This window comes from Oncorhynchus nerka, linkage group LG12 (genome assembly GCF_034236695.1).
Source record: "Oncorhynchus nerka isolate Pitt River linkage group LG12, Oner_Uvic_2.0, whole genome shotgun sequence".
Classification (NCBI taxonomy): Eukaryota; Metazoa; Chordata; class Actinopteri; order Salmoniformes; family Salmonidae; genus Oncorhynchus; species Oncorhynchus nerka.
Genome location: NC_088407.1, coordinates 21,377,006 through 21,521,184, shown reverse-complemented (window position 1 = coordinate 21,521,184; position 144,179 = coordinate 21,377,006). Strand labels below are relative to the sequence as shown.

The window sequence follows — 144,179 nt, the reverse complement described above, 5'->3', positions numbered from 1 at the left end:
GTGTAGTCCACTTGTCATTCCAATCTCCTTTGCATTAGCGTAGCCTCTTCTGTAGCCTGTCAACTATGTGTCTGTCTATCCCTGTTCTCTCCTCTCTGCACAGACCATACAAACGCTCCACACCGCGTGGCCGCGGCCACCCTAATCTGGTGGTCCCAGCGCGCACGACCCACGTGGAGTTCCAGGTCTCCGGTAGCCTCTGGAACTGCCGATCTGCGGCCAACAAGGCAGAGTTCATCTCAGCCTATGCCTCCCTCCAGTCCCTCGACTTCTTGGCACTGACGGAAACATGGATCACCACAGATAACACTGCTACTCCTACTGCTCTCTCTTCGTCCGCCCACGTGTTCTCGCACACCGAGAGCTTCTGGTCAGCGGGGTGGTGGCACCGGGATCCTCATCTCTCCCAAGTGGTCATTCTCTCTTTCTCCCCTTACCCATCTGTCTATCGCCTCCTTTGAATTCCATGCTGTCACAGTTACCAGCCCTTTCAAGCTTAACATCCTTATCATTTATCGCCCTCCAGGTTCCCTCGGAGAGTTCATCAATGAGCTTGATGCCTTGATAAGCTCCTTTCCTGAGGACGGCTCACCTCTCACAGTTCTGGGCGACTTTAACCTCCCCACGTCTACCTTTGACTCATTCCTCTCTGCCTCCTTCTTTCCACTCCTCTCCTCTTTTGACCTCACCCTCTCACCTTCCCCCTACTCACAAGGCAGGCAATACGCTCGACCTCATCTTTACTAGATGCTGTTCTTCCACTAACCTCATTGCAACTCCCCTCCAAGTCTCCGACCACTACCTTGTATCTTTTTCCCTCTCACTCTCATCCAACACTTCCCACACTGCCCCTACTCGGATGGTATCGCGCCGTCCCAACCTTCGCTCTCTCTCCCCGCTACTCTCTCCTCTTCCATCCTATCATCTCTTCCCTCTGCTCAAACCTTCTCCAACCTATCTCCTGATTCTGCCTCCTCAACCCTCCTCTCCTCCCTTTCTGCATCCTTTGACTCTCTATGTCCCCTATCCTCCAGGCCGGCTCGGTCCTCCCCTCCCGCTCCGTGGCTCGACGACTCATTGCGAGCTCACAGAACAGGGCTCCGGGCAGCCGAGCGGAAATGGAGGAAAACTCGCCTCCCTGCGGACCTGGCATCCTTTCACTCCCTCCTCTCTACATTTTCCTCTTCTGTCTCTGCTGCTAAAGCCACTTTCTACCACTCTAAATTCCAAGCATCTGCCTCTAACCCTAGGAAGCTCTTTGTCACCTTCTCCTCCCTCCTGAATCCTCCCCCCTCCTCCCTCTCTGCAGATGACTTCGTCAACCATTTTGAAAAGAAGGTCGACGACATCCGATCCTCGTTTGCTAAGTCAAACGACACCGCTGGTTCTGCTCACACTGCCCTACCCTGTGCTCTGACCTCTTTCTCCCTCTCTCTCCAGATGAAATCTCACGTCTTGTGACGGCCGGCCGCCCAACAACCTGCCCGCTTGACCCTATCCCCTCCTCTCTTCTCCAGACCATTTCCGGACACCTTCTCCCTTACCTCACCTCGCTCATCAACTCATCCCTGACCGCTGGCTACGTCCCTTCCGTCTTCAAGAGAGCGAGAGTTGCACCCCTTCTGAAAAAAATCTACACTCGATCCCTCCGATGTCAACAACTACAGACCAGTATCCCTTCTTTCTTTTCTCTCCAAAACTCTTGAACGTGCCGTCCTTGGCCAGCTCTCCCGCTATCTCTCTCAGAATGACCTTCTTGATCCAAATCAGTCAGGTTTCAAGACTAGTCATTCAACTGAGACTGCTCTTCTCTGTATCACGGAGGCGCTCCGCACTGCTAAAGCTAACTCTCTCTCCTCTGCTCTCATCCTTCTAGACCTATCGGCTGCCTTCGATACTGTGAACCATCAGATCCTCCTCTCCACCCTCTCCGAGTTGGGCATCTCCGGCGCGGCCCACGCTTGGATTGCGTCCTACCTGACAGGTCGCTCCTACCAGGTGGCGTGGCGAGAATCTGTCTCCTCACCACGTGCTCTCACCACTGGTGTCCCCAGGGCTCTGTTCTAGGCCCTCTCCTATTCTCGCTATACACCAAGTCACTTGGCTCTGTCATAACCTCACATGGTCTCTCCTATCATTGCTATGCAGACGACACACAATTAATCTTATCCTTTCCCCCTTCTGATGACCAGGTGGCGAATCGCATCTCTGCATGTCTGGCAGACATATCAGTGTGGATGACGGATCACCACCTCAAGCTGAACCTCGGCAAGACGGAGCTGCTCTTCCTCCCGGGAAGGACTGCCCGTTCCATGATCTCGCCATCACGGTTGACAACTCCATTGTGTCCTCCTCCCAGAGCGCTAAGAACCTTGGCGTGATCCTGGACAACACCCTGTCGTTCTCAAATAACATCAAGGCGGTGGCCCGTTCCTGTAGGTTCATGCTCTACAACATCCGCAGAGTACGACCCTGCCTCACACAGGAAGCGGCGCAGGTCCTAATCCAGGCACTTGTCATCTCCCGTCTGGATTACTGCAACTCGCTGTTGGCTGGGCTCCCTGCCTGTGCCATTAAACCCCTACAACTCATCCAGAACGCCGCAGCCCGTCTGGTGTTCAACCTTCCCAAGTTCTCTCACGTCACCCCGCTCCTCCGCTCTCTCCACTGGCTTCCAGTTGAAGCTCGCATCCGCTACAAGACCATGGTGCTTGCCTACGGAGCTGTGAGGGGAACGGCACCTCAGTACCTCCAGGCTCTGATCAGGCCCTACACCCAAACAAGGGCACTGCGTTCATCCACCTCTGGCCTGCTCGCCTCCCTACCACTGAGGAAGTACAGTTCCCGCTCAGCCCAGTCAAAACTGTTCGCTGCTCTGGCCCCCCAATGGTGGAACAAACTCCCTCACGACGCCAGGACAGCGGAGTCAATCACCACCTTCCGGAGACACCTGAAACCCCACCTCTTTAAGGAATACCTAGGATAGGATAAAGTAATCCTTCTCACCCCCCTTAAAAGATTTAGATGCACTATTGTAAAGTGGCTGTTCCACTGGATGTCATAAGGTGAATGCACCAATTTGTAAGTCGCTCTGGATAAGAGCGTCTGCTAAATGACTTAAATGTAAATGTAATTTACCACAATACTGTATACTGCCAAGCACAGTCATTTACCACAATGCTGTACACTGCCAAGCACAGTAAATTACCACAATGCTGTATACTGCCAAGCACAGTCATTTACCACAATGCTGTATACTACCAAGCACAGACAATTACCACAATGCTGTATACTGCCAAGCACAGTAAATTACCACAATGCTGTATACTGCCAAGCACAGTCAATTACCACAATGCTGTATACTGCCAAGCACAGTCAGTTACCACAATGCTGTATACTGCCAAGCACAGTCATTTACCACAATGCTGTATACTGCCAAGCACAGCCATTTACCACAACGCTGTATACTGCCAAGCACAGCCATTTACCACAATGCTGTATACTGCCAAGCACAGTCAATTACCACAATGCTGTATACTGCCAAGCACAGTCATTTACCACAATGCTGTATACTGCCAAGCACAGTCATTTACCACAATGCTGTATACTGCCAAGCACAGTCATTTACCACAATGCTGTACACTGCCAAGCACAGTAAATTACCACAATGCTGTATACTGCCAAGCACAGTCAATTACCACAATGCTGTATACTGCCAAGCACAGTCAGTTACCACAATGCTGTATACTGCCAAGCACAGTCATTTACCACAATGCTGTATACTGCCAAGCACAGTCATTTACCACACTGCTGTATACTGCCAAGCACAGTCATTTACCACAATGCTGTACACTGCCAAGCACAGTAAATTACCACAATGCTGTATACTGCCAAGCACAGTCAATTACCACAATGCTGCATACTGCCAAGCACAGTCAGTTACCACAATGCTGTATACTACCAAGCACAGACAATTACCACAATGCTGTATACTGCCAAGCACAGTCAGTTACCACAATGCTGTATACTGCCAAGCACAGTCAATTACCACAATGCTGTATACTGCCAAGCACAGTCAGTTACCACAATGCTGTATACTACCAAGCACAGACAATTACCACAATGCTGTATACTGCCAAGCACAGTCAGTTACCACAATGCTGTATACTGCCAAGCACAGTCATTTAGCACAATGCTGTATACTGCCAATAACAGTCATTTACCACAATGCTGTATACTGCTAAGCACAGTCAATTACCACAATGCTGTATACTGCCAAGCACAGTCAATTACCACAATGCTGTATACTGCCAAGCACAGTCAGTTACCACAATGCTGTACACTGCCAAGCACAGTCAGTTACCACAATGCTGTATACTGCCAAGCACAGTCAGTTACCACAATGCTGTATACTGCCAAGCACAGTCAGTTACCACAATGCTGTATACTGCCAAGCACAGTCAGTTACCACAATGCTGTATACTGCCAAGCACAGTCAGTTACCACAATGCTGTATACTGCCAAGCACAGTCATTTACCACAATGCTGTACACTGCCAAGCACAGTCAGTTATCACGATGCTGTTGTGCCAACCTGCGTCTAATTTAGCGAGATAATTGTAAACAGTATTCTGTTATAAAACCACATTATCAAGCTCTTCACATTGCCCTCTCTCCACACACACACTCACACTCACACACAGCCTAACCCTGCCTTTAAGCACAACAGCACTTACCAGTGATCGCAGGGCCAAAAACAACACCAGGTGTGTGTGTGTGTGTGTGTGTGTGTGTGTGTGTGTGTGTGTGTGTGTGTGTGTGTGTGTGTGTGGTTGAGATACGTCTGATGTGGTTGATACATTGGACCACAGCCTGGGCAGCTAGAGCTTGGTGTCTCTCAGCCAGGAACACTGTGTTTAGGATGAAAGAGCTTGGTGTCTCTCAGCCCAGAACACTGTGTTTAGGATGAAAGAGCTTGGTGTCTCTCAGCCCAGAACACTGTGTTTAGGATGAAAGAGCTTGGTGTCTCTCAGCCCAGAACACTGTGTTTAGGATGAAAGAGCTTGGTGTCTCTCAGCCCAGAACACTGTGTTTAGGATGAAATAGCTTGGTGTCTCTCAGACCAGAACACTGTGTTTAGGATGAAAGAGCTTGGTGTCTCTCAGCCCAGAACACTGTGTTTAGGATGAAAGAGCTTGGTGTCTCTCAGCCCAGAACACTGTGTTTAGGATGAAAGAGCTTGGTTTCTCTCAGCCCAGAACACTGTGTTTAGGATGAAAGAGCTTGGTGTCTCTCAGCCCAGAACACTGTGTTTAGGATGAAAGAGCTTGGTTTCTCTCAGCCCAGAACACTGTGTTTAGGATGAAAGAGCTTGGTTTCTCTCAGCCCAGAACACTGTGTTTAGGATGAAAGAGCTTGGTGTCTCTCAGCCCAGAACACTGTGTTTAGGATGAAAGAGCTTGGTTTCTCTCAGCCCAGAATACTGTATTTAGGATGAAAGAGCTTGGTGTCTCTCAGCCCAGAACACTGTGTTTAGGATGAAAGAGCAGCAGCAAGCAAAGCAACGTGAGGTTAGTTTAATAACTCCAATCTGTATGGTATCATCATAGAAATGAAGTGATACACAAACAAACACACACACACACACACACACACACACACACACACACACACACACACACACACACACACACACACACACACACACACACACACAGCGATCTTCATGGTTTCTACATAGTGATTCATATTATTGTGACTAATACTATATATATATATATATATATATATATATATATATATATATATATATTCATTATTTAGGGGCTTCATAGCAAAGTTTTTTGAATTTTTTGAAACAAGTAAATTTTTTAATTTCACTTCACCAATTTGGACTATTTTGTGTCTGTCCATGACATGAAATCCAAATAGAAATCCATTTAAATTACAGGTTTTAATGCAACAAAATAGGAAAAACGCCAAGGGGGATAAATAATTTCACTATATATATACTCATACTATTAATATGATGTTTGCTATGGTTGCAACTTTACCATAACTTTTAATGATGTCTAATATGGAAACCAAAATCACACATTGAAACTACATTTGAATGATTAAATGCATGTAAAGAAAACTCTGTCAAGTCCAGATGCAATTATTTTCAAAGTAAGCATCTCCCATGTATCATATTGACAGAGACTCCTTATTAAACCAGCTCTAAGGATCTAAGAACATAATTACTTGAATAAGAAACAAATAACACCAGTTGATCCGAAGACACACACAGCACACACACACACACATGCCACAAAGGTCAGGGGGTAAAGGTCAAACTGGTGATGATGATGATGAAGGGGGTCATTTCCTTGGTACTTATTTCCTGTGAGAGTCAGCTATGTACAGGTCCACTTGTCTGAAGTTATTTTCCTCTGTAGGATGTACACCATTTATTGAACTGTAACGCCTCATAGACATGTGAGTGTAGCCTGATCCTGGATCTGTTTGTGCTGTCTTGCGTGACAATGAGTGCCAAGGCTATGGCAAAACAGTAAAAACTGATATGGGCTCAGGCTAGTGCCTGTGAGTCTGCCAGTGGGGTTGGTTGAATTATTAATTGTGATGTAACAATAAATGTGCTGTTCCCACAAGTTCTCCTAATTCTAAAAATGCCAGAGCAGATGGCACATAGCCTCTGACAGAGATGTGGTGTTCAAGAAGAAGGAAAGCAGAGAAACAGAGATGGTGATGATGAGAGGGGGGAGGAAATAAAAATAGAGGGGGGGCAGAGGGAGCGAACCGGGAGAGAAACAAATAAAAAGGAGAAAAGGAGAGAGAAGAGAAACGGGGATGGTGATGGAGAGAGGGGGTGGCAGAGGGAGAGGGGGGGGGGCAGAGCGAGAGGGGGAGGGGGGCAGAGCGAGAGGGGGAGGGAGGGCTGCAAGCAGGCAGACAGCAGTAAATGTGATCTCTCGCTGCTGTGGCGAAGAGCTTTAAAGACGGTAATCAGATTCCACACGCCACTCGAGCTTCCTCTAACTCTAGTGGCTCGCCAGGCGCTAAATACTCTGGTCCTCTAACTTCTCCTCTACACCAGCCAGGAGGAGGAGGTGGAGGTCCTCTTTCTCCTCTACACCAACCAGGAGGAGGAGGTGGAGGTCCTCTTCTCCTCTACACCAACCAAGAGGAGGAGGTGGAGGCCCTCTTTCTCCTCTACACCAACCAGGAGGAGGAGGTGGAGGTCCTCTTTCTCCTCTACACCAACCAGGAGGAGGAGGTGTAGGTCCTCTTTCTCCTCTACACCAACCAGGAGGAGGTGGTGGTCCTCTTTCTCCTCTACACCAACCAGGAGGAGGTGGTGGTGGTCCTCTTTCTCCTCTACACCAACCAGGAGGAGGAGGTGGAGGTCCTCTTCTCCTCTACACCAACCAGGAGGAGGAGGTGGTGGTCCTCTTTCTCCTCTACACCAACCAGGAGGAAGAGGTGGAGGTCCTCTTTCTCCTCTACACCAACCAGGAGGAGGAGGTGGAGGTCCTCTTTCTCCTCTACACCAACCAGGAGGAGGAGGTGGTGGTCCTCTTTCTCCGCTACACCAACCAGGAGGAGGAGGTCATCTTTCTCCGCTACACCAACCAGCAGGTGTAGGTCCTCTTTCTCCTCTACACCAACCAGGAGGAGGGGGTCCGCTTTCTCCTCTACACCAACCAGAAGGAGGAGGTGGAGGTCCTCTTTCTCCTCTACACCAACCAGGAGGAGGAGGTGGAGGTCCTCTTTCTCCTCTACACCAACCAGGAGGAGGAGATGTAGATCCTCTTTCTCCTCTACACCAACCAGGAGGAGGAGGTGGAGGTCCTCTTTCTCCTCTATACCAACCAGGAGGAGGAGGTGGAGGTCCTCTTTCTCCTCTACACCAACCAGGAGGAGGAGGTGGAGGTCCTCTTTCTCCTCTACACCAACCAGGAGGAAGAGGTGGAGGTCCTCTTTCTCCTCTACACCAACCAGGTAGAGGAGGTGTAGGCGGAAAGGGTGCAGGTGTTATAGAAAGAGCAGAGAATTCATCTTCTTCACAAAATGTATGCACCGAATTTATATATTTCTCCCCACAAAACAATGTTACAAACAGCGTTACAGATAGGTTACAGAAACCCTCCGTCTGAGGAGAGACTAATTAATCCTCCAGACACCCTAGGGGAGAGTCGCTCTGCACCACTCTCTCTCTCACACTTACACAATGCTCCGCACCGAGCCGGGTCAGTTGGAAGATAATCATTTATTACGTTAACGGTATGACTGACCCCCACCAGTCAGTCATGCCCCTCAAGGGGAACGACCTTTACACCTTTACACTATTATTTTATCAATGTTTTATCTGTTTTTATTCATCAGTATTTTTAAACACTGAAGTTGAATCTGTTTTCATCGCAAATGATCTACTCCGTTTGAGCATTGTTTGTTGTGTTTTTGACTGCTGCTGCTAGTCAGGATTTGTTTGAATAAGAAAAGAGTTGTTTGAAACATCCTACTGTATTTTATTATGCAGTGAAATGTCTAGTTGTCTATTATGACACCTGTGTACACACCTGTGGATATCCTATGGGGCTTTCCACAGAATCGGTCCTGATACTGGACACTATAACTGGGCGGCCAATCCAGTTTGTTCTTGTAGGCCTGTGTCAGCTAGAGTTCTCATTATCAGCCTGAACCCGACGGTGTCGGGCGGCCCGGCCCGGTCTTATGTATGTCTGTTATAAAAAAAGATTGTTCTCCGTTTATGACACAAATGTCAACCGTACTAGTTGTTCAGGCTCTGATCTTGTCCCATCTTGATTACTGTCTGGTAATAAGGTCAGGTGCAGCAAAGAAAGACCTAGCAAAGCTGCAGCTGGCTCAAAACAGAGCAGCACACCTTGCCCTGAACTGCACACACAGAACTAACATCAACAACATGCATGTCAGTTTTTCCTGGTTGAGGGTTGATGAGAGATTAACTGCCTCTCTTCCAGTTTCTATGAGAACTATTACTGTGATGAAAATTCCAGATTGTCTGCATAATCAAATAACATTCAGACACCCATACACAACCCACAAGACATGACATACCAGGGGTCTCTTCAGACACCCATACACAACCCACAAGACATGACATACCAGGGGTCTCTTCAGACACCCATACACAACCCACAAGGCATGACATACCATGGGTCTCTTCAGACACCCATACACAACGCACAAGGCATGACATACCAGGGGTCTCTTCAGACACCCATACACAACCCACAAGACATGACATACCAGGGGTCTCTTCAGACACCCATACACAACCCACAAGGCATGACATACCAGGGGTCTCTTCAGACACCCATACACAACCCACAAGACATGACATACCAGGGGTCTCTTCAGACACCCATACACAACCCACAAGACATGACATACCAGGGGTCTCTTCAGACACCCATACACAACCCACAAGACATGACATACCAGGGGTCTCTTCACAGTCCCCAAGTCCAAAATGAATTCACGGCAACTCACAGCATTATTCAGAGTGCCCGGTGGGTTTCCGGGTTGTCTTACTGGCTTAAGAAAGAAAGAAAACGGTGTGTGTCTGTGCACCTTTTAGCCTACTATGGATGTCTCTCTCTCAGCCACAGCAGCTGGTGACACACCAGGTTTCCAATTTTGGCTGGGCCAGAGAAACTTGATTGAAATGTTTCAATTTTTGATACGAATAGGCTGGAGTGCACTTCAGGAGAATGATGATCCACAAGACCATGACAGGCAGCGCATCTCAGGAAAGAAGAATACCATATTTTAATGGCATCTGTTAACACTGATACATCCGAACAAAATGCACCCTATGACTGCCCTGCTAATGCGCCTTGCTGGACCTTGTAAACTATCAAAAGCAGACCCATAACTGATTAAAATGTTTTTCTAATCAAACATACATTTAAAACACTGGGCTTTTGAGTGATTATTCAAATAGGAGTTTGGCGGAAAATCGAATTATTTATTTATTGCTTCATTATTCAAGGTGTAACGTCTGCGTCCAACTCACACCCTCAAACACGTAGATATCCTGAACGCAGCTCACTTTCCAGCCCACACTCTCAAATACCTAGATCCCCTGAACGCAGCTCACTCTCCAGATCCCAATCACCTGAATTCTAATCACCTGTTCACACACCTGTATGTCATTATCACACACTATTTAGTTAAGTTCTTTGCACCCCATCACTGTGAGGTATTATTTGTTTTGTGACACATCTTTCAGAGTGCTGGGTTTTTCCAGGTGATTTACTCCTCCTGTGTATGATAGTTTTTGCCTGACTCACTAACGATGCCTTTTGCTTATTCCCTGCCTGTACCTTAGCCCATCAGCTTTCCTGTTCTCTACTTATTGCCTGATCTCCTGGACGACATTACTAGCCTTCTCCCTGCCTGTACTGTTGCCCTTTTGGACCCCCTTCTGCCTGCCCCTGGACCCAGCTACCTGCCTCCTCCTGTGTATGACCTTCTCCCTGCCTGTACTGTTGCCCTTTTGGACCCCCTTCTGCCTGCCCCTGGACCCAGCTACCTGCCTCCTCCTGTGTATGACCTTCTCCCTGCCTGTACTGTTGCCCTTTTGGACCCCCTTCTGCCTGCCCCTGGACCCAGCTACCTGCTCCTCCTGTGTATGACCTTCTGCCTGCCCCTGGACCCAGCTACCTGCTCCTCCTGTGTATGACCTTCTGCCTGCCCCTGGACCCAGCTACCTGCTCCTCCTGTGTATGACCTTCTGCCTGCCCCTGGACCCAGCTACCTGCTCCTCCTGTGTATGACCTTCTGCCTGCCCCTGGACCCAGCTACCTGCCTCCTCCTGTGTATGACCTTCTGCCTGACCCTGGACCCAACTACCTGCCTCCTCCTGTGGTCTTTTACAATAAACACCTGCTGCGCCCTTCGCATGAAACCAGCACACTGTCTCCCCTCGTGTTCATTACACAAGGCTCCATTTGTTATTTCATTTCAAATGATTTAAAGACGAATGACTCATGCTGTGTAATGACATGAATGAATGATTGATTGTTTATATAGAAGTAGGAAGAGTTACGTTAAGACATGCTTTCTCCCAGCTCAATGGAGGATAGATTATTTTAGGGCTGCCATGTGAGTTGAGCAAAATAATACATTTGATTTAGGCTACATTATCACATGCTAAATGTTTCTGAAAAGTGATAGATGAGCAAACAAATAAATGAGCTACCACCTCCACTCACCCAGTGAGCGATCAATAAACCAAATATACAGAAAGAGATTTAGTGAAACAAAATCACATTGACTGATTATCAGACAAGTCTCAGGCTTTTGTTAGGGAGTAGAACAGACTACTGCGGAGAAGTACATAACATGCTAGCAAAATGTTCTGTTTATTAATATGCTTAAACTAGAGTGAAGATGAGCACTCACCTCAATTTAGCCAACATTTTCCCAGCCTAGTTACCAAATATCCAAACAAAAATTGGACATTGATTATGAAGATGAGCTAGTGTACATGCCTTAAATTGCATTAGTCTCCTTTATTCCAACAGTTAATCATAACTAAGGTCACATTTCCTCTCTCTGCGCTTTTTCTAGGCCCAACGGATGTTTCTTTGTCCCCTCACTCCGCTGCGGCCCGCCTCCATCGCATTGTTCTCAACACAAGTTTAAAGTTCAAATCAACAAGATAAAATCAATATACTGGTAGGTAGAAATCTGGATTTATTTCGGGTTCGGGCACATTTCATTTTCTGTGATGTCAGACTGAGCCTGTAATGGCTTCAGCTCACAGGACTTGGGTCAGACTGGGCTTGAAATGTCAGGCCCGATGAGAATTCTAGAGTGAGCCCAGATGGCTTATTGCCACTGGTGCTGTTCAGTTACATCATCATTGTGCGCCGGGCTAAAGCCTGCCAAATGCATCCCAGTCTAAACAGTTTGCACATATATTATGACAAAATAATACAGTTGAAGTCGGAAGTGGTCATACATACACCTTAGCCAAATACATTTAAACTCAATTTTCACAATTCCTGACATTTAATCCTATAGAAAATTCCCTGTCTTAGGTCAGTTAGGATCACCATATTTTTTAAAGAATGTGAAATGTCAGAATAATCACTTATTTCAACTTTTATTTCTTTCATCACATTCCCAGTGGGTCAGAAGTTTACATACATTCAATTAGTATTTGGTAGCATTGCCTTTAAATTGCTTAACTTGGGTCAAATGTTTCAGGTAGCCTTCCACAAGCTTCCCACAATAAGTTGGGTGAATTTTCGCCCATTCCTCCTGACAGAGCTGGTGTAACTGAGTCAGGTTTATACGCCTCCTTGCTCGCACACGCTTTTTCAGTTCTGCCCACAATTTTTCTATAGGATTGAGGTCAGGGCTTTGTGATGGCCACTCCAATACCTTGACTTTGTTGTCCTTAAGCCATTTTGACACAACTTTGGAAGTATGCTTGAGCTCATTGTCCATTTGGAAGACTCATTTGCAACCAAGCTTTAACTTCCTGACAGATGTGTTGAGATGTTGCTTCAATATATCCACATAATTTTCCTTTCCTCATGATGCCATCTATTTTGTGAAGTGCACCAGTCCCTCCTGCAACAAAGCACCCCCACAACATGATGCTGCCACCCCCATGCTTCATGGTTGGGATGGTGTTCCTCGGCTTGCAAGCCTCCCCATTTTTCCTAAAAAAATAAAGATGATCATTATGGCCAAACAGTTCTATTTTTGTTTCATCAGACCAGAGGACATTTCTCCAAAAAGTACAAACTTTGTCCCCATGTGCAGTTGCAAACCTTAGTCTGGCTTTTTTATGGTAGTTTTGGAGAAGTGGCTTCTTCCTTGCTGAGCGGCCTTTCAGATTATGTCGATACAGGACTCGTTTTACTGTGGATATCGATACTTTTGTACCTGTTTCCTCCATCTTCACTAGGTCCTTTGCTGTTGTTCTGTGATTGATTTACACTTTTCGCACCAAAGTACATTCATCTCTAGGAGACAGAAGGCGTCTTCTTCCTGAGCGGTATGATGGCTGCGTGGTCCCATGGTGTTTATATTTGCGTACTATTGTTTGTACAGATGAACGCGGTACCTTCAGGCATTTGGAAATTGCTCCCAAGGATGAACCAGACTTTTTTTATTTTTTTATTTTCTTGACTGATTTCTTTTGATTTTCCCATGATGCCAAGCAAAGAGGCACTGAGTTTGAAGGTAGACCTTGAAATACATCCACAGGTACACCTCCAATTGACTCAAATGATGTCAATTAGCCTATCAGAAGCTTCTAAAGCCATGACATAATTTTCTGGAATTTTCCAAGCTGTTTAAAGGCACAGACAACTTAGTGTATGTAAACTTCTGACCCACTGGAATTGTGATATAGTGAATTATAAGTGAAATAATCTGTCTGTAAACAATTGTTGGAAAAATTACTTGTTTCATGCACAAAGTAGATGTCCTAAACGACTTGCCAAAACTATAGTTTGTTAACAAGAAATTTGTGGAGTGGTTGAAAAATGTTTTTTAATGACTCCAACCTAAGTATATGTAAACTTCCGACTTCAACTGTATATGTTTTTGTTCATTTTAGTGTTCGGCTGGGTTTTTTTCCGGCTGTTCGAGCATTGGGGAGCCGAAGTCTACGTCCCTTCGTCGGTGATTGGTCAACAGTAGGGGTGGGAAGTATGGACAGGATTCTTCAATGAAGTGTTTGCTGTCATTCAACGAGAGAGAGGAGAGAGTGCAGCAGCAGAGGCCCTAATTTCTGCAGTTACTTTTTAGTTTTCATGCACATTTTTTCACTTGCCAGGTAATACACCAAACATCTTAGCTAGATGTAAAATTGCACGACTAGGATGTCTTCTGCAAAAACGTCAAAAAGAATTGATTTCTTGATTTATACATTTCGATTAAGTGATATGTTGTTGCTACTGTGGCTCAAGACCCACAAACAACAGGAATATTGTCGTTTTTTTCATTTTTCAAGCGAAGCTCTTTAGTGCGAATATACGAGCACAGGTGTTCGCTTCGCCAAGTTCTGCTAGGACCAAACTGAACCTATGTAGGTGGAAGCCGTACGGCAGGGGGCGTGTTTGTTTGATGATCTCTCCGTGTGACGAAGTGTGTTGTGTTGCCTTCCTCCGAGGGGGTAGTCTTTCCTCAGGTTCATTAGAACGATAGCGGTGGAGCTGGAGGGCAACTCTAACAGCCACGCCCACTCTGCCAGTCACAGCTTTGGTGTAGGGTGAAGTTTCACCTACTACTGGTTAGGGTTAGGACTGTGGCATTGGGAAGCTGATCCTATATCTGTACCTATAGGGAAACTTCACCCAGGACCCCAGCCACATCTGTAGTGTAGGCCCCTACCCCAGACCTTCACTATGACAACCACGCCCCAAAGTGCCAACCACAGACAGCCAATCAGGACAAAGACATGTTTAGAAGGCACAAAGCAGGATTAAACTTGATCAATAACAATTGTCCGCTTCAAAACTTGTTGCTTTATTTTTGCATGTTTGAACACGACCTTTGCTTATGAGTTTCAACGTTTTTGGTAACATGTTGATGGATCAGATTCTATTTGGCCTGAAAATCCCTTGAGGTCATTCAGCAACAGCTGCTCAAAAGAAGGACAAGGAATTGAGGGCAAATAATATCCATATCCACACCTGCTATTCAAAGCCAACCACACCCATCCCGTTATTTCAGCCCCACCCCTTGTGTGTGTGTGTTTGTTGTGTGAGTGTTTGTGTGTGTGCTTGCATGCATGTGTGTGTGTGTGTCTCTGTGCCCAGTCCCCAGTCGGCATAGAGGTCAGCCAGATACAGGGCTTTTTAAACGGTAATCCCTGACGGTCTGTTTAATCCAGGTCCCCATGGATGGGGATGTTGTACTGTACATCTACAAAGAGATGAAAATGATGTTTTTGCACCACCAAGGGCAGCCCGGGCCCACTGGACACACGCCCAACCTCTGGCTCCCACTCGGCTCTGCAAACCCTGCCCATCTGTTTCTCTAGCTGTTAGGCCACGTTGTCAGACTCACAGTGGGCACTATGCAGAATGCTCGCTTCGCTAGATGGTAACATAGGAGAGGATAGCCCATCGATACGGTCAGGGAAAACTCCTGGACCCTAACTGTAGTAGCTAACTCCCCATTACCACATTGTTTTTATCTCTCATATAACACACACACACACTCCCCACTCTCTCTTACACACACACACCCCTCTGCGGCTGCTGAGATGCTGCAAGTAAATATTTAATCACAAGGTCTGTAATCAGGCTCACGCTCCTTCTTAAATGCCAGTCTTCACTGAGCCCACCAGCCACCACACAACTACACACCATACATCTACACACCACACAACTATACACACCACACATCTACACACCACACATCTACACACCACACAACTATACACACCACACAACTACACACCACACATCTACACACCATACAACTACACACCACACAACTACACACCACAATCAACTACACACCACACATCTACACACCATAAAACTACTCACCAGACAACTACACACCGTACAACTACACACCACACATCTACACACCATACAACTACACACCACACAACTACAGAGCGGAATGAGGTAGTGGTATGAGGAGCTATGCAGCCTGGTCCCAGATCTGTAAGTGCTTTAGCCCAGGGTGTTCTCAAACCTCTCCTCGGGGCCCCCCAGCCTTTCCATGTATTTTAACTTCCACAGCTAGCACACCTGATTCAACTTGTCAACTAATCATCAAGCCTTTGACTATGTGAATCGGGTGAATCGTCTGGGGGTCCCAGAGGAGAGGTTTGAAAACCACTGCTTTAGTGTACTCCTCTGACTGTCGTTGCTATGTACGGCATGATAACAACAGCCAAGAAAGTTGGCTAAAGCATATATAGATCTGGGATTAGGCTACAGATATAGCCTACAGAATCTAGACATACATCTGAGTAATATGTCCCTTGACACCAGCGGTCTAAGCCACTGTGTAAAAGGTTATCTGGATCGATGGAGTAAACACACTTTATCATATTAACTTTCCCACTGAGCAGAGAGAGGGAGAGGGGAGGGGGAGAGAGATGAATAGAGGGGGGAGATGTTAACATATGTTTCCCATGCCAATTAAGTCCTTGAATTGAATTGAATTGAGAGAGAGGGAGAAAGGCAGAGAGAGAGAGGGGAGGGGGAGAGAGATAGAGAATAAGAGAGGGGTGAGAGGGTGGGGGAGAGAAGAGAGATGTAGAGAGGGACACAGAGAGCTAGAGAGAGAAAGAGAGAGAGCGAGAGGAGGGTACAGGGAACAAGAGAAAGGGAGCGAGAGAGAGAGAGGAGGGTACAGGGAACAAGAGAAAGGGAGAGAGAGAGAGAGAGAGGAGGGTACAGGGAACAAGAGAGAGAGCGAGAAAGGAGGGTACAGGGAACAAGAGAAAGGGAGAGAGAGAGAGAGAGAGAGAGAGGAGGGTACAGGGAACAAGAGAAAGGGAGCGAGAGAGAGAGAGGAGGGTACAGGGAACAAGAGAGAGAGAGAGAGAGAGGGGAGGGTACAGGGAACAAGAGAAAGAGAGAGAGCGAGAGAGGAGGGTACAGGGAACAAGAGAAAGGGAGAGAGAGAGAGAGAGAGGGGAGGGTACAGGGAACAAGAGAAAGGGAGCGAGAGAGAGAGAGAGAGAGAGGAGGGTACAGGGAACAAGAGAGAGAGAGAGAGAGGAGGGTACAGGGAACAAGAGAAAGGGAGAGAGGGAGAGAGGAGGGTACAGGGAACAAGAGAAAGAGAGAGAGCGAGAGAGGAGGGTACAGGGAACAAGAGAAAGAGAGAGAGAGAGAGAGAGAGAGAGGGTACAGGGAACAAGAGAAAGAGAGAGAGCGAGAGAGAGGAGGGTACAGGGAACAAGAGAAAGGGAGAGAGAGAGAGAGAGAGAGAGGAGGGTACAGGGAGCAAGAGAAAGAGAGAGAGCGAGAGAGGAGGGTACAGGGAACAAGAGAAAGGGAGAGAGAGAGAGAGAGAGAGAGGAGGGTACAGGGAACAAGAGAAAGGGAGCGAGAGAGAGAGAGAGGAGGGTACAGGGAACAAGAGAGAGAGAGAGAGAGAGAGAGAGAGAGAGGAGGGTACAGGGAACAAGAGAAAGGGAGGAGAGAGAGAGAGAGAGAGAGAGAGAGAGGAGGGTACAGGGAACGAGAGAGAGAGAGGAGGGTACAGGGAACAAGAGAGAGAGAGAGAGAGAGAGAGAGAGAGAGAGAGAGAGAGAGGGTACAGGGAACAAGAGAAAGGGAGAGAGAGAGAGAGAGAGAGGAGGGTACAGGGAACAAGAGAAAGGGAGAGAGAGAGAAAGGAGGGTACAGGGAACAAGAGAAAGAGAGAGAGAGAGAGGGAGGGTACAGGGAACAAGAGAAAGAGAGAGAGCGAGAGAGAGGAGGGTACAGGGAACAAGAGAAAGAGAGAGAGAGAGAGAGAGAGAGAGGAGGGTACAGGGAACAAGAGAGAGAGAGAGAGAGAGAGAGGAGGGTACAGGGAACAAGAGAAAGAGAGAGAGCGAGAGAGAGGAGGGTACAGGGAACAAGAGAAAGGGAGAGAGAGAGAGAGAGAGAGAGAGAGGAGGGTACAGGGAGCAAGAGAAAGAGAGAGAGCGAGAGAGGAGGGTACAGGGAACAAGAGAAAGGGAGAGAGAGAGAGAGAGAGAGAGAGAGAGGAGGGTACAGGGAACAAGAGAAAGGGAGCGAGAGAGAGAGAGAGGAGGGTACAGGGAACAGAGAGAGAGAGAGAGAGGAGGGTACAGGGAACAAGAGAAAGGGAGAGAGAGAGAGAGAGAGAGAGAGAGAGAGAGAGAGAGAGAGAGAGAGAGGAGGGTACAGGGAACAAGAGAAAGGGAGCGAGAGAGAGAGAGGAGGGTACAGGGAACAAGAGAGAGAGAGAGAGAGAGAGAGAGAGAGAGGGGAGGGTACAGGGAACAAGAGAAAGGGAGAGAGAGAGAGAGAGAGAGGAGGGTACAGGGAACAAGAGAAAGGGAGAGAGAGAGAAAGGAGGGTACAGGGAACAAGAGAAAAGAGAGAGAGAGAGAGAGGGAGGGTACAGGGAACAAGAGAAAGAGAGAGAGCGAGAGAGAGGAGGGTACAGGGAACAAGAGAAAGAGAGAGAGAGAGAGAGAGAGGAGGGTACAGGGAACAAGAGAGAGAGAGAGAGAGAGAGAGAGGAGGGTACAGGGAACAAGAGAAAGAGAGAGAGCGAGAGAGGAGGGTACAGGGAACGAGAGAGAGAGAGGAGGGTACAGGGAACAAGAGAGAGAGAGAGAGAGAGAGAGAGAGAGTGAGAGAGATGGGGGGAGAGAGAGAGAGAGAGAGAGAGAGAGATGGGGGGGAGAGAGCGAGAGAGAGAGAGAGAGAGAGAGAGAGGGGAGAGAGAGAGGGGGGGGGGACAGTAAAAGCAAGAGAAAGAGGGGGAGGGAGAGAGAAAGTGTGTAACTGTGCGTGTGGAAGCGTGTGTGTGTGGCGGCTGTTATCACTGTTATCCATAAGCCTGCATTGTCACTTCAAGAGCACACATTCATTGTTCTGTATTGTGTTCCCACAGTCGGGAAGACAAAGCCAACACACTACAACACTGCTTGTGCATGACCTATGATTCTGCATCTTGATACTATAGCATTTAGAGCGATGTGTATGTCATACATCTGAATGAGTTAATGAGATTACAAGTCTTTATGAATTGGGCTTAGAGGTTAATGCTCTACTGTGGTGCAACGGTCTCGATACACTTGATTTGTCCCCACTGTGGTGGATCTGCATATGCACGCACACAGAAACGTTTACTGGCCCAACGCTCTTACACGCTACGCTACTTGCCGTCCAAACTACATCGAATCTGACAGTGAATGAATTACATGAGAACATTCAGCACAATCACACTTCTGTTAACCTGACAGCTAATAGCGTGAGAACAAGTTGTCTGTGGTAGAATGCCTGGTCAAATACCAGGTCCACTGCAAATAAACCCATAGGAAACTAATTCAAATAGCTTGGATATATGATAAGGACATTACTATTCATTTTTTTAAAGTTTGCATTTAATCATATGCATTTAAAATATATTTCTTATCTTTGAGCTCTTTTATGTCTTATCATATCTTAATAATTTCTCTCTCCATTTCCTCTCTCCATCTCATGTTCGGAAATGATAAACTCCTTTCATGAAAATGAATTAGGCATACGTGTGGAGAGTTTTAAACCAATTTAATGTAATATAATGGAGAGGCTATAATTATCAATCATACAGCTTTCAGATAGATTATCATGACAGAAAAAGCATCATAATCTATTGACTTGTGAGTTTTCTTGAAGCGATTGCTGGACATCTTCGCAAAGTAGCCTACCGTCCGCGGTCTATAGACCGGACAGGACAAGACTCGGAGAATATGAGCACGGCACTCAGACCCAACTGTCAATATTGGGAATTGGGATAATTCATTCACACTCAATAATAATGATAATGATGACATGAGAACCGGCGAGCGAACAACTGACGGGTTGAAATGACACATGCACGATGTATCTTGTCAGTGTCACAACAGCCTACGGGAACGTCGTTGCCTGTTCATCATTGTGACTGACAACACCGCAGCGCCAAGCATTTAAAGACTTAAAACCGAGGGCAGGGGGTTCACCAGTGGCGGTGACGTTGGAAAACAATGAAACGAGACAATAATGTATTCTGATTTAGACTAGTCTACCGGGGGAAATGCCAGCAGAAATACCCATATACACATCCCCCCATAAAAATGGATGAAATAGCGATAAACGCGGTTTAAAATAAAACTGGTGCTCTTACAGATAAACAAAAAGACAAATTGTCTTTATCACCCACCTTTGTCATCTCACGACAGACAGACGCGACTGATAATGGTGCGGTTATTCTCTTTTTACGTTTTTGGCCAATGTTACCCCTCTTTCACCGGCACCCCGTGATGAGAGAAGCGAACCTCCACTCTTCTTTTCCCTGGTTCCTCTTCGTCATCTAGTCATTCATGATAGGAACAGGGCTGTAGTACTTCGAAAACGCGGTGAAATCGGTCGTTTTACATTTAATTGCCGCTCTGTCCCGCTGTCGCAGTCTGCAAGTCGCTGCTTGCGCTGCGCCGCCGCTGTCTTTCATCAATGCTTTGAGATCCCTCGTGCACGATCGAGACAGTCAGTTCTTTCAAGACCGATTTTCTTCAATAGCCAAACTGAATGCGCGCACGCGCTCTCCGGTCCCCCAGTCGTGGTGGCGGAATGAACTAAGCTAGCGCACTCACACACACACACACGCACACACACGCGGATCCTAGCTAACAATTCTAGGGAGAGAGAACGTTGTTGTAATGTTACCCGTAATATTCCGTTAACGTTTGAGTGTCCAGTGTATTTGTTTGTTAGGGGAATATTCTATCTGTGTTAGCAAAAAACCTTCTGAGAACCTTTTTAGCGGGATTTGTTGTTAAAGTTAGGAGAACATTTCCTTAATGTCAAACAACTTATCTAGAACATGTATATAGACTTTTTCTACTGTATTATTGACTGTATGTTTGTTTATTCCATGTGTAACTCTGTGTTGTTGTATGTGTCGAACTGCTTTGCTTTATCTTGGCCAGGTCGCAGTTGTAAATGAGAACTTGTTCTCAACTAGCCTACCTGGTTAAATAAAGGTGAAATATAAATAAATAAATGTTTGCAATGCTTTCAGAATATACTACATTAATGTTCTGGATGTGTTTTATGGAACATTCATGTGTCCAGTTTTCTGTGGGTTAGGAGAATATTCCATCAAAGTCCCACCAAACATACACAGAACATGGTTGCCATGTTCTCAGAATATAAGATATTCATGTTCTAGACACGTTTCATGGGAACGTTGCAGGAACATTTATGTTTATCAGTTGTCAGGATGTCACCTGATGGAATCAAATAAATGTCTCCCCCCTAAAAAAAAAATCTAATTACACATCACACCTTGTTACTGTTGCCAAACCAATCAAGGCCCTGATTGGTGAACCTCTGATCCATTCATAGCTCTTTGTCTGTTGTCAAGGTTGGGGATACTCCCACACAGTGCTTTTAACTTACATATTTGACACCATTTGACATACATAATTACAATGTCCATGTTCATTTCTACAGTCGTCAATATTCAACACCTGGGATTTGAATTCACAGCCTCTTTTGATGAACTTACTTCAGCTATTGAAGGGCTTTCAGTATAGTTGTCTGATGTTGGTAAGGCATTATTGATCATTATGATCAATAAAATACTTTCTTGCGTGTACTTTTAACAGAGCTGAGATTTATTTCAAAGTCCATTCACCCTATTGATTACATCCTTACACCTATCAAGTTAAATCACCCTACTATCCCAATCTCACCAAAATATGTTAATGTCATTATTTGGCAACAGTTACATCATACCTCTCTGATCTAATTCATTCACATTGAAAGATGGGAATCTGTAGGATTTTCCCCTTGACTACATTTCCACTTTCCATGCAAATTATAAGTATTTATTAATTCTATATACAGTGCATTCGGAAAGTATTCAGACTCCTTGACTTATTCCACATTGTGTTACGTTACAGCCTTATTCTAAAAATGTATGAAATGAAGCTAATTCCTCATCAATCTACACACAATACCCCATAATCACGAAGTGAAATCTGCTTTTTAGATTTTTTTTGCAAATGTATTAAAACCAAAAAACAGAAATACCTTATTTACATAAGTATTCCGACCATTTGCTATGAGACTCGAAATTGAGCTAAAGTACATCCTGTTTCCGTCGATCATCATTAGAATAAGGCTGTAACGTAACAACATGTGGAAAAGGTCAAGGGGTGTGAATACTTTCAGAATGCACTGTAGCTGAGCATCTCAGAGAGAACTATCCTCTTTTAAAAATCTCCACCGCGTATACCTTGTAGAACAAACATGTGTCATTGACAAACTCATTTTAATTAGATCAGATAGGTGTGTTATGACTGTTGCCAAATAATGACTTTAACATACAGTACCAGCCAAAAGTTTGGACACATCGGCTCATTCAAGGGTTTTCTTAATTTTTTACTATTTTACTACATTGTAGAATAATAGTGTAGACATCAAAACTATGAAATAATACATTCTACAAATGAGTAGGTGTGTCCAAACTATTGACTGGTACTGTATATTGCTAAGAGTTTGAGAGTAGGGAGACCTCCCTGGCGGGTCTTGAACCAAGGACATAAAGGACTGTAAAAACAACAGTATATCAGCTCCAGGTGATTTTAATTTAGAAAATATGTTCCAAAGTATTCCCACGGTTTGAAATGATTATGTTTTAGTCAAATATTATATCTGTTTGGGCTTCTTGCGGTCAATTTGCAGTCTACAAATGACTAGTAATTCTGTTCCTGCCCTCTGACCATCCGTTCAAGGAAAAATTGTCCTGCGGCTGAATCTAGTTGATGATCCCTGCTACAGGTCATGTGCTTATTGGGCCAGTATAGTTAGGTCCTATCCAGAAGAAACCCTAACCCCTCCTTCCTAAGCGCTTATGTAGATGAAACAACTGGATAGGTGTAAGCAATAGGGTGAATGCACTTTGGAGTAAATCTCAGCTGTGTTAAAAGTACACTCAAGAAAACCTATTTTATAGATAATAGTGATTCAGGAGTATCAATAAAACAGGTTAACATGCCCTCACCAATATTAGACAACTATAACATTTAAATTGCTGAAATTAGTAAATCACATCAATGATGAGACTAGTCAGATTAACCAACACCTGACACGGACATGGTGGCATCGCCGGGAGATCAGAGTACCGTGAACCAAGAGGTTGTAAGTGCAAATCCCAGATGAGGACATGTTGAATAATAATTACTGCATAAATGAACATGCTCAATGTAATCATCTACATCGAAGTGTGTCAAAGTTGAAAACACTGTATGTTAAAAGCACTTCGTAAGTATCAATGGATCAGTGGTTCACCAATAAGGGCCTTGATTGGTTTGACAACAGTTACAAGGCGTGATGTGTAATGAAACACTTGTTGTGGGGGAGAACATTCATTTGGGACCATCAGATGATGCCCTGACAACTGATAAACAGAAATGTTCCTGCAATGTTCCCATGAAACGTGTCCAGGACCTTAATATCTTATGTTCTGAGAACATGGCAACCATGTTCTGTGTATATTCGGTGGGACGTTCAGGGAATATTGTCCTAACCCACAGAAAACTGGACACATGAATGTTTTTGCAATGTTCCCATGAAACGTGTCTCAACCATTAATATCTAAAGTTCTGAGAACATGGTAACCCCGTTCTGGGTGAGTTCTATTTGACATTAAGGTACGGGTCTCTTGGAAACATTCCTGGCACATCACAGGAGCATTTCTATGAAAACGTTACTTAATGACCTAATGAGACTCTTAAGGGAATGTTCTCTAAAGTTGAGGGAACGTTTGTTGTTGACTGGGATGCCGCTGATGCTGCTGATTGACTCAGTGATACATGAGATATTGGCCCTATTAGAAAACTAAATATTATGATTTTTAGTGCACCCATAACTTCAGTCTCTCAATAGGCCTAAATTAGAATATTATTATGATTTGATGATGGGTTGTGTATGGATGGCCCATGGCGCCATATTGCCGTGTCCATATGGTCAGGATAGACTAGAGAGACAGTTGCTTGGACAATAGAGGGAGACAATGCCTCATTAAACAACACTGTCTCGTCTCTTTATTGAAACATTTGTTGATCCATGAAGTTCATGTTCCTCCGCTTGTTATGAACACATTCCACTGTCTTCACAATGCTGTGTCCAATATGGTACGCTATTCCCTATATATAGTACACTACTATAGTACACTACTGTTGACCAAAGCCCTGGTTAAAAGTCGTTTTGTAAATAGGGAACATGGTGCTATTTGGGACGTAGTCAATGAATGCTGGTAGGTCAAGAATATTGTATATTTCTATGTGCATTTTAAAAAACAAAAATGTTTTATAGTTTCGTAGAATGTATTCGTTTATTTGATTGCAACAATTGTGCTTAAAAAAAAAGATGATTCATGATTATTAATAGGCCGCATAGGCCTACATCTGATTCAATGTTGTCACGCTTTTCATTATTCAAAGTTATGGCTTTTACACTGGGATATCTGTCTGTTTGTCAATAGCTTTTGTTTGTTGGTCAAGCACACTTGCCATAAATTAACTTTCCACAATAGCTGTAGAAATTGGATGCCAACATTCAATCTGATGAGTTTCAGTTATGAAAAAGATTGTCCTCCTATAATGAAATAATAATTACAAATTAACATTTTAGACAACAATATAAGTAAGTAACCTTGGTGTGCAATATAGATACATGTATCATGACAGAAACAATGGTCTACAGAACCTCATGTACATCTGGTTCATATTAATCATGCATGAACCCATTAGTGTGTAATACTTATGTCATCACTTCATCATTGCACCTTCATTGTCCGTGTTCTTTACGGAATATGAAACAACGTATAGAACCACATTCAAATAAGATGTTTATATGTTTACCATGTGAAGTGTGAAGAAATGACAGTGTGTGTGTGTGTGTGTGTGTGTGCGTGTGTCTTTGGTGCTGCCTGTGACATTGTTGTGACCTCTGAGGGGACCCTCTGCCACTAAAAGCCCTCTTATTTTCCAACATGGAAGAGTTGAATAATTCACCTTACGCAAGCACACACACACACACACACACACACACACACACACACACACACACACACACACACACACACACACACACACACACACACACACACACACACACACACACCATCTAGGAGAGATAAGCCTCCTACACTCTTAGAAAAAATGGGTTTTTCGGCTGTCCTCACAAGATGACCCTTTTTGGTTCCAGGTAGAACTCCTCCCCCACCTCCCCTCCTCCTTATCCCCCATTTCCCCTCTTCCACCTCCCCTCCTCTCCTCCTCCTCCACTTCTCCTCCTCCTCCCCTCCTCATCCCCACCACTCCTCCTCCCCCACCATCCCTCCTCCTCCTCCCCTACCTCCCCTCCTCCACCACCTCCCCTCCTCCTCCACCCCTCCTCGTCCTCCACCTCCCCTCCTTCCCCGCCACTCCTCCACCTCTCCTCCTCCCCCACCATCCCTCCTCCTCCTCCACCACCTCCCCTCCTCCTCCACCCCTCCTCGTCCTCCACCTCCCCTCCTCCCCCACCTCCCCTCCTCCTTCACCTCCCCTCCCTCTCCCCTGCTCCCCATCCCCCACTCCACTGCCCCTGTGGTACGGCCAGGGCGAATCTAGTGCTGCTTGGGTTTCAACTCCAGAGAGAGAGAGAGAGAGAGAGAGAGAGAGAAAGTGACTCTGTGTGTGTCTCTGTGTGTCTGTGTGTGTCTGTGTCTGTGTGCGAGGAGAAATTCAACTGCTCCAGGATCAGGTGTCCCGTACAACCAGGCCAGTCTCTCTCTCCCCCTCTCGTACAACCAGGCCAGTCTCTCTCTCCCATTCCCGTATAACCAGGCCAGTATCTCTCTTTTTCTCGCTCTCTCAAATTCAATATGCTTTACAGACATGAATGACAAGGTCAAGTGATACATATCAAATTATGAAAACAACAGCGACAGCAATAAGAATAGTAGATATTATACTTTTTAAAGACTAATGGTACTTTTATTGTCAATTACTTATACATGGAGAAAATAGTACACTTTGTTTCCTCCCTTGGCTTGTGGTAAACTGGGATTTACTGTGCTGCCAACTCTCCCCCAAAAGTATACAAAGTGTATCTTTGTTTGATTGTTCAGTGAATATAGAACTTTTTATTTAGAATTTGGGAAAGAAGGAATCTAATGAATATATATTTGAGGCAGGTGATTAGAAAGTGTTCTTCACCTTCGATCTCTCCTGACCCCCCGGTTTCAATTGCCAGGCTATGATCACTAATTCTGTATGGGGTTAATCTCTCCGTCTCCCCCTCCTTCTTCCTCTCTCTCTTTCTCCCTTTCTCTCTCTATCTCTCCCTTTCTCCCTCTCTCTCTCTCAAGAGCCACCTTTACTCAGAGAGCTCAGCTCAGTCCTGGGGAGAGGTGGAGGGCCTGGCTGAGCACTGAACAAATTAACGGTGCTCTGTTGGTGTGTGTACATGCATTGAGCTAGCGGTTGGGGTGTAGTGTGTGTGCGTGTGTTTATGTGTGTGGAGGGGTTGCTTAATCTTCTGTGATGATTGCATTTACATGCGCTCCCTTCATCTTTTATATGGTAAAGCTGCTCTTTCATTATTTCCCTATCTGGTTGCACTACAGAGGGTCCATCCTCATCCACGGCATGATATCAAAGTCTGTTGATGTGGGTACATGTGTCTGTGTGTGTTTGTATGTATGTGTGTGTGTGTGTGTGTGTGTGTGTGTTTGCCCAGTCAGCAACTGGAGCAGTTCACCAGGAAGAGCTGAGGGAGTGCCAGAGTTGCCCGTTAAAGTGACTCATGTACACACACACACACACAGAATTGGCCATTAACCAAGAACGGGTCAAAGGTCAAAACAGATGAGCCGACAAGGAAAGGAGGATATGACTGTGTCCCAAATGGCACCAAATCCCCTTGTAGTGCCCCATGGGCCCTGTCAAAAGTAGTGCACTATATAGGGAACAGGGTACTATTTGGTATGCAGACTATATGTTAAAAGGGGTATTCTGAGTGCTCTGTTTCCCTTTAAGAAGAGAGTGTATTGGTATCATGTGTGTCATTAATATAGCATTTGTGTTGGAGCATTTAACCTAGTGTACGTACAGATGTAGGATCGTCATTTGAGCCAGTTTGCTACAGCAGGAAAATAATCCTGCAGAAACTGGGAATGTGAATTATTATGGGGATTACAACTAATGGACATTTTTGTAGGGGTTGATACATTTTTCGCAAATTAAGTCTGACATTTCCAAGTGCAAATCACAAACTTTAGAAGTCTTTTTAAAACTCAAATACACTACAAGTTTGCATTTCCTGCTGTGCTGGACAATTCACAACAACAAAAGAGAGATCAAATCAAGATCTGTATGGTGCTTGGAGTTGAGTAGACAGCTGGCTGAGGACAGCTCTACAATACCAAGTATAGTGAAGAACAATCACTGTTTCTTGGCCGGAACTTTATCACCTTTTTCATACCAATGGATATACCTGTCACCCAACCTCATGAATACATACACACACAGCCACACATGCACACAAATACACACACACACACACACACAAACATACACTACATCAAACCCACTCCCCTCTGATGCTTCTGTGAGATTATCTACTTCCCACTGGGCACAGATGTCAGTTCAACATCTAGTTTTGATTTACATTTAATTGAGTTGTCAACTAACCTGTATTGAACCTGAAATCAACAAAACATTTCACCATGTCATTGGATTTTGGTTAAAAGTTGGGTGAAAATTCACAAAATGTACGTTTATGATTATGATTTTTTTCAAATCCAATCAGATTTCCACGTTGATTCAACGTCATCACATTGGATTTTTTTTCTTGTTGAAATGGTGTGGTTGATTTAACTAGTTTATAACTATCTGGGTTTTACAGAAACGTTTTGACAAACATTTCAAATCAAATCAAAGTTTATTTGTCACGTGCACCGCAAATACAACAATGAAATGCTTACTTACAGGCTCTAACCAATAGTGCGGAGAAAAAAAAGTATGTGTGTGTGTGTGTGTAGGTAAGTAAAGAAATAAAACAACAGTAAAAAGACATTTGAAAATAAGAGTAGCAAGGCTACATACAGACACCTGTTAGTCAGGCTTATTGAGGTAGTATGTACATGTGGGTATGTTTAAAGTGACTATGCATATATGATGTACAGAGAGTAGCAGTAACGTAAAAAGAGGGGTTGGTGAGTGGTGGGTGGGACACAATGCAGATAGCCCGGTTAGCCAATGTGCGGGAGCACTGGTTGGTCGGACCAATTGAGGTAGTATGTACATGAATGTATAGTTAAAGTGACTATGCATATAAGATAACAGAGAGTAGCAGCAGCGTAAAAGAGAGGTTGAGGGGGGGGGCACACAATGCAAATAGTCCGGGTAACCATTTGGTTACCTGTTCAGGAGTCTTATGGCTTGGGGGTAAAAACTGTTGAGAAGCCTTTTTGTCCTAGACTTGGCACTCCGGTACCACTTGCCATGCGGTAGTAGAGAACAGTCTATGACTGGGGTGGCTGGGGTCTTTGACAATTTTTAGGGCCTTCCTCTGATACCGCCTGGTGTAGAGGTCCTGGATGGCAGGCAGCTTAGCCCCAGTGATGTACTGGGCCGTACGCACTACCTACCCTCTGAAGTGCCTTGCGGTCGGAGGGCGAGCAATTGCCGTACCAGGCAGTGATGCACCCGGTCAGGATGCTCTCAATGTTGCAGCTGTAGAACCTTTTGAGGATCTCAGGACCCATGCCAAATCTTTTTAGTTTCCTGTGTGGGAATAGGCTTTGTCGTGCCCTCTTCACGACTGTCTTGGTGTGTTTGGACCATTCTAGTTTGTTGTTGATGTGGACACCAAGGAATTTGAAGCTCTCAACCTGCTCCACTACAGCCCCGTCGATGAGAATGGGGATGTGCTCGGTGCTCCTTTTACTGTTGTCCACAGTCATCTCCTTAGTCTTGGTTACGTTGAGGGATAGGTTGTTATTCTGGCACCACCCGGCCAGGTCTCTGACCTCCTCCCTATAGGCTGTCTCGTTGTTGTCGGTGATCAGGCCTACCACTGTTGTGTCGTCAGCAAACTTAATGATGGTGTTGGAGTCGTGCCTGGCCATGCAGTTGTGGGTGAACAGGGAGTACAGGAGGGGACTGAGCACGCACCCCTGGGGAGCTCCAGTGTTGAGGATCAGGGTAGCAGATGTGTTGCTACCTACCCTCACCACCTGGGTCGGCCCGTCAGGAAGTCCAGGATCCAGTTGCAGAGGGAGGTGTTTAGTCCCAGGTTCCTTAGCTTAGTGATGAGCTTTGAGGGTATTATGGTGTTGAACGCTGAGCTGTAGTCAATGAATAGCATTCTCACATAGGTGTTCCTTTTGTCCAGGTGGGAAAGGGCAGTGTGGAGTGCAATAGATTGCATCATCATCATGTGGATCTGTTTGGGCGTTATGCAAATTGGAGTGGGTCTAGGGTTTCTGGGATAATGGTGTTGATGTGAGCCATTACCAGCCTTTCAAAGCACTTCATGGCTACGGACGTGAGTGCCACGGGTCTGTAGTCATTTAGGCAGGTTGCCTTTGTGTTCTTGGCCACAGGGACTATGGTGGTCTGCTTGAAGCATGTTGGTATTACAGACTCAGTCAGGGACATGTTGAAAATGTCAGTGAAGACACATGCCAGTTGGTCAGCACATGCCCGGAGCACACGTCCTTCCCTTTGTAGTCTGTAATAGTTTGCAAGCCCTGCCACAACCCGACTAGCGTCGGAGCCGGTGTAGTATGATTCAATCTTAGCCCTGTATTGACGCCTGTTTGGTGGTTCGTCGCAGGGCATAGCAGGATTTCTTGTAAAGTCTTGTAAAGGATTTCTTGTAGATTCCCGCACCTTGAAAGCGGCAGCTCTACCCTTTAGCTCAGTGTGAATGTTGCCTGTAATCCATGGCTTCTGGTTGGGGTATGTGCGTACAGTCACTGTGGGGACGACGTCCTCAATGCACTTATTGATAAAGCCAGTGACTGATGTGGTGTATTCCTCAATGTCATCGGAAGAATCCCGGAACATGTTCCAGTCTGTGATAGCAAAACAGTACTGTAGTTTAGCATCTGCTTCATCTGACTTTTTAATTTTTTTTTTATAGCTTCCTGCTTTAATTTTTGCTTGTAAACAGGAATCAGGAGGATAGAGTTGTGGTCGGATTTACCAAATGGAGGGCGAGGGAGAGCTCTGTAGGCTAGCATACATGTCCATAGAGAGAGAATGTCATATCATTTCAACATAACATTGGTTAAACATTAGTTGAATCCGTAGCAACCCAACAAAATAACTAGCACAGATTTAGCTGATATAGCTCCTTTATTAAGGAAAGTTTTGACTTGAAATGACTGTGATGGGGTTGTCTTCAAATCAAATCAAATGTATTTATATAGCCCTTCGTACATCAGCTGATATCTCAAAGTGCTGTACAGAAACCCAGCCTAAAACCCCAAACAGCAAGCAATGCAGGTGTAGAAGCACGGTGGCTAGGAAAAACTCCCTAGAAAGGCCAAAACCTAGGAAGAAACCTAGAGAGGAACCAGGCTATGAGGGGTGGCCAGTCCTCTTCTGGCTGTGCCGGGTGGAGATTATAACAGAACATGGCCAAGATGTTCAATTGTTCATAAATGACCAGCATGGTCAAAAAATAATATTCACAGGCAGAACAGTTGAAACTGGAGCAGCAGAACAGCCATGTGGACTGGGGACAGCAAGGAGTCATCATGCCAGGTAGTCCTGAGGCATGGTCCTAGGGCTCAGGTCCTCCGAGAGAGAGAAAGAAAGAAAGAATTAGAGAGAGCATACTTAAATTCACACAGGACACCGGATAAGACAGGAGAAGTACTCCAGGTATAACAAACTGACCATAGCCCCCCGACATATAAACTACTGCAGCATAAATACTGGAGGCTGAGACAGGAGGGGTCAGGAGACACTGTGGCCCCATCCAATGATACCCCCGGACAGGGCCAAACAGGAAGGATATAACCCCACCCACTTTGCCAAAGCACAGCCCCCACACCACTAGAGGGATATCTTCAACCACCAACTTACCATCCTGAGACAAGGCCGAGTATAGCCCACAAAGATCTCCGCCACGGCACAACCCAAGGGGGGCGCCAACCCAGACAGGAAGATCACATCAGTGACTCAACCCACTCAAGTGACACACCCCTCCTAGGGACATGAAAGAGCACCAGTAAGCCAGTGACTCAGCCCCTGTAATAGGGTTAGGGGCAGAGAATCCCAGTGGGAAGAGGGGAACCGGCCAGGCAGAGACAGCAAGGGCGGTTCGTTGCTCCAGAGCCTTTCCATTCACCTTCACACTCCTTGGCCAGACTACACTCAATCATATGACCCACTGAAGAGATGAGTCTTCAGTAAAGACTTAAAGGTTGAGACCGAGTTTGTGTCTCTCACGTGGGTAGGCAGACCATTCCATAAAAATTGAGCTCTATAGGAGAAAGCCCTGCCTCCAGCTGTTTGCTTAGAAATTCTAGGGACAATTAGGAGGCCTGCGTCTTGTGACCGTAGCGTACGCGCAGGTATGTACGGCAGGACCAAATCAGAGAGATAGGTAGGAGCAAGCCCATGTAATGTTTTGTAGGTTAGCAGTAAAACCTTGAAATCAGCTGAATGAACTCTTGACATGAGCATCTATCTGATAAATAATCTAAATGTAAACATCAGATGTAGACAGAAAGGCTTTTAAAATATGAATTATTGCACTATATTTACAGTATATAGGGAATAGGGTGCCATTTGGGATAGAACCCCATTTTCAGTGAGTCAACTCCCCTCTCATACATTTAGTTGAAGTTGTACCGTTCTTTCGTAAAAAGTGAACACCAAATCTACTCAGTGACTGACAATTGACAATAGGTGGCGATCACGGTCTAAATACAGTTTTACCGACCTCATAAAGATGGCGGCTACCTTCTCCCGGTTAGTGCCTGTTTGGGGGAAAGTAAGACGTTTCCTAGTAAATTCTGTTATCATAGGTCAGACAACGGCTTGCTGCACAAAAATGGATACAGACAGAACTACGAAGGTTTGAACCTGTTAATATTCTTTCTTGAAACGACAAGTTGTGCATGTTGCTTTCCTTGTCTTATTGAAAACACTGCGTGTCAATACTGAACGTTAACAAGCGCTTATTTAGTAAGACTGCTTACACAACAACCGGATATTGACTGTAATACAGTAGCTAGCTATCAATCATTACTATTAAAATGTATCGTCATTAAAATAATTTTATTTGGGACAAATCATTCACTAAACCTCAACTAAATCTTGCAATGAATCATGTAGAAACTGAGCAAGTTGAGGTGACTAAACTGCTTGGAGTAACCCTGGATTGTAAAATGTTCATGGTCAAAGCATATTGACGCATAATAAAGCGTTGCTCTGCCTTCTTAACAACATTATCAACAAGGCAGTTCCTATAGGCCCTAGTTGTCGCATGTAGACGACGGGTGAGTATAATTTGTGGAACGTTCCAACAGGAATCTTCGTAAATAATATTCGAAAAACTTCGTAAATAAGTTTGCCAACAAACAACGCATACAAAGTTGTATAGCGGCAGATTAAGATACCGGGTAGGGAGTGAGCAATTTATTTACGTTTTTCACTCACCACGTTAATTCCGAAAAATGTCTGTCCTCACTCTGGTATTCTGTGGACAAACATTAAGAATAAGCTACGTGGTGAGTTGATGACTATTCCGCAGCTAGTTAACTCGGTGAATTGATCATGCCACTTTGTATGCGTTGTCTGTTGGCATCCTTGTACTTTACGAAGTCTTTGGAACAGATTCCCGTTGGAACATTCCACCAATTCTACCCACCCCACCTGGACTACTATTTAGTCGTGTGGCATGGCTGGCCCTTAATCTACATTTAATAATATGCACGTCAATCTCTCCTGGCTCAAAGTGGAGGAGAGATTGACTTCATCACTACTTGTATTTGTGAGAGGTGTTGAATCTACTGAGCTATCTGTTTGAACTACTGGTACACAGCTCAGACACCCATGCATACCCCACAAGACATGCCGCCAGAGGTCTCATCAGTCCTCAAGTCCAGAGCAGACTATGGGAGGCGCACAGTACTACATACAGCCATGACTACATGGAACTCTATTCCACATCAAGAAACTGATGCAAGCAGTAACCTATATTTTTTTTAACACATAAAAATACACCTTATGGAACAGTGGGGACTGTGAAGCAACACAAACAGACACATACACATGCATACAAACACACAATAACGTGCACACTTTATATACACACTAGAGGTCGACTACCGATTATTGGAGGACCCAAAAAAGCCGATACCGATTAATCGGCCAATTAAAATAATAATAATAAAATTAAAATAAATAAAACGTTTTTATTTATTTATTGGTAATAATGACAATTACAACAATACTGAATGAACACTTATTGTAACTTTAATATAATACATCAATAAAAATCTATTTAGCCTCAAATAAATAATGAAACATGTTCAATTTGGTTTAAATAATGCAAAAACAAAGTGTTGGAGAAGAAAGTAAAAGAGCTTTTTTACATGGCACATAATGCAAACGTTTAAGTTCCTTGCTCAGAACACGAGAAGATATGAAAGTTGGTGGTTCCTTTTAACATGAGACTTCAATATTCCAAGTTAAGAGGTTTTAGGTAGTAGTTAATGTAGTATTTATAGGACTATTTCTCTCTATACAATTTGCATTTCATATACCTTTGACTATTGGATGTTCTTATAGGCACTTTAGTATTGCCAGTGTAACAGTGTAGCTTCCGTCCCTCTCCTCGTGTTCCTGGTTCGAGCCCAGGGAGGAGCAACGACAACAGCCACCCTCGAAGCAACGTTACCCATGCAGAGCAAGGGGAACAACTACTCCAAGTCTCAGAGCGAGTGACGTTTGAAACGCTATTAGCACGCACCCCGCTAACTTGCTAGCCATTTCACATCGGTTACACCAGCCTAATCTGGGGAGTTGATAGGCTTGAAGTCATAAACAGTGCAATGTATAAAGCACAGTGAAGAGCTGCTGGCAAAACACACGAAAGTGCTGTTTGAATGCTTACGAGCCTGCTGCTGCCTACCATTGCTCAGTCAGACTGCTCTATCAAATATCAAATCATGGACTTAATTCTAACATAACACACATTGGTCATTAATATGGTAGAATCCAGAAACTATGTCTGCTAAATGACTTAAATGTAAATTTCGAAAACAAAACGTTTAGTATTTCAGTGAAATACGGAACCGTTCGGTATTTTATCTAATGGGTGGTATCCCTAAGTCTAAATATTCCTGTTACATTGTACAACCTTCAATGTTATGTCATAATTATGTAAAATTCTGGCAAATTAGTTCGCAATGAGCCAGGCTGCCAAAACTGTTGCATATACCCTGACTGCGTGCAATGAACGCAAGAGAAGTGACACAATTTCACCTGGTTAATATTGCCTGCTAACCTGGATTTCTTTTAGCTAAATATGCAGGTTTAAAAATATATACTTCTGTGTATTGATTTTAAGAAAGGCATTGGTGTTTATGGTTCGGTACAGTCGTGCAACGATTGTGCTTTTGTTAAATCATCCCCCTGCGTTGCATCGATTATATGCAAAGTAGGACACGCTAGATAAACTAGTAATATCATCAACAAAGTGTAGTTAACTAGTGATTATGATTGACAGATTTTTTTTTATAAGATAAGTTTAATGCCAGCTAGCAACTTACCTTGGGTTCTACTGCATTCGCGTAACAGGCAGGCTCCTCGTGGAGTGCAATGAGAGGCAGGTGGTTAGAGCGTTGGACTAGTTAACTGTAAGGTTGCAAGATTGGGGCGGCAGGGTAGCCTAGTGGTTAGAGCGTTGGACTAGTAACCGGAAGGTTGCAAGTTCAAACCCCAGAGCTGACAAGGTACAAATCTGTCGTTCTGCCCCTGAACAGGCTGTTCCTAGGATGTCATTGAAAATAATAATGTGTTCTTAACTGACTTGCCTAGTTAAATAAAGGTGTACATTTTTTTTTTGCCAAACCGGTGTCCGATTGTTATGAAAACTTGAAATCGGCCATTCCGATTAATCGGTTGACCTCTAATACACACATACGTACACATGGATTTTGTGTTGTAGATATGTGGTAGAGTATTTGATGTTGCGTTCAATTGATGTTGAACGCAACATTGTTGAGTAACTAAAGTAACAATAGCCAGCACATGGGGTCTGTTTGAATAAACTAAAATGAACAGCTTTGTATGAGTAAAAACAACATGGCATGCTAGCTCCATCCTGGTGGGTCAGTGGACTAATTCCATGGATGGAAAACAGAAGATCATAGGTTCAAATATCATAGACACTGTGTCTAAGCAAATTAACATGTGTCCTATTTGTGCTTAAAGTTCAAAAGTTATCCCAATCTAAGCCAGCACTATTACTAGAAGTCTTATTGAATCATAGTAAAATATTCTCAGAACCTCCCTGCGACCTAAAAGTTCCACTTCTGTTCCCAGAATGTTTAAAAAACGTTCCATTTTACCGGTCAGGAAATGTATGGCTTTGTTTCCAGAACCTATGTGAAACCAAAAACGTATGTTCCCAAAACTTCCAAGCCAACATCCCAAGTTGGGATGTTGGCTTGCTCTATCAAAGCATAATTTACATCCAGAGATTGATAGTTATACTGACTGTACTTTGAGGAACTAGCTAGGTAGTTAAATGCTCATTATTTATCTATTACGCACAGCTGGAGTTTGCAGTGCAGATGACATGTGACAGTTGTGCAGAGAAAGTCAGAGCTGCACTGGAAGGAAAACCAGGTACCATTTTTACCTTTCCATTCCAGCACTCAAATGAGTTATTAATTTAGTAGGCTAGTAACTACACTTTTGCTAGTGTGCACAACAGAATACTCGTTAACTTAGTTGTGTATTGCTCCTAGGCTTAATATCAATAGTAACACATTAGAACAAATTATGAATGTTTACTTAGCTATTGTTATTGTACTGCCATTCAGTAGGCTGATACAGGGGACGCTCTTGCTTTTGGTGAACAATTTACACTGGAATGAAACCCCTGGGCCCCTCCATGCATTCCAATATATGTATCAACCTAAAGCCATCTAAAGCATTTAACATGGCAGCAGTATTTGTCAGTGACATATCTCTTTTATTTTCCTCATTTGTCCCGTGTTTTCTACTCATCTCTTCTTTCTCTCTCTCGTGTTTCTCATCCTTTTTTTCTGCTTTGTCCTCCTCATTCATTCCATCTCTCTACATCCCTCTCTCCTCCCCTTTATTCTGTGTGCAGGAGTGCAGTCGGTGAAGATAGATGTGGGGAAGGAGGTGGTTCTGGTGGAGTCTGCTCTGACGTCCCATGAGGTGCAGGATCTCATAGAGAGCACTGGGCGCAGGGCAGTACTAAAGGGCATCGGAGGAACAGAATTAGGTACGGGCACACTGAGATGCATGAACACGGATTCAATTGTATATGATGTACATCATTGTCCACTTTTGTCTGTCAAAAAGTACAACTCATCTCTACTTTTTTTTTCAGATGAGTTGAATATGTGATTATTTTGGGTGTTGGACAATAATCTCCGTTGTCATTCAACCGGCAATGGATGACTCCCATTGCAAAAGCATTGGCTCCATCTGAAATACTCAGACACAAAATCCCAATGTGGCCACGGCCCATAGAGTTAGAGGACTCTAGATGGATAGAAACTGTTCTGGCATGGATGTTGTCACAAGTGTATTTATGCAGCATATGTGCATCTGTATGTGTACTCTACTGGGAGTGTGTGTACTCTATATGCAATGTTTGTGTCTGTGTATCAGACCTGGGTGCAGCGGTGGCCATGATGGGCGGTAGTGGTCCTGTCCAGGGGGTGGTGCGGTTCCTCCAGCTGTCTGAGGAGCGCTGTCTGATTGACGGGACCATTGATGGTCTGGAACCTGGCACCCACGGACTCCACGTCCACACGTTGGGAGACCTCACACAGGACTGCCAGAGGTGATCTTTTTGTGTGTGTGCGAAACATGATATATTATCAACCCAAATGCAAATCATATTCATTATTAGTGCAGAGGTATTTTTAATATGTAAAAAAAAAAAAATCATTGTACTGCATGCATGGTTTTGCCCACAATTTTCTACAGCCTTCGAGTTTCCTCAGTCAATTTTAAAATAACCCTTGAATAGATCAGTCGCTTTGATTGCACTGTAGCCCATAAGGTCACAGTTGCACCTGCTTGCCCCAGAGGATCATGGGAGTAGATGACTCATGTTTCTCTGCCTGTGTGTTTGTACAGCTGTGGAGAACACTATAACCCCTATGGGAGACAACATGGTGCCCCTCAGGACCCAGACAGGGTACAGTTTCCTTGCCTTCTTCTAGAGTAGGGCTATACTGTATAGTTCTGTTTAGTTCCTTGTGAAACTGGGGTACATTCTTTCTGAGATGTTATGCTTTCAGGAAGTACCCTTTTACTGTCTCAGAGACGATATACAATGCATTCGAAAGTATTCAGACCCCTTTCATTTTTTTCACATTTTGTTATGTTACAGAATTATTTTTAAATAAATTAAACAAATAAAACCTCTCAATCTACACACAATACCCCATAATGACAAAGTGAAAACAGGTTTTAGAAAATGTAGCAAATTTGTTAAAAATAACAAATAGAAATACCTTATTTACATAAGTAATAGTTGTGATATTCATGGTATTGGTTGTGATATTCAGTTAAATGTGTTTTCTTTTAGCATGTAGGTGATCTGGGGAATATTGTGGCTGGACCAGACGGTCGAGCCTCATTCAGACTAGAGGACCCTGAGCTGAAGGTAACACACACACACACCCCTACCCCTTTTGGTCTAAACCTATGTATTTACATAGGTAGGTATTAATTAGAGTAGAGGCATTGAGTACATGGTGTTATACCAGCTTGGGGAATACACAATTGAATACTGAGCACAGCACACTGGTCAGCGGTACCAACCATTGACAGTAGCCACTCCTACCTCTGTCACTTCCTGCAGGTGTGGGACGTGATTGGTCGGTCTCTGGTGGTGGATGCTGGGGAGGATGACTTGGGAAGGGGGGCTCACCCCCTCTCCAAACTAACTGGGAACTCCGGCCAGAGGTGAGCTCATGGTAGAAGAGACATGGGTAGCGTTTGGATGGACTTACTGTAAGTCAAAGTTGAATTAAAACATTTTATAGTGAAAAATGCTGATCTTTTCTATTTGTTTCTTTCTTTTCTTTCACTCTCTACCCCCTCTTTCTCTCTATCCCCCCTCTTTCTCTATCTATTGCTCGTTGGGTACAGGCTGGCCTGTGGGATCATCGCTCGCGCCGCTGGCCTGTTCCAGAACACCAAGCAGATCTGTGCTTGTGACGGGGTTACTCTCTGGGAGGAGAGGGACAGACCGCTGGCCGGGACGGGTCGCCGCAAGACCACTACAGAGACACCTGCTGCTCACCTGTGACCTGGGGTCTGTTCAGGAGGATGTGACGTTACAGAACATTAAAAAAATACATGTATTGTGTAGAATGGATATGTGTGTCAGCTGGAACACGGAATCCTGTCAGCACTATTCATTATATTTCTATCTGCAACGTTCAGAACGTTTCGTATCACTGAATACACCCATGAACGGCCTACCTCACTGGCTGTCGCTGATGATGTCACACTGACTGAAGTTGCACTGAGAGCGAGGGAGGGTAGGAGAATAGAAGAGGAGAAACCAAAACCAAATTTTTGTCTATTCAGCTGTAATAATTATTGAATTGCCATATAGAATTCTTTTGAGATCGAAATCTGTCATAAGTCTAAAGCAAAACGACAGCACAATAATATGATATAGGTGTCTAGATACTTAGTGATCTCCCATATAGGCAAGATCAGGATTCCAAGCCCAAATATCCCATGTTGACTATTCTGTTTTTGTCGACTAAGTTTTGTACTGTTAAGCAGTCAATGTTGTAATTCTGTTTGATTACAATTTCATATGCATCTCAACAGCTTTACTGTCTAAATATCTCTCTTGATCTCTGGATGTGCTCATTGTGTTTTTAAACTGTGGGTGGATTGACTTGAGATGGTGACTGTTTCACTGGTTCAATTACCTGTTGGTAGAATGCCATTCTACTAAGGTGAATCTCCGGTCTTTCCTCACATCCTCTCTCTACCTTCTCCAGTCGCATTGGAGGTGAAGATCACCTCCGATCTTCTCAAACGAGTTTGGGGGATTCGAGAAGCGATTAAATACTTTAGGGCAGCAGGTAGCCGAGTGTTGGACCACTGAGGGTTCGGGTCCACATGCTGACTAAGTGAAGAGTGATGTACCCTTGAGTGGGGCGCTTGACCCTAGTTGCTCCTGTGGGTCATTCTGGATACAAGCATCTGCTAAATGATTCAAATTGAGCAGTTTCCATGACTTGAATCATGATTATATCAAAATCTTTGTAGCTAGTGTTGTAATCTTTCTCAAGTTCAGGAAATTTATTCATCAACTTTTCTCAGTGAAATTAAATTTACAATAAAAGTTGCCCTTTGGACTATGGTGAAACCAGTCTATGAAATGATGAATGACTGACTTTTGTTATATCGAAGCATGCTGTAAAGCCATTTTCTATAATAGCCTATCTGTTAGAAAATGTAATACGGCGATTGTGAAGAATCAGCATTCTGGTGTGGCAGCCCCCCAACTTCCCCATTGGTGAAGCCTTCTAAAAAACGGAAGCAGGCGCTACCATTTTGAAACACGGCACTGCTTAGGTAAGTAAGATGGTAGATTTATGTACCTCTTTTATTCGATTTATTTACTAAAGATGAACAATATAAGTAACCATTCGTATAAATATTAGGTTTTAATCGTCAGCGGAAGAACCAATGACACGAAACACGAAAGCGTATTGTCGTTCCATTGAAGACATTTTCGCTATCGTGCAATGTATCCGTTCCAGTGCGGAAAAATGCTGTGACTAACATTTCCAATGTAACATTGTTTTGTTATATGTCCACCACTCATCCGATACAGTTCGTGTACTGTTTTTGTAGATTGGATTAATGATAACACAACAATGGCATCAAAACCCCATTTCCAGCTACTTAGGCAAATCGTCTCACATTTTCGCCGCGAGGTTTGTTCAGTTTCGGTCACACCAACCAAAACCTAAGCATCCTCTCCAGTCCATATGGGTAATTTTAAAGAAAACATGTGTCGTCTATCAACTGTTTCTCAGTCTTAGCAGCGAATTGGAAAGTCATGTAAACCCGAACCACGTTTTTGATACATATCTGTAACGTCCATCGGGAGATTCCCAATGGCAGGGTTGCCAGGTGAAGCTAAAATTTGTAGCCCGGTGACCTCTGAAAACCCGCCCACAAGGCCTGACAACTAGCCCAAAAATGTTTTTCAGCTGCAAGGGAGGAGTTGCCACATTTACCCAAAACCCCTTTTCCATAACCGTATTGAGCGAATTAAGAAGGAATATCGACGTATTTTTTTAACAGCGTAGGCTAAGAAGCTAAATCCGGTTTCCCATCACAATGATAATTCTTGCCAGTTTAAGACTGTCGCAAGAGAAAAGATAAATCACCCTTATTAAACTCTCCAGATAATTTTCCATAAATGGACGTCATTTAACTTGTTTTGGCTGCTATGATTGAGCAATGTGTGGTATTTGCTCAATATACCACAGCTAAGGGCTGTTCTTAGGACATAGCTTTTAGCCGTGGTATATTGGCCATATACCAAAAACCCCGGAGGTGCCTTATTGCTATTATAAACTGGTTACCAACTTAGAACAGTAAAAAGTATGTTTTTGTCATTCCCCTGACACACATCTGATATACCATGGCTTTCAACCAATCAGCATTCAGGGCTCAAACCAGCCAGTTTATAATTGTAAATAAATCCAGTTTGCAGCATGTGCATAACTATAGATAAATTAGACAGGAGAGTTTGAGTGATGAAAGTTGGACAGAGGATCTCGAAATCTCTGCAAGAAACACTTGGATGAATGTCCTTGTTTTAAATGTTATGTTATTTTCTGGCAATTGTGCCGTTATTATGTGCCAGATGTTAAGACTACAAACCGTTATAAATGGCCTATTTGCAAGATTTACTTGTTATTTCATAGGCTACTGACACAAATCAGGGGTTATAATTGCAATTCAACTTTGCCGTGGTTTGCTGAGCTAGATGCAGGTAGCCTATAGCCCCTGATATGCCAAAATCTAATTTCAGGTAAAAATCCACAATGAAACTGACATTAAATGTGGAGAATGATACATTTACAATAGAGCTGTGACCATGATCACAAGGCCACAACAACAAACTGAATTCTAGGCAATTTATTACATCTGGTTGCCAGCTCCGGGTAGGCTTCACAAGTGGCACAAATTTATTTGCAATGACTCCAGTGATATCGTCATTTCAATATATATATTTATTGTATTTATATATATATATATAATTTTTTAAAGTATTTTTTAAACTCTAGTTCTTGAACTGCATTGTTGGTTAAGGGCTTGTATGTAAGCATTTCACGTTAAGGTCTACACCTGTTTTATTCGGCACATGTGACACTTACAATTTGATTTTAAATGGTAGATGACATAGAAGTTAATAGCCTACTTGATGATCAATAGATGCAAATGAAACCAATCATTTTCTACAATTAATGGAATTTTCATTGTGGACTTTTTCCATTACACAAGCTACATAACCATTTCCACTCGCGCAGTCCTGCAGACCCTTGAACTGAGCATGCGTTAAACCCTTCGCTTGATACTGTTATCCATAAGAAAAGTCTACATCAGAATGCAGTTTACTTTAGGCCACCTCCTGAGCAAATTTATCTAAAGAGCTCTAAATCAAATCTAATTTTATTTGTCACATACACATGGTTAGCAGATGTTAATGCGAGTGTAGCGAAATGCTTGTGCTTCTAGTTCCGACAATGCAGTAATAACCAACAAGTAATCTAACCTAACAATTCCAAAACTACTGTCTTATACACAGTGTAAGGGGATAAAGAATATGTACATAAAGATATATGAATGAGTGATGGTACAGAGCAGCATAGGCAAGATACAGTAGATGGTATCGAGTACAGTATATACATATGAGATGAGTATGTAAACAAAGTGGCATAGTTAAAGTGGCTAGTGATACATGTATTACATAAGGATGCAGTAGATGATATAGAGTACAGTATATACGTATGCATATGAGATGAATAATGTAGGGTATGTAACATATTAGGTAGCATTGTTTAATGTGGCTAGTGATATATTTTACATAATTTCCCATCAATTCCCATTATTAAAGTGGCTGGAGTTGAGTCAGTGTCTAGTGCGCATTACGTCGTTTTCCAATGCGTGGTCGCCATTGTATCAGTTCTAGCACGTTAAAATGTTTTTGGGAAAAAGGGTGTCTCCATAATGAGGATTCTTAATAGCCTACCTACAACTGGTCAAAAGTTATCACGACGTGCGCGCGTGCTACTCTGTCGCGGTGACTCAGCTGCCTCTGCTGCAGCACTCTCTTCAACCAGCGACCTCAACACACACACACCCCTCCGGCCCTCCCCCTCTCCACCATTCATTCACATACACAGTAAGCAGGTCACAGTGAAACATATATATCATTTTATTTTAGAAATGCCACAGCAGCCGCGGTGCAATTAAGAAGTAGACCAAAAAACCTACCACCCGCACCAATAAAATTTCCCCGCAAATGTTTTTATTTTTATTGCAACAATAACAATTTTACACATCAATACAGGGACATTCCTGTGAATAAAATCAAATAATAAAACACCAAGGGACCATAAAAATAAATAATAATCAGGACATTTTTAGATGTGACAAGGCAATGAGACATTCACAAACATCCAGAGACATGACTTCTAATATTTTTTCCCTACTTTTTAAGTTTCACAAGTTTGAGGGATTTGTAAAATTGTAAAAGTTCAATAAAAATAAAATAGAAATTTCCCACCCTATTTACATTTTGTGAATATAATATTTGACCAAGAGAATAGTAATGTTAATAAAATAGTTATGATCGGAATTTACAAGGATAAGCATAATGCCGTTTTAATGTCATCAAAGGTCATTTTGGAGACTATATACACAACCATTCATGAATTTCAATCCATAGTTTACTAGAATGGCGGCATGAAAAAAATACATGTTCTAAAGATTCTGAATCAGAGGAGCATTTTTTTTGTCAAAATGTAACATTTTGTGCAATAAGTAATTAACAGGGTAGATGTGAGAAAATATTTTAAAATTAGTTTCTTTAAATGTTGGGATAACTGGACAATTAAAGTAAAAGGTCATGGCTTTTGACCATAGCATGTGTTGGTCACTTCCATAGCAATATATTGAATTATAATCACAAAAAATACTTAATTAACTGCCAATCGTATCCACTTATCATTTAATTTTTTATCCAAAAGGTTCAAGTCATTCATTTGTAAACTTGGTAAAGTGGAAACAACCTCATAATATAAGTGTTCTTAATAAGTGGATTTCCTATTCCTATTATTCAAATCACTGTTTTATGGAGGGGAAATTGTTCTTGAATATCCTTTTCCAGTTTTTCTTTTTTTCTGGTGTAACTTAGACCATTTCACAGGTAATTTTGGAGGGTCAAAGTCACATTTATTTTGTAATTCAAGTTGGAGTGTATTGAACAGACTGTTAGGGATATGATACCACATAGAGGTAGGATTAGACAGATGTCATTTCAACAGTTTAATTTAGGAAAAGGGCAGTATCATCTGCAAATTGACTGAAATGTATCTTAACTAAAAATACGGAAGTTTACAGACACTTAGGTTGGAGTCATTAAAAATCATTTTTCCACCACTCCACAAAGTTCTTGTTAACAAACTATAGTTTTGGCAAGTCGGTTAGGACATCTACTTTGTGCATGACACAAGTAATTTTTCCAACAATTGTTTACAAGATAGATTATTTAACTTATAATTCACTGTATCACAATTCCAGTGGGTCAGAAGTTTACATACACTAAGTTGACTCTGTCTTTAAACAGCTTGGAACATTTCCGAAAATGATGTCATGGCTTTAAAAGCTTCTGATAGGCTAATTGACATCATTTGAGTCAATTGGAGGTGTACCTGTGGATGTATTTCAAGGCCTACCTTCAAACTCAGTGCCTATTTTGCTTGACATTATGGGAAAATCTAAAGTAATCAGCCAAGACCTCCAGAAAAACAATTGTAGACCTCCACAAGTCTGGTTCATCCTTGGGAGCAATTTCCAAACGCCTGTAGAAATGACGCAGCCGTCATACCGCTCAAGAAGGAGACGCGTTTTGTCTCCTCAAGATGAACGTACTTTACAAAAATATATATTATTATTTTTGAATTTTTACCCCCCAATTTCGTGGTATCCAATTGTTTTAGTAGCTACTATATTGTCTCATCGCTACAACTCCCGTACGGGCTCGGGAGAGACGAAGGTTGAAAGTCACGCGTCCTCCGATACACAACCCAACCAAGCTGCACTGCTTCTTAACACAACCTTGGTTAGTGCACCCAGCCCAGCCCGATTTCCCTACCGGCCAAACCCTCGCTAGGCCAATTGTGCGTCGCCCCACGGACCTCCCGGTCTGGGCCGGTTACGACAGAGCCTGGGTGCGAACCCAGGGTCTCTGGTGGCACAGCTGGCGTTGCAGTACAGCGCCCTTAACCACTGCGCCACCCGGGAGGCCCTGATGAATGTACTTTTGTGCGAAAAGTGCAAATTAATCCCAGAACAACAGCAAAGGACCTTGTGAAGATGCTGGAGGAAACAGGTACAAAAGTATCTATTTCCACAGTAAAACGAGTCCTATATCGACATAAGTAGAAAGGCCGCTCAGCAAGGAAGAAGCAACTGCTCCAAAACCGCCATAAAAAAGCGAGACTACGCTTTGCAACTGCACATGGGGACAAAGGGGATTGTGGGGATTGCAGTTGGGGATTGTACTTTTTGGAGAAATGTCTGATAGAATTGTTTGGCCATAATGACCATCGTTATGTTTGGAGGGAAAAGGGAGAGGCTTGCAACCCGAAGAACACCATCCCAACCGTGAAGCACGGGGGTGGCAGCATCATGTTGTGGGGGTGCTTTGCTGCAGGAGGGACTGGTGCACTTCACAAAATAGATGGCATCATGAGGAAAGAAAAGTAGGTGGATATATTGAAGCAACATCTCAAGACATTAGTCAGAAAGTTAAATCTTGGTCGCAAATGGGTCTTCCAAATGGACAATGACCCCAAGCAGACATCCAAAGTTGAGGCAAAATGGTTAAAGATAAACAAAGTCAAGGTATTAGAGTGGCCATCACAAAGCCCTGACCTCAAACCTGTAGAAAACTTGTGGGAAGAACTGAAAAAGCGTGTGCGAGCAAGGAGGCCTACAAATTTGATTCAGTTACACCAGCTATGTCAGGTTTAATGGGCCAAAATTCACCCAACTTATTGTTGGAAGCTTGTGGAAAGCTTCCCAAAAGATTTGACCCAAGTTAAACAATTTAAAGGCAATGCTACCAAATACTAATTGAGTGTATGTAAACTTCTGACACACTGGGAATGTGATGAAAGAAATAAAAGCTGAAATAAATCATTCTCTCTACTATTATTCTGACATTTCACATTCTTAAAAAAAGTGGTGATCCTAACTGACCTAAGACAGGGTATTTTTACTAGGATTAAATGTCTGGAATTTGAAAAGGTGAGTTTAAATGTATTTGGCTAAGGTGTATGTAAAACTTCTGACTTCAACTGTATATCACCAAGGGCTTTTTAAGCCTATTGGCATAGACATGGGCTAGTAACTTATAGTCAGTTACCAACAACATGATTGTTCTCCAATTGTCCTTTGGTTTGGGTATTAGAACTATTTGTCCCCGTCTCAAAGGAGGTAAGAAAGCAATAACTCTCTAATATCAGGCCAAAAATCTCAATAGAATTCAGCTGTCAGGACATTCGGTCCAGGGGATTTACCTATAGGAATTTGTTTAATGGCTTGGTCCAACTCAGTAATACCTATATCGGAATCACAGAGTTCCTTAAACATTTCTTCTATATCAAATCAAAATCAAATTTATTTATATAGCCCTTCGTACATCAGCTGATATCTCAAAGTGCTGTACAGAAACCCAGCCTAAAACCCCAAACAGCAAGCAATGCAGGTGTAGAAGCACGGTGGCTAGGAAAAACTCCCTAGAAAGGCCAAAACCTAGGAAGAAACCTAGAGAGGAACCAGGCTATGTGGGGTGGCTAGTCCTCTTCTGGCTGTGCCGCGTGGAGATTATAACAGAACATGGCCAAGATGTTCATAAATGACCAGCATGGTCGAATAATAATAAGGCAGAACAGTTGAAACTGGAGCAGCAGCACGGTCAGGTGGACTGGGGACAGCAAGGAGTCATCATGTCAGGTAGTCCTGGGGCATGGTCCTAGGGCTCAGGTCCTCCGAGAGAGAGAAAGAAAGAGAGAATTAGAGAGAGCATATGTGGGGTGGCCAGTCCTCTTCTGGCTGTGCCGGGTGGAGATTATGACAGAACATGGCCAAGATGTTCAAATGTTCATAAATGACCAGCATGGTCGAATAATAATAAGGCAGAACAGTTGAAACTGGAGCAGCAGCACGGCCAGGTGGACTGGGGACAGCAAGGAGTCATCATGTCAGGTAGTCCTGGGGCATGGTCCTAGGCCTCAGGTCTTCCGAGAGAGAGAAATAAAGAGAGGAGAGAATTAGAGAACGCACACTTAGATTCACACAGAACACCGAATAGGACAGGAGAAGTACTCCAGATATAACAAACTGACCCTAGCCCCCCGACACATAAACTACTGCAGCATAAATACTGGAGGCTGAGACAGGAGGGGTCAGGAGACACTGTGGCCCCATCCGAGGACACCCCCGGACAGGGCCAAACAGGAAGGATATAACCCCACCCACTTTGCCAAAGCACAGCCCCCACACCACTATAGGGTTAACAGAGTTATTAACAGAATCAAAAAAGGAATCCAAGTCGCCTTCCGAAAGATGAGATTGATACAGTGTACTCTAGAAAGAGTGTATTTCCTTATTAATCACTTCAAGATCATCAGATATAGTGTTGTTTACATAAATGGATGAAATACTATTCCTAGTCTGCCTACTTTTCTCCAAATGAATGAAATAAGATGTGTTTTTTCCACCTTTCTCAATCCATTTGGCCTTTGAACGGATGAAGGCACCCTGTGCTATATCGTTGTATATGTCGTCCAGTTCATCGTTTTCAAAGTAGCCCAATTTACCGGAATTCAATCGTGAACATGGCAACACTGCCCAATGGTTCAAGCATTTATTTTAATTTTATTTTTTTAACTTTGTCTCATTTAGAAATAAATAGTTTCCCCCGCTCCAGTGATGCCTCAACTGAAGTCGGTTTAGTGATGGAAATATAAGCTTTTCGTATACCATGTGTATATATGACTAATACAACTTGAAAATATATCTGATCTCAGCGGAAAGGCTACCATGTAGAGCATTTCCAGTATTCTATACATGTGCTTGGCACAGAAAAGTACATTTTAGCTAGCATAGCAACTGGCCCTAAACTGTTGTGATAAACCTGCAGGGTAGCCTAGTGCTTCTTGACCTGAAAGAAGTAAGGTCAGAGTTCAACATGTTGCATGATAATAGAATAGGCTAGTAAGGCTACATAACCAAGTGTCAATGGTGCCTTCCATATAATTACATATTAGAAATATATGGTGTCTTCCATATAATTACATATTAGAACTCTATGGTGTCTTCCATATAATTACATATTAGAACTTCATGTCTTCCATATAATTACATATTAGAAATCTATGGTGTCTTCTATATAATTACATATTAGAACTCTATGGTGTCTTCCATATAATTACATATTAGAACTCCATGGTGTCTTCTATATAATTACATATTAGAACTCCATGGTGTCTTCTATATAATTACATATTAGAACTCCATGGTGTCTTCTATATAATTACATATTAGAAATCTATGGTGTCTTCCATATAATTACATATTAGAAATCTATGGTGTCTTCCATATAATTACATATTAGAACTCCATGGTGTCTTCTATATAATTACATATTAGAAATCTATGGTGTCTTCCATATAATTACATATTAGAACTCCATGGTGTCTTCCATATAATTACATATTAGAACTCCATGGTGTCTTCCATATAATTACATATTAGAACTCTATGGTGTCTTCCATATAATTACATATTAGAAATCTATGGTGTCTTCCATATAATTACATATTAGAACTCCATGGTGTCTTCTATATAATTACATATTAGAAATCTATGGTGTCTTCCATATAATTACATATTAGAACTCCATGGTGTCTTCCATATAATTACATATTAGAACTCCATGTCTTCCATATAATTACATATTAGAACTCTATGGTGTCTTCCATATAATTACATATTAGAACTCTATGGTGTCTTCCATATAATTACATATTAGAACTCTATGGTGTCTTCCATATAATTACATATTAGAACTCTATGGTGTCTTCCATATAATTACATATTAGAACTCCATGTCTTCCATATAATTACATATTAGAACTCTATGGTGTCTTCCATATAATTACATATTAGAACTCTATGGTGTCTTCCATATAATTACATATTAGAACTCTATGGTGTCTTCTATATAATTACATATTAGAACTCTATGGTGTCTTCCATATAATTATATATTAGAAATCTATGGTGTCTTCCATATAATTACATATTAGAACTCTATGGTGTCTTCCATATAATTACATATTAGAACTCCATGTCTTCCATATAATTACATATTAGAACTCTATGGTGTCTTCCATATAATTACATATTAGAACTCTATGGTGTCTTCCATATAATTACATATTAGAACTCTATGGTGTCTTCCATATAATTACATATTAGAACTCTATGGTGTCTTCCATATAATTACATATTAGAACTCTATGGTGTCTTCCATATAATTACATATTAGAACTCCATGTCTTCCATATAATTACATATTAGAACTCTATGGTGTCTTCCATATAATTACATATTAGAACTCTATGGTGTCTTCCATGTTGTTATTCTGCATGGTGGTCAATTGTCAAATATTTTCCTGACACATACTTCCTTTTCCCCTGTGGTCTCGTCATTCATTTTGTCAGCTCTTGCTTTCTCCCTTATGGGTGTCTCTTGGACTGTTTTTTTTTTTGGTGTTTCCAGCATTGTGGACAAGTGCAAGTTCAGAATGTTTTGTCTTTTACAGTATGTTCACTTGACTCTCTCTCTCCCCCTTGTGTCCCCTGTCTGCCTGTATCTATCTGTCTGTCTGCCCGTATCTGTGCATGTCCCACCACAGCTCCACTATGGACAAGAGCAACACGGTGAAGCTCTTCGTGGGCAACCTGGCTCTAGACACCACCCAGGAGGAGCTATCGGCCATCTTTGAGGCGTACGGCCAGGTGGTCAGTTGCAGCGTTCTCCGACAGTTCGCCTTTGTACACCTACAGGTAGGCTATAGATATCCCATAGGGAGGACTAAGTCCCAATTCTCTTCAGTTCTTCTAAAGTGTACACTTGCACACTCTTCGTCATGGATATAACAATGATCTAAACGCCTTCCAGCCAATGTTTACACCAACCGATCCTATTCTTTTAAATCCCCGGCGGTGAGTGCACTACAGAACTGTGTGTTTGTCATTTTTAAATGGTGATTGTTTTTGTGTGTACATAGGCTACATTGAGTTGATATGGTACAAAATGTATTTCCTCATTGAGTTTTCCTCACTTTAAAGTCTCCTAATCTAAATGAATGTCTTATTATTTTTTACATTTACTTTGTTTTCTAATCAAATCTACTCCCAGGGTGAGGGGGCTGCGGAGCGGGCCATCAGGGAGCTGAACGGCAGGGAGTTCCGGGGGAGGAACCTGGTGGTGGAGGAGTCCCGGGGCAGACCGCTCCACTCCACCAAGGTGTTTGTGGGGAACCTGTCGGGCATGTGCACCACCGAGGACCTCCAGGAGCTCTTCCAGACCTTTGGTAAAGTGCTGGAGTGCGACAAAGTCAAAGGTGAGCCACGCCCCTTCTCATTGAGGGGTACTCCACGAGAAGGGAGTATCCCTACGAGGGTGTCTCAGGGGGATTTGGGATATGCAATGAACACATTTCCACTTCACACATGTATGTAATACACACTTGTACACGTGTGAAATAGGACAAATATAAGCACCCACCAAAATAATAACGTTATTATAATGGTACTCATGGGGGTGAAGGGAGAGATTGCTCAGTATGGCGAAGGGTGAAGTTGACCCTAGATGTTGATCTTGGGTCAGTTTGCATTTCCCCCACTACTAGGGCGGCAGCTAGCCTAGTGGTCAGACCGTTGGGCCCGTAACCGAAAGGTCGCTGGTTCGTATATACTCAAGCCGACAAGGTGAAGAGTCTGTGTCCTTGAGCAAGGCACTTAACACTAATTTGGCTGACCCTGTAAAACAACACATTTCACTCCACCAATCTGGTGAATGTCACAATAAAGCATATGTGTGTGTTTTAATGGTTAGGTTTGGGGGAAGGGAAACTGATCCTAGATCTGTACCTAGAGGGAATCTCACCGTGGAGCTTACAGTACATTATGGCGTACAAGTGGTTGAAGTAGGCCGGCCGGTGTCGTCTAGTACGGAGTACAGACACCTAATACTCTACCTCTGGAGTGCTGCACCTCTTATAGAACAGGCCATTGGCTTTCATATATGACGGGTACCAGCACCCAAAATGAGTACCGTCACCTATGTCATTGCACTGCATACCGGTGATGGGTAGTTGAAAGTGTAAAGATCCAAGGTTTTCTAAGTTGTTTGGGGCTTTTTCATTGTGCAACTTGACAATCAGGTAAGGTTTGTGTGTAGTTGTATAGAGCAGGAAGAAACGTGTGTGTATAGAGTGGTAAGATGTGTGTGTGTGGCATGCCCGGTGTGGTTCTAACTGGTGTCCCTGTGCTCAATGACAGCCAGGCTCTCCTCTTCTGCAGGCTACGCCTTCGTGCACATGGAGAACAAGGAGGAGGCTCTTCAGGCCATCGAGGCCCTCCACGGCACCTCCTTCAAGGGACGCCCGCTCTCCGTGGAGCTCTCCAAGGTGCTGTAGCACGATGCACTGACATGGAGATAGAATCCCTTGACTGGCACCCCCCACTCCTCCATTCAAGTCAATTGGCATTGTTAAATGAGGATCGGTGACCATTTTGAGTGTACCCATGAGGGTGCAGCCAAATTGCTGTGGTCTGAGGGGTGATGCCTGTTCTAGTGATTCTATTTTTGTGTACTACATTACCCATACTGCCCTGCCTTGTATATCCAGTTCTATGATGGTGAAGGCGTTCCTGAAGGTTTAGCATGGTGTACAACCGCAGTGGTTCTCAAACCTCTCCTCGCAGATCCCCAGCCATTCCATGTATTTGAATTATTCCACAGCTAGGACACCTGATTCCACTTGTCAACTAATCATCAAGCCCTTGACTAGGTGAGTTAGTTTAGGACTGCAACAAAATTGCAAAATGTCTGGGGGTCCCCGAGGAGAGGTTTGAGAACCACTACAGTGCCTATAATGCTCTGAGTTGTAGGCTAGATCTGGTTGTTTCTTAGTAAAGACAGTTCCTGAAGCTCGCTAACAAATGGTGTCCGTCTCCATACAGGTGCAGCCCTCCAAGCAGACCCCGACGGGGAAGATCCCCTGTGTGAGCTGTGGGAAGCAGGGCCACTATGCCGGGGAGTGCCCTGTAGGGAAGTCCTCTCTGGAACAGTACCAGAGCCAGGCAGCTGTGTTAGCTGCAGCCGCCGCCGCCGCAGCCGGCCTGCCCCTCCAGGTCCAGCAAAGCGTCCACAACTCTGTCTACAACACCTCGACCTTTGACCCCACCTACGCGGCGTTGACGGGCCTCACCACCGGCACGCGGGCGGAAGGAAACCCCGTCAACCAGGCGGTGTATGGTGCCCTGGCGACGCAGGTCTACGGCGCTAACGTGGCCAATCAGCTCTATGGGGTCCAGGCAGCCAATCAGGCGGCAGCGTTGACGCAGGCGGGAGCCACGCAGGTGTACGCCAGCTCCATGAACCCCAGCCATGCTGCTCTCTACGGTCAGCTTAGTCAGATTGCCGCCAGCCCCGCTGCAGCATCCGCTGCCGCCGCCTACTCCACGCCAGTTTACGCGCATGCCATGGCTAACCACCACCACCCGGGGGCCATCTACCTGGCTGCACCTGGCGTAGAGATGCCTGCGGCCGCCGCGGCAGTCAACCAGGCCTACGCCATGGCGCCGGCGCTCTATGGGGGCGCCCAGCATGCCTACGGCCACTTGGGGATGGGTGCCGCCATGAGCGCGTCGGCGGACCCGTCGGCGGCCATCTTTGAAGCGGCGAGGGTTCAGCACTACTTTGCCCAGGGACAGCAGGTTCTGGCCGAGCAGCAGAACGCGGCGGCAGTGGCTGCGGCACAAGCGGCAAAGTCTGGAGAGCGGGACCGGAGTCCCCTGAGGCGCTCTGCGGGGTCCCTGCTGCCCGATCCCGTCATGAAGCCCTTCATGTACCAGAGAGCCCCTAAGCAACGCCGGCCGCTGCTCCCCACCCCCGCCGGGCGAGCTGCAGAGGAAGCAGCGGAGGCTGGAGAGGACCCCATGGCTAGGTACTACCACTTCCTTCTCTTCTTATCCAACCCTCTTTGACCCTTCACGATTTAGTTAACTTTACAGCTAATTACAAGTTAAGAAAGTCCACTAAGTAGAATTTTGACTTAGTCTCCCATTGACATCATCAGTGCTGGACTAAAGTAGAAGTTAGTTTTCGCCCCAATGCTTTTAGGAGCCCTTAACCCTAATCTCTTTATTGAAGCCTCTTCTACCCTCCCCAATGCACTACACCCTACACACTATCTTCTCACTACAAACCTTCCTCAGTGTTCAGACTTCAGGAGTGGTAGTGGACATACTTATAGCAACTGAATTGCTCAGTACATTATCCTTCATTTCCATCAAAGACTTGCTTGACCCCTTGTACATTTTCTGAAAGCCTGTTTGTGTGAAAAGACTACAATTCCCTACTGGTAGATGATCTAAATGCTCTATCTGTCCCCCTCCCTTTCTCCCTCCCTTCCTCCCTCCGTGTGGATCTTAGAGAGCAGTGCCAACAGTACGCTGAATACAACCACCAACAGTACCAGCAGCTCCAGCACTTACAGTAATTAGGAGAATCCTAATTTCCAGTCAAAACTTCTTTAAGTCAAGAAAGTCCACTTTTAAGTCCAATTTCGACTTAGTCTTCCATTTGCGTCAGTGCAAGGCTAAGTGAAACTTTGACTTCAGTGGAGGTTAGGGTTCGCCACAATAGTTTTTAGGAGCACTTAACCGTATTGAATCCTCTCTGACCCTCCCCAATGCACTACATCCTCTCCTCCTTTTCACTACGTGACCCTCTGTCTGATGTTCAGACTTCAGGAGTGGTAGTGGACATACTTCCTGGAACTGAATTGCTCAAGACATTATCTTTCAATGCCATCAGACTCTTAACCCCATGTACATTTCCTGAAAGCCTGTTCTTTGTGAGCAAAGACTACAATTCCCTAGTAGATGATCTAAAAACGCTCTTTCTGAAAGGCTGTTTGTGTAAAAAGACTACAGTTTCCTACTAGTCAATGCCTTGGTGTTAAAAGACTACAATTCCCTACTGGTAGATGATCTAAATCGCTCTATCTTTCCCCCTCCCTCCGTGTGTATCTTAGAGAGCAGTACCAACAGTATGCAGAGTACTACCACCAGCAGCACCAACAGCACCAGCAGCTCCAGCAGCTACAGTATGCTACCTACCCTACCTACCGCGCCCCCCGAAAGGCTCTCTGTACCCCCACTCAAATTTTTGTGTGTAAAAGACTGTAATATACAATCCCTAGTAGATAATCCCAAACCCTCTTGTCTGTCTGTCTCCCTACCCTTTTTTCTCTCGCTCTTCCCGTCTCACTCGATTTCTCCTTCTCCCTCCCCCTTCTCTCCTTCTCATTCCCTCTCTCCCCCAGGTACTATGCAGAGTACTACCAGCAGTACCAGCAGTATCAGCAACTCCAGCAGTACCAGCAACTCCAACAGTACCAGCAACTCCAACAGCTCCAGTACGCCTACCCGCCTCCCAACCACCACGCCATGGCTGCCATCCCTGCCCACGCCATGGCGGGCCACGCCCACCACCACGGCCAACCGGCCCACGTCACGGCGCTGGACGCCGCCCTCAGGCCAGTGGTGCCCGCCTCCGCCGTGGCCGCCGCCATGGTGGCAGCGCCCAGAGTGTATGAGCCGCCGCTGCCGCCGCCACCGAACCGCAAGGAGGCCGTCCTCCGCCGAGCCCCCGAACTCTCCCTTCACACGCCTGAGCCCCCCTTCAGATAGTCACCTCCCTCGTACCCCTCCTCTGTCCCCCCCTCCCCCCTACCACTGTATACCACCCTCGTACCCCTCCTCACTCTCAGCTGTGTGTGTCTGTGTGTATCTGTGTGTGTGGGTATATGTGTGTGTACTGTGGCGGTGGGGATTTGTGTGTTTGGAGTTTAGGAGTTGTCCTTTGACTACAGTAAAAACCCAACCCCAACTTGGTCCTGGTACCACACTAACAGTGCAGTTAAAGAAGGGTAGACATTCTGTCATCTTACCACCACACAATGTTTAGCTATTGACTCTCTCAATGGTAGACAGGTGCCAGTAGCAGACAGTCAATGCCTTCAACATAGAGATGAGGTCAAAAATATCACAACCGATTCTTGTACTGTCTGCGCTGTGGTGTGTTGCGTAGCTCCAGGGTTGGAGGGGTCTGTGAGTCTTGTATGCGTCGGGACTGTGGTGCGAGTGTGTGTGTGGGAGTGGGAGAGTGATGTTGGCTTTCTGTTGTTACGATGTAATACACACACTCCCACACGTGCTGCCTTGTTCCATCATGAGCTCACCCCGGGGAGATTCGAGGAACATAGGCACACTGTACTATATGAAACTACCCTCTACCTCTCCAACCCCCTCCTTCCCTCACACTGTAACCCCAACACTGAAAGACACTGCTGCATTTCTGCCCTTATTTACTCTGTCTATACCTTAGCCTGGGTAAACCAAATGAGATGCCGGGATCACCACGGGAACAGTAGAGGGTTTAACATTCAGTCTCTCCATACCTACCTCTGACAATGAGAGCACTGAGGTTAGCTGGTTAGAATATGAATGGTCTGTCTTCTATCCATATCAGCCAGTGTCAGTTGCAGGCTTGGGGGTCCATTTCAATCAAATTCAGCTTAATTTCAAATGGAATTGACCCCATCCCTGGTCAATAGTTTGGAGAAGAATGACACGTTTTAGGGACAACGTTTTTTGTATGTACTGTATTACTAGAGTCTTACTGCATCAGTGCATCTTGAGAGGCCTTTTAAAGTAGGACATATTTTAGTTGAGTTTTGTTGTAATGTAAGTGGTTGTCGGGTCGATGAAGAGTACATTCTAACCCCTCAGATCAAGTATGAATTATTTTATGGATTTATAAGTAAGTTAACTTTTTAGACTTGCTAGAGAATCATGAGTGTCAATGAGGTTTAAAGGAAAACTCCACCCAAAAACTATATTTTGGTGTTTTGTTTCATTAATCTATTTTCAACGATATGTCACTTTCAAAATACAGGTCATCCCTGTATGATCCATTTAGCATCAAATGATGCGGCGTTTTGAAAGTTACATATCTCGATTGCTGACAAGCAAAACATTTTGGGACTATGTCAACAATGGACTAATGAAACAAACACCAACATATTGTTTTTGGGTGGGAATGTCCCTTTAACGTTGTGCCTAAGCTTTGTGTGAAGTGCGTATAGCGGAGGGGAAGATCTCCTTTTTAAAGGGCTTTTTTTCCCCCTTTACATGTCAGTCTTTTTAATCTGCGATGGAGGGAAAGGGGTTAGGATAATGTGGTGCGGTAACGTTCACACCGATGATGAGAGATGGAGCAGTATCTTTCAGTCTCCCTGTTCCCGACGTATCCTTGCACCCCGCTGTAAGACGACTCACTACCCCCGTACTTCGCTGTGTCCTTCCTCTTCTCCCTGTGATTTTAGTGATTTACTATTTTATCTTGCATATAATCTCTCTGTCTCACACACACACACACACACACACCGAGTTTCATCTGTGGGATCTCGACGATCAGGAAAAAAAAAACACCCTTTCTTGTTATGCTTGTTGCTTGCCTTGTTTCTGACCGTATTTTTAGAACTATTTAAAATATTTTTTTTTTAACAAAAAGGAAAAAGGCATGCTTTTTAATATGTATACTACACATACCCAGCATTTAAACAATAAAGAATGTTTCTGACTACTGTGAGGAAGAGAAAAAACTGCGTTTCGGATGTTTCTCCCCGTTCTTGTTTTTCCTTTTCCGTCTTTTTTACTCCTTCCTGTCTCTCCTTCCTTGTTGTAATGACCAGACACATATGACTGGGGACCAGGGTGGCAGAGACAAGGAGGAGTAGCGTCTGTGTGTGCCCCCCCTAGTCTGCCTCGTGGATGGGGTAAGTCTGGTCTGGGGTCAGCGCTCCTCTCTCCAGCCTCACCCAAACTCTAGGCCTATAGCGCAGTGAGACAGACCCTGGGTGCCAATAATATATATTTTCTCCTCAACTGTGCACTTGTTCACATCCCTTTACTGTTGCGAGAGGAAATGAGGATGTTTTTATGGTGCCAACTCCTAGGCCAGGTGTATTCAACTCTGACCCTACGAGGTCCGGATCTTGCTTGTGTTCTATTCTACCTGATCATTAATTGCACCCGCCTGGTGTCCCAGGTCTAAATCAGGCTTTGACATCCAGAGTTGAGTTTGAGGGTTCTAGGCCATGTCTCTGCTAATGAACAAGTGTATACTTCAGGAGGAAAGAGACCTGGGACATAACCCCTCGCAGGTACATCAACAAGGCATCTACTGTGTTACCATGCACTCATGTCTGAAAACAGCTTCCGTCACCTCTGATCTTTTTGATTTCCACTTCGTGCCAAACTAGTGTCGATTTCATGCCATTTTAATTGCAGATTCACTGTTGAGTAGAGTGGCGTGCAATACTTGCTTGCAGAGGACTCCTTGTTTTAACAATGGGTGGACAAACACAAACATCAGAGACTTGGGGAGAGGCACACAGATAGAATGACTGTGGGGGGTGCTGTGTGTCTGCTCCTACCCAACAACCTCACCACCAACACCATGTGTCTGTCTCTGCTGTGTTGGATGTGCATGTCACTCTGCTCTCTGTCCAAAGCCCCGTACATACTGACCTACTATTCCAACTGAAATAGGTACCGGCCGCCCAGACACCACCCAGCAGGTGTGAGGTGAGAGGGGGAAGACAATAAACGTCGCGCAGGCAAATGGGAAGTGGGAACTCAATCTTCTCCACCAAGGTAATGAAACAGCACTGTCCCCCTCTCTGACTGTGCCTTGACCGAAACACCCCTTCCCCCTCCTCGTCCGCCATCACCCACCCCCCCCCTCTGTAGCTCCCCTCTCACCTGCGTTGACATTGCCCGGGGGGCTTCTTTTGGGGGTCACTGCTCACGCTGTGATGTCTTCTACCAGACTTCCAGTGACTTGTCCTGTCTCTCACCATGCAGAACCTACAGTGACTGGGCTGTCAGTCTCTCTCTGTGGTGCTGATGTGTGTCTGAGAGAGACTGTGTGTGTGTGACTGACTGTGACTACATGTTTGAGAGCCAGAGACCGTGTGTGTAGTTTAAAGAGTGAGTGAGTGTGTCACTGAATCTCTGTGTCTGAGAGTGTGTGTGTGTGTGATGTCGTTGGTGTTTTGAGGCTTGATACATGTGGATCCCCCGCCCCCGCTAGTGACTCCTACACCGCCGTATTCGCCGCCCCTCCCCCAACCCATCCCCCTCTGCGCCTGTCCGCCGTACACAGCTTGCTGCCGCCGCCGCCTGCCGCCATCTTGGATCTAGGCTGGGCTCTGTGGATCAGCAGCCCCCGACTGGCCACACCCACCCCTGGCTATGGCTGTAACCATAGAGACCTAGTTAATGACAATGGACACCGTGTATGGTGGCCTAGTGGGGTCACACGGCTGGACAGAGTATAAACTCATCAGAGACTTTGTAGGGCGAGAGTTTTTTTGCTTTGCTAAAACTGTGATGCTGGGTTTGCCACGGCTGTGTATGGGAGTTTAATCACTATTCACCACCTCCTTGCAGTTGAATGACTCAAGTCAAACTAATTTCTAATTAAATCCGATAAACTGACCTTGCTCTGGAGGATAACATTTGGAATAGGTTTTTTAACAGCGAGTTCCCTATGGCCCTCTCGCCCTATCAAAAACGTCCTATAAGACAGACCGGCCCAGTAAGGGCCCAACTACCTGCAGATTCACTGTAATCTCAGGACTCCTATAGGACTTCTTTGGTATGGGGACTATTTCTCTCCTCGAGGTAGCTGCTGTCCCTACACCAACCCGCTGTACCTGTGGGTTGCAATGCGTATCTCTGAATCTCCTCCTCCTGTTGAGATGATTGAATACACACACACCCACTCATCTGAGGTGTCCGGCATGTGGTCTGAACAGCTGAGTAGTGCGTTGCCGGTGGGGGACAGAGACGAGAGTCTCCACCTCTGTCTTATGAATGAAGTTAAGGAAAGGATGGATGGATGGAAGGAAGGTGAGTTGGTAATGTAGGGATCTCCAGCTCTGATCCATCCCTGTTCCCTAACTCTTCTATCCTGACCATGGGGGGCCCTACAGGAAAGTCATAAACACTGGTGCTGCACAAAATAAACTGAGTCGTCTACCACTGCACCAGATGGTTTTTAATGCGTTTTGGGGGGTAATCGATACAAATCCCCCCACCAAAATACAACTGATTCTTCGATCTCCATGATAAGGATGTGATGCTCTTTCCCATACAGTCGCCTCTCACTCTGACCTGGATGTGTGGAGTCTGACTCTCTCTGGTGTTTGAGTAAATGTAGCCAGCCAAGAAGTTCTGGTCTGCTCCCTATTGTCTCACACTGACTGACAACCTCATGGCTGCTCCCTCTCTCTTCACAGCACAGGACAGGGAAGCCATCAATGCTGCCTTACACATAAACACACACTCAAAGTATACCATGTCTCCAATACCAATCCCATGGTTTTAAATCCTCACGGAGTGAACGAGTGCACATTTCAAAGGGAGGGGACAGAATTGGAATTGGGCCACAGTTTTGCGCCCTGGGTCGACACCCAAGTCTACTGTCGTTCACACTTAATAACGTTGTTGCCCAAATGCTACCTAGTCACATCAAATATTATATTCTCACAATCAAGAACTTACTTGTAACTATGCTGTAACCAAGTTGACTTAATTGAGAATCTGGGCCCAATCAAGTGTAGTTACAGTGTAATGGTGTGTGATTACATGTGGTTAGGGAAGAAGCTATATATAGACTTACAGTATAAAGGCAGCTTGATGTAGTGCTAGCTCGTATTGTTATCTAATACCTATGATCTTACTCTGAGGCCTTTCATTTCTCTTGGTGTTGGAGGAGACATGTTTAGGGAGAAAGAGCATCTTTGTACACCAAACTGGATTGTTCCGGCGATGTTTTGCAATGGATCGATGTTGAGTCATTTGTTACTTTAAGCACATTTATAGGAAAAAGTCAAACAAAGAATCAGCATGCTTGACGGAGATGAAGGGGGACATTTCCACGGTGCAAAATTGTTCACATCTGTCAAAAGAAAAACCCAAAAACACATTATAATCTGGCAGTGTGATTTTAATTTGACATTGTTCTTCAATGTGCGTTATAAGAAAGTGCATAAACTAGTTTACTATACTTCAAGGCATGAACAGTGGCCTTTTTATAACGCACATTGCTGAATAAGTGGCCAATTAAATCACACTTCCAGATGGTGAGTTTTAAAGGATTTTTGCACCATGAAAATGTTGCCCATAATGTATTATGACTAATGAATAACCCCATGACTATAATAACCTTTCTCCTTGCCTTGCTTATGTCTTGAGGCACTGTACCGTCTGCATGGCATTCCCAAATAAATGAGTTTTTGAAATAAACGTCATGTTTTATTCTCTCTTTAATAATCACAATAAGGCTCATTTAAAAAGCTTTTAGCAAACAATTTGTAGCCACTTTTTTAACAAGCAGTGACGTGCCATTTAATTATATTTTTTTGTGATAAAACATTTGAGATATATGTTATACTGTAGGCCTAAATCACTTTGTTTGACTGTATTATGCTGTTTAGCCTTCTGACATTCATATGGAATGTATACATGGAAAATACATAGCACGGCTGGGGGTCCCCGACGACAGGTTTGGAAATGGATGCAATTAAGCCTATTCCAACAAGCCTAAGTCAGTTCGCTCGATTCAAAATGATATCTTTCTACAGCTTGAGATACACTGTGTCTGTATGATTTATAATGACACATCTGTATCTTCAGGAGAAGATGTAGCTGTACGGACATTTAAGTTGTCGGAGGTCTGTATTTATCATTGGAGTCGGTGTGAGGGGTATGGAGCCTGAGCGACAGCAAAAGTCTAAACGGTATCCTTGGGATGTCCCAACTCAGAAGTCAGTTCACTGCAGTTGAAATTTAAAACGATTAAAGGGACATTTCACAATTTTTCAACTTCATATTCATCCTCTTGAGCACCACCCCAACATCAACGTTATGTGAAAATGGCGCATTTCTATGTTTTGTATTAAAAATGTATAGAGGAAGAATCTAAGTCATCAGTATGCATCGTGATTTTAAACAATTATGAGTACAATTATGAGTAGGCAGTAATTATTAATTGTCCACTAATTGGTTGATGACATTGGAAATATTTTTGTATCTTTTTTACTACAAAACATAGAAATGCAACATTTTCACAGTGGAAACGCATTCAGAGCAGTGGAAACGCGTTCTCTGGAGTGATGAATCACGCTTCACCATCTGGCAGTTTGACTGACAAATCTGGGTTTGGCGGATGCCAGGTAAACGCTACCTGCCCCAATGCATAGTGCCAACTGTAAAGTTTGGTGGAGGAGGAATAATGGTGCTGTTTTTCATATTTCGGACTAGGCCCTTCAGTTCCAGTGAAGAGAAATGTTAACACTACCCCACTACACATACAATGACATTCGAGACAATTCTGTGCTTCCAACTTTGTGGCAACAGTTTGGGGAAGGCCCTTTCCTGTTTCAGCATGACAATGCCCCAGTGTACAAAGCGAGGTCCATACAAAAATGGTTTGTTGAGATCGGTGTGGAAGAACTTGACTGACCTGCACAGAGCCCTGACCTCAACCCCATCGAACAACTTTGGGATGGATTAGAACGCAGACAGTGAGCAAGGCCAAATCACCCAACGTCAATGCCCGACCTCAATAATGCTCTTGTGGCTGAATGGAAGCAAGTTCCCGCAGCAATGTGCCAACATCTAGTGGAAAGCCTTCCCAGAAGAGTAGAGGCTGTTATAGCAGCAAAGGGGGGACAAACTCCATATTAATGCCCATGATTTTAGAATTAGATGTTCAAGGAGCAGGTGTCCACATACTTCTGATCATGTAGTGTATGTTGATGTTGGGGTGGTGCTGGAGATGATGAATATGAGGTTGAAAAGTGGTGTTATTTCCCTTTAAGGTTATGGTAAGGGTAGAGGTTAAGCTTAGGGTGTAGGGGACAGATGTACCAAGGTTCCCGGATAGTGGTGCCTACCAGAAGCAACAGGTGCACTCCACAAGCTTTTGCTTATAAATTATGTCAGTAAGCGGTGCGATTGACATCTCCATCCCGCTCAGTCCTCCCTGCCCCAGGATAGGTCAACTCCCCAACCACAACCCCGCCCATTGCACCTTTTTAGGGTGAATCCGATACCTGTGCGCCCGGTATCTCACTTTTTGGGGTGCGATCACGTGTGCTACTTTTGGAAAGAAGCACCCGCCAAGCAGAGCTTCTGGTAGTGGGAGCTGCACCTCCGCCGCAGTCTGTACTCTGCCCTGCCTCTTCTTTCTCCTGACCAGCACACCTGACAGACAGCGACTCTTCAAGCCCAAGGAGGGTTCCTTCTCGTTTATTTTCTACATAATCAGAAGGGGGTACTAGAAACCCCAACAAGGCGTGATGATGGCTGTCGAAACCCAAGCGCAATATACCACCTCTTATATGATGAACGAGGAACACCAGTACATGACGCCAGAGGATGAGTGGGACAGGGACCTACTGCTGGACCCCGCCTGGGAGAAACAGCAGCGAAAGGTAGGCCACCTTTGGGATCGGGCGGTGGGTGAGTGAAGTCACTGTGGCGGTTGAGTGTTGGCTGGAGCGGCCGTTGTGCGTTACGGGCGCTTGTGTGTCTGGCTTGAGTCTAGCCCACTCGTTGCGCGTGTTTTATGAGTTCAACAAGTACCCACGGGCAGAACCAAATGGATGTCACGTAGGCTACTAAAGCCTCTTTAAAAGTTATTAAAGTTAAAAATGAAACAGCATAAACGACCGAGAGAGAGAGTGGGTGGTTGCGTCTTGGCTGCTGAGCTAAGGAGTTGGAGCACGGACCTGCCCCTCTCAGGGCACGGACCTGCCCCTCTCAGAAGCTATGAGCAGAGCGGTTAGATATTTGTTGTCTCTCACTTATTTCCCTGCCAGAGCCACTTATATATATCCACCCCCACATATTTAAGCTTACCAATACAACAAATAGGGACTTTTACGCACGACTTTTCCAACAGGTCACCATGCACTATAGGCACAACTTGACCAATTACAGAAATCCTAAGCTATGTTTCGGCCTACCAGTCAATAGTTAGACCTACACAATAAAAGCAGGCCTATACACATAGAGAAATACGTTGATATATTAGAAACGGAATGCTTTTTAAACTCTATCTCTCAAAACTACAAGTTGTCTCTCTAAGGGAGAGTGTCCATTATCATGCTGTGCTTGAGGAAGTGCCGTGTAGCCTAGAGTAGAGAGCTGTGAAGGGACCTGGGCCCACACGTTGTCTTAGCAATCAGTTGGCCTTGCCCTACTCGCCGAAGAGGTTGACAGGTGCATTTAATGAGCTCTAGCTGTCAAACCTAAAAGTCAAATGGTCTGATGTGACAGTTAGCGATGACGTCCGCCTCGCCTGCATATGCTCTATGGTCTGGCCTAAACTTGGATGGGGACAACCATACTACAATAGGGAATTCATTGAGCATATGACCAAACTGGCCATACATGACCGTTCGTCAGCTAAGCTGTCATAGGCTTACATTTCTATATTTGGGCACCCATAGCTTTGGCCTGTGGTTAGGCCTATGTATACTTAATTACCATTAGTTTACCAGAATAAAAAAATCACTCTGTATATGCATACAAGCATTCATTAGGTAATGTATGGAGTCATTTCAGGTCTTGAGTCCATAGAAGTCAGTCATTCTATATTCTATTTCTTAGTTTGAGTCTATGGAACTCCCCTGTCTCACTATGATGGGACAGTTTCCTTCACACAGTCACTGTACAGGAGCTCACAGGGCCTTAAGGGTGAGAGACGTCAACAGATGGCCACTCTGGAGGAGAGGAGGAATGGAGGAGAGGAGAGACGGGGCTCGTATAGAAGTACACCAACGGTTCATTTCAGGCCCACGAATAAACATGTCCTAAAAATACTCCTGAACACTTTCTGTTCCTCCCCCATCTCTCGCTCTCTTTTCTACTCCCTTCTTCTTCCTCTCCCTCTCCCCCTCTTTCTCTCTCTGTCTCTCTCTCTGTCTCTCTCTCTTTCTCTCTCTCTCTCTCTCTCTCTCTCTCTCTCTCTCTCTCTCTCTCTCTCTCTCTCTCCTCCCTCCCCCTCTCTCTCTGTCTCTCTCTCTCTCTCTTTTACCTCCTGGACAGTTCCCTCTCCAACAGTCTTTCTCACACCTTCTCTGTTTCTCAACAAGTTGTTGTGTAGCTGTTTATCTTCATAGAGCGTAAGTCGATATGTGCCTGTCAGCCGCGCACACACACACACACACACCCACACAAGAATACACACACACACACACTCACCCCAGCTTACCCCCCCACCCACCCACACACACACACACTTTAAGGAACAGCTCAAGAAGCTGATGTAATAAATATAGAAAGCTGCATCATTCTGTGGTGAAATGGATCTGAAAGAGGCTCTGGGCACCTGTTCTAACCCCATGCTCCAGATTTCAGTGGAAAAACCCTTGGCTGCAGACAGGCTCAGTAATAAAGTGTTTGTCAACACACTGTGACTCTGTTGAACATGATACGGCTTCAGAAATGGACGACACACTCATTTTAGTTTATTGCCACTGCCGGTGACTTGTACATTTTGACTTTGGGTGTATATTTATCTATATAACCTTCATGTATAGGGTCGGATTTTGATATTTCACTTGGTCCTAAGTGGTGAAATAGTGCGATTGACCAAGGTTCGAACCAGTGCCGCAAGACTGTGTTAGCCCGTTGAGCTAAAGCCTAGGTAATAGCCTAACACGAGGTGCTAACTCAAGTCTTCAGGTCTCAAGGCAAGGTTTTTTGTCACTAAGTTTACAAGCCACTAGTGTCATTAGCATGTTACAGTGGTGTGATATATTGTATCTGAGCGTTGGCCGCCTAAGCATTTCAGAATGAAAGGATGATGGATGAGAGGAAGGTGTAAACGATTTCTTTTCACATACCCTGTCCTCTCTGGCTTTACCTCTGTCACAGCCATTCTTTTCTGCAAATAGAGAGCTAGGGAGCTATTTTGTATGATTTGATCCAATACTTTTATGTGAAAGTGCCGTAAGCCTAAGAAGGAATAGTGTATTGTACGTTTCTACTGTATCTAAAGTTCTGTGTAACTGATGCAATAAAAAAAGGTTACTATAACGTTATTAAGCATATTTGTTAACCTTTATTTCACTAGGCAAGTCAGTTAAGAACAAATTCTTATTTACAATGACAGCCTACCCGTCTAAACCCTCCCCTAACCCGGACGTTGCTGGGCCAATTGTGCGCCGCCCTATAGGACTCCAGATCACGGCCGGTTGTGACACAGCCTGGGAACAAACCAGTGTCTATAGTGACACCTCCAGCACTGACCACTGCGCCACTCGGGAGGCACTCAAGCCCCAAGGCAAAACATAAAATAGACACAGTTTACAGACTACATTATATAACGCAACACTTTAGGTTTAAGTTGAAACACATATTAGCCTGATAAACACTTCTTTAAGAACTTACTCCCTAACGAAACAAAAATGAACTTAAATTTACACCACAGAGTGTTAAGTTGGCCAAGGAGGGCCCTCATCACCACAGGATGTGGACTATTCACAGTTTCACACTCAGAAACAACAGAGTCAACTTAATATGATCAGGGAGGCAATTCCCCTGTGGATGGTAAGCTTACACCTTCCTCTTCTAAGAAACCCAGAATGTGTAGCTGAGGCTGCTGCCGTTATATGTAATAGGTTATATATAGGTTCGCATAGTGTTAGGATGAGCTACTGAGATGCCAAGCAGTTATTCAGCTAGCTAGCAATCATATGAGCGTTCCAGAAACATGGCTAACCAAACAACACTCTCTTGCTGGTGGGCACTCCCATTAAAGGGTAACTACATCCCAAAAAATGTAATAAAAACATTTATCCCAGACCTCAAAATTGGTCTCCTGATGCAGTTTAAGCATTGTTGTGGACTGAGAACATCCAATTTAGTTGTTTACTTTTTTTTAAGTGTGATTTTGAGAGTGAAAACCTGAAAAACCGGGGAAAACGGGAAGCTGAAAAAACTGGGGGAAACGGAAAGCTGGAAACACAAACGGAGAAAAATAAATTGGGGAAAAACGAAATGGAATCAGGCTAAAAATGAAACTGATTTTATAGGGGCCTATGTAATGTGAACCACTCCGCATTGGACTTATTCCCGTAGGAAGAGGATCACTCTCATAGCCTGTGTCCCAAATGGCACCCTTTCCCTATATAGTGCACTACTTTTGACCAGATTCAGTTTCAGAGCCCTATGGGCCTGTAGTGCACTATGTTTGCAACCTCAGTCAGTGTTCATAGGCTTGGCGTGGACGCTTGAGAGCTTATCTTTGAGTAGTAGATATTGATCCATCAAGAAAACGATCACTGGTTGTTGTTGTTGTGGCTACTGTCTTTCTGTAAGGCCTGTAAGCTGCTCAGGGAGCCCAAGGAAGTAGGCTTTGATGGTGTGTGTGTGTCCGTGTGTGTCCGTGTGTGTCTGTGTGTGTCTGTGTGTGTCCGTGTGTGTCTGTGTGTGTCCGTGTGTGTCCGTGTGTGTCTGTGTGTGTCCGTGTGTGTCCGTGTGTGTCCGTGTGTGTCCGTGTGTGTCCGTGTGTGTCTGTGTGTGTCTGTGTGTGTCCGTGTGTGTCCGTGTGTGTCTGTGTGTGTCTGTGTGTCTGTGTGTGTCCGTGTGTATCTGTGTGTGTCTGTGTGTGTCTGTGTGTGTGTTGCTCGAGAAGTAGATATCAATTGAAATCAAATAAAATGTTATTTGTCACATGCTTTGTGGACAACAGGTGTAGACTAACAGTGAAATGCTTACTTACGGGTCCTTTTCCAACAATGCAGAGTTAAAGATAAGTTAAAGATCAAAATTGGAATATTGGCAAAGTGAATAACGAATAATAATAACGAGTAGAAAATAACATGGCTATATGTAGTGAGTAGAAAATAACATGGCTATATGTAGTGAGTAGAAAATAACATGGCTATATGTAGTGAGTAGAAAATAACATGGCTATATGTAGTGAGTAGAAAATAATATGGCTATATGTAGTGAGTAGAAAATAACATGGCTATATATAGTGAGTAGAAAATAACATGGCTATATGCGTTGAGATTGCCTGCAATGACAACAAGCTCAGTCCGATGATGCTGTAACACACCGCCTCAGACTCTGACGGACCCTCCACCTCCAAATTGATCCCGCTCCAGAGTACAGACCTCGGTGTAACACTCATTCCTTCAATGATAAACGTGAATCCGACCATCACCCCTGGTGAGACAAAACCGCGACTCGTCAGTAAAGAGCACTTTTTGCCAGTCCTGTCTGGTCCAGTGACGGTGGGTTTGTGCCCATAGGTGACGTTATTGCTGGTGATGTCTGGTGAGGACCTGCCTTACAACAGGCCTACAAGCCCTCAGTCCAGCCTCTCTCAGCCTATTGCAGATAGTCTGAGCACTGATGGAGGGATTGTGTGTTCCTGGTGTAACTCGGGCAGTTGTTGTTGCCATCATGTACCTGTCCCGCAGGTGTGATGTTCGGATGTACCCATCCTGTGCAGGTGTTGTTACTCATGGTCTGCCACTGCGAGGATGATCAGATGTCCGTCCTGTCTCCCTGTAGCGCTGTCTTAGGCGTCTCACAGTACGGACATTGCAATTTACTGCCCTGCCCACATCTGCAGTCCTCATGCCTCCTTGCAGCATCCTAAGGCACGTTCACACAGATGAGCAGGGACTCTGGGCATATTTCTTTTGGTGTTTTTCAGAGTCAGAAGAAAGGCCTCTTTAGTCTCCAAAGTTTTCATAACGGTGACCTTAATTGCCTACCGTCTGTCAGCTGTTAGTGTTTTAACGACCGTTCCACAGGTGCATGTTCATTAATTGTTTATGGTTCATTGAACAAGCATGGGAAACAGTGATTAAACCCTTTACAATGAAGGTCTGTGAAGTTATTTAGATTTTTACAAATTATCTTTGAAAGACAGGGTCCTGAAAAAGGGACGTTTCTTTTGTTGCTGAGTTTATAAAGGCTCACAGCTGTATTCGCTGCCAAAGTGATTCTAGCATTTATTGAATACTTACGTAAATGAGATATTTCTGTATTTCATTTTCAACAAATTTGCCAACATTTATTAAAACATGTTTTCACTTTGTAATTATGGGGTATTGTGTGTAGATGGGTGAGATTTTGTATTTATTGAATTCAGGCTGTAACACAACAAAATGTGTAATAAGTCAAGGGGTTTCTGAAGGCACTGTATGTAGTGTACGTATAGATAGGGGTAAAGGGACTAGCAGCAGCGTATGTGGTGAGTGTGAACGTGTGTGTGTGTGGCGTCTGTATGCATATGTGTGCATGTTATTAGTCAGTGAAAGAGAGTTAGTGCAAAAAAGAGGCAAATACAGAATGTAGCCGATAGGATAGACTAGGGGAGATAGGATAGACTAGGGGAGATAGGATAGACTAGGGGAGATAGGATAGACTAGGGGAGATAGGATAGACTAGGGGAGATAGGACAGACTAGGGGAGATAGGATAGACTAGGGGAGATAGGATAGACTAGGGGAGATAGGATAGACTAGGGGAGATAGGATAGACTAGGGGAGATAGGACAGACTAGGGGAGATAGGACAGACTAGGGATAGAGATAGACTAGGGAGGACAGACTAGGGGAGATAGGATAGACTAGGGGAGATAGGATAGACTAGGGGAGATAGGATAGACTAGGGGAGATAGGATAGATAGGATAGACTAGGGGAGATAGGATAGACTAGGGGAGATAGGATAGACTAGGGGAGATAGGATAGACTAGGGGAGATAGGATAGACTAGGGGAGATAGGATAGACTAGGGGAGATAGGATAGATAGGATAGACTAGGGGAGATAGGATAGATAGGATAGACTAGGGGAGATAGGATAGACTAGGGGAGATAGGATAGACTAGGGGAGATAGGATAGACTAGGGGAGATAGGATAGACTAGGGGAGATAGGATAGATAGGATAGACTAGGGGAGATAGGATAGACTAGGGGAGATAGGATAGACTAGGGGAGATAGGATAGACTAGGGGAGATAGGACAGACTAGGGGAGATAGGACAGACTAGGGGAGATAGGATAGACTAGGGGAGATAGGATAGACTAGGGGAGATAGGATAGACTAGGGGAGATAGGATAGACTAGGGGAGATAGGATAGACTAGGGGAGATAGGATAGACTAGGGGGAGATAGGATAGACTAGGGGAGATAGGATAGACTAGGGAGATAGGATAGACTAGGGGAGATAGGATAGACTAGGGAGATAGGACAGACTAGGGGATATAGGATAGACTAGGGAGATAGGATAGACTAGGGGAGATAGGATAGACTAGGGGAGATAGGATAGACTAGGGAGATAGGATAGACTAGGGGAGATAGGATAGACTAGGGAGATAGGATAGACTAGGGGGGGAGATAGGATAGATAGGATAGACTAGGGGAGATAGGATAGACTAGGGGAGATAGGATAGACTAGGGGATATAGGATAGACTAGGGGAGATAGGATAGACTAGGGGAGATAGGATAGACTAGGGGAGATAGGATAGACTAGGGAGATAGGATAGATAGATAGGATAGACTAGAGATAGACTAGACTAGGGGAGATAGGATAGACTAGGGGAGATAGGATAGACTAGGGAGATAGGATAGACTAGAGGAGATAGGATAGACTAGGGGAGATAGGATAGACTAGGGGAGATAGGATAGACTAGGGGAGATAGGACAGACTAGGGGATATAGGATAGACTAGAGGAGATAGGATAGACTAGGGGAGATAGGATAGACTAGAGGAGATAGGATAGACTAGGGGAGATAGGATAGACTAGGGGAGATAGGACAGACTAGGGGAGATAGGATAGACTAGGGGAGATAGGATAGACTAGGGGAGATAGGACAGACTAGGGGAGATAGGATAGACTAGGGGAGATAGGATAGACTAGGGGAGTTAGGATAGACTAGGGGAGATAGGATAGATAGGATAGACTAGGGGAGATAGGATAGATAGGATAGACTAGGGAAATAGGATAGACTAGGGGAGATAGGATAGACTAGGGGAGATAGGATAGATAGGATAGACTAGGGGAGATAGGATAGACTAGGGGAGATAGGATAGACTAGGGGAGATAGGATAGACTAGAGGAGATAGGATAGACTAGGGGAGATAGGATAGACTAGAGGAGATAGGATAGACTAGGGGAGATAGGACAGACTAAGGGAGATAGGACAGACTAGGGGATATAGGATAGACTAGGGGAGATAGGATAGACTAGGGGAGATAGGACAGACTAGGGGAGATAGGATAGACTAGGGGAGATAGGATAGACTAGGGGAGATAGGATAGACTAGGGGAGATAGGAGAGACTAGGGGAGATAGGATAGACTAGGGGAGATAGGATAGACTAGGGGAGTTAGGATAGACTAGGGGAGATAGGATAGATAGGATAGACTAGGGGAGATAGGATAGATAGGATAGACTAGGGAAATAGGATAGACTAGGGGAGATAGGATAGACTAGGGGAGATAGGATAGATAGGATAGACTAGGGGAGATAGGATAGACTAGGGGAGATAGGATAGACTAGGGGAGATAGGATAGACTAGAGGAGATAGGATAGACTAGGGGAGATAGGATAGACTAGGGGAGATAGGATAGACTAGGGGAGATAGGATAGATAGGATAGACTAGGGGAGATAGGATAGATAGGATAGACTGAATGAGATTAGGGTGTCTATGAGAGTCAGGAAATGATGTTGAGTATTTGACAATGAGTGTTTCGACCACTGGACTAAAGGCAGCGCAAACAGTTGTGGGACCAGAGTTCAATGGTACTTGCTTGAGAATGCGTTGTTCACTGATATAAGTTGTCCGTCTGACACTGCCCGCACTGCAAGTGAGTGCAGGACAGAACTGAACTGGCCAACTGAACAGAGAGTGTGTGTGTAGGCGAGGTGAGAGAGAGATAGAGAGCTTGTAGTGAGATCAGATGGCAGTTGCTATTCCAGAAGCTGTGTCCATGTAGGGAGGCTTCTATAAACTACCTTAGTGAAGCTAGGAGTCCTGGGAGGGAGCAGGAAGGGCTGAGGAGTGTGTGTGTACTGTGTATCGCTCTCTCTGTGTGTGTGTGTCTGTGTGTGTCTGTGTGTGTGTCTGTGTGTGTGTGTGTGTGTGTGTGTGTGTGTGTGTGTGTGTGCGTGCGTGCGTGCGTGCGTGCGTGCGTGCGTGCGCGCGCGTGTGTGTGTATCGCTCTCTCTCTGTGTGTGCGTGTGTGTGTGTGTCTGTGTGTGTGTGTGAAACAGCATCGCCACTTTCAGCAGTAAAAACCTTTCTGCGTGTGTATATAATCTGATATCAGAATCCTGTTTTATGAGGTCATAACAAAATAGAACTGCTAGCTCAGAGGAGTTTGGTGATTGTGACTCAGCGACAACACTGACACCTATAGTCATACCTCCCTTTAAAGAGGTTTTGTATATCTTCAGACTTTTGTATAACTTTTGAAAGTAGCATTCAGGAGCCAAAACGGGTCCCTTGAAAATTGTGCACTATTGTGTACAATGTCATCCATTTCATTTGATATGTTGCATCCTGCAAAAAAATATTTGTATGGTATAGTATGTGACGGATTCCAATTCATACAATATGATATGAATTTGTAAGTGCTTAAGATTCCGTTCAATCTCTAACAATTGGAATACTGTAATTACTCAGGGCTCCGAGTTGCACAGCAGTCTAAGGCACTACAGACACCCTGGTTCAAATACAGGCTGTATCACAACCGAATGTGATTGGGAGTCCTATAGGGCTGCGCACAATTGGCCCAGCGTCGTCCGGGTTTGGCGGGTGTAGATTGTCATTGTAAATAAGAATTTGTTCTTAACTGACTTGCCTTAGGTTAAATAAAAATTGAATGGCATGGCACATCACACTGAAAATATATATGGCACATCTCTTACATTGCGTTTGGTAATGTTGACACTGAAAATATAAATGGCACATCTCTTACATAGGGTTTGGTAATATTCACACTGAAAGTGTATATCTTAGATTGAGTTTGGTATTATTCACATTTGACAACATGGTAATCCTCAGTCTGGCAGTTACAAGAGCTGTGATTGGGTGTTGTCACAGTAACCAGTGCCTGAGTATTGTTCCAGTGATGTAGTTTATGAGAGATTCGTCATTGGTCACAAGTTACAACTCAGGACATTGGGGCCCATGACATCAGGAAGTAAAAGACAAAAGGAAGGTCATGATCTGATCTAAGATCAGTATTGTGTTTACTTCCTAATGGTCAAGGCTAGCATTTACCCTGGATGAACTGATCCTAGACAGGTCCTAGCAGTTTAGCCCTATTGACAGGAGACACGCCTGCTGAAATTAGAACCCCCCTCGCTCCCCTCCTCATATAAGACAGGCGCTCAGCTGTAAATCCTACTCCCCTATTTAAGCAATTTATCCCCTCTGCAATCATTAATCACAGAGCCCACGGCACATTAATGAACCTCCCCTCACTGCTGTCCTTGCAAAGCCCCCCCTCTCTCTCTCTCTTTCACACACACACACACACACACACACACACACACACACACACACACACACACACACACACACACACACACACACACACACACACACACACACACACACAGCCTCATAAATAAGCAACACATGAACACAAAATCACATTTTAAACCTGTAGCATTTTGTCCATTTCAGATTTCCTGTCTAATAATTGTTTGCGGATCAGAGTTAAAGACAAAGTGCAGCATTCTTCATCCTGATGATGTTGTAGCTAGAGGCCTATCTGTTTCCTTCCATCTCTGTCCCTGCAAGGTTGTTGGTTTCAACGAGAAAAATGTTCTAACTCAGTCAACCTACCTGGTAAAAAAACAAAAATCAATCAGATGTGAGAGTGTGAGGGGGGGCTTTGACGAGGAGGGCTCCATGCTGCTAATTCAGCATGGCAGCGAAGGCAAGCCAAAGCCCCTGATCCTCCAAATGTAGAAATGTTAGGCCTGGGGTTTAGGATGCTGGCCTCCAGAGGCCCTATTCCCTTAATAGTGCATACCTTTGACCAGAGCCGGGCCCTGTAGGAATCTGAAAATCTGGTGACTTGAAGAAGCGGCACTGGTAAAATGTCTAGAGAATCTAAACGATTCCTCATCTTTTGGGAACTGGCTTCAAAAGTCTAAATGTATTTCCTGATATACAACACAATTGAACATCTTTTGAATTGAAATCTATTTTGAAGATCTATTTAAAAAAGATCATATATTTGATAATGTGTGTTATTCTTGTCCCGTTGTGTTTGAGGTAATGGTTGTTTGGGATTCGTGGGAAGTGGAATTGCTGGAATTTGAGGTTGGAAGGTGGGGTGGGATGAGCAGGGGGGCTAGGGGTCTCAGTTCTACTCTTATATCATCGTCCCAAAGAGTCCTGGCGAGGTGGCAACCAAGTTCAGGCCTCAGGCAACCAAGTTCAGGCCTCAGGGATATTTAAAACCCTCATGAGGGGATGGAGCGATGTGGGGAGGGGTGTACTGTCACACCTGTTGTATGGCCTAGCCCCCCTCCCCTCCCCTACATTATACTGTATAATGAAACTCAATAAAAAATAGACATTTCACATACATACATTACAAGTAACCACTGACAACTGGTAATATAAGCATTGACAACTCTTTCTGTCAGCTGTCAAAAAACTAAAACTAAAACGTTACTTGTATGGCTATAGTCACTCTGTCAAGATAGTCAGCATCTTACTTAGTTGGTGTAGAGCAGCAACAGTTGAGACGGAGTCTGTAGATCAGGTGCCACAACAGGTCATATTTATTTAGATTGCAAGCAGTGATGAAGAAGACTGGATCAGGAGTTGAGTTTTTACAAAATGTACAGATCTTACTTGGTCAAAATATTATTAATAATCTGACTGCTATAAAGGCAAAATGTCTATAAAATTACACTTTACAGGTTGAGCTTCAGTGGCGTATTAGGATGTACTAGGACTAGGGGTCAGGTGGGGTCACCGTGGGGGCATATAGCATTGCATTGTGAACATGTGTAAGTGTGTGTGTGTGTGTGTGTGAGTACATACAGTGGTTGTTCTCTCTCTCTCATTGTCCCCCCACCTGTGTGTTTGGGAGAGCAGCAATGTACTGCGGCCAAAGGGGAACTGGTGCCTTTTCACTGTGTGAAGGTTTGCAGGCCACACGTTTCTCAGACTCCTCTAACAATTGTTAGCATCAAACAGCCCTCAGACGGTGGCTGCTCTCCAGTGTGCGTAAATGTGTGTGTGTGTGTGTCTGTGTGTGTTAATGTGTGTTAATGTGTATGCGTGTGTGTGTGTGTATGTGTCTGTATGAATGTATGTGTGTGTGTGTGTGTGTGTGTCTGTGTGTGTCTGTATGTGTCTGTATATGTGTGTCTGTCTGTCTGGCTGGCTGTCTGTCTGGCTGGCTGTCTGTCTTCTCTATTTATAATGATAAAGGCTGCTTCTGTTTTTCTCCACAGCATCAGACCTCATCAGGGTAGCAGTGCCTGAGGATTAGAAACACACTGTATTTTGCATAGTTGAGTGTTCCTGTGGAGTTTGTGACCCCATAGTAAAGGTGTGTGTGCGTCAGTGCCTGTATGTGAGCCAAGTGTGAGGATGTTGACCTTATAAACACACCATAAGCAGCCTGTGTCAAGTCCAGCACATTACCATAGAACAGGTAGGAAAGGACAGCACATTACTATAGAACACGTGGGACAGGACAGCACAATACTATAGAACACGTGGGACAGGACAGCACATTATTATAGAACAGGTGGGACAGGACAGCACAATACTATAGAACACGTGGGACAGGACAGCACAATACTATAGAACACGTGGGACAGGACAGCACATTATTATAGAACACGTGGGACAGGACAGCACAATACTATAGAACAGGTGGGACAGGACAGCACATTATTATAGAACAGGTGGGACAGGACAGCACATTATTATAGAACAGGTGGGACAGGACAGCACATTATTATAGAACAGGTGGGACAGGACAGCACATTACTATAGAACAGGTGGGACAGGACAGCACATTATTATAGAACAGGTGGGACAGGACAGCACAATACTATAGAACAGGTGGGACAGGACAGTACAGTACTATAGAACAGGTGGGACAGGACAGCACATTATTATAGAACAGGTGGGACAGGACAGCACATTACTATAGAACAGGTGGGACAGGACAGCACATTACTATAGAACAGGTGGGACAGGACAGCACATTATTATAGAACAGGTGGGACAGGACAGCACATTACTATAGAACAGGTGGGACAGGACAGCACATTACTATAGAACAGGTAGGACAGGACAGCACATTATTATAGAACAGGTGGGACAGGACAGCACATTATTATAGAACAGGTGGGACAGGACAGCACATTACTATAGAACAGGTGGGACAGGACAGCACATTATTATAGAACAGGTGGGACAGGACAGCACATTATTATAGAACAGGTGGGACAGGACAGCACATTACTATAGAACAGGTGGGACAGGACAGCACATTATTATAGAACAGGTGGGACAGGACAGCACATTACTATAGAACAGGTAGGACAGGACAGCACATTATTATAGAACAGGTGGGACAGGACAGCACATTATTATAGAACAGGTGGGACAGGACAGTACAGTACTATAGAACAGGTGGGAAAGGACAGCACATTACTATAGAACAGGTGGGACAGGACAGCACATTATTATAGAACAGGTGGGACAGGACAGGACAGCACATTACTATAGAACAGGTAGGACAGGACAGCACATTACAATAGAACAGGTGGGGCAGGACAGGACAGCACATTACTATAGAACAGGTAGGACAGGACAGCACATTACTATAGAACAGGTAGGACAGGACAGCACATTACTATAGAACAGGTGGGACAGGACAGCACAATACTATAGAACAGGTGGGACAGGACAGCACATTATTATAGAACAGGTGGGACAGGACAGCACATTATTATAGAACAGGTGGGACAGGACAGTACAGTACTATAGAACAGGTGGGAAAGGACAGCACATTACTATAGAACAGGTGGGACAGGACAGCACATTATTATAGAACAGGTGGGACAGGACAGGACAGCACATTACTATAGAACAGGTAGGACAGGACAGCACATTACAATAGAATAGGTGGGGCAGGACAGGACAGCACATTACTATAGAACAGGTAGGACAGGACAGCACATTACTATAGAACAGGTAGGACAGGACAGCACATTACTATAGAACAGGTGGGACAGGACAGCACATTACAATAGAACAGGTGGGGCAGGACAGGACAGCACATTACTATAGAACAGGTGGGAAAGGACAGCACAATACTATAGAACAGGTGGGACAGGACAGCACATTATTATAGAACAGGTGGGACAGGACAGCACATTACTATAGAACACGTGGGACAGGACAGCACAATACTATAGAACAGGTGGGACAGGACAGCACATTATTATAGAACAGGTGGGACAGGACAGTACAGTACTATAGAACAGGTGGGAAAGGACAGCACATTACTATAGAACAGGTGGGAAATGACAGCACATTACTATAGAACAGGTAGGAAAGGACAGCACATTACCATAGAACAGGTAGGACAGGACAGCACATTACTATAGAACAGGTAGGAAAGGACAGTACATTACTATAGAACAGGTAGGAAAGGACAGCACATTACCATATAACAGGTAGGAAAGGACAGCACATTACTATAGAACAGGTAGGAAAGGACAGCACATTACAATAGAACAGGTAGGAAAGGACAGCACATTACCATAGAACACGTGGGACAGGACAGTACATTACTATAGAACACGTGGGACAGGACAGGACAGTACATTACTATAGAACAGGTGGGACAGGAAAGCACATTACCATAGAACAGGTAGGAAAGGACAGCACATTACAATAGAACAGGTGGGACAGGAAAGCACATTACTATAGAACAGGTAGGAAAGGACAGCACATTACTGTAGAACAGGTGGGACAGGACAGCACATTACAATAGAACAGGTAGGAAAGGACAGCACATTACTGTAGAACAGGTGGGACAGGACAGCACATTACAATAGAACAGGTGGGGCAGGACAGGACAGCACATTACTATAGAACAGGTGGGACAGGACAGCACATTACTATAGAACAGGTAGGACAGGACAGCACATTACTATAGAACAGGTAGGACAGGACAGCACATTACTATAGAACAGGTGGGACAGGACAGCACATTACTATAGAACAGGTGGGACAGGACAGCACATTACTATAGAACAGGTAGGACAGGACAGCACATTACTATAGAACAGGTGGGACAGGACAGTACATTACTATAGAACAGGTAGGAAAGGACAGCACATTACCATAGAACAGGTGGGGTAGCACATTACACAGACAGACACACTCACACACACACACACACACACACACACACACACACACACACACACACACACACACACACACACACACACACACACACACACAGGTGTGTGCAGACATTGTTGCCAGACTATTTTTACCCTGCTGTTGAGTTGAGCTGATACAGGAATACTTCTGTCCTGTTATTAGTAAGAGGATATAAACAGCAGATATGGAATCTGGAATGGGATGTTAGCATTAGCAACCAGGTGGATCAGGGTTCGGTTGGTTTGGACTGACAGCTATAATCAGGGTTCGTTTCGTTTGGGCTGACAGCTATAATCAGGGTTAGATTGGTTTGGACTGACAGCTATAATCAGGGTTAGATTGGTTTGGACTGACAGCTATAATCAGGGTTAGATTGGTTTGGACTGACAGCTATAATCAGGGTTTGTTTGGTTTGGACTGACAGCTATAATCAGGGTTTGTTTGGTTTGGGCTGACAGCTATAATCAGGGTTCGTTTGGTTTGGGCTGACAGCTATAATCAGGGTTAGTTTGGTTTGGACTGATAGCTATAATCAGGGTTAGATTGGTTTGGACTAAATCGGAATTCCAAGTCGGAAATCCTTCTTGAGCTCTGGATCACTGATATATTATGATTTGGACCCCCCCAGTTGTCTTGTAAGCACCATGACCATCTGATGCAAGTACCATTAGTAAAAGTAAAGTAAAATAAAATAGGCTTTTTATTTTGTTATCAAAGCTCAAGTTCTGAAATAAAATGTGGTCTGAGAAGAACAGTATTGGCAAGCCAGGCATATAGCCAACGTGCTGTGATAATGTATTAGACCTACTGCACTCCCTCCCACAGACTGTGTTTACTACAACGTTTGGGAGGCCCACAGTGATCCGGTGCGGAGCGGAGCCTCCGACCACATTTTGGGATCAAACATAAATTGGCTCTTAGAGTGGTTGCATCACATTCTTGACGGACAGGTGGTGTCATAGGCTACGTCTGGGATGGGAGGAGAGGTGTGTGTGTTTGTCCTCCCAGCTGTGCTGAGGGTCATAAGGCACCCCTACTCCTCTCCCCCCTCCTTTAGTAATGACAGGCATTTAGCAGGATGACTGTGTGTGTGTAGGTGCGTGTGTGTGTTCAGGGGCAGTTCAACAGGTGGAGATGAGGGGAAAGGGGGTGGGGGGACAGGGAGAAGAGAGGAGTCAGAAGAGAGGGAGGGAGGAGGTGGGACAGAGGAGAGGGGGAGACATTGGGACAGAGGAGAGCGGGAGTCAGTGGGACAGGAGAAGGGGGAGAGGAATAGGGGAGACACACAACAGAACAGAAGGGGGAGAAGGGGGAAATAGAGGATAAGAGGGGTGACTTCATAGTCATAGCACTCTGGTTGACTGCAGACATCTCCAGTCAATGTTAAGAGCTGAGGTAATGGGTTAGAATGGATATTGGTGTAACCATGGTCTCTGCTGTATAACCTCTTCAGTCCAATTAATAGCGTTTTGTACTCAATTGTTCTTAATAGGCCTTCACTTGATTTAAGTCGGGCATCTTTCTAACGATTTCCGATATTTGAGAGGCAGGATATCCCAATGTCTCCTGTTTAAAGGCAATGTGTTATTTTGTTGTCACACCATTTCTGTGAATCCTTAAAAAACATGCATCTGAATGTCCTGTGTGGCTCACTGGGTAGATCATGCTTGCATCGCCAGGGTTGTGGGTTTGATACCAACAGGGACCAGTATGAAGAAAGGTATATCACTCTGGATGAGAGCGTATGAAAAATGTTGAACTGAGGTCACCAAAAACCAAGTTTGTTTTGACATCACTCATTATGTCGTAATCTACTCTCTCTCCTTCTCTCCCTCTTTCAACCTTAGGAATCATGCCCTCTCAGCTGTCCCTACTGGTGTCCATAGCTACCCGATTTAGCCTCCCTCTCCTCTCTTCCCCTCCTTCAACCCCTCCTCTTCCCTTTAACCTCACCTCCCTCCCTCCCTCCCTCCCTCCCCCTCCCTCCCTCCCTCCCTCCCTCTTCTCTCTTCCCCACTTACCCCCTCCTTCAACCCCTCCTCTTCCCTTTAACCTCCCCTCCCCTTTCTTCCCTTTACCCCTCCCTCCCTCCCTCTTCTCTCTTCCCCACTTTCCCCCTCCTTCAACCCCTCCTCTTCCCTTTTACCTCCCCTCCCCTTTCTTCCCTTTACCCCTCCCTCCCTACCTCCCTCTCTCCCTACCTCCCTCTCCCCCCTTTCTTCCCTTTACCCCTCCCTCCCTACCTCCCTCTCTCCCTACCTCCCTCTCCTCCCCTTTCTTCCCTTTACCCCTCCCTCTACCTCCCTCTCTCCCTACCTCCCTCTCCTCCCCTTTCTTCCCTTTACCCCTCCCTCCCTACCTCCCTCTCTCCCTACCTCCCTCTCCTCCCCTTATTCCCTTTACCCCTCCCTACCTCCCTCTCCTCCCCTTATTCCCTTTACCCCTCCCTACCTCCCTCTCCTCCCCTGTTCTCCAGCAGACTCTGGTCTAGTGGTCTATCTAGACTAGCAGGCTGTGTGGTCTGTATGTGGAGCCTGTCTAAATTTGGTAATGCGTAGATGTGAGGAGGGTCGTGTCAGTTTTGGTCTGTAGAGACTAGGGGGGGGGGACGACACCTGCTGGGACAGGACCGTAGGGCTCTTGTCAAAAGTAGTGCACTCTGTAGGGAATAGGATAACATTTGGGATGCAGACCAGGGCCTCCCCCTGGCTGCTTGTCTGTTCTGCCTTTGCCTCCTGGCAAGCATGGTCTCGCTCTCCATGTCTCGCTCTCTCTCTCTCTCTCTCTCTCTCTCTCTCTCTCTCTCTCTCTCTCTCTCTGTCTTTCTGAATGTCTCTTTCTACCTCTTCTCTCTCTGTCTCTCTCTCTCTCTGTCTTTCTGAATGTCTCTTTCTACCTCTTCTCTCCATGTCTCGCTCTCTCTCTCGCTCTCTCTCTCTCTCTGTCTTTCTGAATGTCTCTTTCTACCTCTTCTCTCTCTCTCTCTGTCTTTCTGAATGTCTCTTTCTACCTCTTCTCTCTCTGTCTCTCTCTCTCTGTCTTTCTGAATGTCTCTTTCTACCTCTTCTCTCTCTGTCTCTCTCTGTCTTTCTGAATGTCTCTTTCTACCTCTTCTCTCTCTGTCTCTCTCTGTCTTTCTGAATGTCTCTTTCTACCTCCTCTCTCTCTCTGTCTTTCTGAATGTCTCTTTCTACCTCTTCTCTCTCTGTCTCTCTGTCTCTCTCTGTCTTTCTGAATGTCTCTTTCTACCTCTTCTCTTTCTGTCTCTCTCTCTCTCTCTGTCTTTCTGAATGTCTCTTTCTTCCTCTTCTCTCCCTTTCTGTCATGCTAAATGGCTCTCTCTGCCCACACACACACTCTCTGCCCACACACACACACACACACACACACACACACACACACACACACACACACACACACACACACACACACACACACACACACACACACACACACACACACACACACACACACACACACACACACACTGCATTAATGGAGAACTCTGCCTTTGTGTTCTGTCTCAAACCACACATCATGCTTCATTACTGATTAATGGAATCTTTTTTTCTCTCTTTCTCTCTCTCCCACACACTCCTCTGTAGTTGGTCGTTCCGATGCTGCTGGTTTTCTTTCTTTCCGCCCCCTCAACGCGGACTGACGTTCAGATCAATCAGTCAATGATTTAATCTATCAAAGCTGTCAAGGCAGAATGACTATCTGAGGTCAGGATGGGTGTTCTAGCCCAATATATTAGTGGCATCAGTGTCACTGTGTATATTATTATTATAAGATTTATTATTTTGACAGGAAAGTCATACTGAGACGAGGGTGAGCCCTACATAAATACATCCAACACATACAATATACAGTACAATATACAAACTTACACTCATGCAACATTGAACTTCAACTTCGTCACCAGCTCAGTGACATTAAATTACCGTTTTTCATAAAGCCAGATACCAAGATATTTATAGGAAGGAACCCGCTCAATTTATGTACTGTTCAAACTAGTCATTACAAATTCATTTACATCTGAGTTATGGGACCTAGAAAAAAACATGCATTTTGTTTTGTTTGCATTTAGTGCTAACTTTAGATCCAACAGCAACTTTAGATTCAACAGTGGTTGAAAATCAAATGTGAAAAGGCTTGGCCAACAGATGGGGTAATGGAATACAACACTGTATCATCTGCATATAAATGAATATAACTTTTTTTACAGCATTACCAATGTTATTTATATAGATTGTAAACAGTAGTGGGCCGAGTATGGAACCTTGGGGCACCCCTTTACGTAACTCAAGGAACTCAGGTTTGACCCATCTACCTCAATGGCATGAGTTATGTCATTAAGATAAATATGAAACCATCTGAAAGCATCAGTACCCAACCCTATGGAGGACAGCTTATTCAGCAGAATAACACGGTCTAAGGTATCAGAAGCTTTTGACAAGTCTACAAACATGGCAGCACAATCCTTTCTATCATCTAAGGCATTTGCAATATCATTTACAACAAGCATGGTAGCCGTAGTGGTATGTTTAGGTCTGAATCTGGATTGATTAACAGTAAGAATACCATTTACAGATAGAAAATAACATAGCTGTTTGTTGACCAATGATTCTAGGATTTTCGCAAGACAGGGAAGCCTGGAAATTGTTTGGTAATTATCAAGATCACGACTATCCCCGTCCTTATGGAGTGGTAGCACAAAAACTGCAAGAACTTTAGTTTCTGTGAATTAAAAACCCTAAATAACATTTCCCAAGTCACGTGAGGTTGACTGATCATTCGAGGCAACGGGAGGCGGTGTGTGGGATGAACAGTCAACTGAATGGCCAAGACCAGTATGAGTCACGTGAGGTTGACTGATCATTCGAGGCAACGGGAGGCGGTGTGTGGGATGAACAGTCAACTGAATGGCCAAGACCAGTATGAGTCACGTGAGGTTGACTGATCATTCGAGGCAACGGGAGGCGGTGTGTGGGATGAACAGTCAACTGAATGGCCAAGACCAGTATGAGCACCATTTCTTTCAATTAGGAAACCTGCGGAGATAAAATGTAAAAGCATCACAAATCGTAACTTTTTCAGTAATGATGCATGAGTCTAAAATGACTTGCTTAGGCAGGGAAGTAGAGGAATGACCCCGCCTTGGTGAATTAACGGTATTCCAGAATTTAGAGGGATCACTAACAGAGTCTGCCATAGGGCTAAGGAAGTACTTTGATTTGGCCTGTTTAACCGATGCGTTGCGCCTATTTCTCAATTGCTTAAATAGCTGCCAATCAGCTAACGAGACAGTTGTTCTAGCCTTGGCCCAGGCTTGATTTCTTATCAAATAGAGGTCTGAGAGTACAGGAGAATACCATGGATTAGTTCCGTTTTTGACCCTGAGTTGCTTGAAAGGGGCATGTTTATCAGCCAGAGAGGTGGAAATGGCTGATAAAAATGGAAGTGCCCAAACAGGGTCTGGTGTGCAGCTAGTAGAAAAAAGCTCTGAACAATATAAATCATGAAGGAATGCATTTTTACATTTCTCTTCACAACTATATGAGGGGTCAGAGTTTTTCTATTTGGTATATCTAATTCAAGCAATAGGACAGTGGTCCCTGATATCATTTGCAAAATCACCACTAGTCAAATACTTATGGGGACGGTTAGTTAAGATAGGGTCAATCTATGACGACTTTGCTACGTTTTTTACATTCACCCGGGTGGGTTTCGTTATCAACTGAGTTGAACTCAAGACAGATATTGTTAAACTGATCTGAGGCGTAAGCCAATCAAGATTTAGATCTCCCAACACAGCCAGTTCAGATAGCGGAAAGGGTTTTAAATAATCAGAAATAATACCAACAGCCTCTGCCGAAGCGACTTGGGGGGCAGTAGACCGCAGCAGTAAATATATTCATATTTTGGCTTATGGCCACTTTTATAACCAACAGCTCACACATTTTGGGCATAGAGATGATAAGAGAGCATTATGCCATAAGAGAAGATCTTACATAAATAGACACTCCTCCCCATTGTTTTATTACCACAGATACAGACACAGAGCAGCACAGTAATGCTGTAACAAGGTTATAGATGTGATGGGACACTTCGGGTATTGCCAATCATTCTGACCTGTCAGAGAGGCTGGGGAAAGAAAACACTGACCAGTCTTTTGAAGGGAGTGCTTAAGGCTTCACTTTAGATTAGACTATTTGTTTCATTATGTTTATTAAGGGCTTGTTTATCAGTGTGGGACAGGGTTCAAGTTGGGGTCTGTTGGTGCTATCGGGCATTGTCAGTGAGGCTTAGTCTCTGTCTGTTTGTTTGAGAGAGAATGTTAATTAATCCCTTTTTTGTCTCCCTCTCTCTTTTTATCTCTTTCTCTCCCTATCCCCTCCCTCCCTCCCTCCCTCCCTCCCTCTCTCTCTCCCTCCCTCCCTCCCTCCCTCCCTCCCTCCCTCCCTCACTCCCAGACTTTCACAGCTTGGTGTAACTCCCACTTGAGGAAGGCAGGGACACAGATCGAGAACATAGAGGATGACTTCAGGAATGGTCTCAAGCTCATGCTGCTGCTGGAGGTCATCTCAGGTGGGTCTGACTCTTAAGTCACTGCAAAGTCACTGCAAAGTTACTCTAAAAAGTCACATTATATCACTGTTAACCTCTTGCTTCTACTCGGGACGCTTGCGTCCCAACTAGAGCTCTGGAAATGCAAATGCGCTACGCTAAATGCTAATAGTATTAGTTAAAACTCAAAAGTTCATTAAAATACACATGCAGGGTATCGAATTAAAGCTACACTCGTTGTGAATCCAGGCAACAAGTCAGATTTTTAAAATGATTTTCGGCGAAAGCATGAGAAGCTATTATCTAATAGCATGTAACACCCCAAAAGACCCACAGGGGACGTAAACAAAATAATTAGCATTTCGGCGTTACACAAACCGCACAATAAAATAGAAAACATTCATTACCTTTCACCATCTTCTTTGTTGGCACTCCTAGATGTCCCATAAACAGTATTTGGGTCTTTATTTCGATTAAATCGGTCCATATAAAGCCTAGATATCGTTATATGTAGACTGTGTGATAAACGAAAAAAACATTGTTTCAAAACGTAACGTCATTTTTTAAAATTCAAAAAGTCGACGATAAACTTTCACAAAACACTTGAGAAATACGTTTGTAATGCAACTTTAGGTATTAGTAAACGTTAATAAGCGATAAAATTCATCAGGAGGCGATGTAAAGATCATTAGCTGTCCGTCTGGAAAAATGTCCGGCTAGAAACTCAACGAAAATATCCGGTCCTAGACCTAAGGAGATACGGTGCCCTGCATGTGTTTGACCAAGAAAAAACTCGAAGGGAAATGACAAGACTCTAGACACCGTGTGGAAGCTGTAGGTACTGCAACCTCAGTCAATTAATTGTGGTTCACCTTTATCAATGGGTTCAAGTAGCGCATGGATATATTTTCCCATTTTCAGTGATCAGTTTTTCCTGTGCTTTTCGATGTAAATGCCGTTCTGGTAAAGCCACAGCAGTGATTTAACCAGTTTTATAAACGTCTGAGTGTTTTCTATCCACACAGACTAAGCAAATGCATATACTATATTCCTGGCATGAGTAGCAGGGCGCTGAAATGTTGCGCTATTTTTAACAGAATGTTCAAAAAAGTAGAGGGTCGACTTAAGAGGTTAAGTCATTTAAGTCACTATTAAGTCTCTGGCAAGTTATTTAAGTCACAGTGGAGTGGAGTCACTCTTAAGCCACTTAAAGTCACTGTAAGTCACTGCTAAGCCACCGTTGAGTCACTTTAAGATGGTATCAGGTCAAATACAGCAGAAACGAATGGAGAATGGCACAGACCTCTCTTAATTGAGTAATACTTCACCAATCATTTTGTGTTGCAAAGAGAAGTTTAAAGCATTTTTTAAAATTGTATACAGGTGAGAGACTGCCCAAACCTGACAAAGGCAAGATGCGTTTCCACAAGATCGCCAACGTGAACAAAGCCCTGGACTTCATCTGCAGCAAGGGAGTCAAGCTGGTGTCCATCGGAGCTGAGGGTGACACTTCATTTTTGATTGATCCTTTATTTGTGGTTCTAGAGTCCCATTTACCAAAGGAGTTTATATACTTGTTAAAGGATAGAGTGAGGTATTATATCTGAGAGACAACTGAACAGTAGGGCAGCATAGACTGAGTTTTGGCCAGTGCTCCATGTTGCCATGGTTTCTGACGGGGCTCTGTGATTGACTTGCAGAGATCGTTGACGGTAACACAAAGATGACTCTGGGAATGATCTGGACCATCATCCTGCGCTTCGCCATCCAGGACATCTCCGTGGAAGGTCAGTGTGTGTGTGTGTGTGTGTGTTTGTGTGTGTGTGTGTGTGTGTGTGTGTGTGTGTGTGTGTGTGTGTGTGTGTGGTGTGTGTGTGTGTGGATGGGTCGGCGTGTGTGTGCAGCCGTGGACTTGGAAAAAGGTTACTCTTGGATCTGGAACATGGTCGTTCAATTCATCTTAAAAAATACATTTTTGCGACTTTGTTACCAAACATTTCCCCTCAGTTCCACCCGTCATAAACTCATAAACACTAACTCCAAACCAGTGCACACACTGAACGTAAACACAGTTGAACAGTACGTACACTGAGTCTACATAGACTTACACAGCTATCAGACGCACAGTAGCACTGTCTATTCATACACTATTCATTAACATTGTGACTATACACACTTTAAAAATGCTGGGTTAAAAGCAACATAATTTGGGTAAATATTGGACAGAACACGCGTTCGGTTATTTTGACCAAGTCAGTTGTTGCTTTCTTCAAGATGGGTTGTTAATGTTGGGTTATTGAACTATAATCCACCAGGTCAAATCAGAAGACTGGAGGTGTGGTTTAGTAGGGACATGGTTTTCAGATTATGGCTTTCAACATATGTTGGCAATACAACAGAACAGATGAACCGGAATGACATTTACTCTAATGGGTGGTCAAAAATAACTATCTGAAAGACACGCCCCTTCTAAGCCACACCTCCAGTTTTTTTTAAATCTGACCCGGTGGATCATAGCTCAGTAACCCAACTGGCTGGGTTCAAAATAACCCAACGTGTGTTCTGTCCACTCTTTACTCATGCACTATACAACATTATACATATGCCTGCCACTAACATATCAACACATGAATTACACACACATTCATAAAGGTGTCATAGGCTCACGGTGTAGACACTTTCTACATGTGGCTCACTCTAAATAACATGACTCTTATAGCAGAACCACTTGGCTACTGTATAGCCGACTCTCAGTCTAATACACACTGTTAACACATTCATATTACTCAAATATTACTCAAGCCTCAGCTACATACACACTTTGCAAATACTCCACACACACACACACACACACACACACACACACACACACACACACACACACACACACACACACACACACACACACACACACACACACGCGCACACACAAACACACACAGGTCACTAAGCTCGACACCTTCACAGCACAGGGTTACTGGAACATATTTAGCCTCCTCCTTTAGGATAACACTCTCACCCCCTGCCTCCCCCTCTCTCCCCCTGTCTCTCCTCTTTCTCCCCCCCCATGCAGAGACCTCTGCTAAAGAGGGTCTTCTTCTATGGTGCCAGAGGAAGACTGCCCCCTACAGGAACGTTAACGTGCAGAACTTCCACATCAGGCAAGCACTGGGCGCCACCCTGTGGTCATCTCTGTCTTACTTTCATCTTTCACTTGCTTTAAACTTGACCTCCAAGGTTTTCCTAGTCCTAATGCTTTTCCTCTCCTCTCTTGTATTCTGTCTTCTCCTCTTGCTCATTGTTCTCCTCTCATCTCTCTCTCCATTATATATTTTCTCCTCATCCCTCCTTCTTCCCTCCCTCCCTTTGGGTCGTCCTCGCCTCCTCTCCTCTCCTCCATTGGGTGACTGATTCAGTTGGAAAGATGGCCTGGCACTGTGTGCCCTGATCCACAGACACAGACCTGACCTCATTGACTACTCCAAACTGAAAAAGGTGCCCCCCTCCACTTCTTAGAGTCCACTAGGGTCAACACCAGTCCTTTCTCCTCTTAGAGTCCACTAGGGTCAATACCAGTCCCTTCTCCTCTTAGAGTCCACTAGGGTCAACACCAGTCCTTTCTCCTCTTAGAGTCCACTATGGCCAACACCAGTCCCTTCTCCTCTTAGAGTCCACTAGGGTCAACACCAGTCCTTTCTCCTCTTAGAGTCCACTAGGGTCAACACCAGTCCCTTCTCCTCTTAGAGTCCACTAGGGTCAACACCAGTCCTTTCTCCTCTTAGAGTCCACTAGGGTCAACACCAGTCCTTTCTCCTCTTAGAGTCCACTAGGGTCAACACCAGTCCCAAGAGTCCACTAGGGTCAACACCAGCCCCTTCTCCTCTTAGAGTCCACTAGGGTCAACACCAGTCCCTTCCCTCTTAGAGTCCACTAGGGTCAACACCAGTCCCTTCCCTCTTAGAGTCCACTAGGGTCAACACCAGTCCCTTCTCCTCTTAGAGTCCACTAGGGTCAACACCAGGCCCTTCCCTCTTAGAGTCCACTAGGGTCAACACCAGTCCCTCTTAGAGTCCACTAGGGTCAACACCAGTCCCATCCCCTCTTAGAGTCCACTAGGGTCAACACCAGTCCCTTCCCTCTTAGAGTCCACTAGGGTCAACACCAGTCCCATCCCCTCTTAGAGACCACTAGGGTCAACACCAGTCCCTTCCCTCTTAGAGTCCACTAGGGTCAACACCAGTCCCTATTAGAGTCCACTAGGGTCAACACCAGTCCCCTCTCCTCTTAGAGTCCACTAGGGTCAACACCAGTCCCTTCTCCTCTTAGAGTCCACTAGGGTCAACACCAGTCCCTTCTCCTCTTAGAGTCCACTAGGGTCAACACCAGTCCCTTCTCCTCTTAGAGTCCACTAGGGTCAACACCAGTCCCTTCTCCTCTTAGAGTCCACTTGGGTCAACACCAGTCCCTTCTCCTCTTAGAGTCCACTAGGGTCAACACCAGTCCCTCTTAGAGTCCACTAGGGTCAACACCAGTCCTTTCTCCTCTTAGAGTCCACTATGGTCAACACCAGTCCTTTCTCCTCTTAGAGTCCACTAGGGTCAACACCAGTCCTTTCTCCTCTTAGAGTCCACTTGGGTCAACACCAGTCCTTTCTCCTCTTAGAGTCCACTAGGGTCAACACCAGTCCTTTCTCCTCTTAGAGTCCACTAGGGTCAACACCAGTCCCTTCCCTCTTCGAGTCCACTAGGGTCAACACCAGTCCCTTCTCCTCTTAGAGTCCACTAGGGTCAACACCAGTCCTTCCCTCTTTCCACTAGGGTCAACACCAGTCCTTCTCCTCTTAGAGTCCACTAGGGTCAACACCAGTCCCTTCTCCTCTTAGAGTCCACTAGGGTCAACACCAGTCCTTTCTCCTCTTAGAGTCCACTAGGGTCAACACCAGTCCTTTCTCCTCTTAGAGTCCACTTAGGGTCCACAGGGTCAACACCAGCCCCTTTCCTCTTAGAGTCCACTAGGGTCAACACCAGTCCCTTCCCTCTTAGAGTCCACTAGGGTCAACACCAGTCCCTTCCCTCTTAGAGTCCACTAGGGTCAACACCAGTCCCTTCCCTCTTAGAGTCCACTAGGGTCAACACCAGTCCCTTCTCCTCTTAGAGTCCACTAGGGTCAACACCAGGCCCTTCCTCTTAGAGTCCACTAGGGTCAACACCAGTCCCTCAGTCCACTAGGGTCAACACCAGTCCCATCCCCTCTTAGAGTCCACTAGGGTCAACACCAGTCCCTTCCCTCTTAGAGTCCACTAGGGTCAACACCAGTCCCTTCCCTCTTAGAGTCCACTAGGGTCAACACCAGTCCCTTCCCTCTTAGAGTCCACTAGGGTCAACACCAGTCCCTATTAGAGTCCACTAGGGTCAACACCAGTCCCCTCTCCTCTTAGAGTCCACTAGGGTCAACACCAGTCCCCTCTCCTCTTAGAGTCCACTAGGGTCAACACCAGTCCCTTCCCTCTTAGAGTCCACTAGGGTCAACACCAGTCCTTTCTCCTCTTAGAGTCCACTAGGGTCAACACCAGTCCTTTCTCCTCTTAGAGTCCACTAGGGTCAACACCAGTCCCTTCCCTCTTAGAGTCCACTAGGGTCAACACCAGCCCCTTCTCCTCTTAGAGTCCACTAGGGTCAACACCAGTCCCTTCCCTCTTAGAGTCCACTAGGGTCAACACCAGTCCCTTCCCTCTTAGAGTCCACTAGGGTCAACACCAGTCCCTTCTCCTCTTAGAGTCCACTAGGGTCAACACCAGTCCCTTCTCCTCTTAGAGTCCACTAGGGTCAACACCAGTCCCTTCCCTCTTAGAGTCCACTAGGGTCAACACCAGTCCCATCCCTCTTAGAGTCCACTAGGGTCAACACCAGTCCCTCTCCTCTTAGAGTCCACTAGGGTCAACACCAGTCCCTTCTCCTCTTAGAGTCCACTAGGGTCACCACAGTCCCAGTCCCTTCTCCTCTTAGAGTCCACTAGGGTCAACACCCAGTCCCTTCTCCTCTTAGAGTCCACTAGGGTCAACACCAGTCCCTTCTCCTCTTAGAGTCCACTAGGGTCAACACCAGTCCCTTCTCCTCTTAGAGTCCACTAGGGTCAACACCAGTCCCTTCTCCTCTTAGAGTCCACTTGGGTCAACACCAGTCCCTTCTCCTCTTAGAGTCCACTAGGGTCAACACCAGTCCCTTCTCCTCTTAGAGTCCACTAGGGTCAACACCAGTCCTTCTCCTCTTAGAGTCCACTAGGGTCAACACCAGTCCCTTCTCCTCTTAGAGTCCACTAGGGTCAACACCAGTCCCTTCCTCTTAGAGTCCACTAGGGTCAACACCAGTCCCTTTCTCCTCTTAGAGTCCACTAGGGTCAACACCAGTCCTTCCCTCTTAGAGTCCACTAGGGTCAACACCAGTCCCTTCTCCTCTTAGAGTCCACTAGGGTCAACACCAGTCCCTTCTCCTCTTAGAGTCCACTAGGGTCAACACCAGTCCCTTCTCCTCTTAGAGTCCACTAGGGTCAACACCAGTCCCTTTCCCTCTTAGAGTCCACTAGGGTCAACACCAGTCCCCCTCTTAGAGTCCACTAGGTCAACACCAGCCCTTAGAGTCCCTTCTCCTCTTAGAGTCCACTAGGGTCACCAGTCCCATCCTCAGTAGGGTCCACCAGTCCCTTCCTCTTAGAGTCCACTAGGGTCAACACCAGTCCCTTCCTCTTAGAGTCCACTAGGGTCAACACCAGTCCCTTCCCTCTTAGAGTCCACTAGGGTCAACACCAGTCCCTTCTCCTCTTAGAGTCCACTAGGTCAACACCAGTCCCTTCTCCTCTTAGAGTCCACTAGGGTCAACACCAGTCCCTTCTCCTCTTAGAGTCCACTAGGGTCAACACCAGTCCCTTCTCCTCTTAGAGTCCACTAGGGTCAACACCAGTCCCTTCTCCTCTTAGAGTCCACTAGGGTCAACACCAGTCCCTTCTCCTCTTAGAGTCCACTAGGGTCAACACCAGTCCTTCTCCTCTTAGAGTCCACTAGGGTCAACACTCAGTCCCTTCCCTCTTAGAGTCCACTAGGGTCAACACCAGTCCTTTCTCCTCTTAGAGTCCACTAGGGTCAACACCAGTCCCTTCTCCTCTTAGAGTCCACTAGGGTCAACACCAGTCCCTTCTCCTCTTAGAGTCCACTAGGGTCAACACCAGTCCCTTCTCCTCTTAGAGTCCACTAGGGGTCCCTTCTCCTCTTAACTGGGTCAACACCTTCTCCTCTTAGAGTCCCTAGGGTCAACACCAGTCTCCTCTTAGAGTCCACTAGGGTCAACACCAGTCCCTTCTCCTCTTAGAGTCCACTAGGGTCAACACCAGTCCCTTCTCCTCTTAGAGTCCACTAGGGTCAACACCAGTCCCTTCTCCTCTTAGAGTCCACTAGGGTCAACACTCAGTCCTAGGGTCAACACCAGTCCCTCCTCTTAGAGTCCACTAGGGTCACACACCTAGGGTCAACACAGTCCCTCCTCTTAGAGTCCACTAGGGTCAACACCAGTCCCTTCTCCTCTTAGAGTCCACTAGGGTCAACACCAGTCCCTTCTCCTCTTAGAGTCCACTAGGGTCAACACCAGTCCTTTCTCCTCTTAGAGTCCACTAGGGTCAACACCAGTCCCTCCCCTCTTAGAGTCCACTAGGGTCAACACCAGTCCCTTAGAGTCCACTAGGGTTCTCCTCTTAGAGTCCACTAGGGTCAACACCAGTCCCTTCTCCTCTTAGAGTCCACTAGGGTCAACACCAGTCCCTTCTCCTCTTAGAGTCCACTAGGGTCAACAGTCCCCAGTCCCTTCTCCTCTTAGAGTCCACTAGGGTCAACACCAGTCCCTTCTCCTCTTAGTCCACTAGGGTCAACACCAGTCCTTCTCTCTTAGTCCACTAGGGTCCAGTCCCCCTCTCCTCTTAGGGTCCACTTGGGTCACCAGTCCCTTCTCCTCTTAGAGTCCACTAGGGTCAACACCAGTCCCTCTTAGAGTCCACTAGGGTCAACACCAGTCCTTCTCCTCTTAGAGTCCACTTGGGTCAACACCAGTCCCTTCTCCTCTTAGAGTCCACTAGGGTCAACACCAGTCCCTTCTCCTCTTAGAGTCCACTAGGGTCAACACCAGTCCTTCTCCTCTTAGAGTCCACTAGGGTCAACACCAGTCCTTTCCCTCTTAGAGTCCACTAGGGTCCAGCACCAGTCCCTTCTCCTCAGTCCCTTCTTCCTCTTAGAGTCCACTAGGGTCAACACCAGTCATTTTCTCCTCTTAGAGTCCACTAGGGTCAACACCAGTCCCTTCTCTCTTAGAGTCCACTAGGGTCAACACCAGTCCTTTCTTCTCTTAGAGTCCACTAGGGTCAACACCAGTCCTTCTCCTCTTAGAGTCCACTAGGGTCAACACCAGTCCTTTCTCCTCTTAGAGTCCACTAGGGTCAACACCAGTCCTTTCTCCTCTTAGAGTCCACTAGGGTCAACACCAGTCCCTTCCCTCTTAGAGTCCACTAGGGTCAACACCAGTCCCTTCTCCTCTTAGAGTCCACTAGGGTCAACACCAGTCCCTTCCTCTTAGAGTCCACTAGGGTCAACACCAGTCCTTCCTCCTCTTAGTCCCTTCTCCTCTTAGAGTCCACTAGGGTCAACACCAGTCCCTTCTCCTCTTAGAGTCCACTAGGGTCAACACCAGTCCTCTAGAGTCTTCAACACCCCTCTTAGAGTCCACTAGGGTCAAGTCCACCCTTCCCTCAGTCCACTAGTCACCAGTCCCTTCTCCTCTTAGAGTCCACTAGGGTCAACACCAGTCCCTTCTCCTCTTAGAGTCCACTAGGGTCAACACCAGTCCTTTCTCCTCTTAGAGTCCACTAGGTCAACACCAGTCCCTCCTCTTAGAGTCCACTAGGGTCAAGTCCCCTTCCCTCAGTCCCAGGTCAACACCAGTCCCTTCCCTCTTAGAGTCCACTAGGGTCAACACCAGTCCCCTCTTAGAGTCCACTAGGGTCAACACCAGTCCCTTCTCCTCTTAGAGTCCACTAGGGTCAACACCAGTCCCTTCTCCTCTTAGAGGGTCCACTAACACCAGTCCCTCTTAGAGGTCCTAGGGTCAACACCAGTCCCTTCTCCTCTTAGAGTCCACTAGGGTCAACACCAGTCCCTTCTCCTCTTAGAGTCCACTAGGGTCAACACCAGTCCCTCTTAGAGTCCACTAGGGTCAACACCAGTCCCCTCTCCTCTTAGAGTCCACTAGGGTCAACACCAGTCCCTTCTCCTCTTAGAGTCCACTAGGGTCAACACCAGTCCCTTCTCCTCTTAGAGTCCACTAGGGTCAACACCAGTCCCTTCTCCTCTTAGAGTCCACTAGGGTCAACACCAGTCCCTTCTCCTCTTAGAGTCCACTAGGGTCAACACCAGTCCTTTCTCCTCTTAGAGTCCACTAGGGTCAACACCAGTCCCTTCTCTCTTAGAGTCCACTAGGGTCAACACCAGTCCTTTCTCCTCTTAGAGTCCACTAGGGTCAACACCAGTCCTTTCTCCTCTTAGAGTCCACTAGGGTCAACACCAGTCCCTTCCCTCTTAGAGTCCACTAGGGTCAACACCAGCCCCTTCTCCTCTTAGAGTCCACTAGGGTCAACACCAGTCCCTTCCCTCTTAGAGTCCACTAGGGTCAACACCAGTCCCTTCCCTCTTAGAGTCCACTAGGGTCAACACCAGTCCCTATTAGAGTCCACTAGGGTCAACACCAGTCCCCTCTCCTCCTAGAGTCCACTAGGGTCAACACCAGTCCCTTCTCCTCTTAGAGTCCACTAGGGTCAACACCAGTCCCTCTTAGAGTCCACTAGGGTCAACACCAGTCCCTTCTCCTCTTAGAGTCCACTAGGGTCAACACCAGTCCCTTCTCCTCTTAGAGTCCAGTCCCCTCTTAGAGTACTAGGGGTCAACACCAGTCCCTTCTCCTCTTAGAGTCCACTAGGGTCAACACCAGTCCTTTATTCTCTTAGAGTCCACTAGGGTCAACACCAGTCCCTTCTCCTCTTAGAGTCCACTAGGGTCAACACCAGTCCTTTCTCCTCTTAGAGTCCACTAGGGTCAACACCAGTCCTTTCTCCTCTTAGAGTCCACTAGGGTCAACACCAGTCCCTTCCTCTTAGAGTCCACTAGGGTCAACACCAGCCCCTTTCTCCTCTTAGAGTCCACTAGGGTCAACACCAGTCCTTTCTCCTCTTAGAGTCCACTAGGGTCAACACCAGTCCCTTCCCTCTTAGAGTCCACTAGGGTCAACACCAGTCCCATCCCCTCTTAGAGTCCACTAGGGTCAACACCAGTCCCTTCCCTCTTAGAGTCCACTAGGGTCAACACCAGTCCCATCCCCTCTTAGAGTCCACTAGGGTCAACACCAGTCCCTTCTCCTCTTAGAGTCCACTAGGGTCAACACCAGTCCCTTCTCCTCTTAGAGTCCACTAGGGTCAACACCAGTCCCTTCTCCTCTTAGAGTCCACTAGGGTCAACACCAGTCCCTCTTAGAGTCCACTAGGGTCAACACCAGTCCCTCTTAGGTCCACAACACCAGTCCCTTCTCCTCTCTTAGAGTCCACTAGGGTCAACACCAGTCCCTTCTCCTCTTAGAGTCCACTAGGGTCAACACCAGTCCCTTCTCCTCTTAGAGTCCACTAGGGTCAACACCAGTCCCTTCTCCTCTTAGAGTCCACTAGGGTCAACACCAGTCCCTTCTCCTCTTAGAGTCCACTAGGGTCAACACCAGTCCCTTCTCCTCTTAGAGTCCACTAGGGTCAACACCAGTCCCTTCTCCTCTTAGAGTCCACTAGGGTCAACACCAGTCCCTTCTCCTCTTAGAGTCCACTAGGGTCAACACCAGTCCTTTCTCCTCTTAGAGTCCACTAGGGTCAACACCAGTCCCTTCTCCTCTTAGAGTCCACTAGGGTCAACACCAGTCCCTTCTCCTCTTAGAGTCCACTAGGGTCAACACCAGTCCCTTCTCCTCTTAGAGTCCACTAGGGTCAACACCAGTCCCTTCCCTCTTAGAGTCCACTAGGGTCAACACCAGTCCCTTCTCCTCTTAGAGTCCACTAGGGTCAACACCAGTCCCTCTTAGAGTCCACTAGGGTCAACACCAGTCCCTTCTCCTCTTAGAGTCCACTAGGGTCAACACCAGTCCCTTCTCCTCTTAGAGTCCACTAGGGTCAACACCAGTCCCTTCTCCTCTTAGAGTCCACTTGGGTCAACACCAGTCCCTTCTCCTCTTAGAGTCCACTAGGGTCAACACCAGTCCCTCTTAGAGTCCACTAGGGTCAACACCAGTCCCTTCTCCTCTTAGAGTCCACTAGGGTCAACACCAGTCCTTTATTCTCTTAGAGTCCACTAGGGTCAACACCAGTCCCTTCTCCTCTTAGAGTCCACTAGGGTCAACACCAGTCCTTTCTCCTCTTAGAGTCCACTAGGGTCAACACCAGTCCTTTCTCCTCTTAGAGTCCACTAGGGTCAACACCAGTCCCTTCCCTCTTAGAGTCCACTAGGGTCAACACCAGCCCCTTCTCCTCTTAGAGTCCACTAGGGTCAACACCAGTCCTTTCTCCTCTTAGAGTCCACTAGGGTCAACACCAGTCCCTTCCCTCTTAGAGTCCACTAGGGTCAACACCAGTCCCATCCCCTCTTAGAGTCCACTAGGGTCAACACCAGTCCCTTCCCTCTTAGAGTCCACTAGGGTCAACACCAGTCCCATCCCCTCTTAGAGACCACTAGGGTCAACACCAGTCCCTTCCCTCTTAGAGTCCACTAGGGTCAACACCAGTCCCTTCTCCTCTTAGAGTCCACTAGGGTCAACACCAGTCCCTTCTCCTCTTAGAGTCCACTAGGGTCAACACCAGTCCCTCTTAGAGTCCACTAGGGTCAACACCAGTCCCTCTTAGAGTCCACTAGGGTCAACACCAGTCCCTTCTCCTCTTAGAGTCCACTAGGGTCAACACCAGTCCTTCTCTCTTAGAGTCCACTAGGGTCAACACCAGTCCCTTCTCCTCTTAGAGTCCACTAGGGTCAACACCAGTCCTTTCTCCTCTTAGAGTCCACTAGGGTCAACACCAGTCCCTTCTCCTCTTAGAGTCCACTAGGGTCAACACCAGTCCCTTCTCCTCTTAGAGTCCACTAGGGTCAACACCAGTCCCTTCTCCTCTTAGAGTCCACTAGGGTCAACACCAGTCCTTCTCCTCTTAGAGTCCACTAGGGTCAACACCAGTCCCTCCTCTTAGAGTCCACTAGGGTCAACACCAGTCCCTTCTCCTCTTAGAGTCCACTAGGGTCCACCAGTCCCTTCTCCTCAACACCAGTCCCTTCTCCTCTTAGAGTCCACTAGGGTCAACAGTCCCTTCTCCTCAGTCCACTTCTCCTCTTAGAGTCCACTAGGGTCAACACCAGTCCCTTCTCCTCTTAGAGTCCACTAGGGTCAACACCAGTCCTTTCTCCTCTTAGAGTCCACTAGGGTCAACACCAGTCCCTTCTCCTCTTAGAGTCCACTAGGGTCAACACCAGTCCCTTCCCTCTTAGAGTCCACTAGGGTCAACACCAGTCCTTTCTCCTCTTAGAGTCCACTAGGGTCAACACCAGTCCTTTCTCCTCTTAGAGTCCACTAGGGTCAACACCAGTCCCTTCCCTCTTAGAGTCCACTAGGGTCAACACCAGCCCCTTCTCCTCTTAGAGTCCACTAGGGTCAACACCAGTCCCTTCCCTCTTAGAGTCCACTAGGGTCAACACCAGTCCCTTCCCTCTTAGAGTCCACTAGGGTCAACACCAGTCCCTTCCCTCTTAGAGTCCACTAGGGTCAACACCAGTCCCTTCTCCTCTTAGAGTCCACTAGGGTCAACACCAGGCCCTTCCCTCTTAGAGTCCACTAGGGTCAACACCAGTCCCTCTTAGAGTCCACTAGGGTCAACACCAGAGTCCACATCAACACCAGTCCCTTCCCTCTTAGAGTCCACTAGGGTCAACACCAGTCCCTTCTCCTCTTAGAGTCCACTAGGGTCAACACCAGTCCCATCCCCTCTTAGAGACCACTAGGGTCAACACCAGTCCCTTCCCTCTTAGAGTCCACTAGGGTCAACACCAGTCCCTATTAGAGTCCACTAGGGTCAACACCAGTCCCCTCTCCTCTTAGAGTCCACTAGGGTCAACACCAGTCCCTTCTCCTCTTAGAGTCCACTAGGGTCAACACCAGTCCTTCTCCAGTCCACTAGGGTCAACACCAGTCCTTCTCCTTAGAGTCCACTAGGGTCAACACCAGTCCCTTCTCCTCTTAGAGTCCACTAGGGTCAACACCAGTCCCTTCTCCTCTTAGAGTCCACTAGGGTCAACACCAGTCCTTCTCCTCTTAGAGTCCACTAGGTCAACACCAGTCCCTTCTCCTCTTAGAGTCCACTAGGGTCAACACCAGTCCTTTCTCCTCTTAGAGTCCACTAGGGTCAACACCAGTCCTTTCTCCTCTTAGAGTCCACTAGGGTCAACACCAGTCCTTTCTCCTCTTAGAGTCCACTAGGGTCAACACCAGTCCCTTCCTCCTCGAGTCCACTAGGGTCAACACCAGTCCCTTCTCCTCTTAGAGTCCACTAGGGTCAACACCAGTCCCTTCTCCTCTTAGAGTCCACTAGGGTCAACACCAGTCCCTTCTCCTCTTAGAGTCCACTAGGGTCAACACCAGTCCCTCTTAGAGTCCACTAGGGTCAACACCAGTCCCTTCTCCTCTTAGAGTCCACTAGGGTCAACACCAGTCCCTTCCCTCTTAGAGTCCACTAGGGTCAACACCAGTCCCATCCCCTCTTAGAGTCCACTAGGGTCAACACCAGTCCCTTCCCTCTTAGAGTCCACTAGGGTCAACACCAGTCCCTTCCCCTCTTAGAGTCCACTAGGGTCAACACCAGTCCCTTCCCTCTTAGAGTCCACTAGGGTCAACACCAGTCTCCTCTTAGAGTCCACTAGGGTCAACACCAGTCCTTCTCCTCTTAGAGTCCACTAGGGTCAACACCAGTCCCTTCTCCTCTTAGAGTCCACTAGGGTCAACACCAGTCCCTTCTCCTCTTAGAGTCCACTAGGGTCAACACCAGTCCCTTCTCCTCTTAGAGTCCACTAGGGTCAACACCAGTCCCTTTCTCCTCTTAGAGTCCACTAGGGTCAACACCAGTCCCTTCTCCTCTTAGAGTCCACTAGGGTCAACACCAGTCCTTTCCCTCTTAGAGTCCAGTCCCTTCTCCTCTAGGGTCAACACCAGTCCCTTCTCCTCTTAGAGTCCACTAGGGTCAACACCAGTCCCTTCTCCTCTTAGAGTCCACTAGGGTCAACACCAGTCCCTTCTCCTCTGGGAGTTCTTAGAGGGTCAACACCAGTCCCTTCTCCTCTTAGAGTCCACTAGGGTCAACACCAGTCCCTTCTCCTCTTAGAGTCCACTAGGGTCAACACCAGTCCCTTCTCCTCTTAGAGTCCACTAGGGTCAACACCAGTCCCTTCTCCTCTTAGAGTCCACTAGGGTCAACACCAGTCCCATCCCTCTTAGAGTCCACTAGGGTCAACACCAGTCCCTTCCCTCTTAGAGTCCACTAGGGTCAACACCAGTCCTTTCTCCTCTTAGAGTCCACTAGGTCAACACCAGTCCCTTCTCCTCTTAGAGTCCACTAGGGTCAACACCAGTCCCTCTTAGAGTCCACTAGGGTCAACACCAGTCCCTCTTAGAGTCCACTAGGGTCAACACCAGTCCCTTCTCCTCTTAGAGTCCACTAGGGTCAACACCAGTCCCTTCTCCTCTTAGAGTCCACTAGGGTCAACACCAGTCCCTTCTCCTCTTAGAGTCCACTAGGGTCAACACCAGTCCCTTCTCCTCTTAGAGTCCAGTCCTTCCCTCCATCCTCTTAGGTCACTAGGGTCAACACCAGTCCCTTCTCCTCTTAGAGTCCACTAGGGTCAACACCAGTCCTTTCTCCTCTTAGAGTCCACTAGGGTCAACACCAGTCCCTTCTCCTCTTAGAGTCCACTAGGGTCAACACTCAGTCCCTTCTCCTCTTAGAGTCCACTAGGGTCACACCAGTCCCTTCCCTCTTAGAGTCCACTAGGGTCAACACCAGTCCTTCTCCTCTTAGAGTCCACTAGGGTCAACACCAGTCCCTTCTCCTCTTAGAGTCCACTAGGGTCAACACCAGTCCCTTCTCCTCTTAGAGTCCACTAGGGTCAACACCAGTCCCTTCTCCTCTTAGAGTCCACTAGGGTCAACACCAGTCCTTTCTCCTCTTAGAGTCCACTAGGGTCAACACCAGTCCCTTCTCCTCTTAGAGTCCACTAGGGTCAACACCAGTCATAGCCTCTTACTATTTTCTATCATTTCTCTGTACATCTATTACCCTTTATCTTGTAACTCTTATGATCTATAAGTCATATATATATAATATATGCCATTTAGCGGGCTCTTTAATGCATGTGCATATGTTTTGTATGGGTGGCCCCAGTGGGAATTAAACCAACAACCCCTGACCTATATCTTTCTCTCTATGTGTAAACCTCTCTCTCTGTCTGTGTGTCCCTAACAGGATGACCCCATCGGTAACCTCAACACTGCCTTCGAGGTGGCTGAGAAGTACCTGGACATCCCCAAGATGCTTGATGCTGAGGGTGAGTACATTTTTTCTGTCAAACCAGGGAATTTTGGGAATGTTTCAGGAAATGTTCAACCCTAGCATTCGTCTCTGCCGACTCTCTGCAGCAGTGGTGGCTGGTGGCACTTTAACTGGGGAGGACGGGCTCACAGTAATGACTGGAACGGAATTAATGGAATGGACTCAAACACATCAAACACCTGGTTTCCATGTCACCCGGAGTATTTACATTGACATTCCAGTTTTTACACTGCTGCTACTCTCTGTTTATTATCTATGCATAGTCACTTTACCCCTACCTACATGTACAAATTATCTCGACTAACCTGTACCCTCTCACATTGACTCGGTACTGGTACCCCCTGTATATAGCCTCGGTATTGTTATTTCATTGTGTTACATTTTATTACATTTTTTACTTTAGTTTATTTAGTAAATATTTTCTTAACTCTATTTCTTGAACTGCTTTGTTGGTTAAGGGCTTGTAAGTAAGCATTTCACGGTAAGGTCTACTACACCTGTTGTATTCGGCGCATGTGACAAATAAAATGTGATTTGATTTGAAACCATTCCAGTAAGTCCATTCCAGCCATTATTATGAGCTGTCCTCCCTTCACCAGCCTCCTCTGCTCCCCAGTGATTTCACTGGAGTTGCATGGTCTTAGTTAATTTCATGTCTCTGAGCTCTTCCTGTCTGTCACCCCTCAGACATTGTGAACACCCCCAAGCCTGATGAGAAGGCCATCATGACCTACGTGTCCTGCTTCTACCACGCCTTCGCTGGTGCTGAGCAGGTAACTCACACCTTCCACTGTCTCTGCTGGTCCCATAGGAGAAACAAGTAACAGCATCTACATTTTATTCAGCAAGATCTAAGATCCACTACTGACTGTCTAAACTTGTCACGGTCTCCCACCCCCATTACTCTCTCTCTCTTGCTCTCTTGCTCTCTCTCTCTCTCTCTCTCTCTCTCTCTCTCTCTCTCTCTCTCTCTCTCTCTCTCTCTCTCTCTCTCTCTCTCTCTCTCTCTGTCTCTCTGTCTCTCTCTGTCTCAGGCTGAGACAGCAGCTAACAGGATCTGTAAAGTGCTGGCTGTGAACCAGGAGAATGAGAAACTCATGGAGGAGTATGAGAAGCTGGCCAGTGAGGTGAGAGTTAATGTTACTTTCCAAAGCCCATCCAGAGAGGCATCGCTATGCACCTTCTTATGATAAACAGTATGAGATGTAACCTCTCAAAGGCCTAGATCACACTGCAGAAAAACGCATCCAAAATATCTGTTGTGTTAAAAGTGTTATATATGAGCTGTACAACCTGTGTGAACTAGGTGATCTGAGGTAAAAACTCAACCAACCAACGAACCAACTCTTCTTTAACCACACCTTTGACATTTAACCACTTGACCTCTGACCTCTCCCTAGCTGCTGGAGTGGATCCGCAAAACCATCCCGTGGCTGGAGAACCGCACGGCGGAGCATCACATGAGAGCCATGCAGCAGAAGCTGGAGGACTTCAGGGACTACCGCCGCGTCCACAAGCCGCCCCGCGTCCAGGAGAAGTGTCAGCTGGAGATCAACTTCAACACCCTGCAGACCAAGCTGAGGCTGAGCAACCGGCCCGCCTTCATGCCCTCTGAGGGAAAGATGGTCTCGGTAGGTGACGTCACACATCACGTCCACGTGGCACTGTAGCCCTGGCACCGTCACATTCAGCCCAGGTTACTCAGGAAACCACAGCTAATCTACAGTGGTGGTTTTGAGAATAACCTCCCTGATATCTGACTGTTCCACCAACCTCACAACACCAGGTAGAGTCAACCACGTATGGTAGAGCCGCTCTTCATTCCACAGGCCAGGACTAAGAGAGATAAAGATTTGACCATGCCCTACCTATGCAAATCCATCAAGAAAACAAGTCCCGTAAATGTACATATTGTCATGAATTGCATTGATTTCAACTTAAATGTTTTATTATGTATGTATTTATTTGTATGTATTTGACTCACATGTGGATACCGGTAAAAACTTCAACTTGAACATAAATACAATATCAATACAAAGTGGACATTAGTTATGATGCCTTATCAGCCAACTAACCACCCATGTTCTACCTCTCCTCTCCTCTCCCTCTCCTCTCCTCTCCTCTCCTCTCCTCTCCTCTCCTCTCCTCTCCTCTCCTCTCCTCTCCTCTCCTCTCCTCTCTCTCCTCTCCTCTCTCTCCTCTCCTCTCCTCTCCTCTCCTCTCCTCTCCTCTCCTCTCCTCTCCTCTCATCTCCTCTCCTCTCCTCTCCTCTCCCTCCTCTCCTCTCCTCTCCTCTCCTCTCCTCTCATCTCCTCCTCTCCTCTCCTCTCCTCTCCTCTACTCCCCCAGGACATAGCCAATGCCTGGAAGGGTCTGGAGCAGGTGGAGAAGGGATATGAGGAGTGGCTTCTTACTGAGATCAGACGTCTGGAGAGACTGGACCACCTGGCTGAGAAGTTCAAACAGAAGTGTTCCCTGCACCAGTCCTGGACCTCAGGTAATAACAGAGAGAGGGAGAGAGAGGGAGAGGGGATGGGGAGAGGAGAGGGAGAGAGAGGGAGAGAGCTAGATGGGGAAATAGAGAGAGAAAGAGAGAAGGGGAGAACAACTGCGTCGGCCTCTGTGATGGAGTATAAACTGTGTGTGTGTGTACGTCCGTGTCCATGTGTGTGTCCAGGTAAGGAGGAGCTGCTGTCCATGAAGGACTATGAGTCGGCCTCTCTGATGGAGATCAGGGCTCTGATGAGGAAACACGAGGCCTTTGAGTCTGACCTGGCCGCCCACCAGGACAGAGTGGAGCAGATTGCTGCTATCGCACAGGAGCTCAAGTAAGGAGGGGGGGAGGAAGGGATGATGTGAGGGAGGTGTGGAAGAACGGAGGAGGAAGAAGTCATAAACGTAGTAAAGTTAAAGAAAAAGGGATAGAAGTGTGTAATAGAAGACGTGATAGTGATCAGTGTGTTCCTTTACCAGTGAGCTGGACTACCATGATGTGATAGTGATAGTGATCAGAATGTTCCTCTCCCAGTGAGCTGGACTACCATGATGTGATAGTGATAGTGATCAGAATGTTCCTCTCCCAGTGAGCTGGACTACCATGATGTGATAGTGATAGTGATCAGAATGTTCCTCTCCCAGTGAGCTGGACTACCATGATGTGATAGTGATAGTGATCAGAATGTTCCTCTCCCAGTGAGCTGGACTACCATGATGTGATAGTGATCAGTGTGTTCCTTTACCAGTGAGCTGGACTACCATGATGTGATAGTGATAGTGATCAGAATGTTCCTCTCCCAGTGAGCTGGACTACCATGATGTGATAGTGATCAGAGTGTTCCTCACCCAGTGAGCTGGACTACCATGATGTGATAGTGATCAGTGTGTTCCTTTACCAGTGAGCTGGACTACCATGATGTGATAGTGATAGTGATCAGAGTGTTCCTCACCCAGTGAGCTGGACTACCATGATGTGATCAGTGATCAGAGTGTTCCTCACCCAGTGAGCTGGACTACCATGATGTGATAGTGATAGTGATCAGAGTGTTCCTCACCCAGTGAGCTGGACTACCATGATGTGATAGTGATAGTGATCAGAGTGTTCCTCACCCAGTGAGCTGGACTACCATGATGTGATAGTGATCAGAATGTTCCTCACCCAGTGAGCTGGACTACCATGATGTGATAGTGATCAGTGTGTTCCTTTCCCAGTGAGCTGGACTACCATGATGTGACAGTGATAGTGATCAGAATGTTCCTCTCCCAGTGAGCTGGACTACCATGATGTGACAGTGATAGTGATCAGAATGTTCCTCACCCAGTGAGCTGGACTACCATGATGTGATAGTGATAGTGATCAGAATGTTCCTCACCCAGTGAGCTGGACTACCATGATGTGATAGTGATAGTGATCAGAGTGTTCCTCTCCCAGTGAAGTGGACTACCATGATGTGATAGTGATCAGAATGTTCCTCTCCCAGTGAGCTGGACTACCGTGATGTGATAGTGATAGTGATCAGAATGTTCCTCTCCCAGTGAGCTGGACTACCATGATGTGATCAGTGATAGTGATCAGTCTGTTCCTCTCCCAGTGAGCTGGACTACCATGATGTGATAGTGATCAGAGTGTACCTCTCCCAGTGAGCTGGACTACCATGATGTGATAGTGATCAGAATGTTCCTCTCCCAGTGAGCTGGACTACCATGATGTGATAGTGATCAGTGTGTTCCTCTCCCAGTGAGCTGGACTACCATGATGTGATAAGTGATAGTGATAAGTGTGTTCCTCTCCCAGTGAGATGAACTACCACGATGTGATCAGTGATAGTGATCAGTCTGTTCCTCTCCCAGTGAGATGAACTACCACGATGTGATAGTGATAGTGATCAGAATGTTCCTTTCCCAGTGAGCTGGACTACCATGATGTGATCAGTGATAGTGATCAGTGTGTTCCTCTCCCAGTGAGATGAACTACCATGATGTGATCAGTGATAGTGATCAGTGTGTTCCTCTCCCAGTGAGATGAACTACCATGATGTGATAGTGATCAGTGTGTTCCTTTACCAGTGAGCTGGACTACCATGATGTGATAGTGATAGTGATCAGAGTGTTCCTCACCCAGTGAGCTGGACTACCATGATGTGATAGTGATCAGAATGTTCCTCTCCCAGTGAGCTGGACTACCATGATGTGACGAGTGATCAGTGTGTTCCTCTCCCAGTGAGCTGGACTACCATGATGTGATCAGTGATCAGTGTGTTCCTCTCCCAGTGAGCTGGACTACCATGATGTGATCAGTGATAGTGGTCAGTGTGTTCCTCTCCCAGTGAGATGAACTACCATGATGTGATAGTGATCAGTGTGTTCCTCTCCCAGTGAGCTGGACTACCGTGATGTGATCAGTGATAGTGGTCAGTGTGTTCCTCTCCCAGTGAGATGAACTACCATGATGTGATAGTGATCAGTGTGTTCCTCTCTCAGTGAGCTGGACTACCATGATGTGATCAGTGATAGTGGTCAGTGTGTTCCTCTCCCAGTGAGATGAACTACCATGATGTGATCAGTGATAGTGGTCAGTGTGTTCCTCTCCCAGTGAGCTGGACTACCATGATGTGATCAGTGATAGTGGTCAGTGTGTTCCTCTCCCAGTGAGATGAACTACCATGATGTGATCAGTGATCAGTGTGTTCCTCTCCCAGTGAGCTGGACTACCATGATGTGATCAGTGATAGTGGTCAGTGTGTTCCTCTCCCAGTGAGATGAACTACCATGATGTGATAGTGATCAGTGTGTTCCTCTCCCAGTGAGCTGGACTACCATGATGTGACGAGTGATCAGTGTGTTCCTCTCCCAGTGAGATGAACTACCATGATGTGATAGTGATCAGTGTGTTCCTCTCTCAGTGAGCTGGACTACCATGATGTGATCAGTGATAGTGGTCAGTGTGTTCCTCTCCCAGTGAGATGAACTACCATGATGTGATCAGTGATAGTGGTCAGTGTGTTCCTCTCCCAGTGAGCTGGACTACCATGATGTGATCAGTGATAGTGGTCAGTGTGTTCCTCTCCCAGTGAGCTGGACTACCATGATGTGACGAGTGATCAGTGTGTTCCTCTCCCAGTGAGATGAACTACCATGATGTGATAGTGATCAGTGTGTTCCTCTCCCAGTGAGCTGGACTACCATGATGTGATAGTGATCAGTGTGTTCCTCTCCCAGTGAGTTGGACTACCATGATGTGATCAGTGATAGTGGTCAGTGTGTTCCTCTCCCAGTGAGATGAACTACCATGATGTGATAGTGATTTGTGTGTACCTCTCCCAGTGAGATGAACTACCATGATGTGATAGTGATCAGAGTGTTCCTCTCCCAGTGAGCTGGACTACCATGATGTGATAGTGATCAGAGTGTTCCTCTCCCAGTGAGCTGGACTACCATGATGTGATAGTGATCAGTGTGTTCCTCTCCCAGTGAGCTGGACTACCATGATGTGATAGTGATCAGTGTGTTCCTCTCCCAGTGAGCTGGACTACCATGATGTGATAGTGATCAGTGTGTTCCTCTCCCAGTGAGCTGGACTACCATGATGTGATAGTGATCAGTGTGTTCCTCTCCCAGTGAGCTGGACTACCATGATGTGATAGTGATCAGTGTGTTCCTCTCCCAGTGAGCTGGACTACCATGATGTGATAGTGATCAGTGTGTTCCTCTCCCAGTGAGCTGGACTACCATGATGCGTCCTCAGTGAACACCCGCTGCCAGGGCATCTGTGACCAGTGGGACAACCTGGGTACCCTCACCCAGAAGAGAAGGGACTCTCTGGAGGTACACACACACACACACACACACACACACACACACACACACACACACACACACACACACACACACACACACACACACATATACACACACACACATATACACACACACACACACACACTCATTCACTCACACCCCCCCCCACACACACAGTGGGACAACCTGGGTACCCTCACCCAGAAGCGGCTACAGGAGGTTCTCTGGACTACAGACTATAGTCATATTGATTATGCCACTTAGCAGACACTCTTATCAAAAGCAACTTACCGAACAGAAGGTACATACACTTTTAGTTGGAGAATGTGATCCCAGCAGGAATTGAACCCTCAACCAATTGAGCCACCATGAGCCAAGAGTTTTTCTGACCATGTGGCCCTTCTGATAACAACTAGTGGTAACAACTAGTGATAACAACTAGTGGTAACAACTAGTGGTAACAACTAGTGAGAGCAACTAGTGATGACAACTAGTGGTAAAAACTAGTGAGAGCAACTAGTGGTAACAACTAGTGGTAACAACTAGTGATAACAACTAGTGGTAACAACTAGTGGTAACAACTAGTGGTAACAACTAGTGAGAGCAACTAGTGATAACAACTAGTGGTAAAAACTAGTGAGAGCAACTAGTGATAACAACTAGTGGTAACAACTAGTGATAACAACTAGTGGTAACAACTAGTGGTAACAACTAGTGGGGGTCATGTCAAGCTATTACATGTATTACTGGGACTACTTAGTCAAGTTACTAGTAGTAGCAGCAGTTGTAGTAGTAGTGATGGCTTCATACTGTGTACCGATGTTAAATCTTGTCCTGGTCTTTCCCAGCGTGTGGAGAAACCTGGACTTAAAGTAGGAGTAGTAGTAATATTATGTGTTTCCCAGCGTGTGGAGAAACCTGGAGTTATAGTAGGAGTAGTAGTAATATTATGTGTTTCCCAGCGTGTGGAGAAACCTGGAGTTATAGTAGGAGTAGTAGTAATATTATGTGTTTCTCAGCGTGTGGAGAAACCTGGACTTAAAGTAGGAGTAGTAGTAATATTATGTGTTTCCCAGCGTGTGGAGAAACCTAGAGTTATAGTAGGAGTAGTAGTAATATTATGTGTTTCCCAGCGTGTGGAGAAACCTGGAGTTATAGTAGGAGTAGTAGTAATATTATGTGTTTCTCAGCGTGTGGAGAAACCTGGAGTTATAGTAGGAGTAGTAGTAATATTATGTGTTTCCCAGCGTGTGGAGAAACCTGGAGTTATAGTAGGAGTAGTAGTAATATTATTGGTTTCTCAGTGTGTGGAGAAACCTGGAGTTATAGTAGGAGTAGTAGTAATAGTATGTGTTTCCTAGCGTGTGGAGAAACCTGGAGTTATAGTAGGAGTAGTAGTAATATTATGCGTTTCTCAGTGTGTGGAGAAACCTGGAGTTATAGTAGGAGTAGTAGTAATATTATGTGTTTCCCAGCGTGTGGAGAAACCTGGAGTTATAGTAGGAGTAGTAGTAATATTATGTGTTTCCCAGCGTGTGGAGAAACCTGGAGTTATAGTAGGAGTAGTAGTAATATTATGTGTTTCTCAGCGTGTGGAGAAACCTGGAGTTATAGTAGGAGTAGTAGTAATATTATTTGTTTCCCAACGTGTGGAGAAACCTGGAGTTATAGTAGGAGTAGTAGTAATATTATGTGTTTCTCAGCGTGTGGAGAAACCTGGAGTTATAGTAGGAGTAGTAGTAATATTATGTGTTTCTCAGTGTGTGGAGAAACCTGGAGTTATAGTAGGAGTAGTAGTAATATTTTGTGTGTTTCTCAGCGTGTGGAGAAACCTGGAGTTATAGTAGAAGTAGTAGTAATATTATGTGTTTCTCAGTGTGTGGAGAAACCTGGAGTTATAGTAGGAGTAGTAGTAATATTATGTGTGTTTCTCAGCGTGTGGAGAAACTGTGGGAGACCATCGACCAGCTGTACCTGGAGTTCGCCAAGAGGGCGGCGCCCTTCAACAACTGGATGGATGGAGCCATGGAGGATCTGCAGGACATGTTCATCGTCCACAGCACCGAGGAGATCCATGTATGTGTGTGTGTGTGTGTGTGTGTGTCTGTGTGTGTGTGTGTGTGTGTGTGTGTGTGTGTGTGTGTGTGTGTGTGTGTGTGTGTGTGTGTCTGCGTGTGCGTGCGTGTGTGCGTACAGTACGTACTGTAACATTAACAGTGTGATGGACTCTCCTCTCTCTCTCTCTCACTACTTCCCATTGTATCCCTCCATTCTCACTCCTTTTCTCCTCTTCTATTCCTCTCCTCCCCCTCTCCTCTCCAGTCTCTGATCACAGCTCATGACCAGTTCAAGGCCACCCTGCCAGAGGCTGATAAGGAGCGCATGGCCACCATGGGCATCCAGAGTGAGATCGTAAAGATCGCTCAGACCTACGGCATCAAGCTGTCAGGAGTCAACCCCTACACCAACCTCTCACCCCAGGATATCACCAACAAGTGGGAGACCGTGAGTACAACACTACTGTAGTATAGTAGTACTATTGTAGTAGTATAGTAGTAGTAGTGGTATTGTAGTAGTATAATAGTAGTAGTAGTAGTAGTCGTAGTAGTGTTATTGTTGTAGTAGTAGTAATAGCAGTAGTGGTATTAGTAGTAGTAGTAGCAGAAGTAGTAGTAGTAGTGCTATTGTAGTAGTATAGTAGTAGTAGTAGTAGTAGTGGTGGTGGTGGTGGTGGTAGTAATAGTAGTAGTATAGTAGTAGTAGTAGTAGTAGTAGTAGTAGTAGTAGTGTTATTGTTGTAGTAGTAGCAATAGTAGTAGTAGTAGTAGTAGTAGTAGTAGTAGTAGTAGTAGTAGTAGTAGTAGTAGTGTTATTGTTGTAGTAGTAGCAATAGTAGTAGTAGTAGTAGTAGTAGTAGTAGTAGTAGTAGTGTTATTGTTGTAGTAGTAGCAATAGTAGTAGTAGTAGTAGTAGTAGTAGTAGTAGTAGTGTTATTGTTGTAGTAGTAGCAGTAGTAGTAGTAGTAGTAGTAGCAATAGTAGTAGTAGTAGTAGTAGTAGTAGTAGTAGTAGTAGTATTAATCTGTCAGGAGTGAACCCCTACACTAAGGCTGTGACTAAAACACACTGAGAAGCCAAAAGAGAAGGATGTCTTTTTCCCTAGCTAGGTCTGTGCACTCCAGATTGAAGATATAAGTTGCTTCATGGCAAAGGGTTAGTCTCTAGAGTAACAGAGAAACGCCATTTCATTTCTACCAGTGTTTTGACGACCAATGTCCCTGTCTCCCTCCATAGGTGAAGCACCTTGTTCCTCTCAGGGACCAGATGCTGCAGGAGGAGGTAGCCAGACAGCAGGCCAACGAGAGGCTGAGGCGCCAGTTCGCTGCCCAGGCCAACATTATCGGACCCTGGATCCAGACTAAGATGGAGGTACAAGTACAGCTAGAACCCGAACCCCAAACACGCAGGGGTTCACCTCCAAAATGTGCCATTAATATGGACACTGAGCTAATTTCACTAAAGAAGTGAATAAAGTTGTGTTCTATTATTGCATACTGTAAACCTCAACCACAAAACGTTCAACACTCATCATGTTTCTCTCTCCTTTCTCTCCTTTCTTTCCCCCTCTCCCCCTCTACCTCATCCCCTTTCTCTTCTCTTCCTTCCCTCATCCCCCTCCCCTCTACCCTCTCCTCCTTCCCCTCTCTCCTCTCCTCCTTCCTCTCTCTCCTCTCCTCCTTCCCCTCTCCCCTCTCCTCCTTCCCCTCTCTCCTCTCCTCCTTCCCCTCTCCCCTCTCCTCCTTCCCCTCTCTCCTCTCCTCCTTCCCCTCTCCCCTCTCCTCCTTCCCCTCTCTCCTCTCCTCCTTCCCCTCTCCCCTCTCCTCCTTCCCCTCTCCCACTACAGGAGATTGGTCATGTGTCTGTGGACATTGCTGGGTCTCTAGAGGAACAGATGAACAGCCTGAAGCAGTATGAACAAAACATTATCAACTACAAGTGTAACATTGACAAGCTGGAGGGAGACCACCAGCTCAGCCAGGAGTCCCTCATCTTCGATAACAAGCACACCAACTACACCATGGAGGTACCAGAACACACAACTACACAACACAACCAACTACACAACACACAACTACACAACACAACCAACTACACAACACACAACTACACAACACACAACTAGACAACTACACAACACAACCAACTACAGAACACACAACTACACAACACACAACTAGACAACTAGACAACACAACCAACTACACAACACACAACTACATAGCACAACCAACTACACAACACACAACTACACAACACAACCAACAACACAACACACAACTACACAACACACAACTAGACAACACAACCAACTACACCACACACAACTACACATCACACAACTAGACAACACAACCAACTACACAACACAACTACACAACACACAACTAGACAAATAAACACACACACAAACACACAGCTAGACAACTAGACAACTACACAACACAACCAAATACATCATGGAAGTCGTATCAAGTATTGTATACTTCCTGAATTATTCCTGGAGAGCTCCCGGCCTTTAGGTTTCCGCTCCAAACCCAGTTTTAACTTGATTCTGTGTATCAAGTAGCTAATTATTCAAATCAGATGCACTAGATTAGGGTTGAAGTGAAAACCTACTGGACAGCAGCTTTCCAGGAACAGGGTTGGAGAGCCCTGATGTAAAGGAACCTAACCCAAGTAACATAAATATTTGACACCATATAAACTACTCTGGAGAAGATCCCTATGCATATGAATATACACACCTGTGCTACTTTAGTCTAGATGTTACAACCATCCCAGACACTCACATACTAACCCCCAACTTGGTAGACCTATGATGCTTACCAACTATCCAAACCCTTCATCTCCCTTCCTCTTCTTCTCTCCCTCTCTTCCTCCCTCACCCCCCTCACCTCGGCAGCATATCCGTGTGGGCTGGGAGCAGCTCCTGACCACCATCGCCCGCACCATCAACGAGGTGGAGAACCAGATCTTGACCCGCGACGCCAAGGGCATCAGCCAGGAGCAGCTCAACGAGTTCCGTGCCTCCTTCAACCACTTCGACAGGGTAATGAAACTAAAACAGTTTAATGTTCTTGGACTTGCTTTTCTCGATCTCACACTTGTCCTGGCTCTGATTTTGCAGATAGCGGCCATTTTGAAGAGGTTTTTACTTGCAATGACTATGAAATGTGGTTGTTTTAAGTGTGAATGTTGGAATATTCAGTGGTTTCTTGCCATCATTGTGGCTCCTCCTCACAGAGTGTTACTGTATCACTAGCGTGTAGCGTTCACACAATGGATCATTACATTGGTCATAGTGTCCAATCATAAACACTGATGGTTGTGTTCTGTCTCTCTCAGAAGAGAAACGGCATGATGGACCCAGACGACTTCCGTGCCTGTCTCATCTCCATGGGTTACGATCTGGTGAGTAGCCTAGCTACCAACAGGAAGTAGCCTCACATACAACGGTCCCTTTCACAGGAGGCTGGTGAGGGGAGGACAGCTCATAATAATGGCTGGAATGGAGTCAATGGAATGGTATGTTTGATATGTTTTATACCATTCCATTTATTCTGCTCCAGCCATTATTATGAGCCTGTCCTCCCCAATTTAGATGCCACCAGCCACCTGTGCTCCCTTTTTATGAAATTACTTTAGTCTATCTGGTTATATACAGCTATAGTATAAAATGACATTAGTTTCCATTCAAGACATGTTCCAAAACATGTTCTCCTCAACAATGATATGAAGATGTAATGTATTCTAACTTGTTGACCAGTAGGGTGCGGTGGTGTTTGCTGTATATTGATTGACCTTTGTATATTTGTAATGCTTTAATTAATAACAAACAATTTAAAGGTGCAATATGCAGAAATTGCTCCGCCATTCTAATTCCAATAGTGCACCTAATTTCAGTTTATGTGACAAAACAAGCAAGTGTAGAGAATCATTGTACCATATAAACTGCTGTGAAATATGTTTTCAATAACGTACACTATTGTATTTGCAGCTGTTTGAAACTGGTGTACCAAACCAAAAGTAAAAGATGCAAAAACGAAACTTAAGAACGTGAAGCATAGAAAAGGTGCACATAGAACAGATCTGCCACTTCTTAGACTTGCATTCAATGAGAATGAGATCTATAACTCACATTTCTATGTGAATTTGGTCAAGTCGCTCAAGAAGTCACATAATGCAGCTTTAATGATAATAACGTTTTCTACTCTACTCTAAGGTGTTGTCCAATTGGGTGAGGTGTTCTAATTTACTCTAATGTGTTGTCCTGTCCAATAGGGTGAGGTGGAGTTTGCCCGCATCATGACGCTGGTGGATTCCAACAACACTGGAGTGGTCACCTTCCAGGCCTTTATCGACTTCATGACCCGCGAGACAGCCGAGACAGACACAGCCGATCAGGTCATGGCCTCTTTCAAGATCCTGGCCTCAGACAAGGTGACCTAGAACATTGTAATGTGGCCAGGTCTCCCTTGAGAAAGAGGTCTTTGCACTTCTGTGGGACAACCTGGTAAAATGAAATAAATACATACAAATGGAATAAATGAAATAAATATATGCCTCTTCTCTTCCAGTCCTACATCACGGTTGACGAGCTACGCAGGGAGCTGCCCCCAGAGCAGGCAGAGTACTGCATCAGCCGCATGACCAGGTACACAGAATTACATACAACACTAGAATGGACATTGGCATCCTAGCAACATAACGTAAAACATAATCAGCTATGACGTAGGCCACTCTAATAATATAATGTATCTCTATGACCAGGTACATTAGACCTCTCTAGTAATATAATGTATCTCTTTAACCAGGTACATTAGACCTCTCTAGTAATATAATGTATATCTTTAACCAGGTACATTAGACCTCTAGAAATATAATGTATCTCTATGACCAGGTACATTAGATCTCTCTAGGAATATAATGTATCTCTATAACCAGGTACATTAGACCTCTCTAGTAATATAATGTGTCTCTATGACCAGGTACATTAGATCTCTCTAGGAATATAATGTATCTCTATAACCAGGTACATTAGACCTCTCTAGTAATATAATGTATCTCTTTAACCAGGTACATTAGACCTCTAGAAATATAATGTATCTCTATGACCAGGTACATTAGATCTCTCTAGGAATATAATGTATCTCTATAACCAGGTACATTAGACCTCTCTAGTAATATAATGTGTCTCTATGACCAGGTACATTAGATCTCTCTAGGAATATAATGTATCTCTATAACCAGGTACATTAGACCTCTCTAGTAATATAATGTGTCTCTATGACCAGGTACATTAGATCTCTCTAGGAATATAATGTATCTCTATAACCAGGTACATTAGACCTCTCTAGTAATGTAATGTATATCTATTACCAGGTACATTGGAGCTGACGGCCCAGCCGGAGCCCTCGACTACATCTCCTTCTCCAGCGCTCTCTATGGAGAGAGCGACTTGTAAACCCCCTCTCCTCCTCCTCTTCCTTTTCTCCTTCCTTTATCTTCCCCCTCTCCTGTATGGAGAGAGCGACTTGTTTCCCTCCTCTCCCTTCTCCTCTCCTCCTCTTTCCCCTTACTTGTCCTCCCTCTATCCTCCTCCTCTCAGTCATCTGAAGTTTCCCTCATTTTAAACCTTCCTCCATGTTGTCCACACTTCCCAGAGAGGAAGAGACTCACCATGTCCTGTTTAGGTCTGTCTGGATATCTTACTGTTTAACTGTCATCCCTCTCTCATTCATACTGTCATCTGTACTGCACCAAGTGCCTGATGAGCCAGAACACCTGCAGTCACACGATAATCCGCTTCACACTAGCCTTCAGTATGATCAACAGGACAGAGAGATCACAAAGGAAGAACAGAAATAAAGAAAAATACTAAAATGGTTGAACATTAGCAGAGTATTGGAGCACAGCCCCTCTGGCCCTACACTCTTAGGAAAAAGGGTTCCAAAAGGGTTCTACCTGGAACTAAAAAGGGTTCTTCAAAGGGCTCTCCTATAGGGACAGCTGAATAACCCTTTTATAGGTTCCAGATATCACCTTTTTTCTAAGAATTTACACCTGTCCTCTCAGAATATTAAAATATGTTTTGGTAAAATGGCTTTACAAAAATGTGCAATCTGATTGGTTGGTTATGTATTGTTGCAGATGCATATTGTGTTTATACTGTAGTGGAAATGCTGTCCAATCTGATTGGTTGGTTATGTATTGTTGCAGATGCATATTGTGTTTATACTGTAGTGGAAATGCTGTCCAATCTGATTGGTTGGTTATGTATTGTTGCAGATGCATATTGTGTTTATACTGTAGTGGAAATGCTGTCCAATCTGATTGGTTGGTTATGTATTGTTGCAGATGCATATTGTGTTTATACTGTAGTGGAAATGCTGTCCAATCTGATTGGTTGGTTATATTATTATTTGCAGATCTGATTGGTTGGTTATGCATGCATATTGTGTTTATACTGTAGTGGAAATGCTGTCCAATCTGATTGGTTGAATCCCCCCTTACACCCCAACTTCTTTATAGCACCCCTTATCCCAGAAGACATGCCCCTCCCTTTCCATAGAAACTTGTAACATTGTGCCAACGTTTTCATAACGTTGTCATTAAGTAGGTATCCCAACTATCCAAGATATACATGTTGAGTTATATTATGTGTAAGAAAGCCATGCAGTCTCAAGCTCACCTTCAACTCAGACAGACAAAGACAGACTGAAGTACCTGTTGTCAACCATTAATGTTATGTTAACATTAGTTGTCAATAATCAAATTTAGCCTGTGATTTTAGGGATTATTTTGGACGCACCCTAAATGAATGCAGTAGATCTGATGACCCCCCCCCAATAGGCCCAACAAGAGAGAGCAACCTGGGTAATGCATTGTGGATAAGAGTTAGTCAACCACTGGTCACCCGTCACCCTGCAGACAGGAAAGCTCATTTTGTTTGAAGGACAGGACGTCACCTCTCTCCTCTGTCCCCCTCTATCATCACTCCCTTCGTATTGCGGTTGTCTGTTTGCTGTGCGTTTTGAGAGGAGAGAAAGACAGAGAGAGGTGTTAAATAGAGAGAGAGCGAGAACGAGAGAGAGCGAGAACGAGACAGAGCGCAAGAGAGAGAGAGAGAGAGGGCGGGAGACAGGACATCAGGTAAAGAGACATGGTGAACCATAGTTAGGCCCCAGACTTCGTCCAAAATGGCACCCTATTCCCTATGTAGTGCACTACTTTTGACCTGATCCAAAGTAACCAAATTTACTACGTAGGGAAGAGGGTGTCATTTGGGACAGAGACAGCATCTGTAACTCCCATGTGTATGAATTCTTTATTTTCCTCATCTGTCTTCTCTATTATGCCCCTCCTCTCCTCCTCACTTTATTCTGTTCTATCACCCAGTCCAAGAGCTTGCTTCCACACCATCCATTTCAAAGTTAAAGACACACACCTTGGAATAAATTTAAAAAAGGGAAACTATATTACTATGTGAAGTTTTGTGTTGTGTTTTTATTTCCCATTGTTCACCATAAAAGGAGTGGCAATACTGTTGACGTTAGACCAGTTGCAACTGTTCACAAGTACAACCAATCCAGGATAGTTTAAATAATTAGTAAATAGTAAATTAGTAAATAATTAATTAAAAATAAATACAAGAACTGTAATACTTGTATGAATGTAAACACTGTAATGTGACTAAGATTAGTAAGACTTATAGTGCTTTCAGAAAGTATTCAAATTGGTATAATTGTCATATTTTTGTCAACGACCTACACATAATTATCTGTATTGTCAAAGTGGGAGAAAAAATGTAACATTTGTAAAACAAGTTAATAATATATCTTGATTAGATAAGTATTCAACCTCCTGAGTCAATACATGTTAGAATCACTTTTGGCAGTGATTACAGCTGTGATTCTTTCAGGGTAAGTCTCTAAGAGTGATTACAGCTGTGATTCTTTCAGGGTAAGTCTCTAAGAGTGATTACAGCTGTGATTCTTTCAGGGTAAGTCTCTAAGAGTGATTACAGCTGTGATTCTTTCAGGGTAAGTCTCTAAGAGTGATTACAGCTGTGATTCTTTCAGGGTAAGTCTCTAAGAGTGATTACAGCTGTGATTCTTTCAGGGTAGGTCTCTAAGAGTGATTACAGCTGTGATTCTTTCAGGGTAAGTCTCTAAGAGTGATTACAGCTGTGATTCTTTCAGGGTAAGTCTCTAAGAGTGATTACAGCTGTGATTCTTTCAGGGTAAGTCTCTAAGAGTGATTACAGCCATGATTCTTTCAGGGTAAGTCTCTAAGAGTGATTACAGCCGTGATTCTTTCAGGGTAAGTCTCTAAGAGTGATTACAGCTGTGATTCTTTCAGGGTAAGTCTCTAAGAGTGATTACAGCTGTGATTCTTTCAGGGTAAGTCTAAGAGTGATTACAGCCGTGATTCTTTCAGGGTAAGTCACTAAGAGTGATTACAGCCGTGATTCTTTCAGGGTAAGTCTCTAAGAGTGATTACAGCCGTGATTCTTTCTGGGTAAGTCTCTAAGAGTGATTACAGCCGTGATGCTTTCAGGGTAAGTCTCTAAGAGTGATTACAGCCGTGATTCTTTCAGCTGCCTTTTTGCATTATTATTATTTTTACCTTTTTCAAGCTCTGTCAAGTTGGTTGTTGATCATTGATAGACAGCCATTATTAAGTCTTGCCATAGATTATGAAGCTGATTTAAGTCAAAACTGTAACTAGGCCACTGGGAAACATTCAGTGTCGTCTTGGTAAGCAACTCCAGTATATATTTGGCAACATGTTTTAGGTTATTGTCCTGCTGAAAGGTGAATTTGTCTCCCAGTGTCTGTTGGAAAGCAGACAGAACCAGGTTTTCCTCTTTCTTGCCTGTGCTTAGCTCTACTCTGTTTATTTTTATCCTGAAAAACTTCCCAGTCCTGAATGATTACAAGCATACCCACAACATAATGCAGCTAACACAATGCTTGAAAATATGGACAGTGGTACTCAGTACTGGATTTGCCCCCAACATAACACTTTGTATTCAGGACAAAAGTGAATTGCTTTGGCACATTTTTTTGCAGTATTACTTTAGTGCCTTGTTGCAAAAAAGATTGGCACACCTGTATTTGGGGAGTTTCTCCCATTCTTCTCTGCAGATCATCTCAAGCTCTGTCAGTTTGGGTGGGGAGCGTCGCTGCACAGCTATTTTCAGGTCTCTCCAGAGATGTTCGATCGGGTTCAAGTCCGGGCTCTGACTGCGCCACTCAAGGACATTCAGAGACTTGTCCCGAAGCCACTCCTGCGTTGTCTTGGTTGTGTTCTTTTGGTCATTGTTCTTTTGGAAGGTGAACTTTGGCTCCAGTCTGAGGTCCAGAGCGCTCTGGAGCAGGTTTTCATCAAGGATCTCTCTCTGTACATTGCTCCATTCATCTTTCCCTCAATCTTGACTAGTCTCCCAGTCCCTGCCGCTGAAAAACATCCCCATAGCATGATGCTGCCACCGCCATGCTTCACCGTAGGGATGGTGCCAGGTTTCCTCCAGACGTGACACTTGACATTCAGGGTTCAATCTTGGTTTCATCAGACCATAGCAAAGGGTTTGAATACCTAAGTAAATAAGGTATTTGTTTTTATTTTCAATAAATATGCAAACAGAAAACCAGTTTTCGCTTTGTGTGTAGATTGATGTGAATTATTATTTTTTTAACAAGAAGGAGAGTGATGCATCAGATGACCTGGCCTCCACAATCCTCCGACCTCAACCAAATTGAGATGGTTCGGGATGAGTCGGACCGCAGAGAGAAGGAAAAGCCGCCAACAAGTGCTCAGCATATGTGGGAACTCCTTCAAGACGGTTGGAAAAGCATTCCAGGTGAAGCTGGTTGAGAGAATTCCAAGAGTGTGCAAAGCTGTCATCAAGGCAAAGTGTGGCTATTTGAAGAATCTCAAATATTAAATATATATTTTTTGGTTACTACATGATTCCATATGTTTTTTCATAGTTTTGATGTCTTCACTATTATTCTACAATGTAGAAAATAGTACAAATAAAGAAAAACCCTTGAATGAGTAGCTGACCGGTAGTGTATTTCCAGCTTTAGCTGAGATAATGAGCAAAGCATCATTTTTTTACAGCACCTTACACAACATGTATATACACTCATTTCCCTAATCAGCCCATTCACTGTGTCCAATTTGAAATATAGTTGAGTAGTGGAAACCAGAGTCTATCAAACCTGGGCTGTCTCTTGTGGAGGTCATAAGTAGGCTTTTCAAGAGGGAGAAAGTCAACAATCTGGTCAATCCACATTTTAAATGTAGGAGAAGAATTAGATGCCCACAGTAGGAGAATACATTTCTTAGCAAAGTATGTGATAGTCATGAACATATTTTCTCTGTCTGGATAAATAAAAAGTCCTGCTGGGCATTAAGAAGATAGAGACACAGGTTCATATGAAACTGTACAGCTAGTATTTTGTGTGCAGCAGTATGTATAGATTGCCAAAATCTGGTCATCTCTCTACAACTCCAAAATACATGTAGTAATTTTGGGTGCCATTTTCTGTGTGTTATTTTTCATTCTACTCATTACATCATTTACAGTGAAATGAAATATTTTAATCATTTGAAAATAGCAATCAAACATTTGCTATTGTAATTCTGTAAAACATTGAAATAAAATATTTGCTACCTTTCCTATCCTGATAGGCATTCAAAAGTGTTTTTGGGTGTCAGCGAAAATGTATGGAGTAAAAAGTACATACTTTTCTTTAGGAATGTAGTGAAGTAAAAAGTAAAAGTTGTCCAAAATATGAATAGTAGAGTACAGACACCCCCCCCCCCAAACTACTTCAGTTGTGCTGTGGAAGATCTTACACAGGGACACTCAAAGTCATTCTGAAATGAAACATTGTTTATTGTTAGCAAGCTGGAGAGGTCACAGTCAAACTAAGATGCGTAAAGTACTGGTCTGAAGTGAGCTCAAACGGGGCAGTCCCGTTTACTTCCCTTAGATACTGACACGTTCTATTGGCATGATTTAGTTTATTCACCATTTAGAATGAATGTTTGCTTCATTCATGTGACGACAAATACTGGGTCATGCATGTGACAGACCAATACCTCACGAGGCTTCTTCTCTCTGAGCCGAGGCCTTGAAACTGATACATCCATTTCTCTGAACAAGTTTCTGGGCGTACTGCCAAATTGCAGATACTGATAGTGAGGATTCGTTCAATCAGTCACTTGCATGAACACAGAAATGGGTTTATAGAAAAAGCACAAATATAACACAGAAATTGGTTATTAGAAAATCACAAACATTATCACTTCCATCAGAGTAGTACTTTAGAGTATGTTTTACTTAGGTACGTACTTTACACAACTGCACCAGGCAAGGTTGGTGGTGGGAAATGGGTTGGTGGTGGGTGATGGGGTGGTGATGGGTGGTGGGTGATGGGTGGGTGGGTGATGGGTGATGGGTTGGTGGTGGGTGATGGGTGATGGGTGGGTGATGGGTGGGGTTGGTGGTGGGTGATGGTGGTGGGTGATGGGTTGGGTTGGTGGTGGGTGATGGGGGTGGTGATGGGTTGGTGGTGGGGGTGGGTGATGGGTGATGGGTTGGTGGTGGGTGATGGGGTGGTGGGTGATGGTGGTGGGTGATGGGTGATGGGGGTGGGTGATGGTGGTGGGTGATGGGTTGGTGGTGGGTGATGGTGGTGGGTGATGGGTGATGGGTTGGTGGTGGGTGATGGGGGTGGGTGATGGGTGATGGGTTGGTGGTGGGTGATGGTGGTGGGTGATGGGTTGGTGGTGGGTGATGGGTTGGTGGTGGGTGATGGGTGATGGGTTGGTGGTGGGTGATGGGTGATGGGTTGGTGGTGGGTGATGGGTGATGGGTTGGTGATGGGTGATGGGTTGGTGGTGGGTGATGGTGGTGGGTGATGGGTGATGGGTTGGTGGTGGGTGATGGGGGTGGGTGATGGGTTGGTGGTGGGTGATGGGGGTAACACGTGGGTTCCTTGTGCCTAAACTTAAACAATCACATTCATTTTCTGCCCTTGAGGCAGATCTGCTCTTATAACAGGATGATTGGAATTGCTTGCTTGAACTCAACCAATCACATTTCTTGCCTAAACTTAAACTTTCACATTACTTTCTGCCTTTGAGATAGAGCTTCCCTGAACAAGATACTGAATAAGGAAAACTCTAATATGCTCTAAATACCTCTTATGCTTTAAAATAATTGACTGTTTTAATGTACACATGAATATCCAACAGATTGTGAACAATTAACCATTTTATTTTCGCAAGTAATTAAATCAGTGTAGAATACATGCCAGTCCACATTCCTAAAGTCTCAATCATTAAAAATAGTAAATACAGACAATACAATAGTGATCATAAAAAATAGGAAGATTTTTGAGTGAAGAAACTTAACATTTCCACAATGCAAAGCTGTGAAAAGGGAAACCCTGATATAAAATCAACATTGTGGTAAATATGATTTTATGAGCAGCTTCTCTGTCTCCAGTTTATTCAACTCATACAACATTATAACAACAGAGATGTAGTCATGCATGTTAAAAATGGAACAGTATAATTTTAGTCCGTTCCCTCGCTCGGACCAGGGACCCTCTGCACACATCGACAACAGTCACCCACGAAGCATCGTTACCCATCGCTCCACAAAAGCCACGGCCCTTGCAGAGCAAGGGGAACTACTACTTCAAGGTCTCAGAGCAAGTGACGTCACCGATTGAAACACTATTAGTGCAGACCACCACTAACTAGCTAGCCATTTCACATCAGTTACATATACAGTATAATGTGTTTACATCATTTACATTGAAAGGACATTTTCATTTTTCATTTAATCATTTGAAAATAGCAATCAAACATTTGCTACTGTAATTCTGTATAACATTGGAATCAAACATTTGCTACTGTAATTCTGTTAAAACACTGAAATAAAAAATGTGCTATTATAATTATGTTAAAACAATGACATGTTATAAGGTTTGATTTGTCCGAAATGTTTATTATTTGTTTGAACAGTTTTTCTTCTTCTGTGGTATGGTACTGACTGTTGTGTTTAGTAAACTATTGAAACAGAGGTTGTTAACACTCATTCACTCATTTCACCTGTGTTTTCTGAATACCTAGAGTGCTCCTGCTACTTCTTTTCTTCACTCAAACTCAGTTTGCTGTACCCCTCTGACACACTTCTTACACTGTCCAAAATACATTTTCCCCCCTCCAAGATATACTTACCCACCTCACAGACTGCCTCAGCTGCTTTCTTTACTGCCTCTCCTGGTGTCTGTGCATCCTCTGCTGCACCAGCTCCAACTATGCCCCCTCCTATTCCTCCTGCTAATAATGCTATCACACCAACAGCTATGCCTAACCCTGTACCCACTCCAATGTTTGCCCCAGCTCCTCCTACTGCTGCTCCTGCTGCTGCTCCTCCTCCAGATACTCCTCCAGCTACTGCTCCTGCTACTCCTGCTGCTGCTGCTTCTCCTCCTGCTGCTGCTAATCCTCCTGCTGCTACTCCTCCCGCTACTCCTCCTGCTGCTGCCGCTACTCCTCCTGCTGCTGCTGCTACTCCTCCTGCTGCTGCTACTCCTTCTGCTACTCCTGCTGCTGTTGCTAGTCCTCCTGCTGCTCCCGCTACTCCTCCTGCTGCTGCCGTTACTCCTCCTCCTGCTACTCCTGCTGCTGTTGCTACTCCTCCTGCTGCTGCCGTTACTCCTCCTCCCGCTACTCCTCCTGCTGCTGCCGTTACTCCTCCTCCCGCTCCTCCTCCTGCTGCTGCCGTTACTCCTCCTCCTGCTACTCCTCCTGCTACTCCTCCTGCTGCTCCCGCTGCTGCTTTTGCCGCTGCTGCTTTTGCTGCTGCTCCTATACTACTTAAGAGAGAAAGTACTACTGCTAATGACCCTACAACCCCAAGGAACGCTCCTACTACTACACCTGTTGCTACCCCTGACAACTTGATCAAGAGTTTCTTTCTCGCTCTTTCCTTGGCTAGTTTTTCGTTCTCTTCCTCTGACATCTGGCTGTTTGACTCTCTAAGACTCTCTTTCTCTGCTTGTATGACTCCATGCACTGCTTGATGCATCTCATTGGTGTAGCATCTTCCTCCGCCCTCTCTCTCTATGGTGTTGAGTAACTCTGCTACTTGGTACTGGTTGTTCCTGTACTGACCCTGCTGACTGGTATTCCAGTGTTTGTTGTCAATGACGTGACAGCGGCCACCACATTTCTCCACAAGCTCACTCAGTTTCTTATTTGTTTTCACAAAATCCTGAATAGTTTTTCCTTCATGAAGCTGGTCACCGTAAATGAAGAGAACTGTGGCATAATTAAAGATCTTTCGTGAAAAAAGGTTCTCGATTTGTGTGATGACTCTTTCCTCGAGGACTGTGTACTTTTCCACTTTAAGCACAATGAGAAAGGCATGTGGACCCGGAGCACACTCTACAATACATTTCACTAGTTCAGGTTTCAGCTCCTCTTCAGGGATGTCTGTGTCAAAGAGTCCAGGTGTGTCTACTACAGTGACCTTTCTTCCATTGATGTCCTTGGTCTTTGCTTCACACTTTTGCGTTCCGGACTTGGCTGAACTGTCTATCTTGAACTCTTCATCTCCTCCAAAGATGGTGTTTCCTGCACTGCTTTTGCCACTTCCTGTTTTCCCCAGCAGCACAATCCTCATTGGGTTTGACTCTATAGGGAGGAGGGGTTGTCATTATGACTTAAATGTATTTTCATTAACACACTGGACATATTATTTATAGTAATATCCATGTACAATCAAAGATCTCTAAAGGATCCCTGTGTCATTAATGAATTCATTGGTAACACATTTCTTGTAATTAAGTGTATCTTAAATATTACAGTAAAGCTAGAGTCCTTTATTGGAACAATAACAAAGTGGTCACCCCACCTCTACTTTGGTAAAGAGCTGAGGGATGAGCCTGGAGAAATGTAACCACTTTCAAATTCATAGACAGAGCTACAATCTGACCAAAATGATAGCTCTAACAATGTTTTGATGCTAAACAAAGTTTGTTCACATTAACAATGTTTAAAAACAGAGTAAAACAGGCTTAGCTACATGTTTTGGGTTCTGATGGGGTACAACAGGTGAATTAAGCTCATGAGGCATAATATATATTGTCCAGTGGGAAAGTATTCAGACCCCTTGTCACGGGCGTCCACCTCTTCATCTGAAGAGGAGAGGCGAGAAGGATCGGAGGAACAAAATGCGCCGTGGTATGTGTTCATGATGAATATTTAATCAAAGAAAACACTGAATACAAACTATACAAAAACAATAAACAAATAACGACCGCGAAGGCACAAAAGTAGAATTAAGACATCCGGGATAAATGACTCAGCTGAGCTCAATGAAGCCAAAACATGTGCGTCCAGGCTTAATTGGTTGCACAAAGACCAAGCCAGGATGAGCAGACACGGATTCATTAAGCCAGGTGAAACCAATCCTGGATAGGTGCGCGCTCACGGCTCACTCAAATAGACCCCGCCACAGATCACAGATTAACTGATTTACCATGGCAACTAGAGCCGCGTACTTTTCCCCGTCGGAAGCACAAATCCTCATGGAGGCATACGAGGAGGTAAAAGATATAATTAAGAAGAAAGGCAACACCGCCACAGTGATAAAGCAAAGAGAAAAAGCGTGGCAAAGTATTGCAGACCGCCTGAATGCGTAAGTAGTGCACAATTACACACTCACCGCTCCGCTGAAACATCACAATTACAATTCAAATATTTAATTCACATCTCCAAAAATGCAGTTGTACTGTAATTATGAAACGGTTAAATTTTTAATTGAAATGCACTGCAGATATGAGTGAAATTGTGTAAAGTAACTCCATCACACTGTATAAAGCTATGATATTTTTTTAAATATTTTTACTGAAAACAAGACAAAAATACCAAGTAATTTTTTGCAGTGTGACTCCATTAAGTGTGTGGTGTGTGTGTGTGTGTGTGTGTGTGTGTGTGTGTGTGTAGATTAAACATGAACGGGCCAAAACAGACATGGCAGCAGGTCAAAATCAAATACAAGAACATTCTGCAGAATGGTATGGTCCCTGACTAATATTTAACAAAGCACAAGCATATATTGTACCCAGAAGGTGCCTGCTCACACATTGTCTGTACTGTTTTAGCAGTGAAAAAGAATACCCACAGACAAGGCACGGGTGGTGGGTCACCTAAGGCTGACCTTACCCCAGCAGAGGACATGGCCTTGGAGCTAAATAAAGGCAGGCCCGTCTTAGAGGGGATCCCTGGGGGGAAAGAGACGAGCATAGGTTCCTCCCAAGATGCCACCCGCTTCATTCAAGGTATGTCCTTCCATCCCTACATGGGATACAACCACATTCATATTGAATCAATTTGGACTGTCTGACTTTGGTTTACCTATTGCCTTGCAGTGCCTGGCAGCACTGTGTTCCTGTTAGAGCCACCAGCACAAGCACCAGACGATGCTGATCCAGTGAGTACTCCATCAAAGGCATACTGTAGGCCTGGCATGTCTTGTCTACTAGCTTCAATATGAATCCGATTAAATGTGATAGGGTGAAGGCCCCAGTGCAGCAGCAACAGCACATGATGGAGACGATGATGAGGAGGAGACCATCTCTCTGGATTCCAGAAGGCATGAGGTATCATGTTAAGACTGTGAAAGTACTATTTACTCTACAATGGTGAGGAGTCCTCATCAAAATCAAAAAATCTAATTTCTTTTACAGGACCCAGATGCTATACAGTGGGAAAACCAGCCTGGCAACATAGTGCGTATTAATAAAAGGACACCACATCCTGCCAAATTCCAGCTGCGCTAATTGTATTGTGTTCACAGAGCTCACAAGCTATCAGAAAGTTGTATGGCAACCACCTCCGGCGCCAAATAGAACTGGCAGACATAGACATTCAGTACAAGAAGAAAAAGATGGAAAATCTTGCACTGGAGTCCGAAATAAAAAAGAGGACAATTATGAAACTGGACCTTGAAATAAAAAAACTTGAGAGGGAGGTGAGATATGCCTTCAATGTACACTGTATGCTAACTGTAACACAAATGTATTAATCATTATTTTTCTTTCCTCCCCCAGCTCCAAGAAGATGACACAGCTCAAAATAAAAATTAGGTATATTCTCGTAAAGTCAAGTGAGCCATGACATATGAGCTCTTATTGTGAGCACACAGGACGGTGGCATCTTTCTAAGGTTTTTTTATTTTCCCAGCAATCAGTACAACCAAGTCATCGTTATAAGGCATCGCCCTCTTTTGCCCACCCCCAGCACCAGGTGTGGCCACTAGCCTATATGAAGGCCCAAAATTGTGTGTTCCTTTCTGCTCTGACAATGGCATGCCCATTCGTGCGAGATGTGGTGGATGAAGAAGCACTTGTGCTGAGGAGAGCCTTCAGGCGAGAAAGGGTCTTCAGGGACCGGTTGGACCCACTGGCCTTCCCTGTGACCATGAAAGATACAGGTTTTCTGCAGATGGCATCAGGTATCTATGCAGACTACTGGGTCCCAGGATTAAGCACCGCACTGCACGGAGCCATGCACTGAGTGTGGAGCAAATGGTTTGTGTGGCCTTGCGCTTTTTGCTAGTGGAGCCTTCCTGTACTCAGTGGGGGATGCAGAACAGCTGAACAAGGCCACAATTTGCCGCACAATAAGGAGTGTGTGTCTGGCTATCAAAGCATTAGCAGATGTCTTCATCTCCTTCCCTGGCCACAGAAGACTCTGTGACATCAAAGAGGAGTTCTATAGGATTGCAGGTAAGAGGATCTACAAATTACAGGACAACTGTTAACACATAGTAGGATACTCATTACTTTGTGTGACAGGTTTCCCCAATGTCATTGGTGCAGTGGACTGCACACACAAGGATAAAAGCCCCTCAGGTGCCCATGAGGCCGATTTTGTGAATAGGAAATCCTTTCACAGCATTAATGTTCAGGTGAACATAACTTTTTGATATTGTCCATTGACGAACACTCTGCATTGCCAGTGATGTGCATTGATTGGTGTAATATTCCTCATCTTATGATTTCAGATGGTCTGCAATGCTGACTGTGTGATCAGCAATGTTGTGGCAAAATGGCCTGGCTCAGTCCATGACTCCAGAATCTTTCGGGCCTCTGAAATCTCTCAGTGCCTATCACAAGGTAAGCCACACAACCCCTATTTATAACCATCATGGCTGTGTCAAGAATATCACTGTGTTTATGAGGTAGTAATGATGAGATTTTGTGTTGACAGGTGAATTCTCTGGTGTGTTGCTGGGAGACAGGGGTATGGCTGCCAGCCTTTTCTCCTGACACCTTTCACAGACCCCCAGGAAGCACAGCAGGCCTACAACCATGCCCATGCCAGGACCAGGGCCAGAGTTGAAATGACCTTTGGCCTCCTGAAGGCACGCTTTCACTGCCTTCACAAATTAAGGGTCAGCCCTGTTAGGGCATGTGATATTACTGTGGCTTGTGCTGTCCTCCACAATGTGGCCTGCCTGAGGAAGGAGAGGGCCCCCAGAGTGCCACCAGCCATGGACTGGGACAATCCGGCAATCTTCCTGATGACGACAGTGGTCGGCTGCTGAGGGACCAATATGTGTTGAATTATTTTAGTTAGTATGTGTGCTTTCAATTTTGGTTAAATATGTCCTGCGGTGGCAGAGGAATTTGGGTTTTTTGGGTTCGTTTTTGACCAATTTGGCCTCTTATGATGTTTGTGCGGTATACTGTGTGTAATACAAGGCTGCAGGGAGGCTACTGCATCCATTCATTTGTCTGTTCAGTTGATGTGTATGGATTTGTCCTGCATTTATTTTAGTGTGCAGACATGCAGGGTGTGTTATATACAGACCTTTGAATGTGTATGTATCATTTTGTATAATATGCTTGGATTCTGTGCTTTTCATCTTGTAGAGTCACTGTGACTTCAGTTTCGAAAGGAGCTGATGGTTTACCTGCTTTGTTTTGTCCTTATTCAATAAAGGAACATAATGTTACACATTGTGTTTTTATATTCATATGGAATGTGTATTTGTTTATATGACAGAGTACTAGGGCCACACTGAAGAAAAAGGATAAAGTCATAAATTTATGAGGCTGGTTCTTTCTGCAGAAAAGCTACATATTGTTTTTACAGTTTTGATACTTATGACAATGTGATACTTAATATTCTGGCACATCAGCATGTCTTTGTTTATGAAACCATACTGAAGTACAATTTCACGAAATGCCCCACATCTGTCATTTTAACAACTGTCCTCCTTTAAAACAACTGGTTACAATATTATGACTTGTGTTTTTTCCCTCTGTGGCCCTAATATTCTATCATTTTATATATAGCCTTATAGTCTATGGGAAACTGTAAATTATCTAATGATAGCAACATCATCTAAAAATCATTTTTTATCCAAAATCATTGAAATTAATGATCACAAACGTTTAAATAATAACAGTGGGTCTAGTTATATGTGATAACAATGTATAGTGAGCAGTGAAATAACTATTGGTTTCCATTTGTGGTGACTGCTGACTGACATTAGGGATGAGATTAAATAGATCCTGGAATTTAGCCTGGTCTGGAGCAGGCTAGCTCCACAGAATAAATCTCCATGGTAATTTATACCATAACATATCCTCCTGCCCCCTATCCATCTTTAGTGCAACCGGATTACGGATCAATTGAGCCAGGATCACCAAGATATCCTGGCTTAATCCCTTATCCTAGTTTTGTGCAACAGGCCCCTGTGCTGACACAAGCAACTAACATAGACAATCACCCACAAACAAACAGTGCAACCCAGGCTACCTAAGTATGATTCTCAATCAGAGACAACTAATGACACCTGCCTCTGATTGAGAACCATACTAGGCAGAAACATACAAATCCCAAAATGATAGAAAAACAAACATAGACTGCCCACCCCAACTCACGCCCTGACCATACTAAATAATGACAAAACAACGGAAATAAAGGTCAGAACGTGACACGTTACGTTACGTTACAGCCTTATACAGTTGAAGTTGGAAGTTTACATACACCTTAGCCAAATACATTTAAACTCAGTTTTTCACAATTCCTGACATTTAATACGAGTAAAATTTCCCTGTCTTAGGTAAGTTAAGATCACCACTTTATTTTAAGAATGTGAAATGTCAGAATAATAGTAGAGAGAATTATTTATTTCAGCTTTTATTTCTTTCATCACATTCCCAGTGGGTCAGAAGTTTACATACACTCAATACGCATTTGGTAGCATTGCTTTTAAATTGTTTAACTTGGGTCAAATGTTTCGGGTAGCCTTCCACAAGCTTCCCACAATAAGTTGGGTGAATGTTGGCCCATTACTCCTTACAGACTTGGTGTAACTCAGGTTTGTAGGCCTCCCTGCTCGCACACCCTTTTTCAGTTCTGCTCACAAATTGTCTATGAGATTGAGGTCAGGGCTTTGTGATGGCCACTCCAATACCTTGACATTGTTGTCCTTTGGAAGTATGCTTGGGCTCATTGTCCATTTTGAAGACCCATTTGCGACCAAGAGTTAACTTCCTAACTGATGTCTTGAGATGTTGCTTCAATATATCCACGTAATTTTCCTCTCTCATGAAGCCATCTATTTTGTGAAGTGCACCAGTCACTCCTGCAGCAAAGCACCCCCACAACATGATACTGCCACCCCGGTGCTTCACGGTTGGGATGGTGTTCTTCGGCTTGTAAGTCTCCCCATTTTCCCTCCAAACATAACGATGGTCATTATGGCCAAACAATTATGTTTTTGTTTCATCAGACCAGAGGATATTTCTTCAAAAAGGGCCATCTTTGTCCCCATGTGCAGTTGCAAACCGTAGTCTGTTTTTTTTATGGAGGTTTTGGAGCAGTGGCTTCTTCCTTCCTTTGCGGCCTTTCAGGTTATGTCAATATAGGACTCGTTTTTACTGTGGAAATAGATACTTTTTATTTTTTATTTATTTCACCTTTATTTAACCAGGTAGGCTAGTTGAGAACAAGTTCTCATTTGCAACTGCGACCTGGCCAAGATAAAGCATAGCAGTGTGAACAGACAACACAGAGTTACACATGGAGTAAACAATTAACAAGTCAATAACACAGTAGAAAAAAGGGGGAGTCTATATACAATGTGTGCAAAAGGCATGAGGAGGTAGGCGAATAATTACAATTTTGCAGATTAACACTGGAGTGATAAATGATCAGATGGTCATGTACAGGTAGAGATACTGGTGTGCAAAAGAGCAGAAAAGTAAATAAATATAAACAGTATGGGGATGAGGTAGGTCAATTGGGTGGGCTATTTACCGATAGACTATGTACAGCTGCAGCGATCGGTTTGCTGCTCAGATAGCAGATGTTTGAAGTTGGTGTGGGAGATAAAAGTCTCCAACTTCAGCGATTTTTGCAATTCGTTCCAGTCACAGGCTGCAGAGAACTGGAACGAAAGGCGGCCAAATGAGGTGGTGGCTTTAGGGGTGATCAGTGAGATACACCTGCTGGAGCGCGTGCTACGGGTGGGTGTTGCCATTGTGACCACTGAACTGAGATAAGGTGGAGCTTTACCTAGCATGAACTTGTAGATGACCTGGAGCCAGTGGGTCTGGCGATGAATATGTAGCGAGGGCCAGCCGACTAGAGCATACAGGTCGCAGTGGTGGGTGGTATAAGGTGCTTTAGTAACAAAACGGATGGCACTGTGATAAACTGCATCCAGTTTGCTGAGTAGAGTATTGGAAGCTATTTTGTAGATGACATCGCCGAAGTCGAGGATCGGTAGGATAGTCAGTTTTTCTAGGGTAAGTTTGGTGGCGTGAGTGAAGGAGGCTTTGGCTGGGGAGCGTTGCTGCACAGCTATTTTCAGATCTCTCCAGATCGGGTTCAAGTCCGGGCTCTGGCTGGGAAACTCAAGGACATTCAGAGACTTGTCCAGAAGCCATTCCTGCGTTGTCTTGGCTGTGTGCTTAGGGCCGTTGTCCTTTTGCAAGGTGTACCTTCGCCCCAGTCTGAGGTCCTGAGCACTCTGGAGCAGGCTTTCATCAAGGATATCTCTGTAATTTGCTCCGTTCATCTTTCCCTGACCAAGGTCCTTCTCCCCCGATTGCTCAGTTTGGCCGGACGACCAGATCTAGGACGAATCTTGGTGGTTCCAAACTTCTTCCATTAAAAAATGATAAAGGTCGCTGTGTTCTTGGGGACCTTCAATGCTGCAGAAATGTTTTGGTACCCTTTCCCATATCTGTTCCTTGACACAATCCTGTCTCGGAGCTCTACGGATAATTCCTTCAACCTCATGGCTTGTTTTTTGCTCTGCCATGCACTGTCAACTGTGGGACCTTATATAGACAGGTGTGTGCCTTTCCAAATCATGTCCAGTCAATTGAATTTACCACAGGTGGACTCCAATCAAGTTGTAGAAATATTTAAAAGATGCTCTGGTATACATTTGCAAAAATGTCAAAAAAACTGTTTTCGCTTTTCATTATGGGGTATTGTGTGTAGATTGATGAGGGAAAACAAATATTTAATACATTTTTTAAAAGGCTGTAACGTAACAAAATGTAGAAAAAGTCAAGGGGTCTGTGTACTTCAAGAATCAATGGGTACATATAAGTACATATAATTAATACAAAATTCAAACAATGGATGTAATAACTTTGGATCTATTAACTTGATTGCCCCTTTAATGAAATGTGTGGTAAAAAGTTGATTAACTATATAAATCAACTAATCTACATGACACAATTGCTAACAGAACTACAAGCAATGAATAAGAAAATACTCTCCATGCTTGTCGACAAGTGTTTTTCTGTATGAGTAAACGTGTCTATTGGTTTGATCCAAAAGAGTGAAGGAACATAGGAGCTCTCTAAGCATCTTCACTGACTTTCTGTTATATTGAATCTAAAGTTTAAGTTCAGAGAAAATGTCCCACTTTGTTAACTAAATGGATCTTCCTAGATTCTCTATAGAGTATCTCTATGGTGAGACTCCTCCTGTACACTTCTCATTTGTAGCAGAATAAATATGGGGTTTATTCTTTACTTCAGCATCACTCTGTAGCATGCATACAGCTCCATTCAGTGCATATTAAGTAATGCCCAACTTGACATCTCGTAACAGTATAAAGGCCCTCACTGCCAAAATCATGAACAATCCCTTTAAATTAAAGTATTTAGTTGTTTGCCTCTATAGTCCAGAAGTCAGTAATGTGAAGATAAGCAATAGTAGCAGAATTATTCTAGTCCTGATTTAATTAAAGCTCTGACCAGGAAACCACCACATAATGTCATCTAAAACTCAAATATGTACTATTTAACAGACACTCACCAGACAATGAAGACATCTTCTCATAAAGACAAATATCCTCTTCTCATATGACAGAATGTGAACTTAAAACAGTCTATTTAGCTGTGTCTAAAGGTTGTCTGCTATGAGGAAGGAATGGAGTGTTGAAACCTGCATGTGTTATGTCTTTCCAGGAAGATGTTTCTCTGCCTTCGTTCACTCCGCTTCACCGATCTGTGACAACTGTTAAGGTGTAAGCAATAGCTCTATCTAGTTTGCGCCACACTGCTTCACATATCCAGTCCCATCAGATCTGTGAAGGGGAGTAAATGAGAGCAGAGGGGAGTGACTATCTTCCCTGGAATGACACATAGCTATTGTCTCTCTTGTTATCTCTGTAGTTCCCCGTAACTACATGACATGTCATACAGTACTGCTGACCTTGGTAATATGACAGCCATAAAACCAAACGGAATGGTACGAGTTTTGTGATTACATTTTGTTTATAGCTGTTAAATACCCTTGAGATGAAATGAAATGAAATGCTCCAAGATGATGTATGAAACATGTAAAAAAAGAGCTATATTCATAAAGTATTAACCTATTGAGTTGAATGTTTATAAAGAGTAAACACTAGGAAACTCTATATTTTACTTTCTCTTTCAACAGGAAAAGGGTTGAGAATATGACAGAGATACAGTTCCTCAATCTCAACAGTGGAGCCTCAAAGTAGTAACTGATCCTGACCTCAACCAAACCTATAAAGCCCTCCTCTATACCCCTCATGATTTCAAGATTAAAAAGGGACCGTTTTTGGGGCCTCCCGGGTGGCGCAGTGGTATAGGGCACAGCATCGCAGCGCTAGCTGTGCCACCAGAGACTCTGGGTTTGTGCCCAGGCTCTGTCGCAGCCAGCCGCGACCGGGAGGTCCGTGGGGCGACGCACTATTGGCCTAGCTTTGTCCAGGTTAGGGAGGGTTTGGCTGGTAGAAGATATCCTTTGCAGTGCACGCTAACAAGGTCGCCAGGTGCACAGTGTTTCGTCCGACACATTTGTGCGGCTGGCTTCCGGGTTGGATGCACGCTGTGTTAAGAAGCAGTTCGGCTTGGTTGGGTTGTGTTTCAGAGGACGCATGGCCTTCGACCTTCGTCTCTCTCTCTCTCGAGCCCATACGGGAGTTGTAGCGATGAGACAAGATAGTAACTACTAACAATTGGATACCACGAAAAGGGGGTATTATTTTTTTTTTTAAAGGGGCGGTAAATCCGCAAATTTACACTTTTCAAAGTGTTTCCAACACCAGTGGAATATTTATTTACCTTTATTTCAACTGGGAAGTCATATTGAGAATAAAGTCTCTTTTACAAATGAGCCCTGCACAATACAACATCAATGGGCTTATTTTACCTTTATTTAACTAGGCAAGTTAGTTCAGAACAAATTCCTATTTTCAATGACGGTCTAAGAAAAGTGGTTTATTTTTAATTTTTAATTATTATTTAATTATTAATTTAATTATTTATTATTTTTACAGGGTCAGTGCACATTAATCAACGTTTCAGTAAAAGTGCCGGTTTTAGCCAGCCGGCTAATTTTCAACCACAGTCCCTGGGCAGGTTATTAAAAACAATTACAATATAGACAATAGCACCATAGAACAAGCAAGACATAGCAACATAGGACAAGCAAGACATAGCATACAGACAGAGCAACATAGGACAAGCAAGACGTAGCATACAGACAGAGCAACATAGAACAAAAAGCAGCAAGACAAAATTCATAAAAGCAACAAAGTGTTTCCACACCTCACAAGCTACAGACAACAGACAACATGGAAAGCGGCAACACACAGCTAGGGACCATGTTCACAAATCTGATTGACCTTTAGCCATGTCTTCAAGCATTTTGTGAAAGTGTGATATGTGGTGCAGTTATGTGTGTCTGATGGCAGTGTATTCCAGACATGGGAAGCTCTCACAGAGAATGCAGATTTACTAAAGGTGCTTTTCCTTAGGGGAACTATACAGTCACCTCTCATGGCAGACCTTGTGGATCTGCTGCCATATGTCTGGGTTTTCTGTTTAACAAAAATATTGAGTGGAGGGGGAGCCAGGCCATTAAGGATCTTGAATACAAGACATGCGTCGGTGTATTGCACAAGATTTTCCCAACTCAAGAGCTCATGCTTTCTAAGGATGTGACAATGATGATGGCTATTGGGCTTCCTATCAAGCACTTTGAGAGCCTGTTTGTAGACAGACTGAATAGGTTTTAATGTTGTACAGCAAGCTTGGGCCCAACTAGTCAAGCAGTATGTTAAGTGGGGAGTATCATAGATTTGAAGTACAGTTTTGCTACCTCTGTAGTCAAACAATTTCGTATAAATCGGAAATTAGCTAGATTGAATTTAGTTATTTGAATTACCTTTTTCACATGCTTTTTAAAAGAGAGGTTGGAATCAAGTATGATGCCAAGGTACTTAAAATCGGATACCACCTGGAGCTTCTCCGCTGACACATAGACATCTGGCTCAGTAGCATCTGTTGCCCTCTTTGTGAAGAACATGCAAACAGTTTTTTCACATTGAGATGCAAACACGAGTCACTGAGCCACTTTGTAACCTGGACCATTACAGTAGTGAGTTCTTGTGCAGCTTGTTGTTTGCTCTTTGCATGCACATATATCACTGTATCATCTGCATACATTTGAACTTCAGACCCAGTACAGACAGAAGGCAGATCATTAATGTACAGGCTGAACAGGAGGGGCCCCAGTATTGACCCTTGGGGCACGCCCACATCATAGCTACGAGTGGGCGACAGCTCATTGCTCACTCTGACACACTGAGTTCTGCCTTCAAGGTATGATTTCATCCATCTCAAGGCATCAGGGGAAAAGTTGAACTTGGACAATTTTGTGATGAGAATCTCATGGTTAACAGTATCAAAAGCCTTCCTTAGGTCCAGAAACACAGCCCCAACAGCACCCCCTTTGTCCATCTTGGACCACATTTTCCAGAAGAAAGCAGTTGGCCGTTTCTGTGGAGTGTTTCGCTCTGAAGCCAAACTGCATGGAGTGTAATGTGAAGGGGCTGTTGTTGAGGTGGGCAATCAGTTGTTCTGCTACACACTTTTCAACAACCTTTGACACCACAGGTAGTATACTAATGGGCCTGTAGTTACTCACGTCAGCAGGGTCGCCTGATTTAAAGATGGCCGTTATTATGTCCGACTTCCATACCCTTGGAAACACACCGAGACCAATAGATGTGTTGGTGACCTTAGTAATGGGGCCAATGAGTGACTCTTTGTAGTTTTTAAGAAAGGTAGAGTCCATCCCAAACACATCTTTGGCTTTAGAGTTCTTTAGTGAGCTAATCACCTTGTTCACCTTTGACTCAGAAACCTCCCTTATGATGAAGACAGGTTGAGTGTCATTCACTAGCACTGAGCCCAAGAAATCAGTGGAGGGGTTCTGTGTCAGTAACCTGACAGAGTCAATAAAGTAGGAATTGAAGGCTGTTGCTATTTCAACTGCATCCTGTGTTAGATTGTTATTCACCATGATTTCTAGTCTTTTTGCAGTGTTACTATTACTTACTATTACTATTACTATTATATACTATATATTTCCCTGTTAACTTTTTTAGATTCTCCCATATCAATTTAGAATTTCCCTTTGCTTCACCAATTATGTTAATAAAAAAGTTTGCCTTGGACTGTCTGATTTCTTTTATCACCTTATTTCTCAACATGGTAAACCTACGTCTGTCATGCTCTAATTTAGATTTTAGGGCTATTTTTAGAGCATAATCTCGTTCTTTCATCAATTTCCAGATTTCTCCATTTAGCCAAGGAAGAGTGCTCTTTTGGCCAGGTTTGGATTTGATTTTCTTTAGGAAGCCATTTATTGTAGTCTGGATTGTGGATAGAAAAACCTGACTATCAGCTTCCACGTCTGTATAGGACAAGAGATCATTCCAGTTTATTCCCTTAATTGCTTTTTCAAAATAGTTGAATTCACTCTTAGGTATTCTGAGTTGATCCGGCTTTCTAACAGTAGAGAGGTTAAACCTGCTCTTAGACAGCTTTCTGGCTATAAGTGTCAGATTATGATCAGACAGCCCAGTAACCATATTGAATGATTTAGTCACTCTCTCTGGTTTATTACTGAACACCAAATCAATCTGTGTTTTAGAGCAACAAGTCACCCTGGTTGGCCCTTTAACTAGCTGTGTAAGGTCAAAGGTATTAGTGATCCGTTTGTGGGGTTTTCCTACAACACTTGTCTTCATAATTAATGTTAAAATCTCCCATTAAGATGACCTCTTTCCCAAAATCACATTCCCTAAGCATGGTATTAAACTGATCAAAAAACACACTTCCACACATTCCAATGAGGGTAAAAGACATTTGGGGAGACAGTGTAACGTTCAGGCCGATACATTCTAGTTCATTATCACATGACCACTCAATTTGTTTACATCGGATATGTTCTTTAATGTAAATCATCACACCCCCTCCTCTTCCTTCAATCCTGTCTCTCCTGAAAACATTGTAGCCAGGCACAATCAAAGCAGCATATGGAGAGTGTTTATGGAGCCATGTCTCTGAGAGGCAGAGAAAGTCAAGGTTGGAGTCTGTGAGTAGATGTTGAATTTGATCACTTTTTGGAATGACACTACGAATGTTCAAGTGCCCCCCTAGTAGTCCCTTGGGCTTAGCTCGTGGGTCCCAGATGACTCGAGAGTGATTGACACATTGAAAAAAGTTACATTTTCTGTGTTTTCTGAAGGCTGGGTTTAGGCCGTTTTGTTTCGTTTTGATTAGGGGCAGTTCGGTAGCGCAATTAACAATCCCTCCCGCCTGCACTGGATGCGGGGAACTAATTAAAATAGCTTGCGTACCAGAAGCAGGGATCAGGGATCGCATATAGCGACTCTGGTATGTTTGAAGAGTCTAAATCTATCCTGGAGCTGGGTGAATCGAGAGAAACCATGGGACCATAGCACTCACCCAACTCCACAGCAGCGAGACCAGTGGAAGAGGCCATCCACCGCTCTCCACTCCGGTGCTATCACTGGCTCGGTGATATTGGGCCCAGGATTGAGTTGTACATCCCTGGAGAGCAGGAGGGTAGTGAACAGGTAGTTTAACAGTTTCCGATAAATGTTGGACTTGTGTTTGTTACGCCTAAGCGGTTCAGTAGAATAAGGAGCGAGGTAGACTTGGCCATTATTCAGAACATTATGGTATGCTGTGTACTGTCCGCTCCCGTGGAACGGTGAACCAATGTGTTTGGTGTTGATATTCTCAGGTAGTAGACTGATTGTTTCATCCCAGCAAGGACGCACTGAGATTATCAGTAGAGCAGCTACATAACTGACAATCATGGCAGAGTACTGGAGATAAAACACATAATTACGCTTTAACTCTTTGCATGAGTTACTTAGCTGGGATCGGCGTACACCTGATGGTTTAGATAAAATTACAGCATTCGAATGAGAAGCGGCACCTGCCGCACAACCCTGTCTTCCGTCCGCCATTTTGAGGTTCAAGGCAGAGAGTTGAATAATGTTGAAATTGCTGCGTAATCTCCAAGCTGCTCGCATTCATCCATGTGATTGAGACCAGGTTAACTGCCTGTTCAGGGGCAGAACAACAGATTTTTACTTTGTCAGCTCGGGGATCCGATCTTGCGGTTACTAGTCCAACACTCTAACCACTAGGCTACATGCCATAAAGCCCTCCTCTCTTCCCCTCAGGATGTCAAGATTTGTCAAGACGCACACACACACACACACACACACACACACACACACACACACACACACACACACACACACACACACACACACACACACACACACACACACACACACACACACACACACACACACAGAGTGAGTAAACAGAGAGAGTGGGTGGAGAGAGAGAGTGGCGAGAGAGAGAGGAGGAGTGACAGAGAGAGAGAGATAGATAGATAGAGAGAGAGAGAGACAGATGAAGAGAGAGAGAGGGACATGGGGGCTTAGGGGAAATGAGAGGGAAATTAATAGGTGTGATGAAAAGGGAAATGTGAACTTTACAAAACTGACAAACATTCTAGAAGTAATTCAATTAATGTTATAGCCAATCATAGTAAGTTGTACGTACGGACCTTCAGAACTATCAAATGATAGAGAATGACTGAGAGACACAAAAACAAATCTAAACGTTTTAAAATATTGTATTAACCCAGCAAACAGTAGCATCAGAGAGAGAGACAGTTTTGATTTCTCAGAAGAGCGTCGGAGGTGGTCTGCCAGATACAGACAGAAAGAACGAGAGCCTCTGTACTGCTGTTGTGTGGTGTAGATTCATAATCATTGCTGACAAATGTAATATACACTTATTGTTTTATAAATAGATAAATCAACAGAATATGGAATACTTAATCCACAGTCCGAAAACTGAGGAATCCTTTAGAGGAGAAAATAATAATAATCATATATTTTTTAAAGACTTCAAAGACTTTTGTCCATAAGAAATCATTGGTCGCTGTGTGCTTCTTTAGCAGTTCAACAGTAGTTGGATTTATTTAGACCACTGAAATACACCAGTATTCTAGTCCAGCCACCGGGGTATGACAAATTGGATGGGCAATTACTGAGGATAAAAGTGGACGATATTGCCACTCCTATTTGCCACATATTCAATTTAAGCCTACTAGAAAGTGTGTGCCCTCAGGCCTGGAGGGACACAAAAGTAACTATACATGTCAGCTACTACAGCGACTGAAATGACTGCAACACTTAACAAAGAGTTGCAGTTAGATTCAGAGTGGGTGGCATACCCCACAAGACATGCCACAAGAGGTCTCTTCACAGTCCCCAAGTCCAGAACTGACTATGGAAGGCGCACAGTACTAAATAGAGCCATGACTACATGGATCTTTATTTCACATCAAGTAACTCATGCTAGCAGTACATTTTGATTTAAAAAAACAGATTCAGGGCCTCCCGGGTGGCGCAGTGGTTAAGGGTGCTGTATTACAGCGCCAGCTGAGCCACCAGAGACCCTGGGTTCGCGCCCAGGCTCTGTCGTAACCGGCCACGACCGGGAGGTCCGCGGGGCGACGCACAATTGTCCGGGTTAGGGAGGGTTTGGCTGGTAGGGATATCCTTGTCTCATCGCGCACCAGTGACTCCTGTGGCAGGCCGGGTGCAGTGCACTAACCAAGGTTTCCAGGTGCACAATGTTTCCTCCAACACATTGGTGTGGCTTGCTTCCGTGTTGGATGCGCGCTGTGTTAAGAAGCAGTGTGGCTTGGCTTGGTTGGGTTGTGTATCGGAGGACGCATGACTTTCAACCTTCGTCTCTCCCGAGCCCGTACGAGAGTTGTAGCGATGAGACAAGATAGTAGCTACTAACAATTGGATTCCACGAAAAAGGGGGTAAAATATATATTTTTTAAACAGATTCAAAAACACCTTATTTTGCGAATGTAAAGCAACACACACACACACACACACACACACACACACACACATTGAAATGGAATAAACTGCCTTAATTTCTCTGGACCCCAGGAAGAGTAGTTGCTGCCTTGGCAACAGCTAATGGGGATTCATAATAAATACAAATACAAATACAGTAGCTATCTTGTCCAACCAGCTTTGAACGTTTGGGCCTAGGGTCACAGGGGCTGTCGTCATGCCCGGAGGTCCAGGGGAAGTGATAGAGGTATGATGTCTCCCTCATGGGTCAAGTACTGGCAGCCCATCCTCTGCTCAAACTTCCTCAGGTTACACCACAACTGGAAGGTCTGGGAGTTAAGATCATGGTTATGGTTAGGGCTATGGTTAAGAGTTAAGTTAGGGTTAGGGTTGGTAACACTCCCTACTCTTTACACAAGGGACTCCCTGAAAGATGACCCTTACAAAAAAAGATTGCCGTTTTGAAACTGCAGTAAAAGTGCAGTAACTGCAGTAAACTGTGGTATTTTGGACGCAGTAATTTCAGAATAACTGCAGTGTGCTGCAGTTTAACTGCACTCTAACTGCAGTTACACAGCAAAATTACAACAAAACATTTTGTTACGTTACAGCCTTTTTCTAAAATGTATTAAATTGTTTGTTTTTTAGCCCCCTCATCAATCTACACACCATACCCTATAATGACAAAGTGAAAACAGGTTTTTAGAATTTTTGGCACATTTATAAAAAAAACAAAACAGAAATACGTTATTTCCATAAGTATTCAGACCTTTTGCTATCAGCCTCGAAATTGAGCTCAGGTGCATCCTGTTTCCATTGATAATCCTTAAGATGTTCTACAACTTGATTGGAGTCTACCTGTGGTCAATTCAATTGATTGGACATGATTTGGAAAGGCACACACCTGTATATATAAGGTCCCACAGTTGACAGTGCATGTCAGAGCAAAAACCAAGCCATGAGGTCGAAGGAATTGTCCACAGAGCTCCGAGACAGGATTGTGCAGAGGCACAGATCTGTGTAAGGGTACCAAAACATTTCTGCAACATTGAAGGTCCCCAAGAACACGAGCTCAATTTTGAGTACATTACAAAATGTGGAAAAAGTCAAGGGGTCTGAATACAATCTGAATGCACTGTATATCAATGATGACAGAGATATCAATATATATCAATGATGACAGTAGATATCACTATATATCAATGATGACAGCAGACATCACTATATATCAATGATGACAGTAGGCGACACTGTATATCAATGATGACAGTAGATATCACTATATATCAATGATGACCGCAGACATCACTATATATATCAATGATGACAGTAGGCGGCACTGTATAGCCATGATAGACAAGGCAACTGTCAAGAGGTGAGTGTATCTGGTGCATCGAAATCAGTCGTAGGAGAGCAGAGATGAGTGGACAAAGCACTAAGGCAATCATTTGCACAGAAAGCAATTGCGTCACAAAACAAATGCCCAACAAACCAGTAAGGTAGCACAAAGTACACAAACACAAGTACAAAGTACAGGCTGCACGGGTAATAAAATAAACCCTCCGGAAGCGTGCCAACCTCAACAATAAACAATTACACACGCAGACTTGGGGGGAACAGAGGGTTAAATACACAACATGTAATGAGGAAATGATGACCAGGTGTGTGGGAAAACAAGACAAAACAAATTGAAAATTAAAGTTGGATTGGCGATGGCTAGAAGACCGGTGACGTCGACAGCCGAACGCCGCCCGAACAACGAGAGGAACCGACCTCGGCGGAAGTCGTGACAGCAAGCAAAACTCCAGACTTCTAAATAGCTCAGTACAGTTTTCCTCACTCAATTTTGTTCTAATTGCATGTCTGCCTCCAGGGCAGAATTAATGTGATTGGTTGAATGAAAGCTCAATAGTCAATGGATGGAGCTTACAGCAACCTCTGAGAGTGAAAAGGAAAAAGGCCTCGCTAGGAGACATGTTGGTGGTAGCCTGGTGAAACCAGACTGATCACTAGGCTAGGTTGATGGTGGGTGAGGAGCATAACACATAGGTTTCCACACATAAGGGATTAATCCCAAATGGACCCCTAAACCCTACGCCCTTCTAACTCAACGCTGGATCTCGAAGCCAGTTCCACTGCATTTTTTCAATGATCCTCTCTAATCAGGGACTGATTTAGACCTGGGACACCAGGTGTCTTCCATTAGTTATCAGGTAGAACAGAAAACCAGCAGGCTCCGAACCTCGTAGGGTAAGAGTTGAATACCCCTGCGCCCTATGAACTTGTAGAGATCTGACTGCGTCACCTTTTCCACGGTCTTTTCTTTCACCTGGGCCTGTTCCAGTGAAAGCAGGATATCCTTCTCGCCGGACTCGTTAAAGGAAAACGTTTTTTTCCAGTCCGCGGTGAGTAATCACTTTTCTGATGTCCAGAAGTTATTTTCGGTCATAAGAGACGGTAGTAGCAACATTATATACACAATAAGTCAAAAAACAAGTTACACAAAACGCAAAAAAAATAACAAAATAGTGGTTGGGAGAATAAAAAACGTCAGCCATGTTCTTCGGCGCCATCTTATTAACAAAAAGACACTAAACAGACCCCCCCATCCTTCACCCCCTGGAATTGTTCAGTTCTTGTACAGTAACACTCTATGCCATATGGCCTCAAATAGCACTTTCTCCATTTTTCTCCGTAGTCCACACCTTTTCAATATTTAAATAATACATTTGATTCATTCACTGTTGTAGTGATGGAGGATCATTTGATTTCCAGTTTTTAAGTAGACCATTTTTCAAAATCTTTGACTAGAAAAGTATGGTCCACCCCATTGGGTATCCCACCCTCATATGTCATGTCTTGAAATATGCAGATGGATTTAAAAATCATCTCTAATCTGCAGTACCTCTTATGCTTTCGATAATTGCGTGTTGTAATGTACACAGAAATATCCATCAGATTGTGAACAAGTCGTTTTTTAAAATTGTTTTTGCAAGCAATTCAATCAACAGAGTATGGAATACATGCCAGGACACAATCCTTCTGCAATCATTTAAAAGAGTAAATACCAAATGTATCATAGTAATCATATAAAAAGTCATTAAGTTTTTTTTGTAAATAAAGTCAATATTTCTACACATGATGTGATGCCACTGACTACATTTCCATGAACTATAAGCTATTAGGCTGTAAAAAGGGAAACAATTATATATTTTTTATTTCAACTTTATTTAACCAGGGAGGCTAGTTGAGAACAAGTTCTCATTTGCAACTGCGACCTGGCCAAGATAAAGCATAGCAATTGGACACATAGAACAACACAGAGTTACACATGGAATAAACAAAACATACAGTCAATAATACAGTAGAACAAAATAAAATAAAAGGTCTATATATAGTGAGTGCAAATGAGGTAAGATAAGGGAGTTAAGGCAATAAATAGGCCATGGTGGCGAAGTAATTACAATATAGCAATTAAACACTGGAATGGTAGATGTGCAAGTAGATATACTGGGGTGCAAAGGAGCAAGATAAATAAATAAATAGAGTATGGGGTAGGTAGATAGATAGCCCATCTGTAAACAGCCTATGTGTCACGCCCTGACCTTAGATATCTTTGTTTTCTTTATTATTTTGGTTAGGTCAGAGTGTGACTTGGGTGGGTATGTTAGTTTTGTATTGTCTAGGGTTTTTTGTATATCTAGGGTTTTTATAAGTCTAGGTATTTGTATGTCTGTGGTGGCCTGAATTGGTTTCCAATCAGAGGCTGCTGTTTATCGTTGTCTCTGATTGGGGACCATATTTAGGTGGCCATTTTAGCTATGGTTTTTGTGGGTTCTTGTTTTATGTTTAGTTGCCTGTCTGCACTACTCATATTAGCTTCACGGTTCGTTTTTGTTGTTTTTGTTAGTTTGTTCAGTGTTCTTTCTTTATTAAAGAAGTATTTATGCATTTCACATCATATCATACTCTAATGTCAAAGTGGAAGAAAATTAGAACATTTGTAAAAACGAATTAATGTGTCTTGATTAGATAAGTATTCAACCCCCTGAGTCAATAAATGTTAGAATCACTTTAGGTACCAATTACAGCTGTGTCTTTCTGGGTAAGTCTCTAAGAGATTTGCACATACCCTATTTGCACATTATTATTAAAAAATTCTTTAAGCTGTCAAGTTGGTTGTTGATCATTGCTAGACAGCAATTTTCAGTTCTTGCCAATGATTTTCAAGCTGATTTAAGTCAAAATTTAGGAACAGGGACATTCAATGTCACCTTGGTAAGCAACTCCATTACATACAGTGGGGCAAAAAGTATTTAGTCAGCCACCAATTGTGCAAGTTGTCCCACTTAAAAAGATGAGGGAGGCCTGTAATTTTCATCATAGGTACACTTCAACTATGACAGACAAAATGAGAAAAAAAATCCAGAAAATCACATTGTAGGATTTGTAATTAATTTATTTGCAAATTATGGTGGAAAATAAGTATTTGGTCAATAACAAAAGTTTGCATATTTGATATTCTGCATAGGCTTGATCCATCCTCAGTTTTCTCCTATCACAGCCATTAAACTCTTTAACTGTTTTAAAGTTACCCTTGGCCTCATAGTGAAATCACCGAGCGGTTTCCTTCCTCTCCGACCTGTATCTTTGTAGTGACTGGATGTATTGATACACCATCCAAAGTGTAATTAATAACTTCACCATGCTAAAAAGGATATTCAATGTATTTTTTTTACCCATCTACCAATAGGTACCCTTCTTTGCGAGGCATTGGAAAACCTCCCTGGTCGTGGTGATTGAATCTGTGTTTGAAATTCACTGCTCGACCGACAGACCTTACATATAATTGTATGTGTGGTGTACAAAGATGACAAAGTCATTAAAAAAATAATGTTAAACACTATTATTGAACACAGAGTGAGTCCATGCAACTTGTTAATTGACTTGTTAAGCAAATTTCTACTCCTGAACATATATAGGCTTGCCATAATGAAGGGGTTGAATAGTTATTGATTCAAGACATTTCAGCATTTCATTTTGTATTAATATGTAAAAACATAGTTCCACTTTGAAATGATGGCGTATTGTGTATAGGCTAGTGACCAACAATCTCAATTTAAACCATTTAATAATCTGACTGTAACACAACAAAATGTGGGAAAATTTAATGGGTGTGAAGACTTTCTGAATGCACTGTATTTCAGCTAGAACATTAATTATGAAAAATGGCAGAACTACGCCTCTGAAAAATGAACTGTCTAAAACTTGGCCGGGACATGCTTTCAATGGTGTTATCCAACTCCGGACTCTGTCTAGTTAATTATGGGGATATCCTGACTTGGACTCGAACCCTGGTCCCTGTAACAGTCATTCCAGAACCATTGTACAGAACCAAAAGGCTCAAATCTTTTGGTAAGGTTGCTAGGTGTTTTATTAAGTTTGTTCGTTATTTTTTACCAAGGGGTTCAACTTTCATTTCATGTTTTATTTTTCTTCGCTGCTCTAATCACTTTTCATAAAATGAAATCCATAATGTTAATAAAATGTGA

General features: G+C 44.5%; 6 protein-coding genes and 1 long non-coding RNA gene across 12 annotated transcripts in view; 5 read left to right on the top strand and 2 right to left on the bottom strand.

The window, feature by feature from the left end:
- The window catches only part of LOC115137944 (galactose-3-O-sulfotransferase 3-like), a 45,241-nt gene extending 24,960 nt beyond the window's left edge, over window positions 1–20,281 (bottom strand). Inside the window, 1 exon segment of the mRNA XM_065025395.1 lies at window positions 19,908–20,281. The gene's annotated coding sequence lies outside the window, so the exon portion shown is untranslated.
- Window positions 20,282–31,699: 11,418 nt separating this feature from the next.
- Window positions 31,700–39,392, top strand: LOC115115138 (copper chaperone for superoxide dismutase). Its single transcript, XM_029643629.2, has 8 exons — window positions 31,700–31,837; window positions 35,547–35,619; window positions 36,110–36,247; window positions 36,640–36,814; window positions 37,114–37,174; window positions 37,568–37,645; window positions 37,844–37,947; window positions 38,134–39,392. The coding sequence occupies exons 1-8, from the start codon at window positions 31,712–31,714 to the stop codon at window positions 38,291–38,293; spliced, it is 915 nt and encodes a 304-aa protein (XP_029499489.1). The 5' UTR covers window positions 31,700–31,711; the 3' UTR covers window positions 38,294–39,392.
- Window positions 39,393–39,514: 122 nt separating this feature from the next.
- LOC115115137 (RNA-binding protein 4-like) lies at window positions 39,515–58,187 on the top strand. 5 transcript variants are annotated; one of them, XR_003861327.2, is made up of 9 exons: window positions 39,515–39,585; window positions 49,241–49,391; window positions 49,747–49,951; window positions 50,892–51,019; window positions 51,576–52,561; window positions 53,050–53,112; window positions 53,654–53,725; window positions 53,945–56,461; window positions 57,237–58,187. XR_003861327.2 is itself a non-coding variant. In XM_029643627.2 (8 exons), the coding sequence occupies exons 2-8, from the start codon at window positions 49,248–49,250 to the stop codon at window positions 54,309–54,311; spliced, it is 1,944 nt and encodes a 647-aa protein (XP_029499487.1). In that variant the 5' UTR covers window positions 39,515–39,585; window positions 49,241–49,247; the 3' UTR covers window positions 54,312–58,187. The 5 variants fall into 5 exon arrangements, 3 of the variants coding, with proteins under 3 accessions (XP_029499487.1, XP_029499486.1, XP_029499488.1); XR_003861328.2 differs by having other exon boundaries at window positions 53,945–57,341; window positions 57,781–58,187; XM_029643627.2 differs by having other exon boundaries at window positions 50,913–51,019; window positions 53,945–58,187.
- A 3,692-nt stretch (window positions 58,188–61,879) lies between these two features.
- Window positions 61,880–114,157, top strand: LOC115115129 (alpha-actinin-3-like). The gene is made up of 22 exons (XM_065025393.1): window positions 61,880–62,191; window positions 83,652–83,766; window positions 85,129–85,248; window positions 85,446–85,532; window positions 86,819–86,906; window positions 87,162–87,240; window positions 99,358–99,439; window positions 100,132–100,217; window positions 100,479–100,571; window positions 100,845–101,075; window positions 101,794–101,941; window positions 102,122–102,272; window positions 105,657–105,765; window positions 107,674–107,814; window positions 108,061–108,243; window positions 109,032–109,166; window positions 109,642–109,821; window positions 110,701–110,847; window positions 111,144–111,209; window positions 112,080–112,238; window positions 112,376–112,452; window positions 113,181–114,157. Exons 1-22 carry the CDS (start codon window positions 62,057–62,059, stop codon window positions 113,260–113,262), a joined length of 2,694 nt encoding a protein of 897 aa, XP_064881465.1. The 5' UTR covers window positions 61,880–62,056; the 3' UTR covers window positions 113,263–114,157.
- A 5,915-nt stretch (window positions 114,158–120,072) lies between these two features.
- Window positions 120,073–131,453, bottom strand: LOC115115139 (GTPase IMAP family member 5-like). The gene is made up of 2 exons (XM_029643630.2): window positions 131,193–131,453; window positions 120,073–122,525 (listed from the first exon to the last, which is right to left on the bottom strand). Exons 1-2 carry the CDS (start codon window positions 131,206–131,208, stop codon window positions 120,967–120,969), a joined length of 1,575 nt encoding a protein of 524 aa, XP_029499490.2. The 5' UTR covers window positions 131,209–131,453; the 3' UTR covers window positions 120,073–120,966.
- Window positions 123,166–125,305, top strand: LOC135574292 (uncharacterized). Of its 2 annotated transcripts, XM_065025392.1 has the most exons (9): window positions 123,166–123,531; window positions 123,840–123,910; window positions 123,998–124,174; window positions 124,265–124,326; window positions 124,409–124,495; window positions 124,583–124,624; window positions 124,693–124,866; window positions 124,946–124,981; window positions 125,079–125,305. In XM_065025392.1, the coding sequence occupies exons 1-8, from the start codon at window positions 123,374–123,376 to the stop codon at window positions 124,979–124,981; spliced, it is 807 nt and encodes a 268-aa protein (XP_064881464.1). In that variant the 5' UTR covers window positions 123,166–123,373; the 3' UTR covers window positions 125,079–125,305. The 2 variants fall into 2 exon arrangements, with proteins under 2 accessions (XP_064881464.1, XP_064881463.1); XM_065025391.1 differs by lacking the exons at window positions 124,946–124,981; window positions 125,079–125,305 and having other exon boundaries at window positions 124,693–124,937.
- On the top strand, window positions 125,335–126,529 carry LOC135574293 (uncharacterized). Its single transcript, XR_010465286.1, has 3 exons — window positions 125,335–125,623; window positions 125,902–126,013; window positions 126,108–126,529. It is a non-coding gene; the product is annotated as an uncharacterized LOC135574293 (long non-coding RNA).
- Window positions 131,454–144,179: the final 12,726 nt, after the last annotated feature.

Excerpts from the sequence above, each read along its gene's own strand:
- LOC115115137 (XM_029643626.2), top strand. The coding sequence starts at position 49,248 with ATGGACAAGAGCAACACGGTGAAGCTCTTCGTGGGCAACCTGGCTCTA. Across the intron at positions 49,952-50,891 it reads GGAGTGCGACAAAGTCAAAG|CCAGGCTCTCCTCTTCTGCA; the intron begins GTGAGCCACGCC and ends GCTCAATGACAG. Across the intron at positions 51,020-51,575 it reads TCTCCGTGGAGCTCTCCAAG|GTGCAGCCCTCCAAGCAGAC; the intron begins GTGCTGTAGCAC and ends GTCTCCATACAG.
- LOC115115129 (XM_065025393.1), top strand. The coding sequence starts at position 62,057 with ATGATGGCTGTCGAAACCCAAGCGCAATATACCACCTCTTATATGATG. Across the intron at positions 85,533-86,818 it reads CCAGGACATCTCCGTGGAAG|AGACCTCTGCTAAAGAGGGT; the intron begins GTCAGTGTGTGT and ends CCCCCCATGCAG. Across the intron at positions 100,218-100,478 it reads CCTTCGCTGGTGCTGAGCAG|GCTGAGACAGCAGCTAACAG; the intron begins GTAACTCACACC and ends TCTCTGTCTCAG.
- LOC135574292 (XM_065025391.1), top strand. The coding sequence starts at position 123,374 with ATGGCAACTAGAGCCGCGTACTTTTCCCCGTCGGAAGCACAAATCCTC. Across the intron at positions 124,327-124,408 it reads CACCAGACGATGCTGATCCA|GGTGAAGGCCCCAGTGCAGC; the intron begins GTGAGTACTCCA and ends TAAATGTGATAG. Across the intron at positions 124,625-124,692 it reads AAAACCAGCCTGGCAACATA|AGCTCACAAGCTATCAGAAA; the intron begins GTGCGTATTAAT and ends TTGTGTTCACAG.
- LOC115115138 (XM_029643629.2), top strand. The coding sequence starts at position 31,712 with ATGGCGGCTACCTTCTCCCGGTTAGTGCCTGTTTGGGGGAAAGTAAGA. Across the intron at positions 31,838-35,546 it reads ATACAGACAGAACTACGAAG|CTGGAGTTTGCAGTGCAGAT; the intron begins GTTTGAACCTGT and ends TATTACGCACAG. Across the intron at positions 36,248-36,639 it reads CATCGGAGGAACAGAATTAG|ACCTGGGTGCAGCGGTGGCC; the intron begins GTACGGGCACAC and ends TCTGTGTATCAG.